General features: G+C 44.4%; 1 protein-coding gene across 1 annotated transcript; it reads right to left on the reverse strand.

Moving 5' to 3' along the window:
* Positions 1-5,450: 5,450 nt before the first annotated feature.
* Positions 5,451-102,934, reverse strand: PCGF3 (polycomb group ring finger 3). The gene is made up of 9 exons (XM_066604478.1): positions 102,651-102,934; positions 46,758-46,875; positions 30,383-30,479; positions 22,559-22,614; positions 20,344-20,454; positions 13,737-13,825; positions 10,528-10,665; positions 10,134-10,214; positions 5,451-6,863 (listed from the first exon to the last, which is right to left on the reverse strand). Exons 2-9 carry the CDS (start codon positions 46,864-46,866, stop codon positions 6,816-6,818), a joined length of 729 nt encoding a protein of 242 aa, XP_066460575.1. The 5' UTR covers positions 46,867-46,875; positions 102,651-102,934; the 3' UTR covers positions 5,451-6,815.
* Between the last annotated feature and the right edge of the window lie 41,245 nt (positions 102,935-144,179).

Below are 144,179 nucleotides of genomic sequence, written 5' to 3' on the forward strand. Positions count from 1 at the left end.
TGCAATGTGTTTGAAATCCCAAAACAAAGTATTCTGTTCCCCAGATATTGAGTCCTCTGTTCTCTGGTTGTTTGCTGCTTGTTGCAGGGAAACAGACCGCTTCTTCTATGGAAAGATATGGCAGAGGAGGTAGGCGCTTGCGCATGTTCATCTACATCTGATGGCCGGGATCTCCGGAGAGCATGCGCACTAGTTTTCGGCCCAGCCACCAGTGCTCTGCTCTTTCTTTCCATAGAAGAAGCGGTCCGTTTTCCTGGCAACGAGTAGTAAACAACCAAAGGACAGAGGAATCAATATCTGCAGCATCTGGAGAACAGAGCATTTTGAAAACAAACATCTTATGGGGGAGCGCTTTGTTTTGCAATTTCCAAAACATTTCCCGTGATGGAAATCCCCCTTAATAGACTCTTTCAGAAATGAAAACATCCTGTTTGGTTGCCACAGGCAACTACTAACCTTTTCTTTTACACCCTCTTTGATACATCTCCTCTAATATGTTAGTTTCTCCTAGTCATCAAGGCTTCCAATATTGTCAGTGACAGTTCATTTTCAGGCAACTTTAGCTGCATAGTGTTTTTAATGACAAATGTGTAGTTCTTGCAAACCCTACATTATCTTGAATTATCCATTACAGGTTTATAAATGTGTTAATCAGGAGCTCTGTAAAAACACAAGGAAACGCATTTGTCAAAATGATTTTTTTTAAAAAGGCTCACGGAGAATGGAGATTTACGAAGTATTCAGTCCGTATCACCGCTACAGAAGGAATGCAGAGGTGGAAACACAATACTTGATTTACTCACAGTTCTCTTTTAAATATGAGCTGCAATACAGGTTCTTAATGCTCTTCACTGACATGGCTTTTGCTCAAAAATGCAACTAAGAAAATGTCAGGAAAGTCTAACTAGAAGAGCTGAACTTTATATGGGGTAAATCAGAATCACTGTAAATGATGGCAGCGGAGTGCTGACTGCTATGTGGTTGGCTAATTCTGAACACAACCACATTCCCAAATAGAAGAGTGTTCACACTTGAAACTGTGATTTTATGATCGCCAACATAATACACTGCAGTATTTCTGTACTGCTGTGTATTATCTGTATTCTTTCACATTAAAAAGCCATGGCAGATCCGGAAGCCACTGACTGACATCCAGTTGCCACAGCAGCCCATCGGCCCTCTGTGATTGGATAGTGAAGAGCAGATTATGTAAGAGAGGGAGTTCCCTCCCTCTGTTAACCTCAAAATATTGGATATCGTGGGCTCGGAATCTAAGCCCTGATCAACACTGATCGCAGCATGCCAGTGGTGAATGGGGGTGTTCTCTGCAAACCTTTCAGATGCAGCGGGACTCCAGTCGTCCATCGCAACAGACTCCCACGGCTGATGGCATGAGCTCAGATTCTAAGCTCATGATATCCATATGTTGTACATATATAGCATTTGGTGGGTACCCTTCCCATAACCTAAATGAAGGTCATAAGAGTGGAAGAGCGATAAGGATTATTTTATACTCTAAGATATGCCACTTGCTTGTTCGTTGGCTGATTGAGCGCAGCTTCACACAGTCCGATAATTGGGCAAAGGAACATTACTATGAAGTGTAAAAGCTGAATATACCTTGATTATATTTTCAAAGTAGTCCTCAAAAACTCCTCAAATTAGCAAAAAAAAAACAAAAAACATTTCTTTACACATTTCTCAGTTTTTGTATTAGCTTTTATTACAAGCATATAATATTAATTGGCAAAACACAGAATACAAGCTTCACTGTAGGAAAATCAAAACATTAAGCAATATAGCCTTACCCAAAGGCATTATGGACAAAAAACTCCAGATTCTGATACAACTTTTACACAGTAACACAAACTAAAAATGTAAACTTTTATTTAAAAAAAAACAAAAACAAAAAAGAAAAACATTTGCACCAAATGAACGTTTCTGTAAGTTTATTTAAGTACATGAAATTCTTCAGGCTTTTAAATGGCATCGAAAGGAAGAGCTTTTAGAATTTTAATACATTTTTAATACTGGAACCGGTCAGTTATGTTTTCGATGTGGTGTCAATGACACGAACAGATACATGGTGGACAGAAACTGAAAATGACTCAAGTGGTTCTATTGAAGACTGAAATATATTCCTCATATACTTGACCTGCACAATGTGAAAAAAATCCAATACTACAGCCAATCACATAAAAACCTCAAGTGTGCCATTAAATTCGAGGACCATGGATGTGAGCTGAAACCTGAAAAGTGTACCTGATTTATTTAGTTGTCTTCACGGAGACAAGAACACATATCTACTTAACAGTCATAGTATTCATGCATGGATGGATGACCAAAGGAAACTATGAACTAGTCAAAGTTCCCGGAGTATAAAAATCGAGGTGCGTTGGAAAGGCTATTTTGCATTAATTTGAATGAATTCCATAAGAATATTCTAAGGGGGGGTGAACCTTAGATTCACAAAAAAAATCTAATTATATCGATATTGGCAGAAAACGTGATAGAATAATTTTTAATAGCACCGTACTATAACGTGACATTATAATAGTCCTCATGAAATAAAAAGGTCCCTCGGAAAGAATTTAATACTATGGAACTGATTGAATAGCTTATGCTAAATGCATAGAAAACATTTGTAAAGACGACCTTGTCAGGTCTGGTTTAGCCAATACTTGAATTCCTCATGAAATAAACAATTCGAAATAATCTTATCTTATTACTCTTCATGTGTAACGGCTCTTATGGACCTTTTACACGGGAGGAGAAACTCCCGATTCTCGTTTGCCAGGGCTGGTGACGTCATCACCAGCTCGTTTGCACTTGGGAATCCTGTAGAGAATCATGCAGAATTTCACATTCCTATGACCGATCAGTGTATAAACTGCCCGACGAATGAACGAACCGGGGCTGATTTTTATGATGGCGGAAACCGCATGATTCTCGTTCATCTTTCAGTTGTTGGCTTGTGTTTAAACTGAATGATTTTAACCCTTTCCAATCCACTGTCTGACGTCTAAAGACATTATGATTTAAGGCTGTACTGCTCCGATGTTGGAAGACGTCCGTCGGGGTTCTCTTACTGTATATTGCCAGCCTCTCTGCTGTTGGAGCCTATCCAATGTGTCACCTCATGCAGTACTGGCTTTAGCCAGCATATAGCGCCATTGTATAACAGCAGAAAAAGAGTAAGCCCACTAGGAAAACCAGGATACAAATTGGATTGGAAAGGGTTAATCAGTGTAAACGCAGCATTGTAAGAATAAACTGACAAACAGGGCCACTTTCACACAGCTGAGAAGCATATGAACCCTATTTTTGTGAATGAAGTCATATACATGAGCAATGTTTTCATCACCCTAACTTTTTGGGTTCCTCGGAAAGCATCGCACATTGATTTCAATGGGACCTTTGATGCACTGTATGCCGTGCAATGTGCATATGAGGTTTTCCATTGAAATCAATGGAAACACTTCTGATCCTCTATCGTTCGTGATATTTCACCGATGCAAGGAATTTTTGACTGAAAACTGCCTCACATCCTCTGGTAAAACGTAGGTTGCCGAGCTCAATATTGGGCAGAGTTTCTCGACTCGATATCGCACTCGCCGGTGTGTAGGTATCCTAGGAGATACTTTTCTTCTTCTCAATGGGGTGTATACCTTACATCGTCCAATCAGTACTGACCCTGTCAGACGTTTTGGACACACCCTATTGACAAGAATGAGGGTAAAACCCAGTTGTCAATATTTCGAATTTATACCTTTACATGAGAAATAATAAAGAAGCAGCACAATGCGGAGTTATAAGAAAAGATGTTCCTTAATTGTTATTTCATGGGGAATATACTGTAACTATGACCTAAACATCTTAGGAGAGCCCCGATTTAATACAAGTAAAAAAAACAACAACTGAAGAACACTTCTTTCCCACTGCTTAAAGCAAAAGAGGAAACAGGGGGGAAAAAAAATCGTTAAATTTTCATAGCGCTGAAGACAAACATTTACTTAAAGTAGGCATTTTGCAAATCTATTGCACAACTGCATTCCTGATGCTTTCACTCATCTTTATAATAAAATAAAAATAAAAAAGTAAAATAAAAATGAAGCTTGTTAAACATTTCACAATTTTATATGCCCGTAAATAAAGCTGGTCACTTAAACCTTTTCAATGGTAAAATAATATAGAAAGCTTAAAATAGAATAAATAATTTTATAAAGTTATTTTTAAACCCCACCGATCCTTGTTAAATTTATCATATATTCTGTGAGAATTTACTATTTTCCATATGAACTATATTAAAACAAAAACGTATGTATACCTGGCTATCTTTCGTCTCACTGTCGCAGGATACAGCAAAGACACACACAAACATTTTTTTTTCGTTGTTTTTTTTTTTTTTTTTGCAGACACAATGCAGTGAAAAAAGTTTTTAAACCCTGTTCACTGATCAACATAAAATTCCCCACCTTCAAAAAAAACGTTCCAGACACAATAGGCCGAGTGCGGCTTGTGAGGATAGCACAGATGTATCAAATAAAAAAATCTGACAAAAAAGTGCCTCTTTCCCCATTCGTTAAATGCAACATTTACTTTGAAGTTCCAGGAGCAACAGTATATAATGTACCTCACAGAGGCTTCCATTAATAGATCTCCTTCATGTATCCCATCTGCAGAATGTTGGCTGCTCAGTGCAACTAGCCCATTGCTCCCGAAGGCAGATGGGGTGGGGGGAAGGGGGTAGGGAGTAGAGAGGTTGTAGATAGAGATGAGCGAGCACGCTCGGATCTAGCAGTTACTCGAGCAAGCATCGCTCTTCTCGAGTAACTGCTTACTGGTCTGAGTGTGCTCGGGGGGGGGTGGCGGCGGTGGGAGTGGGGGGGGGGGGGGGAGAGTGAGAGAGATCTCTCTCTCTCCCGCCCTCTACCCCCCCTCCCCTCCCCCCGAGCATGCTCGATCCGGTAAGCAGTTACTCGAGAAGAGCGATGCTCGCTCAAGTAACTGCTGGATCCGAGCGTGCTCGGGGATGGGGGGGGGGGTAAGCGTCAGGGAGAGTGAGAGAGATCTCTCTCTCCCCTCCCGCCCCCCTCCCCGAGCACGCTCAGACCAGTAAGCAGTTACTCGAGAAGAGCAATGCTCACTCGGGTAACTGCTGGATCCGAGCGTGCTCGGGGATGGGGGGGGGAGGTTAACCGTCGGGGAGAGTGAGAGAGATCTCTCTCTCTCCCCCCTCCCCGAGCACGCTTAGACCAGTAAGCAGTTACTCGAGAAGAGCAATGCTCGATCGAGTAACTGCTGGATCCGAGCGTGCTCGAGGAGGATGGGGGGAGCGGCGGGGAGAGTGAGAGAGATCTCTCTCTCCCCCTCCCCCCCCCTCCCCGAGCACGCTCGGACCAGTAAGCAGTTACTCGAGAAGAGCGATGCTCGCTCGAGTAACTGCTGGATCCGAGCGTGCTCGCTCATCTCTAGTTGTAGACTTTGTAACATGGCATTCGTCAAAATAAAATTATTTTGTCATTTCACTGCTGAGGTTGTTAGGTTAACACATACGCATAGCTATACAGTGTTAAGTTAGATCACTTCTACTTGTGAACACTGTCTTGGAGTAGACGAAACTTATCTCAGATAAGCAGACAGTGCAGCCAGTTAGGAGCTGCTGGCCTATACAGTTATATATATATTGAATTTCAGCGACGGAGGGTTTATTGTAGCACCATCTCAAATTCAAGTGATAATAGATAGTTGCAAAAAAAGTCGATTGTTTCATGAATCTATGCATTCACTTTTAATTCGTTACATTCTTTCAAATCTACACGGTTCATTTTAAGCCTTCCGTTTCGAAGTCGAACCATGCAACTCCGGCAGGCACGTGTGTCATCAGTGTTCTTGTATTGTTCACCGACTTAATTCACTGCACCATGTCGAGAGAAGGAGAAACAATTAGCACCAAGATCTCAAATCAGAATGGACCATCATTCAAACTCTATTGTCGGAGACCCAACAGGCCTGGACTAACATGATTAGCAGTAAGAGGTCTACAACCATATGGTGCAAGAGGAGCGACTTTCCAATATTGCAGCACAAAGGCCAAAAGTGCACTGTGGCAACAAAGCACAAGTATAACCACTAGTCAAAATGCATAATCCAATCACTAAATCGTTGCAAGTGATATTTTTCACCAAACAAGAAATTCTGGAAACGGCCCGATCACGACTCCCCGATTCGTTTTGCAAATATACTGGCTCGAATGTCTGCACTGGGCTCTCAGCCGAAAACATTATTCTTAAATGTATCTACAAAGTAAACTTTGATAGTGGGTTTTAATTGTAAATGATTTATAAAATCTATTAACAATTAAAAAGCAACCTAAGGTAATTTGGTGTCGATCTCTCTGTATCTGTTATATATATAGATATATTTATATATATATTTATTAATATATATGACGTTTAATACATCTCAAAAACAAACCTGGATGTAATTTTGCAGCAAAGACATGAATATCTATGAAAAGTGTTCAATATTTGTAAACGCCATGCTGGTAGTGTCTTGAATTGTGAAAAATTATCTCTTTTTTTTTTTTTTGTACAAAAGCGTATAAATATTTTTTTTCCTGTCCAGAATTCTGGTCATTGTGTTGCGTTAAGAGAAACATTTTGAAGTGAAGAGGTTCTCCTGTGAGTGCGCTACAATCTTCTGGCTTGATTCCGCTGGTACAGATCACACGTCGTGAGTCATGTGATGCACTGTGGTGGAGCCCATGATAGTCTCTGCAAAAAACCTGTCCACACAGGACAATTAAGTTTTTTTTACAGCAAGTCCATTTTCGGTCTGTAATGTAGAAGAAGTGGTGCTTTCTGGAAGGACAAACATATAAGGGTTAGGTTGTCAGGGTCAGAAGAAGCATGGACTGTACAAGAGGACAAAAATGTCATATCTTTGGGATTTAGAAAATAATCGTTCGTCTTGAATAAAAGCGTACAAGTGTTAAAGAGAACTTCCACCTTCCTTGTCAACACTAGAAGCTTCACAAGGTTAGTACGGATGATGTAGAGGAAGAGATACCCATTCCATAGAGCAGTCTATCCACCTAGATAAAGTGGAAGTTGTTCTTAGCACCACTTTGGTGTTGGAGGAAGGATGGTGGGTTCCCTTTCATCACCCCAATACTGCTATATAATGTGGTACTATACTGATATATAGGGAAAATAAACCTCTACCAGCCGGGCTAGAAGTTAAAATTCAGCCAAAACACACCATGTACTCAATATAAAGCAATCCAAAAAGTTATACACAGTAGAATGCCTAAAGAAAAACAGCCCTGTGTGATGTGTGCCGGGGTTCGCACCATCCACGGTGTGGTTAAACTCCTTGTTATAGGTAGAACAATAAATAACGTTTGTTTTTCTTCTTTAACATTTTTTTTAGTTTGAAAAGAGTTGTAAAAGAGCAGATAACAAATATCTATACGTAAATCATGAGTTACACAGTCATAGGAGTAACAGATATGTCATAAATGAAGCCAGGAGTTATAAGACCTGATATTAAAGTTATCTGTGTGTTTCTATTAAGCCCTTTAAGTCACTTTTTGGTTTTTCGTTCTCAGTTTTCTTCTTCAACCCTTTGTAAAAGATCAAAGCTTCTTGTGCTGTATTTTTAATGGTATCATTTAATGTACAATACAATGTACTGAAGACATTTCTAAGTGGAGTGTAATGGGGAAGTTTGTGGGGTGGGGGTGTTTTTATGGTGTTCAGTATGACTATGGAAACAAAAAAAAATTATATAGTTATTATTATGTTTTACTACTTTTAAAAAATATAAAGCTTTAAAAAAATGTGCTTTTTGACACATTCTGACCCCCATAACTCTTAATTTTTCTATTGATGAAGCCTTCATGAGACTCCAGGGTGCCATAGCAGCCCATCAAGCTCCCTGTGATCGTGTCATAGGAGTGCTGATGTAATGCCAGAAGAGCCCCCTTTCCAGCTGGCTCCAAAGACATCACCATCAGCATTGCCTGCAACAGATATTTCAGATCTAGCTCCAACGGCAGCCACTAACAACGGCTGTCAGAAACAGCTGGTAGGTACTGGGTAGGAAGCGAGCTCAGTTTTTGAGCCTGCTTTATGGAACCCATGACAGATATATCCATCAAAGTTCGTTAATGGGTTGAAATATAGCATGCACCAGCAGTAATGAGAGTGAGATTAAGAGAACACCACATCACTCAGATGCTGGAAGCCATGGTACCTGAGCGCTGCTGTGGCCGTCAGGTGGTAGCCGTTCCTAAACAAAGACCAGGTAGACCGCGGGGAAAGAGGATGAGTGAATACCGCTGCTTTTATGGTTTTAACAGATTTGGATCCAGTTTTAAATGAAGCACAACTGGACAACTCCTTTAGGTTATTCCCTATCCTCAGTATAGGGGAAAACTAGCTGATTGTTAGGCATCCAACTGGTGGAACTAACAGCAAGTGGAAGGACTGGGATCATCCACTGGAGTGATATACACCATTGCTCCGTTAATTTCAATGGAACTGCTGGAGATCGCAGAGTTCAAGCGCTTGGCTATCTCTGGAGGTCCCACTGAAATTAATGGAGTGGTGATGCACACGTGAGACTATCGCTCTACTAATTCCATAGTGAATAGAGATGAGCGAGCATACTCTCTAAGGACAATTACTCGAGCAAGTATTGTCCTTAGCAAGTACCTGACCGCTCGGAAGAAAAGGTTCGGGTGCCGGCGCGGGTGAGAGGTGAGTTGCGGGAGTGAGCAGGGGAGAGCGGGGGGGAGAGAGAGATCTCCCCTCCGTTCCCCCTGCTCTCCCCCGTCGGCACCCTAGCCTTTTCTTCCGAGCGGGCACGTACACGCTAAGGACAATACTTGCTCGAGTAATTGTCCTTAGAGAGTATGCTCACTCATCTCTAATAGAGAACTATAACTTCCTTGGGATAATAAACATATTTTTGGACAGATTATGCCCTATAGATACTGATTGGGGTAGACTGTACAAGAACCTATTTGTTATCATAGTTGGCAATCCCCAATTCCGTGAGTGCAAAGGGCTCTATACCTGGCTGGTTGCGAAGAGTGTGAAAGCCGAGTCCAGAGTTCACCATTTAACCATGTGGGCTAAGAAAGAGGGGGGGGGGGGGGTTGATTGTCACGAAAGGCAGAATAAACTACTGTGCTGCCTTCACTGAAATAACTCTGCACCCGGCCACCAGCAGCAGCGTCACAACACTGCAGTAGGGGCAGCGCCAACTGTGTTGTGTGGAAAGTGCCAGGGCTTCTGCCCATGTGCCACGGCATGTTTGTCTTTAGAAGCAAAATAAAACTGATTGAACAATTCTGCTCAAAGACAGGACTGTGAGGCCCCCAAATGGTGAATTAATTTGATTAATCACTTAGCTCCAGTGGTTTTTGGTAATTACTAAAGACTATAATTAATTAAGACTAGAAAAGAGACATCTGGGAATGCAAAATCTGAAATATTGTTTTCTGATCAAACTACATTATTTTACTACTAAAAAAAAGAGCTTTTCACAGTATTACACCCTGTCCAGCCACCTGAGGCCACTGGAGAGGAGTACCAGACTCATCTCCGGTAACTTCTAACTCCTTTTCTCGATAATGCAGAAACTGCCGCTTGTCATAGAGGAATTTTTATAAAACTAAATCCCAGCTGCCCTAGGCCGGGTTCACATATGTGCTGCAACCAGTCACAGATCCGGCACAAGATACTGGAAGAAAAAACACTGCATGCAGTGCTCTTTCGGACAGCTGAGCGGAAAACGAACAGACCCCATTAGTCAATGGGCTCTGTTTGGTACTGTTCGGTTCTTGTCATAAGACCGACCTGTTCGGGATTCCCAGGGGATTCCCCTTTCCGCCCCCCCCAAAAAAGCAGGTAAATGGAAGCCCCGCCGCAGATGCGAAGGCAGCCCCACAGCATGTTTGTGGTTTAGTGCTCCGAAGCTGCCAACAGGGTCTCTAATGTTTTATGCTGACATCAAAGCATCTCACACAAAGTAAAAAACAAAAAGACATAACAATTTTTAAAACATTCAGTCCAGCCAACCCTTCTGTTATCACTAATTGGTACTTTCAGAAGATAAATTACCTTAAACCTCCATCTTGTGACAACAACAAACTTAAGTGTGTGATCCTTGCCGAGGATTTCTTCATTGCATAATATATCCAACTGAAAGACAGAATCAAACAGATTTCACATACAAAGATGCCCGCATCATCGGCAAACACTGGTTCTCATCTCTTTTCAGATAGAACAATATTGAGGAAACACATCAAATTTTTTACAGAAGTCCCCGACCTCTAAAAATGTGGTTCAGCCAGCAGGAAATCCCGTTACATTGGAGCAGAATGTGTTTTTTTTGTGCCCAACCAAAAAAATACCAGCATAAATGTTAACGAAGTAAAAGATATTTTATCAAACATTCTACATTAACGAAAACAGTAGTATTCTTTTAAAGCGAGCCTAAACGGTTCTGTCTTACCTCGTTAAAAGATGACAGATTAAGTTTTTTGGCTATGAACTTTTTTAGATGCAGAACCGTTGCTTGTGCTGAGCACCGTATCCATTTTCGCTTGAGCCCACGTAACTTGCTGCTATTGCATTCCAAGCATATACTGACCTTTAGAGAGGGGGAAGCACAGAAGACACACAACTTAATAATTTATACTGTCGTTCCAGATTTAATGAAGTGCCACTTAAGTAAGAGGAGAAGTAAACCAAAGCTGACAGAGTAGAACACCTACTGTTCTGCTTTCTAACAGATGAAAATAGGCCTTCAAGCAGCTGCGAGCGTCCTAATCACCGTTACTTAGTATATTGCTTTGAAAGCCATGACTCGGGGCCCTTTTACATGGAAGGATTAGACTTCAAAAAATTTTGGGTTCTCGCAAATTTGAACCATAATCGTTGAGTGTAAACACGGCCAACGATCGAGGGTCAAAAGAGAATTCGGTCACTTCTCGTTCGTCGTTCATTCTATGGAGGCATAAAAATTATTGTTCGACATTCATCGCGCAGGGTAAATAATGCTCTACTTTGATAGATCAGACTTTTACGGACGGAGCGATACCAAATATGTATTTTTGTTTTATTACTGAGATTCTTTTATTACAAATATGGCAAAAGGGTTGTTGCTTTTTTAACTTTAGTTACTTTTTATTTTTATAATTAAAAAAACTTTATGGCTCTTATTTTCACTTTTTTTTAGCCTCCCTAGGGGCAACAACTTGCATTGCTTTAATCGCTCCTGCAGGAGCATTACATCATTACATTTTGGGCATGGCTTGATAGGCATTCTGCCATGGCAGCCCTGGGGCCTTTCAGAAGGCCCCTGGCTACCATGACACCCGCAGGCGGGCGTACAGGACACCCGAACATCATTCAGGGCATTTAAAAGGTTAACAGCCCAGACAAGCCACGTAGCTCATCGGTGCTGTTGTCGCCGGGTGTCGGCTGTAAGAAACAGCCGGCACCTGGGATGTATGAAGAGAGATCACCCCGCGATCTCTCTTCATACATAGAGCGCTGATACAGGCCGTCAAAAGGTGTATCAGCGGTTGTTAAGGGGTTAAATAACAGAAGATTAAACATTCCATTTTTCCGATCTGTTACCATTTTTTTATTGTAATTTGTTTTTATTCTACTATTTCTACAGGACTACGGCGGCCGCCATCCTGCCCGAGATGCTTTTAACAGCATTTAAGGATGGTTTACAGCAGAAACCGTGGTCCATTCAGGGACCCATTGAGCTCTACAGGAGAGGGTCCTAGGCATACTGTGGTACCTGTGCAGAGGTCACTATACAGGGAGGGCGGGTAGGTGAGCTGTGATTATCACCTATTGTGATTGGAGGATCCTGTGTTAGGGAGCTTGTAGTCGCAAAGATTATCATTCAAAAAATTGTCCAAACAGCTGAAAGTGAATGATAATCGTTCATTCTAAATGTGAGCCAACTTCTCGCTCGTTATTCATTTTATTGAAGCAAAAAAACCATTATTGGCTCGTTCACTTCTTATGTTTAAACAGCGCTCGTTCACTCTTCAGATTCGCTAATGCGAAAGACTGAACGATTCTCGTTGAACGAGTCGACTATGAATCTGCCTGTCTAAACAGGCTATACGAGAGCGAACGAGACAGCGATGACATCACCCGCTCGTGCAAACCAGAATCTGCTTGTCTGAAAGGACCCTTATTTATATGCAAGTGTTATCTTCCAGTGTAATCCTGCCTGCTCTGATAACAAGACAACTGCTGAAAAGTTTTCTCCACAGAACAGGAAGTGTCAGACTATTATTAGTGCTTAGTGCAAAAAACTGCAGACCAAAAAAATATAGATCATGACATCGAAAATAAAAAACAAAACATTTTCCTAACATGCAAACTTGATATCTAAAATAGGTCGTTTCCTGGCGACACATTCCCCAACGCAGAAACACTATGTGACATTGTAGCCAGACAACTGGCCAAACCGTGCAAACGCTCCTTTGTGTCAAACTCAATGTCTTTAATAAAATCCATCTTTACATCCCTCAAAGCACCAACTATATATAGAGAGCCGCCGAATAAAAGCGCTCAGCATGAACAAATACATAGGTCACCCAAATGTCAACCTGCATTGTGTCTCCCTACAGCTCATTATACACATGCCCGTCTTCCAACCCTTTTAGCCATTATTAGATTAGTTATGTCAGTCTGCACTGAATACATGGGTCAGAAGATAAGAGGAGCTGAACTGATCCTCAGATCTGCTTAACAATCCAAAAAAAGCCATTGCCGCCATTTTTAGGGTTGGAGTAAACGCGCCTTTTTTTCTAGTGTTTATAGATGGATTCAGGCGCTCTCTAGAATTTGAGTGATCTGTATAAAAAAATAATAACTCTTCAGCATAGGAACGTACGGCATGTCCTCCCACTGTCATATCTTGTAGAACCGCTCACTCCTCTTCATAAAGATCTAAGATGTAAAGACTATGGAACCCATTTACCAAGATCACAGTTTCACACGCGGATTGTAAAGCACGATGCGATGTCAGATGCGCCAAATTTATTTAGAGGTGCCTCTCCAGCCAGCTGTGTGCCATAAGTCTACATTATAACTGGGGTAGAGTTATGCTGTACTATGGGTGACCCTCGTCTGTCCAATGTTACAACGGGCAGTAAAAAAAAGTGCAAAAAGTCACAAGAAAATAAGCCCATTTTTACGCCACAATTGTGGCTCATTATAAAAAGTTTCCCTTTCGGACGACTGTACATTCCTCCTCCTGTTCAGACTGCAAGGTAAAAAATATACTAACAAAAGCAAGGGTAAATGTCAACCACAGTTACCTTTATCCATAAAGGCCCTTTTACACGCAATGATTACTCTTCAAAAAATCGTTTAAAACGAGAGAAAATGCATCGTTTGGTGTAAACGCAGCCTACGATGAATGATAACTCGTTCGCTTATTGTTCATTTCACGCAGGCATCATTGTTGGCTCATTCGCTAACCGTTCATTCGTTCACTTGAATGTGAACTGAAGATTTAGTGAGTCAACGATGTAATTGCCTGCATAAACAGACTGCACAAACTCTGACATCATTCGCTCGTTCCAACGATAAATCGTTTGGCGTAAAGGGGCCCTTAGACAGGAAACAAGGATCAATGTGCTGTAACAAACAGACTTGGAAAATGAAATGCGACGTTGTATATACCTGTTCATCACTTCTGTGGTAGTCGTGATCTTCTTCTTGCTTCTCTTCTGTCGTATCTTTCGTTGTATTTTCTTCGGGTTTTACGTCGCCTAAAACATAGAAGCGTTACATACACTGGTAACTGGAATGCATAGGCTGGGTTCATACACTGCGCTGACTAGAACGGCGCCATCCCCTGGCGGCATTTTCCCAGACAAAATCTGTGCGCAGTTTATCTGTTTCCCATAATCTAAGAGCGTCAGATGCCATCGTTGCACTGGGTCCACATGGTGCCGATTTCCAGATCCCCCGCGGAAAGCCTGCCTCCAAACCCGTACCACTTGGTGCGGTTTTATTGTGATTTCCTGTATGAATGTTCATCTCTTCTCATTGAGAAAAGATGCATTCCACAACAGAGACGGCGATAAAATTCACATGCTGCAGTACTCAATTCTGCACCCAATTCAATTCCGCACGGGTTTTATGGGGGTTATTTCCGCGGCTTTTGGACAAAATTTTCAAAATCTTTGTTGCTGCTGTAAATGCTGTGGAATTTCACTGCGGAGGGTCCGTATGGAAATTGTGCCCCGTGTGGACCCCACTGTAGGCTGGTTTCACATTATGTTTTATGATACCAGCGCTGGATCCATCCTCCATGCAGAAAACTGCATAGAGATGGAGACCAGAGCGGCCCTATAGAGGTGCATATGTGGGACGGAGAACTCTTTCGTTAGAGGCGTGGCCTAATAGTTTGCCCATCAGTATCACTCACAGGCAACAATGTCTTGAAAAACATTTTTTGTTCATTATTTAATGGCAACCCATCTCTAGGTTCATGCTGCCCGAATCACGGGAAGCATGAACCAGGGACAGATATTCCAATTTGGCCCATGTATATCTTAATCAGAAATGCTGCTGCGTTTCAGAAAAAGCATACTTAGAAGTTTGCCTCGGAGTTGAGCTCCTGGAGCCATGCTGGCTGCCTCTTGGACAGAGCTGAGCTTCAAGTTAAACTTCTATGTAATATTTTTCTAAAACGCAGCATTGCTTCAGAATGAAACATACATGGGCCGAATGGGGATACCTGTCCCTAATTCATGCTGTCCGTGATTCAGAGAGCACAAAACTGGTGACAGGTTCACTTTAAAATAATTCCCCTGAAAATAAATATAGATTTGGAAATTATGTAATCCTAACAATTCAGAGAATAAAGTTAACTTGATAAAAATGTAAAAACGCAAAAAAACAAGGGCTGAATGCAGGGTTTCTTTTTGCATTCCTCCCAAAAGAAAAATTCTAAAATTTAATCAAAAAATTAAATGTATCTCAAAACAGAACCAATAAACGTGTCGCCATATCACACCAACAGCCTTTTAACTCAAGAGCTACATTCCAAGTCAAACTTTAAAGTGTGGTTATTCTGAAACACTGCAGCATTTCAGAACAACACTTACATGGGTGCAATGTACACTACCGTTCAAAAGTTTGGGGTCACATTGAAATGTCCTTATTTTTGAAGGAAAAGCACTGTACTTTTCAATGAAGATACCTTTAAACTAGTCCTAACTTTAAACAAATGCACTCTATACATTGCTAATGTGGTAAATGACTATTCTAGCTGCAAATGCCTGTTTTTTTGTGCAAAATCTACAAAGGTGAATAGAGGCCCATTTCCAGCAACTATCACTCCAGTGTTCTAATGGTACAATGTGTTTGCTCATTGGCTCAGAAGGCTAATTGATGATTAGAAAACCCTTGTGCAATCATGTTCACACATCTGAAAACAGTCTAGCTCGTTACAGAAGCTACAAAACTGACCTTCCTGTGAGCAGATTGAGTTTCTGGAGCATCACATTTGTGGGGTCAATTAAACGCTCAAAATGGCCAGAAAAAGAGAACTTTCATCTGAAACTCGACAGTCTATTCTTGTTCTTAGAAATGAAGGCTATTCCATGCGAGAAATTGCTAAGAAATTGAAGATTTCCTACAACGGTGTGTACTACTCCCTTCAGAGGACAGCACAAACAGGCTCTAACCAGAGTAGAAAAAGAAGTGGGAGGCCGCGTTGCACAACTAAGCAAGAAGATAAGCACATTAGAGTCTCTAGTTTGAGAAACAGACGCCTCACAGGTACCCAACTGGCATCTTCATTAAATAGTACCCGCAAAACACCAGTGTCAACATCTACAGTGAAGAGGCGGCTGCGGGATTTTGGGCTTCAGGGCAGAGTGGCAAAGAAAAAGCCATATCTGAGACTGGCCAATAAAAGAAAAAGATTAAGATGGGCAAAAGAACACAGGCATTGGACAGAGGAAGACTGGAAAAAAGTGTTGTGGACGGATGAATCCAAGTTTGAGGTGTTTGGATCACAAAGAAGAACGTTTGTGAGACGCAGAACAAATGAAAAGATGCTGGAAGAATGCCTGACGCCATCTGTTAAGCATGGTGGAGGTAATGTGATGGTCTGGGGTTGCTTTGGTGCTGGTAAGGTGGGAGATTTGTACAGGGTAAAAGGGATTCTGAATAAGGAAGGCTATCACTCCATTTTGCAACGCCATGCCATACCCAGTGGACAGCGCTTGATTGGAACCAATTTCATCCTGCAATGACCCTAAACACACCTCCAAATTGTGCAAGAACTATTTACAGCAGAAGCAGGCAGCTGGTATTCTATCGGTAATGGAGTGGCCAGCGCAGTCACCAGATCTGAACCCCATTGAGCTGTTGTGGGAGCAGCTTGACCGTATGGTACGCCAGAAGTGCCCATCCAACCAATCCAACTTGTGGGAGATGCTTCTAGAAGCGTGGGGTGCAATTTCACAAGCTTACCTCAACAAATTAACAGCTAGAATGTCAAAGGTGTGCAATGCTGTAATTGCTGCAAAAAGTGGATTATTTGACGAAAGCAAAGTTTGATGTAAAAACAATGTTATTTCAAATACAAATCATTATTTCTAACCTTGTCAATGTCTTGACTCTATTTTCTATTCATTTCACAACGCATGGTGGTGAATAAGTGTGACTTTTCATGGAAAACACAAAATTGTTTGGGTGACCCCAAACTTTTGAACGGTAGTGTACATACCTGTCCCAGGTTCATCCTGCGCATGCTTCGGACAGTATGAACCTGGCAACAGGTTCATATCCACTCCCATATCTGTTCCAGCAGGCACTCACTGGAGCAGATGTGGGAGTGGATGGTAGCATGAGAGAGCAGGATGATCAGACAGCTAGCTGGGTGACAGTTAGGAGGGGTGGAAGGAAGAGTGCAGGGGGGGGGGGGGGCTAGTATTAAACACCCCAACAAGTTTGCAAAGTCGGCAGATGAGGGAATGTCATTACAGGATTACTGGGTGGAGATGAGGACCTAGCGGTCATGCTGCACATTGGCAACAATGACAAAGTTAAGAGGTAGATGGAGGGTCCTTAAAAACTATTTCAGGGACCTAGGACGTAAGCTGAGGGTAAGGCCCTCCAAGGTAGTAACTGTACCACATGCCACACCAGAAAGGCAGAGAGAGATTAGGGAGGTAAACAAGTGGCTCAAGAGCTGGTGTACGAAGAAGGCAGTTGGGTTTCTGGAAAATCTGGTCAAACCTTGCTGTTGGCTACAGGTTCTACTTTAGGGATGGGTTGCATCTCAAAGGGGAGGGGCAGCTGTGCTTGGCAGAAGATGGCTAAAAGGTTAGAAGAGTGGGGGGAGGGGCAACCAGAGGGATAAAGAGGAAGATAGCATAGACAGTGATCTGAAACTAAATAATGAAAATGGGGGTAGAATGGTGGGAGGGATTAGTACAGTTAGAACTGGCAGAACAGTTAATAGAGCTACACTTAAAATAAAAGATAATCAAAAACTTCTAATCTGTATGGTGACTGATGTTAGTAGTCTGACCAATAAGATTGACGAACTGGAAGCAAGAATGTCTGAAGAAAACAATGACATAGTGGGAATAACAGAGACCTGGCTGGATGAAAACTGTGACTGGGTGATTAACTTACAAGGTTATAGTTTGTTAAGGAGGGATCATAAAAAACAGAAAGGGGGAGGAGTTTGTCTTTATGTAAAAACATGTTTAAAGCCAACACTACATGAAGATATATGTGAAGGAGATGAAGATGTGAAGTCTCTATGAGATACATGGAGGGAAAATTAATAATAAAACCCTCATAGGGTTTTCTATAGGTCACCAAATATAATAGAAGCCACTGAAAATCTATTACTGAGACAAATAGATGAAGCAGCAAATCACAGTGAAGTAATTATTAAAGAAGACTTTAACTACCCTAGAAGCTGAAACCTGCGGATCTCTTAAAGAAAACACGTTTCTGTCAATAACTAAAGTTAATTATTACCTTTTCCAACTTGTACAGGACCCAACTAGAGGGACGGCCATTTTAGATTTAATATTAACCAACTGACCTGGCAGAATAACAGGGGTGCAGGTCGGGGGGCACCTGGGAAATAGTGACCATAATATAATAAATTTCCGCTCATCTTTGAGTTCTACCAGGGAGCTATGAAAATACTAAACTTTAGGAAGGCAAAGTTCAATAAGCTTAGAAATGCGCTTAATCTTATTGACTGGGACAATGTCCTCAGAAATAAAAGTACACGCAATAAATGGGAAATTTTTTAAACCCTCTTAAATACCCATTGTGAGCGGTTCATACCTTACAGGAAAAAAGGGTTAAGAATAGGAGAAAAACAATACGGGTCAATAAACATGTAAGGGAGGGAAATAAACAACAAAAAGAAAACATTAGAAGATCTAAAACAAAAAGGCAATGAAGAAGCATTAAAACGCTATAAGGAAAAAATAAATTCTGTAAGAAGCAAAAAAGTAGCAAAGGTGGAGAGTGAGACTCATTGCCAAAGAGAGTAAAACTAGCCCTAAAATGTTCTAGGGTTTTATAAATAGAAAAATGTTTTAAAAAAAAAAACAGAAAGTGTTAGCCCTTTAAAAAGTAATGATGGAAAAATTGTAAAGGGTAATGAAGAGAAAGTTTTGGCGCCAGTGTATTCACTTAGGAAAATGAAATGTCAGGTGAAATGCAGAATGATAAAGTAAACTCTCCATTAACCACCTTAGTGTTCGGTTTATTATTACCATGTCATGCCTCACAGAGCAGGTTTTTTTAAATGAGTCAACAATGCAATAAAAACCCCGGAAGATTTTAGATGACAGCTCACTGCTCTGCATATTTCAGCACTAGAGCTGTCCACTGAAATCTTCCGGGTTTTTTTTTGCTGCATGGTCAGTATAGCAAGCCCCGGAGATTTTGCGGGCGTGCCACTAAAGGGATCAAATGTCACCAGTCTAACCCAGGAAGGACTGTAGACCCGCCTTAAAACAATTAAAATAGACTGGGTCATAATGGCATACACCCCCCGGTTTAAAGGCAATTTCGTAATGCCATAGAAAGACCGCTGGTTCTTATATTTAAGGACTCTATACAGAGTCTGTTTCACTGTGCATAGCAAATGTAGTGCCAATATTCAAAAAGTGAACCTGGAAACTTTAGGGTGGGTAAAATGTTAGTGGGTAAGTAACTGGTTAGTGATAGAAAGCAGAGGGGGGGTTATTAATGGTACATACTCTGATTGGGTCACAGTTACGAATGAGATACCACAGGGGGCAGTATTGGGCCCCATTCTTTTTAATTTATTTATTAACGATGTTGTGGAGGGATTGTACAGTAAAATATCAATATTTGCAGATGATGCAAAATTATGTAAAGCAATTAACACAAGAGAGGATAGTATGCGATTGCAAACCGATCTGCCATTTGCAACATACAAGGGTTTTTTTTACTGTAAGAGCAATGAAACTATGGAACTCTCTGCCGGAGGATGTGGTTATGGCAAACGCACTAAAAGAGTTTCAGAGGGGCCGGGACGCCTTTCGTAAGTGTAACAACATTACATTTTATAATCAGTGATTACCTAAGAAGGGTTTTTGATCCGGGGATTATTCCGGTTGCCAGACTTTGAGTTGGGAAATGATTTTTTTCCCCTACAATGAGGAAAATTGGCTCCTACCTCATTGGGGTTTTTTTTGCCTCTCTCTGGATCAACATTGGGGGGTAATAGGCTATACAAGATGGACATGTGTCTTTTGTCATCCTTAGGCCTCGTTCAGACAGGCACTTTTTTTGCACACAAATAACTGTGCAAAAAAAACGTGTCTATTGGAACCAATGGTTTCCTATTGCAGCGCTCACATGAACAATTTTTAAATGCGCAAAATCCTCGCCCCTGCAAAAGACAGGACATGTGTGGCTACAATGGTCGCATCGAAGGTGCGTGCTGCGAGAAAAGATAGGACCTGCGTTTTACGCAGAGGCTCCCATTGACTCCTATGGGAGCTTGATTAACATGCACCACGGATCGTGTGAACGAGCAAATTATGCGTGAATGCAGATCGCGTCTCTAGCTTCATTCACGTAAATTTTCCTCACGCGAGCTGCAGTCTTTTTGTGTGGCTATTTGTGCACCAAAACCCCACCGGTCTGCCAGAGGCCTGACACACTGTGCTACTATGTAACAGGCACACAAAGCATACAGTATTTCCATCTATAAATACTATAACACTCCGGATGATGATACTGCTAATTTGGAGATTCCTACCATTTCGGACCGTTTCTACGTGCTGTTTCGCGGCACACGTCTCCGCTTTGATGTCACCAGGCACTTCCATCCCGAGTTTATGATAGAACTCTCTCTGCTTGCGAATTTCAGCTGTGAGCAAAGACAAGTCCAGTGTGAAAAAAGTGTAAGGAGAGTGAAATTAACACAAAATTGTAATTAATGTAGATTAAAGCTCCAGCAAACAGATCACAAATAGGGATCTACAATGTTACAGCTATGATGAATCTGTAGAAGGTCTATGGAACAACAGAAGATCTCTTACATGATTATGCATGTCAGGGGCCAGGTGGAGCAGCCTGCACAACACTGCAGTCCCACCGGGCCGACAGCAATATAGCCGTACCGGATGGGAAACATATCATCATATGTATACAACAATGTTTAACATACATCACTAAAGACTGCAGTACTGTCTCTGCACATCTGAACGAACTTCTGTCCTGTATATTTCTCTCTTTTTATGATCCACACCCGATTTTGCTTTCAAAAACTGCATTAAAAAACTGAGAACTGGGAACATACCCTAAGGGCGCCCACCCACTGGCGATTTTTTTTTCTTTGCGTTTTGCGTTTTTTCTCAAGAGCAATTAGAATTGAATGTACTCCTGTCCACTGGCGTTTTTTTTTGCGTTGCGTTTTTTAACATAGGAACTGTCAGTTGCATATGTGTCCTTATTTTTCTCCTAATGCACCCATGAAAGTCAATGGAAATTAATGGAAAAGCCGAGAAAACGCCGCGAAAACGCGGCAAAAAACACCGCGAAAAACGCGCGGAAAACGCTGCGTTTTTCACGCACGAAAATCGCAAACGCCAGTGGGTGGGCGCCCTTAGGCTATATAAACACCTGCATCAGGGAGTCCTTCTAGGGCTCCTTTAGTGCAGCCTATAATTGTATTTGCTTTTGTAGCAGCCATCTGACACTAACTGCTAAAGTTTACTTTGCCATTAACCCAAATCTTTTATACACTGGTACCAATTAGACATGAGCGAGTATACTCGCTAAGGCACATTACTCGAGCGAGTAGTGCCTCAGTTGAGTATCTCCACGCTCGTCTCTAAAGACTCGGGGGCCAGCGGGGAGCGCGGGGAGGAACGGAGGGGAGATCTCTCTCTCCCTCTCTCTCCTCCCGCCCCCACTAACCGGCGCCGCCCCCCGAATCTTTAGAGACGAGCGGGAGGATACTTGGCTAAGGCACTACTCGCTCGAGTAATGTGCCTTAGCCGAGTATACTCGCTCATCTCTAGTACCAATCCATTAGTGAAATGCCCTTGTATATGGAATGATTATTATTCAAAAAAAATCATTCAAATGAGAATGATAATTGTTTGGTCTCAACGCAAGCCAAGAAGTGAATGACGAACATTGTTTAAGTTATGCAGGCATAAAAAGCACCGTTGACTTATCGTTCAGATTAAACATCGCTCACATTAGCTTAATCAGTGAATGTGAAAAACTGAATGAGGAGTCAACCTAGCTAAACAGGCTGAGCGAGAACGAATGAGCTAGCGGTGACTTCACTCACTCGTTTAGGGCCTCAGTCACACGGGCGCCGATGCACCCGTGTGACTGACATCAGCAGACAGACGTACCTGCAGACGGCTGTCTCTCTGCAGCGCCGGAGGAAAGAACATGTGACCGGCTTCATTGCCAGTCATGTGTTCTTTCCTCCGGCGCTGCAGAGAGACGGCCGTCTTCAGGTACGTCCGTCTCCTTCCTGCAGTCACATGGGTGCATCGGTGCGGTGTACGGATACCGATGCGCCCGTGTGACTGAGGCCTAAATGAGAATCGGCTTGCCTTAAAGGACCCTTAGGGTCCCCCTACACCAGAAGACTCCCGGGTGCATTAGTGCCCAACAGCCGCCCCACCAACTATCGCTCCTGTTCTTTTATGAGTGGTAGTCGTTCTGTGAATTGTTCGCTTTTCATTAATATTCTGCAGGCATACAAATAATCGTTGGCTCGTTCACTAAGCGTTCGGTTTAAATACCGATCAGATCTTATGGGGTAAATGTGAACAACTGAACAATTTTAATTTGAAGGCGCCAACGTTGTATCTGCCGGTATAAACAGGCTGCCCGAGCCAACTCGGTCATCCTTCCCTCAAGAAATCGGCAGGTCTAACCGGGTCCTCAATGCAGATATCTGTACAACATTTACCAACTCAGCTGTGAAGATACAAAGGACAGCCTACCTTCCTGGAGACCCGGCACCAGTTTGTAAACGATATCTTGCATTGTTCGGTCATGGCTGGAAAAAAAAAAGACATGAATAGTAGCAACACATGAAAGGTTTTACTTCAAATTAAGGGTATTTTTACACGGGCCGACAGCTGCCCAAGTAATTGTTGAAAAGAGCGAATGCGGTCAACTGTTGGCCTAAGTATGCACGCTCACTTGGTTTTCAGCTCAACTTAAAACCAAGCAACCTGCGTACACAGGCAGTCAATCATCTTTGGCGCGCTCCACCTCCATTTAGTGAGCGATTATGTAAAACAACAGGCTCAAAAATCGTTGGAAACATGTAAAAGTACGCGAATACAGTCATATCTTTATTATTAGTCTTTTCGCCATCACTGACATACATAGGAAGAGATAGCCGGCACCCATCAGGGCTTCCCGCAAGCACAGATTTTTAAGGGTCTTTTACCCAACATAATAATCATGCAAACAGTTTGCCTGAATATCCTTTTGCCCAACCATCTCGCCATGATGCCAATGATGTCTACATGGCAGCTTTCATAATCACTGCGGACCACTGTGGTCTGTTTCAACTGAAGACCTGATAGATCTGTGTATGCTGATGCCTACATAATCTTTTGGATTAGGTCAATACTTCTAATTGGGAAAAGCCTAATGATGTAAAATCAAGTAATGTCCCAATATGCTTAACCCTTTGCAATCCAATTTTGGATTTAGGGTTTCCTAGGGGGCTTTCTCTTTCTGCCATTATACAATGACGCCGTCTGCTGGCTAGAGCCAGTACTGCGGTATGGGGCATGCTGGAGAGACCCCTGACAACAAAGCAGCCAGTAATCTACAGTAAGAATACCCTGCCGGACGTCTTCCGACATTGGAGCTGTACAGCCTTCAATCAGAATGTCCCTTTAGACGTCAGACAGTAGACTGGAAAGGGTTAAGGCTGCTTTCATATCTGCATGGGGGTTCTGGTTTCCTGCTCTGTTATGGTAGCGGAAAAGGGGAATCTCCTCGCCGAACGGATCAGTCTTATGATGCAACCGAACAGTACCGAATGCCCTGCCCCCCTTGACTATAATGGGATCAGTTCAGTTTCCTTCAGCGGACTGCCGTTTTACCGGACAGCCATGACTACTCAATTTCTACGTCAACATAGTTGTGTGAGGGCTCGTTTTTTGGCGGGAAGTACTGTAATTTCTACTGGTACCTATTGGTTTCTATTTTTGAGTACATACAGCTTTTTAATCACTTTTTACAAAAAAAACTTTCTTTGAGACGGGGACCTAAAAAAGTGCAATGCAGGATAAGTAATGTGTTAATTTGATAGAACGGACTTTACGGACACAGCGATACCAAATATGATTTTTTTTTTTATTATTATTTTATTATAAATATGAGAAAACTATTACCTTTAATTTTTTTAAATAATACAACTTTTTAAAACTAAATTTTTCAATCTGTTATTTGATCGCTCCCGCAGTATGATGTAAAACTATAGCGCGATTACTATTTTCATAGTATTATATTACACCTCAATCTGACAGGCAGTCCACCAAGCCACGCCACAGTCCTCCGGCTTTATCAGTATTGGAGTATGCCATGGATAGAGCTCACAGGATGTCTAAAGAGATGTCCTAGCTCGAGTTCATTTCTACCAAACCAAGGAGAGATCGATATCTGAAGGAAGACAACGAGGATCTCTGCCGGCTCCAAAAGATTCTAAATTGAGGTTTCCAAATCTTTCTTGGAAGACGATTCTCCTCAATTACCTCAGCTCTACGTGGAGCCAACATTAAATACAAGTGGGGCTTCCCCACTAAGATGTTAGGAACTTCGATCCTATGTTGCAGCATTTGCGGCGGGTGGATTATCGCTTCTTAAAATATGGAGTATTTCTATTGGCCAAGCTGCATCTCCTCCAACAAGCACGTCCCTACCTCGAGTTACACAAGACTGGTACTCGGTTGGCAAGACTGTTCCTCATTCTTAATCGATCGGTACTTTCATGATGATGTTATTTTTATTTGCCTTTTGATGCCTAATTACATTAAGGAGCTGCTTAAGATGTTTAAATATGTTAACACACCCGATTATTATTATTGGCCTTTGGTGTTGTGTGAACTAGGTGAAGAATATTAGATTTATTTCCTGTTCTTTCATTATTTTTGTTTTGGTTATTGAATACAAGGGTCTTTTTGCATGCTACATATCCCCCCCCCCCTCCCCCCCCGATTTAAATGGTTTTTAATATCAATACTTCTTTGGTACCTAGCATCTTTTCAGTGTCTATTTTTAAAATACTGTTCTAGGGCTAAAAAGAAGTAACCCTTCTGAAATCTCAGATTAACACCATTGACTCCTTAAATAATGTCAACCCCACAGAACTGAAGAGATATTGAAACTACTAGCTAACCTTTGAAGCCTTCCTGCTGTAAACCATGACATCACTTTTCAGAAAATGAATACGCAATTTTATGCTCATGATAATTGTACTGGGACACTGCTGACTAAACAACTTAAAAATCTTAAATCTAAAGAAAGAATTAGGTTTCTTCTAGACTCTAAGGCCGAAGTCCGACGCAAGCTCTATTTTGCCACGGACTCTGCGCAGACGGCCTCTATTGAAGCTAATCGAGGCCATCCGACTCACAGCTCATACACAATTAAGATTGCATATGGGCCGTGGGTACCCATGTCATCGCTAAGGGATGGCACGGGAAATACAAATGTTGAAAATAAAAAAATCTGTACTGCACATGACCGACGCAATGCAGAAACCACATGTATGCAGGGTCACCGGACGGTTTCACAGCAGGCCACCCGCATGTGGGATCCGACCCACCCGTGTGAAGTCAGTCTAAAAGGGCACAAAATTACCGATCCCCAAGAAATTGTTAATGCATTTGCTTCATATTACTTTTCTCTCTTTAACCTAGAAGAAGATCTAAACAGATATCAACCCCAACCTGAGGAATCTTCAAAGCATTCTGAACAAGTAGCCTGCCTGCACGGATTTTTGCATCTGAGGTATTAGCGTTCATTAAAATTTTAAAAGCTCGTAAATCTCTGGGCCCAGATGGCTTATCTAATGGTTACTATAAAAAATACTGTTCTCTTCTGACTCCTTACTTGGTTTCAATGTTTAATGCGGCTATGGCTAACGGAACTTTCCCTTCAGAAATGCTGGAAACTTTGATTGTCACTTTGCCTAAACTTGGTAAACACACTATTTCTTGGAAAATTTTCGCCCCCTTTCCCTAATGAACATCGATGTCAAAATCTATGCTAAAATTGTTTGCCAGGGCCTTCTTTCCATTGTTGGTCGCTCTTCCACAGTGACAAGCCCCTGATGGAACCCATTGATTCCTAAATCTCACAAGACTGATGAGCTTGATCGTGTGGCTACTTTGGCATTTGACCAGATTCACTGATGATATCTAGAGGCTAATTTGGATGAATTTGGTTTTACAGGCAATTTCTAATGGCACTAGGCAAGGTTGTCCTCTTTCACCTCTTATTTTTGTTCTCCTTATGGAACTTTAGCCGAACACATCAGAATTAATAAAATTATCAAGGGCATTAAATTAAAAATAGGGCTTTATGCCGATGACGTCATCTTGGCACTTACTAATCGCATTACCTCCTTAGATCACATCCAATCTTCACTTTCGAATTTTGGAAAAATATCATAGGGTGAAAAATGCAAAATCTCAAGTGCTGAGCGTTGGTATCATTATACCAAATGACATAATTAGTCCCTTTCCACATGTTTGGAATGACCACTCTATACCTTATTTAGGTATACAAGCCCTAGTTCACACTCATTTGCTAAAAACTACTTGCTTTTATTCAATTATATCCCATAACTCCTAGACTTTCATAAACCATTTATTCCATGTGGCGAGAGGATAGCAGCGGCTAAACGGAGGATCTTACTACATATTCTTTACATTTTCTGAAATGTAATGATCCTGTCCAAAACTCCTTTGTCTCGTGTGGTGCAGAGTGTTAAGGCAGCAGAAATGCAGTCCTAAGCGCTTGCTCACGACCTGAAGGTTGTGGGTTCAAACTCCGCTTGGGTAAGGTAGCCGGCTCTTGGTTTTTTTGGAGGTCGGTAAAAGGAGTACCTAACCTGTTGGGGGGTGGGAGGGTGGTGGTAAAGATGACTGGGGAAGGCAATGGCAAACTACCCCGCAAAAACAGTCTGCCAAGAAAACGTCACCCAAGGAGTCAGTTTTGACTCGGTGCTTGCACCAGGGGACTTTACCTTACCTCGCTTGCTAGGATAAAACTTTACACTTTGGCTAAACCGTATAAACTATGAAGGCTCTTGATGTAAAAAAATATTTCCATGCAGCAATTCTACACCTAATTATACACTTGGGGACTCTTTCACATAAAACATGGGTTTCGTTAGAGACAACTGTCCTAGCAATTCCACTGATTTCTCTCCTAGGGGTTGAACTTCCCTCTTTACTGATACACACTCTACCAAGTGTACACATTTTGGCGGCTGTCTGTCAACATTTTATCTTCTCATCAACCTCTTTGGTTCCAATCTCAGTCCTTCCTCTACGTTTTTTATCTTCCATCCTCATTTTGACTTTGGAGTCGCTAGGCATAAAAAAATCTGTGATTTATATAAAAGTAACTCCATGCTAGACTTCTCTACATTAAGGTATGTGTTTTGCTTTTTTAAGAATTGAACGCAAGTAAAAAAAATACTTTTATTACCTATACAAAAAAATATAGGAACTTAAAAAAACACACAGCTTTCCCCATATTTATAATAAGAAAAAAAAAAAATCGGGAACAAAAACATAGTTGGTATCATTGCGTCCGTAAACGTCTGGTCTATAAAAAGTATTGCATTATTTTCGAGCATGGCGAACGTCGTCAGAGAAAAAAAATACGGTGACAATGATACTAAATGTGCATGTGTGTATGTGTGTGTGCGTGTTTTATTATATTTATATATATATGCCCGAGGAAGAATCCTGAGAGGTTTGAAAGCTCGCTGTAACATCATGTATTTTTGTTGGCCATTAAAAGGTATCATATCTACAAGATTACTTGGTTTCTCTTAATGAGAACAATCACAATCCACTTAGAAAATTTTTTCAGTGCATTATAGGATACATTAAATAGTACCACTGATGAGATTGTTGTTGTCAAGGGATAAATAAAGAGTTGAGATTTTTTGAAAGTGGTAAGGAAAAACTAAAAACGAAAAAAACTGCCAGTTCTCAAGGGATTAAAGACCATATGCCCCAAGAGGGTAAATGGTCAGCAGTTGTTTGCATGCGACAACTCAATTAATACTGATTGCTCTCTACTCCCTTTAAGTCTATTTGCATTTGCACCATAATGCGGGGGAGGGGTGTTTAGCTAAGAGTGAACAGACAGTTGTTATTATATATTGTATTTTTTTTCCCCTGCAGCTTGCTATAGATGCAGAGCGAGCCCGGGATGTCACGCCAGTGTGGCGCACCATAGTGACACAGAGCAATCCACCGCTTTGTCAGTAGGGGTTGTATTCCTGTATGGTGCGTCGCACTTGTCTATGGCTGGCATCCTTGGTATCAGTTCATATATGCAGACTATGTTTGTTAGCAGTCACCCCTCCACCAATCTGGGCTGGGTTGAGCTGGGTGGCTGCATATTAGTTGGCACTGAACATTTAGCTCGCACATATTGTAATCTGGCTCTCTGCATCCTACCAGAGTCTATGGCGATTGAGCCGCCCTGCAGTTTATCAGAGGGTGCATTCTGGCTTCTTTTTCTATGAGTTAAGACAGTTGTTAGTATGAATCAAAATAGTAATGACCACCTGATCACATGACCATGACATCATCAAATGTTCTCAAACATAAGACATGCAGAGCCTGACAGCAGCCGTGTGCTTACAAGACCTGTGATGATGTCACCGTCGTGTAATCAGCCACCTGGGCTCTGTGTCCGTGAGTAAGTTACATGCTCCACCTCTGATCAAATGGCAGAGGCGTTATCACAGGTCCTTCATCCCTGTACAGATTATGGTCGGACTACATCCCCTACAACCCACCGCGGCCACAGTTGCTATGGAATAAGTACGACCAGCTGTCAGTGAGTGACTGTGTGAGTTACATGTGAAGATACCACCGGCATGGGATCAGTCACCAGGGCTCTGAGCTCTGCCCCTGCTCACATGACTGTGACGTTATCACAGGTCCTACATCCCCTACAAACCCCCATAGCCTCCGTTGCTATGGAATACTAACAACCACTTGTCTGTAAGTGCGTGACTGTGAGAGTTACATGTAAATATGAAACCGTCATGGGATTAGTCAACGGGGCTTTGACCTCCATGCCTGATCACATGACGGTGACATCATCACAGGTCCTCCAAAAACCTGGGATGAGTTAAGACAGTTGTTAATATGAATCAAAATACTAACAACCACCTGTCCATCCGTGAGTGAGGTACATGCTCTGCCCCGATTACATGACCGTGACATAATCAAATATTTTCCAACATAAAACATGCAGTGCTGGACAGCAGCTGTGTGCTTACAAGACCTGTGATGAGGTCACGGTCATGGGATCAGGGGCGGAGCTCAGAGCCTCAGTGACTGATCACAGGACATCATTGCACCACCAGAAACACTGGTACTAGTAGTATTATGTGCAGTGTGCATGCAGGCAAACAATGAGAATCTGTGAGCACTCTGTAGCTATTGGTTGAAGCTGCAGGACACTTACAAATGGCATAGCAATAGGGGATTGTATAGACAACTGCGATGTTATTGTATCTTGTCACCACCAGAAGAATAGGTGGAGACAAGATACACACCAACAAGCAAACACCCCCAATTTGATCGGCTGCACTGGAGAATGGCAGGCCACGATCTCCCCTCCTGCCTGGTTTCACTCACCCCTCCTCGGACGTTTGGCTTGGCCCTGCTCCTCTCTGGCATGGCGATCCCACTGAACCACCACGCTGCTGCGCATTTGTGCCATTGGGCTTTTCAGTCTGCTGCGGGGGCCCCCCACCTGCCTGTACTCACCCGTGCCTCGGCGCCTGTGCTCCCTGGGCTGCTGTCAGCAGTCTGTCAGATGTGGCCTGGCATACCTGCTCTGAATGTGTCCGCAATGCGGTCTTCCATGTAAGCTATGCTCACGGTGGCCTGGAGCTGGCCTGCCCTCTGTCCTTCTGGCTTTCCCCGGCTGCTGTCAGTGTGTTGTGCTGGCGGCAGGGCCAGCACTCCATGACTGTTCCCCCGGCCCTCTGTACTCCTAGTTGCCAGACAGCGGCCGGTCGATGGAGATGGGGGGGGGGTATGCTGCAGCCCAAAGGGTCGCCATGCTAGAGAGGCGCAGGGAAGGGGACCAAGGCCAAGGCAACCGTCTGAGGAGGGGTGAATGAAACAAGTCAAGAGGGGAGATCCAGCACAGACAATCAAACTGGGTACATTTACTTGTAGGCGTGTATCTTGCCTCCACATATTCTTCTGGTGGTGACAAGATACAATAATACCGACAACTGCTGCTGTAGGTCTCAGTAACATCCAGCAATAGTTGATGTAGGGCTATGATCACACAATGCACGTAGCACGCTGTAAACCTGCATTTGGGTATATTGAAATGGTGCTAGTAACTCCACTTGATCGATTATGAAAATGTGCCTGTAGGTTCACTTTAAAGTTCACTAAGAATTATACAGGTTATGACATGTTAAAGTGCTTCTTTAGACTTGTAACAATCAAACACATAGTGTAAACCACAATGACTGAAAACTAACATATGATTAATAGACTCTGATTTCCAGAACTCTCACTTACCCTATATACTGTAGAGGGTGGCTTTGATGGATGACAATTCTACACGTAGGACATGTGTTATTTTCTTCCAAGTATTTCACCAGGCAACTTCTACAAACTATAAAAGAAATTAAAGAAATCTATCATTTTCTTAATCACTGGCTTCCTTTTTATACATTTATTTTTAAGGGGCACGAACCGACTACCTGTCACACCTTGGAGGTCTCCTCGGTATATTCCAGTCACTTCCTTGTCAAGGACCATCTCGGTGATGGTCAGATTTTTTACTTTTACTTTCAAATCAATCCCATGGAGCATTAACCCAACCTTAGTTAAGGCTATACCATTTTTTTCCTGCAGGGGTGGACAGTTTAATTATCATTACCTTGTATATTCACCTAAGCAAGCCACAGCCCATTTGGATTAGCTGTAATCTCCTCTATTATACCTGTGTGACACAAGCTGCATGATCCTGATCATTATCAATAACTGTGATAGGAGTGCTCGTGTCCCCCTATAAGCAGTTTCTGTGGTAGATCCATGTAACAGCATCACACATACTGAGAAATTGACTAGAAAATGAGCACATAACCCCAAGCAGATCTGAGCCGGTCAGAACTGAGATCACATGACCATCTGAGTAAAAAAAAAAAAGCTGGGAGTTTCAGACAGAAAGAAATAACTAATTGTGGTAACACAAGCTCACTTATATATATACCGTGGGGATAGCTACATAATGAATGAATAAAAAGAAAATCACCGTAGTAGCTGTTTAAAATTTGGATGCTTATTTCTTGTGTTTTTAATTCCACTTTTTCAGGCTGCAAAAGCCTAATTAACAAGATATTCTAATTAAAATTGTTCCTTTCTTTGCTCCACCATCTGTATAGTCTAACAAATAGAACTTTCTACCATTGCAGTTTTGCAAATGTACTGCGCAATAGTGCCATCTACTGGTCACACCAATAATTTGAATTATAAATAATATAGAAGAGGAGGCCGAAATTCAGCCTGCATGATGTAGCTCATAACCCAGATGTATCTTACTCAGAATAGTACAAAAAGAGAGAAGTCCAAGGCCCTGAACTGTGATGAAGCATTAGGGAAATGCAGAACAGCCATTAGTCTGTGCCATGTGCATCAATAAAGGGGCTAGTTATTGGAGAGTGCCGCGGTTTTGCTGGTTATTTGGATTTACCTAAGAGCTACAATTATACGCACATGTCAAACAAATAAGCTAATAATCTATATTTGCCGGAAATTCAGTAATAAAGAGCCAAAAGTAAAGTGCTCAACTTGGGATTTGTCAGACGCTGATATAATGGGCTGCTGAAGTCTTAAGAGCAGGTTCAAACACACTAGGATAGCTGTAGGTAAAATGCTCCCCTGGTCAAAAGCCATCTCTCTCGACCCCTCCATATACACGCACGCTCACCTGTCATTTAAAGCACTCAATACACGAATACAAAAACTTTGCGCAACTCAACAATGAAAGTCGTAAGACAATAGGATGAAATATACGACTTTTCTTTTATTTAGTGAATTAAAACCCAGCAAAAGAGATATGCATTTCGGAGTGAACCCCTTCATCAGTCATGCTGGGAGGTGCATCACTATTGGGAGTGGAGAGGTATGTACTGGTATGCGCTGGTGGCATCAGGAGTGGAGAGGCCCGGGGCTGTGACCGATGAAGGGGTTATTGTCTCATGACTTTCATTGGAGAGTTGTGCCAAGATACCCATTTTTTTATTCACATATACAGTCCACCCACCTTTGGCAGGTAACGTGGTTGGCAGCTCCTCCACCCCGACTTCTAGAACCCCCCTCAAATGTTTGAGTCCAGGTCTTACGCCTAAGACTCAGGCTTTTCACACTTCTGGCTTTGCACCCCCCCTTTTCTTTCACCCTCAGCTTTTTAAAGCACTCTGGCATCTCTAGTACACATTGTATTGTATAAAGTGTAAGGCCAACAATAAATACTAGAGATGAGCGAGCATACTCGTTAGGGACAAATACTCAAGGAGTGTCATCTTTTCTGCCTGCTCGTCCGCAAAGATTCGGGTGTGTGGATAAAAAGAAAAAAAAAATCAAAAACAAGCTAAACAAATAATTGTAATTTGACTCCTCCTCCGCTGTGACCTATAGCTCCCCGATACAGCGTCATGGTTGCCCCGACAGGTTCACTTTTCATGTTTTTTTAATTTTTGCATCATGTATTGATCAGCAGTTCATGGGAACTTGTGAAATATAAGTTTCTGATACACACAATTGTTGTTCTACAATATAGTTTAAACCAAACAAAGTAAAATGTATTTTCCATATTAAAAGTAACCTCCTATTAAAGTTTATTTAGAAAATGCTCCGCTTGTCTTTTGCCTGCAGGCTCTTCTGACATCGGATGACTTTGAACCACTTAAAAGAGAATCCTGAAAACCCCCTTGAACTACTAGAACGTGTGGACAGCAGAAGAGACAGATTCAGAGGGTGTAAGTCTTATCTATAAACCGGAAGTCTTTTTTACTCCCTCACAGTAAAGGCCCATTTACATGCAACGATTACCGCTCAAAATCAGTTTAAATGAACGAATTTACGCGATAATAGTTACATGTAAATGTAAGGCCATTGTGCGCTATTTGATCATTTATCGTTTATCACCGAAATTCAGCCTGCATAATAATGGTCATTAGTTAGTTTGCTTTTAGCTTCATTTAAATAGCATTCCTTCAGTCTTTCAAAGACTAAAGGACAACTTGAGGGGAGGAGCGATTGCTTGCCTTGCATTAAAGGGGTTGTCCCGCGGCAGCAAGTGGGTCTATACACTTCTGTATGGCCATATTAATGCACTTTGTAATATACATTGTGCATTAATTATGAGCCATACAGAAGTTATAAAAAGTTTTATACTTACCTGCTCCGTTGCTGGCGTCCTCGTCTCCATGGTGCCGACTAATTTTCGCCCTCCGATGGCCAAATTAGCCGCGCTTGCGCAGTCCGGGTCTTCTCCTGTCTTCTATGGAGCCGCTCGTGCAGAATGCAGGCTCCGTGTAGCTCCGCCCCGTCACGTGCCGATTCCAGCCAATCAGGAGGCTGGAATCGGCAATGGACCGCACAGAAGAGCTGCGGTCCACGGAGACAGAGGATCCCGGCGGCCATCTTCAGCGGTAAGTATTGAAGTCACCGGAGCGCGGGGATTAAGGTAAGCGCTCCGGTAAGCTTTCTTTACCTCCCTGCATCGGGGTTGTCTCGCGCCGACCGGGGGGGGGGGGGGTTGAAAAAAAAAAAAACCCGTTTCGGCGCGGGACAACCCCTTTAAGCCCCATTTACACACTAGAATGAAGAAAAGCCATTGTCTTCTGGCATGAGAAACAAGTAGTCATTGTGCTTTGGAAAGGCCAACAATTGCCCTCCTCTCAAGTTGTTCAGTTTTTGGCCACCTGCAAACACAGCAGAATCCGACCCCTGCTGCCGGCATCCCTGCCTCTTTTCTCCAATGTCGGACATGAGAAGTACAGATTTTTTTTTTAAATCCCTTTTTTTCCCCGCCCATCACTAAGTGATGACACAGGTACCTGCGACCTACCTGCAAAGTGAATTGCGGATGGGCTACAGGTTGGACGGATTCCATTAACTTCAATGGAAGCCGTCCGTGTGGAGCCCGAACAAAGATGGAACATGCTGCGATTTTTCCTCTGCTTGCAGAAACCAATGGCAGTGTGCAGGAAGCAGAGATTTTCCATAGGATATCATGAATGGGACTTGCTGCGGATCCGCGGTGCGGACGCTGACCGTGTATTCTGAAATGCAAATGTGTTCGTGTGCAGCTGGCCTTTCAAGACTGAACGAATGCTATTTAAACTAAGCGTAAAAAGCAAACGAATGACCATTTTTTTGCAGGGTGGAACCCCATGATAAACGATAAATTAATGAATAGTGCACAATGGCTTCGCATTTACACATAACAATTTTGAGAGATTATCGTTGCGTGTAAATGGGCCTTAAATCAGTAAATAGAAAAGGCCATTGTCTTCTGCAGCATAAGTCACTGTGTTTAGCTGGACAAGCAATCGCCTCTCCCCTCAAGTCATTTGAAAGACTGAACGGCTGCTATGTAGACCTAATGACAAGTGAACAACTAACAACCATTTTTATGCACGTTGACACGAGCGTGGTTTTAACGCAGAATAGGTGAGTAAAAAAAAAAAAAATCGCAGCCAACTGCACAAAAAATAGCGTGAAGGGGCGATTTCCAGCTATCAAGTCTTGAGCTTAATTAGCAGTGAAATTGCCCGTTCACATGGAATTCTAATTGTTCTCTCCCGCTTCCCAGCCCAGGAATAACCATAGTATACAGCAGTTCCTACGATGCGGTGATGTTTAGACACGTCCTCAGCCGCCTACACTCCGAGCCGATCATGTTGGCAGATAGACAATAGATGCAGCTGATAGCTTCTCATCGTCAAGCTGCAGTCATAACATGAATCAACGTATTGTAACAAGAAAGCAGAACTCGCAGCCTTTCCGATGTACCCAGTGATTGCTTGTTTCCGTGGCTTTCATACCATGTGTCAGCTGCATGACAGTGATAGTCACAGTCACTTACTAAGGGACTGTCACTGCATGGCAGCAAAAACTGCAAACAAGAGGGCAAGGGAAGAAAAAAGGGTTGTTCTGTGACTCTACAACAAGCAGGCTGCACTTGCTGGCTGCTGCTGTTTGAAGTAAAGTGATGCAGAGGTATGTACCATGTAATGCTGCTGAGATAGATCTCATATACACTCATTGTCAGAAGAACAATCCCTGCTCTAGAAGGAGATATCGGAATCACATGAAACGCTCTGGGTGATTGTAATGTTCATATAAGTGATTACAATATCAGAGCAAAGAGTCATTTATTAAGGAAGACCGACCCCTTGTAGGGAGGCTCTAGTACCCTGTTGGATACAAGATGTGATACGGGTGGGCATGGAGGCTCTAGTACCCTGTTGCATCGCTTCTAGCTTGGATACAAGATGTGATACGGGTGGGCATGGAGGCTCTAGTACCCTGTTGCATCGCTTCTAGCTTGGATACAAGATGTGATACGGGTGGGCATGGAGGCTCTAGTACCCTGTTGCATCGCTTCTAGCTTGGATACAAGATGTGATACGGGTGGGCATGGAGGCTCTAGTTCCCTGTTGCATCGCTTCTAGCTTGGATACAAGATGTGATACAGGCGGGCATGGAGGCTCTAGTACCCTGTTGTACCACCTCTAGCTTGGATACAAGAAGTGATACAGGCGGGCATGGAGGCTCTAGTACCCTGTTGTACCACCTCTAGCTTGGATACAAGATGTGATACAGAGGGCATGTAGGCTCTAGTACCCTGTTGTACCACCTCTAGCTTGCATACAAGATGTGATACAGGCGGGCATGGAAGCTCTAGTACCCTGTTGTACCGCCCCTAGCTTGGATGCAAGATGTGATATGGGTGGCATGAAGGCTCTAGTACCCAGTTGTAACGCCTCTAGCTTGGATACAAGATGTGATACAGCGGGCATGTACGCTCTAGTACCCTGTTGTACCACCTCTAGCTTGGATACAAGATGTGATACAGGCGGGCATGGAGGCTCTAATACCCTGTTGTACCGCCTCTAGCTTGGATACAAGATGTGATACAGGCAGGCATGGAGGCTCTAGTATCCTGTTGTACTACCTCTAGCTTGGATACAAGATGTGATACAGGCAGACATGGAACGCTCTAGTACCCTGTTGTACCGCCTCTAGCTTGGATACAAGATGTGATACAGGCAGGCATGGAGGCTCTAGTACCCTGTTGTACCGCCTCTAGCTTACATACAAGATGTGATACGGCGGGCATGGAGGCTCTAGTACCCTGTTGTACCGCCTCTAGCTTACATACAAGATGTGATACGGCGGGCATGGAGGCTTTGGTACCCAGTTGTAACGCCTCTTGCTTGGATACAAGATGTGATACAGGAGGGCATGGAGGCTCTAGTACCCTGTTGTACCACCTCTATCTTGCATACAAGATGTCATACGGGGAGCATGGAGGCTCTAGTAGCCTGTTGTACCGCCTTTACCTTTAATACAAGATGCGATGCAGGTGGGCATGGAGACTCTAGGACCCTGTTGTACCACCGCTAGCTTGAATACAAGATGTGATACAGGTGGGCATGGAGGCTTTAGTACCTGGTTGTACCGCCTGTAGCTTGGCTACAAGATGTGATATGAGTGGGCATGGAGGCTCTAGTACCCTGTTGTACCACCTCTAGCTTGGATACAAGATGTGATACAGAGGGCATGTAGGCTCTAGTACCCTGTTGTACCACCTCTAGCTTGCATACAAGATGTGATACAGGCGGGCATGGAAGCTCTAGTACCCTGTTGTACTGCCCCTAGCTTGGATGCAAGATGTGATATGGGTGGCATGAAGGCTCTAGTACCCAGTTGTAACGCCTCTAGCTTGGATACAAGATGTGATACAGCGGGCATGGAGGCTCTAGTACCTTGTTGTACTGCCTCTAGCTTGGCTACAAGATGTGATATGGACAGGCATGGAGGCTCTAGTACCCTGTTTTACTGCCTCTAGCTTTCATACAAGATGTGATACGGGCGGGCATGGAGGCTCTAGTACCCAGTTGTACTTCATTCTAGCTTGGGTACAAGATGTGATATGGGCAGGCATGGAGGATACAGGTTCAATATGGTATCCTGCGGCATATCTGTCCACATTTGCTGTAACTGAGCCTCTAGATCGTGCAAACTTATAGGCTGTCGAAGTTGGTGTTCCAGGATACATGTTTTATTAGCAACAAATCTGGCGACAGGGCAGCTATGGAAGTGTGACAATGTTGTGGAGATATTCCTGAGACCCCCTTGTATGTGCAGCCGAGGATTATCCTGCTGCCTCTTGGAAGCCGCCGTGAAAGGAACACATGTGGCTGCAGGATGTCCTGAACATATCGCTGAGCTGTCATTGTCCCTTGTACCACTAGTAGGGGTGACAGACTGCTGTATGCAGCAGGGGGCAGTGTGCTGCTCCACAGCAAAGGTAGGATTGAAGCGCTCACCCCAAGGTCTCCAGACACGAACACGGGCATCATCGGTGCCAAAACTAAACCTGGATTCGACGCTGAAGACAAACCGGTTCCATTGTGGCAGTCCAGTTTCGTCTTTCATGACACCACTGTAAACAGAGGCGATGGTGAGAGGAGGTCAAAGGCAGTACATGTAATAGGAGCCGTGAGACTAAATGTCCATAAGCCAAGTGCCTGGAAATGGTTCTGAAAGACACAGGGGCTGTAACGATGGTGCCACGTGTCTTTGAAAGGCGACCAATGAAACAGTTGGAGCTGCTGGTGCTTGTTGGGATGATCAGACGATCCTCTCTCTTGATGATCTGTCGAGGGCGCCCTGAGCCCGGTCCCCTTTGTGTCCATGCCCTCCACTGGTCCCAGCACCTCCTAACTGTCTGGTCAGAACAGCCCAGGTGACGGGCAATTTATCAATACAATATCCAGCTTCTCGCATCCCAATAATGCGCCCCTCTCAGACTCTGGTAACGGGGTGAAATCTCTTCTCTGCGTTGTAGAGGCGTCTAGTGGTCAACAAGCTCTACTCAAGCGGAAGAAGAGGTCACTACACACAAGGAGCCTCCGAGAGCCTCTTATGGGCCAAGGGTGTCTAATGATGCCACAAATCTAATCATTTGCATATCTGCCTGAGATGTAACTGCAGGGCGGGTTTTGTAGCAAAACGACAATGTCTTCTAGGGGCGGGATTGGTTCTGACAAAGAGTGTACTTATTACAGCTATATTATATCAACATGGAATACCACAAAATAGATCTAGCTCTACTAGTATATCGAACCGAGCTCAGGGTCAGGCTCAGAATAGAGGAATTTTAGAACACTGGATTAAAATAATATCAAATCATATAGATCTATCCTGATCCTTCATTACTGATGAATACCTGTATAGAGCTTTTAAGCAGCACTAAAATAAAATAAACCCACAGTCAGGAGGAGGGGAACACAGGACCCCCCATTCTATGGATAGGGGATAACTTTGGATTTTGGGGTAAACTATTAAAGCAAAATTAGCTCCAATTTTATTGTTGGGTCTGCAGAAAAAAACAAAACATTCAAAACTTAAAGGAGATGTCCCGAGGCAGCAAGTGGGTCTATACACTTCTGTATGGCCATAATAATGCACTTTGTAATGTACATTGTGCATTAATTATGAGCCATACAGAAGTTATAAAAAGTTTTATACTTACCTGCTCCGTTGCTGGCGTCCTCGTCTCCATGGTGCCGACTAATTTTCGCCCTCCGATGGCCAAATTAGCCGCGCTTGCGCAGTCCGGGTCTTCTCCTCTTCTCTATGGGGCTCCGTGTAGCTCCGTGTAGCTCCGCCCCGTCACGTGCCGATTCCAGCCAATCAGGAGGCTGGAATCGGCAATGGACCGCACAGAAGCCCTGCGGTCCATGAAGACAGAGGATCCCGGCGGCCATCTTCAGCAGGTGAGTATGAAGACGCCGGACCGCCGGGATTCAGGTAAGCGCTGTGCGGGTGGTTTTTTTAACCCCTGCATCGGGGTTGTCTCGCGCCGAACGGGGGGGGGGGGGGGGGGGTTTAAAAAAAAAAAAACCCGTTTCGGCGCGGGACATCTCCTTTAATAGTCCAAATGATAGAGAAATGAAATAATTCAGCTGCGGTCCTCTTGGATCACTTGCTCGTTTCAGTATCACCCATTGACTAAGGGTCCCTTCAGTCAAGCTGATTCTCCTTTAAATGAGCGAGTGACATCATCGTTAGATTGTTCGCTCTTGTGAAGCCTGTTTATAGGGCAGATACATCTTTGGGTCGTTCAAACAAGAATCGCTTAATCTTCATTATCCATTTTTTGATTTTACAATTTGCCTGTAAACATCTTAAAGGAAACCTTTCACCCGGCTTATTGCTGCCCGATCCACGGACAGCCTGAACCTGGGACTGGTATGCCCATTGCGCCCATCTATTTTTTATTTTGAAATGCTATGGTGTTTCAGGACATACAAACTTTGAAGATGCAGTCGGAGTGGAGCTCCGAGTCAGAGGCGCAGCACTATGTTGACCTCTCCCCACTCAGATCACTTAAAGCACGTATCAAACTCCAGGCCCGCGGGCTGAATCCGGCCCGCCTCATCATTTTATGTGGCCAACAAGGTCTGAACGAAGAACAACCAGCTTGGGAGTGGGGATGGCACCAGCACAGGGAGCGGGTGCCATCTTGGATTCTGAGTTCGAGCGCACCTCCATACTGCTGTCTTCAACAACTCACAGATGGTGGCATAGCTCTGACAGCCCTAACCGGGCACCCTAGCCGCCTTCAAGGTAGGAAGCTCTGAGCTAAGGAGGTGGAAAAGGAAAAAAGCCATCATAGTCCATAGCGCTTCATAGCCATGTTACAAGGTAACTACTAGAGATGAGCGAGCACCAAAATGCTCGGTTGCTCGTTACTCTGGATGAACTTTTCGCGATGCTCGAGGGTTCGTTTCGAGTAATGAACCCCATTGAAGTCAATGGGCGACCCGAGCATTTTTGTATTTTGCCGATGCTCGCTAAGGTTTTCATTTGTGAAAATCTGGGCAATTCAAGAAAGTGATGGGAACGACACAGAAACGGATAGGGCAGGCGAGGGGCTACATGTTGGGCTGCATCTCAAGTTCCCAGGTCCCACTATTAAGCCACAATAGCGGCAAGAGTGGGCCCCCCCCCTCCCAACAACTTTTACTTCTGAAAAGCCCTCATTAGCAATGCATACCTTAGCTAAGCACCACACTACCTCCAACAAAGCACAATCACTGCCTGCATGACACTCCGCTGCCACTTCTCCTGGGTTACATGCTGCCCAACCCCCCCCCCCCCCCCCCCCGCACGGCCCAGTGTCCACAGCGCACACCAAACTGTCCCTGCCCAGCCTTCAGCTGCCCTCATGCCACGCCACCCTCATGTCTATTTATAAGTGCGTCTGCCAGAGGAAAAGCAGGCACACACTGCAGAGGGTTGGCACGGCTAGGCAGCGACCCTCTTTAAAAGGGGCGGGGCGATAGTCCACAATGCTGTACAGAAGCAATGAGAAATGCAATCCTGTGCCACCTCCATCTGGAGCTGCACACGTGGGCATAGCAATGGGGAACCTATGTGCCACACACTATTCATTCTGTCAAGGTGTCTGCATGCCCCAGTCAGACCGCGTTTTTTTATAAATAGTCACAGGCAGGTACAACTCCGCAATGGGAATTCCGTGTGCACCCACAGCATGGGTGGCTCCCTCGAACCCACCGGCTGTACATAAATGTATCCCATTGCATTGCCCATCAAAGCTGAGGTAATGTCATGTTTAATGCAGGTGGGCTTCGGCCCACACTGCATACCCCAGTAAGACTGGGGTTCTTTAGAAGTGGACAGATGCAGTTACAACTCCCTGTGGACCCACAACATGGGTGGCTCCCTGGAACCCACCGGCGGTACATAAATATATCCCATTGCAGTGCCCAACACAGCTGATGTAACGTCAGCTGTAATGCAGGTGGGCCAAAAATTAATTTGATTACACTGTAGGCGAGGGCCCCCAAAAATTGGTGTACCAACAGTACTAATGTACCTGAGAAAAATTGCCCATGCCCAACCAAGAGGGCAGGTGAAACCCATTAATCGCTTTGGTTAATGTGGCTTAATTGGTAACTAGGCCTGGAGGCAGCCCAGTTAAAATAAAAATTGGTTGAGGTGAAAGTTTCAACGCTTTAATGAGCATTGAAACGTATAAAAATTGTTTAGAAAAATTATATGACTGAGCCTTGTGGGCCTAAGAAAAATTGCCCGTTCGGCGTGATTATGTGAGGTTTCAGGAGGAGGAGCAGGAGGAGGAGGAGGAGGAGGAATATTATACACAGATTGATGAAGCTAAAAGGTCCCCGTTTTTGATGGTGATAGAGAACGATGCGTCCATCCGCGGGTGCAGCCTACGTATTGCTTAGGTATCGCTGCTGTCCGCTGGTGGAGAAGAGAAGTCTGGGGAAATCCAGGCTTTGTTCATCTTGATGAGTGTAAGCCTGACGGCACTGTCGGTTGACAGGTGGGTACGCTTATCCGTGAGGATTCCCCCAGCAGCACTAAACACCCTCTCTGACAGGACGCTAGCCGCAGGACAAGCAAGCACCTCCAGGGCATACAGCGCGAGTTCAGGCCACGTGTCCAGCTTCGACACCCAGTAGTTGTAGGGGGCAGAGGCGTCACGGAGGACGGTCGTGCGATCGGCTACGTACTCCCTCACCATCCTTTTACAGTGCTCCCGCCAACTCAGCCTTGACTGGGGAGCGGTGACACAGTCTTGCTGGGGAGCCATAAAGCTGGCAAAGGCCTTGGAGAATGGTCCCCTGCCTGCGCTGTACATGCTGCCTGATCTCTGTGCCTCCCCTGCTACCTGGCCCTTGGAAATGCGCCTTCGGCCACTAGCGCTGTCGGATGGGAAGTTTACCATCAGTTTGTCCACCAGCGCCCTGTGGTAAAGCATCATTCTCGAACCCCTTTTCTCTTCGGGAATGAGAGTGGAAAGGTTCTCCTTATACCGTGGGTCGAGCAGTGTGTACACCCAGTAATCCGTAGTGGCCAGAATGCGTGTAACGCGAGGGTCACGAGAAAGGCATCCTAACATGAAGTCAGCCATGTGTGCCAGGGTACCTGTACGCAACACATGGCTGTCCTCACTAGGAAGATCACTTTCAGGATCCTCCTCCTCCTCCTCCTCCTCTGGCCATACACGCTGAAAGGATGACAGGCAAGCAGCATGGGTACCCTCAGCAGTGAGCCAAGCTGTCTCTTCCCCCTCCTCCTCATGCTCCTCCCCCTCCTCCTCCTCCTCCTCTGGCCATACACGCTGAAAGGATGACAGGCAAGCAGCATGTGTACCCTCAGCAGTGGGCCAAGCTGTCTCTTCCCCCTCCTCCTCAACGCGCTGAGATATAGACATGAGGGTGCTCTGACTATCCAGTGACATACTGTCTTCCCCCGCCTCCGTTTCCGAGTGCAAAGCGTCTGCCTTTATGCTTTGCAGGGAACTTCTCAAGAGGCATAGCAGAGGAATGGTGACGCTAATGATTGCAGCATCCCCACTCAGCATCTGGGTAGACTCCTCAAAGTTTCCAAGGACCTGGCAGATGGCTGCCAACCAGGCCCACTCTTCTGTAAATAATTGAGGAGGCTGACTCCCACTACGCCGCCCATGTTGGAGTTGGTATTCCACTATAGCTCTACGCTGCTCATAGAGCCTGGACAACATGTGGAGCGTAGAGTTCCACTGTGTGGGCACGTCGCACAGCAATCGGTGCACTGGCAGATGAAACCGATGTTGCAGGGTCCGCAGGGTGGCAGCGTCCGTCTTGGAGTTGCGGAAATGTGCGCTAACCCGGCGCACCTTTCCGAGCAGGTATGACAAGTGTGGGTAGCTTTTCAGAAAGCGCTGAACTACCAAATAAAGACATGGGCCAGGCATGGCACGTGCGTGAGGCTGCCGAGCTGCAGAGCCGCCACCAGGTTACGGCTGTTGTCACACACGACCATGCCCGGTTGGAGGCTCAGCGGCGCAAGCTAGCGGTCGGTCTGCTCTGTCAGACCCTGCAGCAGTTCGTGGGCCGTCTGCCTCTTCTCTCCTAAGCTGAGTAGTTTCAGCATGGCCTGCTGACGCTTGCCCACCGCTGTGCTGCCATGCCGCGCGACACCGACTGCTGGCGACGTGCTGCTGCTGACACATCTTGATTGCGAGACAGAGGTTGCGTAGGAGGAGGGTGGTTTAGTGGAGGAAGCATACACCGCCGCAGATACCACCACCGAGCTGGGGCACGCAATTCTGGGGGTGGGTAGGACGTGAGCGGTCCCAGGCTCTGACTCTGTCCCAGCCTCCACTAAATTCACCCAATGTGCCGTCAGGGAGATATAGTGGCCCTGCCCGCCTGTGCTTGTCCACGTGTCCGTTGTTAAGTGGACCTTGGCAGTAACCGCGTTGGTGAGGGCGCGTACAATGTTGCAGGAGACGTGGTCGTGCAGGGCTGTGACGGCACATCGGGAAAAGTAGTGGCGACTGGGAACTGAGTAGCGCGGGGCCGCCGCCGCCATCATGCTTTTGAAAGCCTCCGTTTCCACAACCCTATACGGCAGCATCTCCAGGCTGATAAATTTTGCTATGTGCACGTTTAACGCTTGAGCGTGCGGGTGCGTGGCGGCGTACTTGCGCTCGCGCTCAAACAGTGGCGCTAGCGACGTCTGGACGCTGTGCTGCGAGACATTGCTGGATGGGGCCGAGGACAGCGGAGGTGAGGGTGTGGGTGCAGGCCAGGAGACGGTAGTGCCTGTGTCCTCAGAGGGGGGTTGGATCTCAGTGGCAGGTTGGGGCACAGGGGGAGAGGCAGCGGTGCAAACCGGAGGCGGTGAACGGCCTTCGTCCCACCTTGTGGGGTGCTTGGCCATGCCTGCGCATGCTGGTGGTGGTGCCTCCCCAGCTGATCTTGGCGCGACAAAGGTTGCACACCACTGTTCGTCGGTCGTCAGGCGTCTCTGTGAAAAACTGCCACACCGTAGAGCACCTTGACCTCTGCAAGGTGGCATGGCGCGAGGGGGCGCTTTGGGAAACAGTTGGTGGATTATTCGATCTGGCCCTGCCTCTACCCCTGGCCACCGCACTGGCTCGGCCTGTGCCCACACCCTGACTTGGGCCTCCGCGTCCTCGCCCGCGTCCTCGCCCGTGTCCACGTCCTCTAGGCCTACCCCTACCCCTCAGCATGGTGTATTACCAGTAGTGCAGAAGGCCCTGGAGTATGTCAAAGAACTGCAGAGTGTTGCACTGTGGACTGCAATACAGCGGTGATTTAACAGCCCAGACAGAGCCAGGAAATAATTTTGCGCAAGCCTGCTGTAACACTTAGCTGGCTGCGTATGAATTTGGAGAACTACTACACCCAGCAGAGACCCAGAACACTGAGGACACTCACAGGCAGCCCAAATAGATTTTTTTCCCCAAATGTATTTGCAAAGGCCCACTGCCTATATTCAATCAATATGTCTTCTGTCCCTGCCTAAGCGCTTCTGTCCCTGGAGTATTACTGCAGGGCGCAATGCTCTGCACGGCTGATATACCAAAAAAAAAAAAAAAGTGCAACACTGCAAAAAGCCGCCTCCACAGTACTGCACACGGTTAGATGTGGCCCTAAGAAGGACCGTTGGGGTTCTTGAAGCCTACACTAACTCCTAACACTCTCCCTACAGTAGCTCCAACACGATAGCACTGTCCCTCAGCTATGTCACAACGCATCTGAGGCGAGCCGCGGGAGGGGCCGATTTTTATACTCGGGTGACACCTGATCTCTCGAGCCACTCACTGCAGGGGGGTGGTATAGGGCTTGAACGTCGCAGGGGGAAGTTGTAATGCCTTCCCTGTCTTTCTATTGGCCAGAAAAGCGCGCTAACGTCTCAGAGAGGAAAGTGAAAGTAACCCGAACATCGCGTGGTACTCGTTAGGAGTAACGAGCATCTCGAACACGCTAATACTCGAACGAGTATCAAGCTCGGACGAGTACGTTCGCTCATCTCTAGTAACTACATTTAGGGCTCATTCACACGGGCGGATGCAGTTTCCGCCCATGAATTATGCAGCATTTTCATGGACCGAAACGGTGCATGCTCACTGCGTATTTGCACTTTCTTGCAATTTCACAGCATTTTCCACATGCGCAAAATAAAAAGCAAGAAGGTCCCATAGGCTTCTCCCTCCTTCATGCATAATTACTCAGTGAATACATATGTATCATGTGTGTTCACTGCATATTTATCTGATGCCATTTAATGGGCAATTTGGGTCCATAATATGGACCAAAACAGGGCATTCTGTGACTTTTTTCATATGCATAAAGTGCACGTTAAAAATGCATGCCCGAATACTCCAAAGCAAATCAATGGGGTTTATATATAAAAAATATATGGGTAATACGGAGCGCAAATACACCCATGTGAATGAGGCTTATAACCGGCCCGTTGAAGGCAACCGTAATGCTGATGTGGCTCTCAGTGTAATTGAGTTTGACACCCCTGACTTAAAGTGACAGCTCTCCTCCAGTTCGTGTATAGGGATAGAGCTGGCACCCTATGTGATCTGGGCGCTGCCCGTAACTTGGAGGTCCATTCCGACTGCATCTTCAAAGTAGGTTTGTTCTGAAACGCCATAACGTTTCATAATAGAAGAGCCATTGGTGCATTGTGCATACCTCTCCCAGGTGCATGCCGTTTGCTGTTCGGGCAGCTGAACCTGGTGAAAGGTCCCCTCTTTGTTCAGGATTTTGGGCTAAGTTTTTAAGAGACAAACAATATGGAGAATAGCGGACCTGCGCGGATATTTAAGGTGCACCAAAATCCAGTAAGGAAAATCAGCAGTGAGTAAATGTGTAAATGTAGTACAAAAGAAAAAAAGCAATAAAGAAATCAAACTTTTCTCGAAGCCCGATTCACAGTTTTTTTTCTACGATCAGGGGTTCTTGCAGACTTTACACCTAAAATTCCGAAAATGGAACTTTTCTCCTCTGTTGATGAAATCTGCTAAAACGGAGACCGATAGCTCTGTGCTTCAACAGATTTGGTTTCCATTTCAGCACATTTCATCAACAGAAGTTCTGTCCAGGGTTTTTAGAGCCAATTGGAACCCCTCAACATATATTTTGTCTACCCAGTCATAGTAACACTGTGTGGGGCAAGGCTCACGGGATCACGAGTGCCAGCGTGCCACGTGCTAATCTCTCATGCATCGGCACACAGTAACATGTATACCTGCTGCATAACGCAATCCCCATGCACTATCTTGACGTGTATACGCATAATATGTGCCACTAGCATTGCATTCCGCGCGACACGCAATGACAATACATCTGTCCGAGAGTGGCCTAAGGTAGACATAGGTCCATCCAGTTCAGCCTATTACCCTGCCATGTTGATACAGAGGAAGACAAAAAAAACAAACAATGAGGTAGAAGCTGAATTTTCTCATTTTAAAGAATTCCTTCCCAGTCCGGCCTGATCTGCTCTTACACCCAATATAACCTTCTGAAAACAAATGTCTTGTACCCATGGCCATGCCATGCTTCGTACCCATGTGCAAATGTTACATAACAGCAAAGGGTGGAGCAATTTAGCAATGAAATATAAAAGTTGTGTTCTATAGTTTTACACAGAAGGAGGAGAGCTTTTTTTCTGTTATTTCCGCTATTGTTCCTCTATGTTGATCAAACTATCAACAATGATAGATAGGACAGACGAGGGGGAGAGAGGGAGAGAGGGAGAGAGGGGATAGATAGACAGACTCAATAATACATACAGGTATGTAAGCACTCCGTCACAGTAGTAGCATCAATGAGATATCCATTGCACAACCGACACGTGATGTGAGCGTTGATGTCCCAGAGTTTTATCTTTCGAGTCAGCATCTTTGGTGTCTGCAAAACAAATGTTATTCAAGGTAAGAAATGTATTACGCTAAAAAGATCAACAATACCATTTCCTCTCTTTAATCTTCCTTCAGCACACTTCATATCAGTATATGCAAAGAGAAAGCTGGTGATGAGTGAACCGAGAGGCAAAGCCCCATTTACACGCAAAGATGATCGCTCAAAATTCATTGTAAAGATAGGGAGAATGACAGTTTGAGCCATCATTTTGCATAAGCTGCTAATGGGCAGTAATGCCCATTAGTAGCTTATTAGCTTCATCTGTGTGCAAGTGAGTCTTCCTTCGCTGTATACAGAGAACAGGAGGTGGTCTGTTATCTGCCTACAGCTCCATTGTTCTCCCACGGGACTGCAGCCGAAAACAATGTTATTAGCGCTACCGTGGAGAATCACAGTGTGCAGTCCCTGCTACCACCTGGCCAATCGAACAATGGTTTCTATGCTGAACCAAAAATCATTGTTCGGCAGAAAATCAAACGATGGTAGCATTTACACGCAACGATTATCGCCCAAAGACATCGTTTGAAACTAATTGAGTGATAATCGTTGCGTGTAAATGGGGCTTTAGTATCCTATCCATTATTTGATCTTTCTGATGTCTACTATTCGAGAGGGTCAAGGTGGACCAGAAGAGACCAAACGATACTACATCATTCATCAAGTTCAGTTCCAAAATGATGACCCAAAAGTAAACAATAGATGTGTTTTTACAGGAAGATGGTAAAGAACATCTGGTTTATAAAAGGGAAACCATTAAACTGTGCCAGTTCCATCGCACAACAGACACCATCCATGCCAACAAGACTTTAAAGGGGTTGTCCCGCGCCGAAACGTTTTTTTGTTTTTTTTTCAACAGCCCCCCCGTTCGGCGCGAGACAACCCCGATGTAGGGGTTAAACAAGAACACCGGACAGCGCTTACCTGAATCCCCGCGCTCCGGTGACTTCTTACTTACCTGCTGAAGATGGCCGCCGGGATCTTCTCCCTCAGTGGACCGCAGGGCTTCTGTGCGGTCCATTGCCGATTCCAGCCTCCTGATTGGCTGGAATCGGCACGTGACGGGGCGGAGCTACACGGAGCCCCATTGAGAAAAGAAGAAGACCCGGACTGCGCAAGCGCGTCTAATTTGGCGATTAGACGCTGAAAATTAGACGGCTCCATGGAAACGAGGACGCTAGCAACGGAACAGGTAAGTGAAAAATTTCTGATAACTTCTGTATGGCTCATAATTAATGCACAATGTACATTACAAAGTGCATTAATATGGCCATACAGAAGTGTATAGACCCACTTTGTTTCGCGGGACAACCCCTTTAATGACTACAATGGGGTCCTTCACATTATATTGGTTTTGTTGCAAGTTTTAGGACAGAGTTCCACAGCCTTTAATGGTCACAATCTACGGTCAAATATCACAGGTTGTGTTGGGCGATATGGCTTTTGCCTTAAGGTGTGTTTATCATTCCAAAACTCGTTCAGACGAATGAAAGTGAATGATATTCGTTCAATTTAAATGAGAATTGTGTACTTTTCGTTTGTCATTCTGTTTCAGCCTGCATAAAAATCATCGTTGGCTTCTCGTTGTGTTTAAACATTGATTGTTCAGTATTTCACATAGGAATGTGAAACACTGAATGAGAAGGTCACGTTTCCCAACGATGATTAGTTTGTCTAAACAGACTGCACGAGCGCGAACGAGCTAATGATGACGTCTGTAGCTCATTCACTCGGGCAAACGAGAATCACGGGGTTCTCATTTGGTGAAAAAGGCCATTAGTGTTCAGTGCCAGTCATATGCTTTTCACCCTACTATCAAGCTTTAGCAATACTTTGAGCTCCTGGTTTCCACACCTGCAAAGTAGTATGTACAAATGTCAAGAGCTGAGGAGCCTCATGCAGGGATGCCAAGAGCCACTGGTTGGATAACACTGCTTTAGGACAACATGGATAAACCAGTGATACTCTTTCAGTATAACAGGAACTGACATAACAAAAATATAGCGGGTGGAGATTGAAGGAACGTTGTGCTGCCTAATAAGCACACGGGAAAGCAAAATACTCCGCATACCAGCTCTTTTTGCTCAAATAAGAATATAAGGCATTCATGTCCTCATTAACCCCCATCATAGGCCTCTTTCCCAGTAACCTACTGTACACCGACGAGAAGCAAAAGCCTCAAAGTAGCCTGTCTGTATATGGTTATCTATTTCTTCTGGAGAAGACTCCGATTTTGGTTTATATTCCAAGTCATGTTATGAGGCTTATTAAAATGTTAGACAACTATAAAGTTATAAATCAAAACAAATACAAACTAAATTGGGAACCCATCCCTATACTTTACAAAAGCTACAAATTTAGAAGAAAAAAAGAAAAAAAAACTTTTTGTACACATTACCACCAATTTTAAAAAAATGAAAGACAAATTTTCAGTTGAAAGAAACATATGCCCTTACACATCTAATGGTCCCAACACCTCTTAACAGTCTGGTCAGACACTCCTCTCTACCGGTGGTCTGTAGGGGGCGTCCTGAGCTCGGTCACCTTGTGTGCCCTCACACATCCACTGGTCAAAACGGCCGGTGGGGGACAATTCATCGATACGACCATCCGGCTTCTCACATCCCAATAATGCGCCCCTCTCAGACTCTGGTAACTGGGTGAAATCTCTTCTCAGCGTCGTAGAGGAGTCTAGTGGTCAACAAGCTCTACACAAGCGGAAGAAGAGGTCACTACACACAAGGAGCCTCCGAGAGCCTTTTATAGGCCAAGGTGTGCTTCCATCCACTGGTCCCAGCACCCCCTAACAGTCTGGTCAGATGCTCCTTTCTACTGGTGGTCTGTCAGGGATCCTGAGCCCGGTCACCTTGTGTGCCCTCACACATCCACTGGTCCCAACACCTCCTAACAGTCTGGTGAAAACGGCCGGTGGGGGACAATTCCTCAATACGACCATCTAGCTTTTCCCATCCCAATAATCTGCTCCTCTCAGACTCTGGTAACGGTGAAATCTCTTCTCTGCATCGTAGAGGCGTCTAGTGGTCAACAAGCTCTACACAAGCAGAAGAGGTCACTACACACAAGGAGCCTCCGAGAGCCTCTTATAGGCCAGGGGGGGGGGGGGGGGGGACCATTTTTAGGGCCTCCGGTGACAAGACCGTTCATCTAATCACCACAACTCTCATCATTTACAGATTTGCCTGAGATGGACCTGCAGGACGAGTTTTGGAGCAAAATAACAGCTCTTTCTAGGGTTGAGATTTTTTTTTCTACCAAGAGTATATATTATACTTCTATTTGACATTAAATACAAAATTTCAAGAAACCAAAAAAATGAAAAGGAAGAAGAGTTCTTCACAGCTCCTAACACTAGATGGCAGTAAAGGCTAAGACAATAAAGTTTTACAGAAATTTTAACACCTCTACTTTTAAATACTACAAGTAGTGGAACTGAAAAGTAAAATTCGAGTCAGACGTAAAATCTCAGGGCTCATTCACACAAGCGGTTTGCAATTAAATAAAGACGGCGAGCCAACTATAAATATAGAATCAATAATATATGCTGCACACAAATAAGCCAAAAAGACAATGAGTTGTGCAGGAATACAGGACAGACTCAAAGGAACAATCAAGAGGCCAAATGCCAAGTAACAAAAGAAGAAAGTCATTTAATTGAATGCACGAACACCAGCGAGGTTAAAAATATCTGAAAAAGCTCAGAATTGAGACCATATAATTAATCACATATAGGGGCCATAGACACAAAAAACAGGTCCCTAAATGAAAGCTTCCTTACATGAATATAACACAACAAAAAGGTTTACCTGGCACAGCCAATATTTAATTTAAAAGGTACACAGTAACATAGTATGCAAGGCTGAAAAAAGACAAACGTCCATCCAGTTCAGCCTGTTTCCACTCCCCTTGTTGATCCAGAGGAAGGACCAGCGCTATTTATAATAAGTCAAAAAGATATATATATGTATATATATATCATAGCAACCGGACCATAACGAAGATAGCCATTGTAAGCAATGTAAGCCTATGGACTGTTTCCCATGAGCATATGTTAATAGCAAATTACGTGCTTAGGTTTTGCGCACCTGATACGTTGTACCAATATCATCCAATAAGCGGCCATGTTGGCGCTCACACGAATTGCGTAAATTATTAAGAAAAATCGCTGCACGTTGTAGCTTTGTGCGTATTACGCATGCATACACACCACGATAGTACGCGGCGATGGCTGGCATGCAGCCAGAAAGCTATGTCATGGCGTACTGGCTGCGTGCCACACGTATATACCGCAGCCTGCAGGCTGATGCGTTACAGAGCCGTAAGTAGCCCCATGCAGATCACAATCATGTGGCTTCTTCGGGGTCTAACAACTAACTGCAAAAGGAGAGCAAACCGATAGATTACAGTCAATGAGGCTAAACAGACTGCATTAAAGAAAGAAATAATTGCAGCAGGTCCTATTCTGGTCCAAATTTTAACTTTTTAGACTTCAGTCACCCATTCAAGTCAATCGGTGCACAAAAATTTTAAAAAGTTGACCCACGGATGTAAGAAATGGAAAAAAATGGGCACATCAGCACGTACTGCTGTCACATGGGCATATATGCGCATTAAAATTCATCCGTTTTTCATGTCCAGAATTTGGACATGCTCTTGTGAATAAGGCCTTAGTGACCATACAGATCAGATAGCAGTCTACTGAAGGCTTGTTGGCCAACAGCCGTCTCTCCCGACACCCCCATACACATGAAGGCTTGACCAGTGTTCTACATGTAGAGAGGGAAGAAAGAGGCTGCCAGAAAAGCTCATCCCCCCTGCTGAGAACTTAAGGATTGGGCAGCTGAAATCCAATTGCCCCAGTCCTTATCTCCTCTGACCTCTGCTGTTGGGGGGCGCCTCTACACATAAAGGGAACCTGTCACCTGCCTACAGCACCATGAACTAAGTGATGGTGCTGTTAGGCAAGGCGGCATGAAGCCGAGGGTGGTATTTTTTTTTATACTCACCCGCTTCCTGGTTCCCGCCGGACAAAAATCTGACTGTTTTCAGAGTCCCATGCGTGTAATGGTCACCATTAACAGTTGGTGGGATATTGCAGCTCAATCCCATTCACTGCTTTCCATTTTGGCGCTATGTGCATGCTGCAGAAACAAACCCATTCACATGCATGCAGCAGACTTTCAGTTGTAGGTCTACAACACATCAATCCCCTAAGGATACGTTCACACACAGCGGAAATGGTGCGCATTTTCCTCAGTGAAAAATACGGGTATAAACTCCGTGTCCAAAACTGCAACATAATCTACATTATTGGTGCAAATTCTGATGCGGATCCGCAGCAGGCTTCTGCCCTGCAACTGAGAGAAATCTGCTGCGACACACGTCAAAATCCACATCAAACTCCGCACACTGATTTTGGCACTGCCCCAACCAACCCGGATCTGGCAGGACAGTCCCGATTTTGAACCGTGAACTGCATGATTCCTCCTTCTGACCACACGACCGTGTGACAATGATATATGTACTTGCTGCATGCCGCCAAACCCCATGCACTATTTTGGCATATATGCGTGCATAATACACACCAAGATAGAGCATGCTGTGATTTTCCTTTACACTTGAGTAGTGCATGCACAAAAAAAAATGCATGTGTGAGTGGCCCAATAGAAATCAATGGGTTATTGGCATTGGGCAATGATAATACACCCACATGAGAGCGGCCTTACATTGTGTCAATGCTGCTTCACTCACCCTGCAGTGTGGGTCACATTCTGCGTTGGCTCCCACTGCTCCGCCTGTCAATACCCCATTGTATGGAGCTAGATCGCCCCCAGATCTCCCTTCATACAAACCCAGAACTGCAACTGTACGTCATGGAGCGTTAAGGGGTTAAACAATAGGTCACATTCTTAAGACACATCCCATTGAAGAGAAGTTATAGTAACCGATGGTGAATGAATACTAAATCATATGGTGGTGAATAAAGAGTAACGGTTCTAAGGGAGAATTCCTAACAAGAATGTCCAATCATCTGTCCATAAGCGGAAGCTGTATGGCGGAGGAGAATCACAATGAGCGCTTTGACTCGCCCCGTCAAAACTCTGACCGGTACCCAACTTAAATGCTAAGGCAGGACCTGAAATGAACATTCATGCGTGTCTAAATTAAAAGGGTTTTTGGTAAGGAAAACGAACTGAAAAAAAATCATATTTGCCAATTTTCCTGAAAAAGGAGCAGCCCTCTTGCAGTCCCTGGAGAGCTTGTGAGTCTGTTGGACAGGGATGAAGGAGGGAATCGCAAACACAGGGCTGTCCATTCCTGAAGTCAACTGCGCTATCCAATACTGCAAACATAACGGAAATAAACTGAACCCTTGTGATAATGGGACACCAAAGTGGTGTCCATTAGAGATGAGCGAGCATGCTCACTAAGGACAATTACTCGATCGAGCATTGCCCATAGCGAGTACCTGCCCATTCGGGAGCAAAGATTCGGCTGCCGACGGCGGGCAGGAAGCTGCGGGGGAGAGGAATGGAGGGGAGATCTCTCCCCCCCCCCCCCCCCCCGCTCACTGCCGCAACTCACCGCTCCCCCGCGCCGGCAGCCGAATCTATTCTCCCGAGTGGGGAGATACTCGCTAAGGGCAATGCTCGATCGAGTAATTGTCCTTAGTGAGCATGCTCGCTCATCTCTGGTGTCCATTTCACTACTGCAAGTGAATAGTTCCATTCCTTTCTGTTCGGAGGTTCCATCACAGTTCCGGAACACTCTGGAACGCTCCATAAGTTTAAAAAGCGCATTCTGTTACTTATAAACCCCCTCACCTAGCCCCAGAATACCAAGAAAGAAGGCGCCATAATTCTTTAGCCCACCAGGAAAGTTTTAATTAGTTTGACATTTTTTTATAGTTCGAAAAATTAGGTATAGAAGTCAAAATACACAAGGAGAGCAAATTACAATGAAGTACAATAAGGCTGGCAGCGAGTTTGACCCCAAATCCTGGGTTTAAGTATACGGTCCAAAAACTTCATATGTTTTTAGCTGTGATAAAAGAGCGCCATGTGCTTGAAAACCTGTCCGATACCCAAAAACACATCTAAGATATCAATGCAAGTAAACTCAGTTATTGGAACAAGTGGGGGTTCTGGATTTCCTTCTATCTTCATACACGAGTTATAGGCCAAGACTTTAACAGACGGGAAACTCAGCTATTTTTTAATTAAGAAACAAAAACATCATATTTCTAAGAGGTCTGATTCTTTACATTTTACTCTTCTTATTGGCTAGTCATAAAGAAAGATCCCCTTTCTCCAAATCCAGGTAGCACAATACTATTCGGATGTTCCCTCCAAGGCCATGGCTAATGCAGTGGCCCTGGACAATAGCCCGTACAGGAAATTGCTATATATATGCAATGCCTCTATCAATCTTGTTACAAATGAGATTATTTCAGCAGTATAAAAACACAAGGTCACTCATTTTATAACATTCTCAAGGGAAAGGAAGTATTTCATTAGATTACATGTTCAATGACACCAAACAAGTCTACTTGGAAATGTACATACAAAAGGAGATGATTTACTAAGCTAAATTCTTTAAATTTCTGGCTCAATTTACAACCCCAAAAATGTACATGTCTGCGGATACATAGTGTTTTTTCCATCACAGAACAGCAGAGTCCTACCCTGTTGCCAGAAATAAGACCTACCCCGATTTTCAGGATTTTTGGGAAGCCTTAAAATATAAGCTCTATTCTGAAAATAAGCCCTAGCCGCATTACATTAAAAAAAAGAAATACCTAGCAGGCTCAGTCGAGGACCCTCCCGCTGTTCTCCAGAGTCAATTAATAATGGCCAATTCATAAATCCCACCTCCAGGAAGTGATGGTTCTGATTGGATGAGCAATGGTCAAAGAACCAATCAGAGCAATCGCATGGGGAGGCGGGATTTATGAATTGGCCAATCAATGCAGCAGCTCAGCCAATTCATAAATCCCGCCTCCACAATGTGATTAGTTCTTCGACCACTGCTCAGGGACCTGAACTGATCCTTCTAGATAAGTATAAGTCATCCCCTGAAAATAAGGCCTTAGTGCCTTTTTTGGGGCAAAAATTGACAGGGTCTAATTTTCCACGGTATATGGGAATATGAACAAGTAAACGCAAAGACTAAGAAAAGGACAGCCAGTATGGAGAACTAGAGAGCTGAGCTACAGACCTCATGTCTTGTCCTACATTTTGCAACCAAGTCTACGTCGGGGGATAGTATAGCTTCTCCCAAAGCAGAGCACCCAAAAGGTGTGTAGGGACACCTAGGAGGTGAGTGAGCAGACCTATAAGGCCATGCAAGCTCCTCTGAGTAATTTTGTGCAAATAAGGAAGATGGAAAAATACACATTGATTTGAAGGAATGCTGACATCCAATAGGTGACGCTGCAGAGGTATTTTTCCGTCTTCCTTAAATGTATTGCTTGACATGCCCATAGACTATAATGGGTCAGCTATAGTTCAAAAAGTTCAAAACTACATATATAGTAGTATAGTAGTGCTTGAGGGGGTTCAAAGAAGGGCAACTAAACTAATACATGGAATGACGGGACTGGAATACCCCGAGAGGTTATCAATATTGGGACTATTTACTCTAGAAAAAAGAAGGTTAAGAGGCGACCAAATAACCATGTATAAGTACATGAGGGGACAACACATGGATCTCTCCCGCGATCTGTTTACACCCAGGACCACGACGGTAACAAGAGGACATCCGCTACGATTAGAGGAAAGTAGGTTTCATCACCAACACAGAAAGGGGTTCTTTACTGTAAGAGCAGTTAGACTGTGGAACTCTCTACCGGAGGAAGTGGTGATGGCAAAATCCATAGAGAAGTTTAAAAGGGGACTTGATGTCTTTCTGGAGAAGGATATTACAGGATATAAATATTAGGTTAAGTGTCAATCCTGGTATATAGGCAGGTAGGAACTATTAGGGGTTGATCCAGGGAACAGTCTGATTGCCATTAGGGAGTCGGGAAGGAATTTTTCCCCCAAAAAGGCTAATTGGCTTCTGGCCTTGGGGTTTTTTGCCTTCCTCTGGATCAACACAGTAGGATAGACAGGCTGGACTAGATGGACAATGTCTTCATTCGGCCTTACATAGTATGTTACTATGTTACTATGTAGTATGTAGTATATGTGGTCCAAAGAATTTGAGCAGCCAGAAAGTCCAACAGCCGTATTTGCCCTCAAGTCGCTCATGAAAGATCACTGGGAACAGGGCTGCATTCACACAGGGCAGATTTTGCACACCAAATCTGGCACATGTCAACGCACCTGAGTGTTCAGACGAGCGCGTCCAATTTTGGCCTGCAAAACAGGCACATTTTAATCCATCGGTCCATGCAAAGAGACACAGGTCTGCATAGTGTGTTGTCTAGAGACGAGCGAGCATACTCGATAAGGCAAACTACTCGAGCGAGTAGTGCCTCATTTGAGTACCTGCCCGCTCGTTTCTAAAGATTCGGGTGCCGGCAGGGGGCGGGGGAGAGCGGGGAGATCTCTCTCTCCACCCCGCTCCCCCCTGCTCACCGCCGCAACTCACCTGTCACCCGCACCGGCAGCCGAAGCAGTCAGTTGCAAACACGGATGTGAAAAATTGCCCGCGTGAATAAGCCCTAAAATATGGGTGGAAATTGTATAATGAAATGTTAACATTTCCCAGTATAATTTTTGATTTAGCTCCTCTTGGTTTTCAAGATCGCTACTTTAAGTCATTTTATAGGAACCCCAAATTTCTACTTCTAGGGAACAAAAATCTGCTGTGCCATGTGATATGATGGCCACACAGATGCACGGCGCAGTAGAGTGCATTATCAGACTGCCCCCATGTGTGCAGCACACAGTATTTCCCATAATGGGTGTTGGATGAAATAATTATTTACATAGGTGATATAATGATTAGATTTGATGGATCTAAACTAGTGGCATAGCTAGCTGGGGAGCAAGTGAGTCAGAGGCCCCCTGCCCACTTGTGGGACCCACTCAATGCCCCGAGCAAACACCACATTCAACTCTTCTGATGTTGATACTGTTGCAACCTATGAAAGATTAGGAAGCCATAGTCCCCTTGCCCTACCATTCTTCATCTTGTAGAAAGCATCCTAGGTCACTGAAACATGCCACCTGCCCCGCACCAGAAGAGGACTCTGCGATCACAGAAATTAGTATCTAGGCTGTTCTGCCTTACTGTATTATACTGGGCGTACATTTCTAGTCAGTATAAAAAAAAATAACAGAGATGGAAACTATGCAAGATGGGAGACCAATAAGGTTTCCGCCTCGCACAGGTACCATCCAGGTTCTGTCTTGGTTTCCATCCCCATGCAGATTATATAAATTATTTATAAAAAAAAGCAGGTGTAACAGGAGGACTGAACAAAGCCCATCCAACAGATACAACCAGCCCTAAAATATAAAATCAGGTATAAAGCATGGAATGCAAAGCCTTCAGATAGTTCAAGTAAAGGACCCAATATAGTAATGGGGACAAAGGTCCCACGGCCACTCCAAGAGTTGACAATTTATATAAACAAAAAAGGGAACAGCATAGAAAACGCAAATGAAGTAAGAAAAGGTATAGAAGAGAAAATGGGAGATAGAGAGAGAAAAAAAAAAGAAAGAGGGGCGGGGTTGTGGAGGGGGAACCAAACCGGAAGGGTAGCTTCCAGTCCGATTACGTAGCATCACCCAAAAAAGCACACTACTTAGGTGTGGGCTGAAATTACAGCCAATGGAACCAGGTTTTACTAACTTATCAGAAGTATTAGGCAGCCTGTCCACGGGCGAGATGTCATAGCGAGATCCATGGCGATAAATCACTCGCGGAGCCCACATGACACACTTTCCATAGTATGACTATGGAAAGCACAGCCAAACGTCCACGAGCGGAGGATTATAGCGATTCTCAATTAGATAGGCTCATTGCGGAGACCTTACAGTGCCCCCCTACTCCGCCATGGTGGAATATCGCTAGTAATATTCCGTCACGGCTGTGGACAGGCAGCCATATGGAGAGAGGATGTAAGCTCCTCCATATGCATAAGCTCGTCTACCTTAGAGATCCTTAGTGCAATAGGGGAAGGAGAACAATACAGGCCCAAACACGGGTAACAAGATGTCATAGTAAAAAAACATTTATACTTTAATATAGGAATCTTACAATGGTGGAGAAGGAAGAACTCGGGTCCCAAACTTGTTAAATAGTCCGTAACTGTCTGGATCACCTGAGTAATTTTACTGAAAGTATTTTAAAGAATTCTGCAAGACCAGAAGATATAAAGGAGAGCTCTTCCTCAGCACATCTCCAGCAAACAGGGTCTACATCGGGTATCAGAGCATGGTGGAGACAGAATCAGATACCAAGGAGATCATTTGTATCCAACTACCTGAGTGCGTGAACCGACTAAAGATTTATGTGCGAGAATGAAAAGCTTCGTTCTCTGTTGGAGGGTTAGAGGAAGAACCAAGTCAGCTTCCCATTTTAAAATAAACTCGGGAGGTGGTTGATCTGGGAGAGAATGCATCAAAATGATTGGGCAGAGATAATGCATGACGAACAAAGCCAGAGACGGTATAGAAGTTCAACTTAAGGCAGTTCTAGCCGTGAGAGAAGACATAAAATAACAAAAGTTGAAATATTCTCCAATTCCCTAAAGGCACAGTGCCTGAGCGAGAAGAAAGTTAGGCCAAGGAAGGCCACTCAGGTCTATCTCCAAAGTGTATGACACAAAACCGGCCCCGTGCAGTTTTGTGCATGGAGGATGGAAACTAGGATGGAACTAGTCCTGGTTTACTAAAATGTCATGTGAAACTAGACTTAGCCTGCATGTAATTCGTTTGATCTTAAGTAACATCTCAACAACCCTGGATAAAGAACAAGCCAAGATCATTGCTAACATCTTCACATGCGAATTCAATAGTGTGGTAGGGTGTAGCTCCCTTGTTGAACTGGTATCTACCGCTATATGGTCACCTTATGGGGGTCATATTGGTTCTTGTAGGACTACAATGATTAGATGCACCTCTGTAGTTGTAAGCAGGCATTACCTGCGTTGGGGGCCCCACTGTGCTGAACCCCTAGCCTCCGATCACATCATAGAGAACACTTCCAATGTATCATAAAATAAAGCAATCTCTATAAACCCAAGACCCGCTTTAATTACGGTATTGATGGCAAAATGGGGCATCAACAGAGATTAACAGAATGGCTTCAGTGCATACAGAAGGTTCATCTTATGCCGTCATTTTACACCTTACCGACTGCAGTTGTGCAAAGAGCAGTATAAGCAAAACATCTCAATCTTATGGTTCAGTCCTGCTCCATAGGGGTTTCCCTTCGAGGTTTTCAGCTGGTGCCTCAATTATATATTTCATCATTCAGCGATCCACAGAAGAACTACATTATAACAATACCAGTTTTTAAAAGAAGGAATCATTGCAGACTGTTCACTACCGTATTTCCCCAAAAATAAGACTGTCTTATATTAATTTTTGCCCCAAAAAGGGCACGGTGTCCTATTTTCAGCAGGGGGGGGGGGGGGGGGCTTATACTTACCTGGTCTGCAGCGTCCCGATGGTCTCTGGCGGCGCTGCGGCAAACTGCTGAGTCCTCCCCGTCTGCTATTTCAGCTTCTGCTGGTGACAGGGCTTTGAATACCCCGCCTCCAGCAAAGCAAGCGCTGTGATTGGCTAATCGAGTGCCAGCAGCCAATCACAGCTGGCGCTCAATTAGCCAATCACAGCGCACACTTTCCTGGAGACGGGGTATTCAAAGCCCTGTCACCAGCAGAAGCGAAGATAGCAGACGGGGAGGACTCAGATAGCAGACTATTTTCGGGGGAGGTCTTATATTTCAAGCCTCCCCCGAAAACCCAGTAAGTCTTACTATCGGGGTAGGACCTATCTTTGGGGAAAAACGGTAGTTTTGCATTCTACTATCTTAATTGGAAATTATTTGCCTTAGGACCAAGAACTGTTGAAGAGAAGAGGATTAAAGAAACTCATAAAATATGGAGGTGTTAATGAGCCACTATTATGAAATGTCTTTATTCACTATGTAACTAGCCCTCCAGTATGTACAAGCTGACTTGTATTACCTTGGCTAGTTAGTTATTCCTTTCTATCTGAAACTTCTTCTGAGTCTCTCTCGGGTGGGTCATGTGATCTTGTTTAGATTAGCTGAGAATTCTTTGGCTTCATGTTCTCTCAAGGAGTCAGTTCTTCAGTCAGTATAAGGCCCAATGTCCACGGGCATATTTGGATTGAGAAATCCACAGTTCAAGCCGCCTATAGGAAAACATGGGCATCCACAGGTGAATTAAAGCATGCAGATTTGATTTGCGGATCTTTGGATGTGGCAATCAAATCACAGCATGCTTTATTTCAGTGAATAGAAGTCAATAGAAGCCATCCGATCCGCAGCCCCGTCCACAATGCCGCGGGTTCCGAAGGAAAGCAGGAGTTTGGAAAAAAAAAAAACTCTACTGCGCATGTGTGCCAGCCGCCACTTCCATACACATCCGCAGTAAAGAAGAAAAAAAGACCCGAACAGGTACGCACGGTCCTTGGCCACGGGCAGGGTCGGATTCCACTGCGGGCTCCTGCATGTAAAATCCAACCCGCCCGTGAACATGAGGCCTTAAACCTGTATTATGAATTAATAAAGTATACCACACAAGCTCTGCATAAAGGGGGTGGGACAGAAACTCATAGTTACTGCTGATGAACACACAGCCCCTGTCACAGTTATAATGAAGGAGATCACAGCTCATCCCCCTGATTGGATACTTATAGTCTTTAGCTTATTTAGGTGAATATGTAGCGATAATCACACTGTCCTCCCTGCAGACAGAGGTGGTACTGGCTCTAGATGGTCATGTGATTCTGCGCTGATTCATCATGGAAAAGCTAACATAAAGGAGATAAAACGGAGAAATCTCAGAATCAAGATAGTGCCTGATTAGCAACATTCAGAAGGCTACACTGCATGGAAAGGACTTAAATATACGTAAGAGTCCTCTAGAGTGTGACAGGCAATTAGTTGAGGGGTGTTGTGATGGAAAAATGTGTTTTTGCCACAGTGGCCTTTAAAAAGTATTCAGCATTACATCACAAAACCAGAAAAAGTTCTGAATGCAAATCCAGCACCCAGATTTGGGGGATTATTAAGTGGCTATTAAAAAAATGTAACTGTCTCCTAGAGTGGTCTAAGTGGCTCCTAAAACCAAATTTATCTAGCATTTCTCTATGGTCTAAATTGAGTAATTGAGCAATAAATAGGGCCTATGACTTTATGCAAACATCGTCATTGAGGGGAGGTTACTGCCTAAAAGGATGCTGTCATAAACTATGGTGCCAGAGAGTGGGGTATTTTTATACTTGCCCGCTCCAAAGGCGCAACTTGAAGCTCCCGGGCCCCAATGCAAAACCTGGAAAGGGGCCCCCAACTATAATGCTTAATTCATAGTACTGGGCTACCTATATGGAGACGAGAGGTCTTAAGGGCCCCCTAAGGCTCCTGGGCCCGGGTGCAACCGCATCCCCTGCATCCTCTATAGTTACGCCCCCGGCCCGCTCCCTGGTTCCCACCGCTTTAGTCTATGGGCCGCACTGAACATCTGACCTTCTTCATAGTGCCATGTGCATACTCTCCCATGGACTTGTACTGGAGCGATTGCATGGCGCTGTGAAAAGAGTTGGATATGTAAGCAGTGCGTGGACTTCAGCAGTGGAGACCGGCGTAGGGAGGTGACAAGTTCCCTTTACAAGACATGCAACAGACACCACCGATGCCCACATACATAAATGTGCCAGGCTTCAGACCGTGGATGAATGTAATGGGTTACACACTTTGTGTGACTCAACTCACAATATTATGCCACAGTCTCAGTCAAACAAAAAGTTTACAAAAAGTGGGCGCACACCTTCAACAACTGTTGGACGAACGATTGCTCATCTGAAAGCAGTTTCCACTGGCTGCTACATAGATGTTGTCCATGGCACTTCTCTAAGTAAAGAGACTGACGGGCACGGAGGCCACAGTGGTCTCCATCTCACACATTACCCTCTGTGGTTCCTCCAGCTTTCTGTCCCTCTCAAAACTTCAGCATGTGAGACGTAGAAGTGGGCCAAAGTGGACGCTATCTGCAAGCACCCCAACTTGGAGCATAACATAATTGCGGTATATCTTCAAAGGCTATTACGCCACTTTCTGGTGTAAAAAAGTCGCAAATTTTTGGGCAAGTGGGTATTTACGACTTTTCTGCTGTTTTTACCAGCCCCACTACTTTTCCAAGAAGAGGGTGGTGTTTGTCAGGAGTGGCGCCCTAGACCGACAGATTTATCTATAATTTACACCAAAAACTGGCGTAAATTATATTAGAAATGTGTAAATTATACCAGACCTGGCGTACATTTCTGCCGGGATGCATCTAGTATATGGAGAGGCGTGCATTTAGTAATGCCAGGCTTAGTACATTTCCCCCAATGTGCAAAAATCAAGCAGAGGCAATCATGTGCATTTTTGATGCAGGACAATTTCCCATATTCAAGATTCGCATTCCAGAGTGGCATCCATTGCCGTATTCTACCATAGAATAGAGGGCTTTGGATTGGATACCAAATGTCATAATTGAGCTGCACTTAAATCATCTTCATTTTTTCTAGCAATTTAAGGGAATTTTTTTTCCTTAAATGGGCAAAAATTGGCTTCTACCTCAATGGATGTTTTTGCCTTCCTCTGGATCAACATTGGGGGTAATAAGACTGAACTGGATGGACATATGTTTTCTTTCGGCCTTACATACTATGTTACTGTGTAATTCGCAGTAAGGTGATGTGGAATTATCTGTATTATGTGTTATGGCCAATTTAACTGCCATTTTACCAATTCCATTCAACTCCTATAATTTAGCATAATTGCATATAGAAAAGGAAGCAGAAGTAAGGCTACATAAATAAGTGTTGTGCAATATTCATCAGCATACACCATTCCATCCATTACCACAATGTAACAACATATGCTACTTTGAAGCACTATAATTGACAAACGTACTTCCTAATTACTGATTTTCGTAAATCAGCTGCCTGTTGTGCAATATGCCAACGTCTTATTATAATGGAGTCATGTGTCGTAACAAGGGACAAAATATATATATATTTTTTAGGATAAAAAAAAAAGCAGAACAAGATAATTTTGTTAACATACACATATTGTGAGATATAGACTCACAGTAGGTCCACAAGACCAGCTACAATTTGCAGGCATTAAATATTAAATCATTTTACATTGTTCTTCTCATAAAGACCATTTAAAGTGCAACAGCTATTTAATTATTTGTATTATGTACAGAATAGGCGATTCTAATCATGTTTGCAATAGGTTTTATTAGCCTATTCTGTACATTTTTCTCTCAAAACCCGTCTTCTGCTAAGCAGCTACAGTAGAAGTTGTTACTAGAGAAATTTGTATTGACCAAACTGCATAGCTGTGAGAGGGCGCTCCAGCTGTGCCTGCACTGTTCCCTCTAGTGCGGGCACAGCCGTTTCCATATACTAGGGTATTAATAAAGATCTCCATGATATTTTACTTATTTTCAGTGTTCCTGTGCCCCCAATCTATCTGCTCTGCCCCACAGTCTGCTTTTCTTAATGTTCGACCCAACTCCAGTGTCAAATGCTCCACCCCCAGGCACTGTCAAAGGAGAAGCCGTTCTGTGCTGCCGACTGCTTCTACCCTTTAAAGCGCCCATTTCCCACACAGCTCAATGCACTGTCAGGGTCTCAGTGCATCAGGTTGTAACATATAGTACTGCACACCCGCTGCAGATAGGTTGGGGCACAGAAATACTGAAATTAAATAGAGAAATAGGTGGAGAGAGAAGTGGAACGAACCCACAGTGAAGACTGAGACTAAAGGCCTGGGAAGATACCCTGGTCTTAAATTGCTTAGATTGGATATGGTAGATAACAGGAGGTGCTGCCGCCCAGAATAACCCACTGATCGTGGGAGGGTAGAATATGCTAAAAGAAAAATCTGCTGTGTAGGCGCAACTCTCCGGAGGTTACAAAAAAGGTACCAGAACAATTGGATTTTCAATCAATTGTTCTGGTACCTTCATTGGAACCTCCGGAGAGTTGCGCCTACACAGCAGAATTTTCTTTTAGCATATGAAATTAACAGAGACATTAATACCCTAGAACAAAGGAACAGCTGTACCTGCACTTGAAGAACAGTGCAGGCACAGCTGAGGCTCCCTCTTCTGCAGTATAGTTAGGCGAATATAAATTTCGCTAGCAATGACTAGCTGTACAGCTGCAATGTCGGAAGATGTCCGGCAGGGCATTCTTACTGTATATTACTGGCTGCTCAGTTGTCGGGGGCCTTTCCAGCATGACCCATACCGCAGTACTGGCTCTAGCCAGCAGATGGAACATTTGTGAAATAGAAGAAAGAGAAAGCCCCCCCCCTAGGAAATCCTGAATTCAAAAATGGATTGCAAAGAGTTAAGAGCCAGGATCAGCACTAACACTTTTCTCAACCGTTATCCCTTTAAATGCCACCTTCAATTCTGACAGCAGGGCTGCCAATGCAGATTACCTGATCAAAACATGCCTGCGTCATGGCTTGATAAACTGCCTGTCAGATCTTGATATAATGCAATACTATGGTATTAGAGCATATTACATGAGTGATCAGAGCATCACAAGTTTTACAAAAGTAATAATTAAAAAAGTGAAACCAGTTGTAAAAAGTGGTTTTAAAAAAAATAAAAAAGGTAATAAAAGTTTAAAAAGAAACTCTTTGTGGCGTGGCCTAGCCAGCAAGGTGGGAGGACGTACATTGCTGGGCTCTGCCGTTAGACACTGATTAACAGCAAACTTTTACAGCCTGTCGGCTCCATTCAGCCTCCAAGCAGCCCTTCACATCTCCAGGCAGACTCCTGGCAGTGGGGAAGAGGAGTCTGTGGCCTGATCTGGCTTTCAGTAACCTACGCATCCTCGAGATGGAGTAGCGGCCGCGTCCTCCGATGGTTATTAGAGGGCCCAGAAGAGCTTCCCAACCAGCGGGAAAGCAGCAAGAGACCTCCAGCGAAGCTGCGGGCGGCCAGCGGAACAGGGTGCAACAAGCCTCAGAACAACTGCGGCAGAAAGTGGGTTCCTGTTCCCGGCCCTGAGAGAACCAGATAGTGTGGGGAGAAGCGTTGGGGCACCCGGCGGTCCGTGAATACCAGAGGGGAGCAGTCAATGCGGACGGAGCCTGCACTAGGCCCCTTGGGTCTCAGAGGCCAAAAGCAAGGGGCTGGAGTTTGGCAGGCACCATATGTGGTACAACTGCATTGGGCAAAAGTGTAAATAAGCCACTGGAGGGATACCCCGACTTTGGGCTCACGGAAAGAGAAGACATTTGGGACTCCGGGAGCTCATGGATTCCAGACTAGGAAAAACCAGGCTCCTAAATAAGAACACTCAGAATAAGCAGCACAGTCTACCTCCTGCTACCCGGCCGGCCATCCATCCATCTGTTCCTTCAGCCATCCATTTTTTCAGCATTATTCAGCCCCCCTGTCAGTCCATAACGGCTAAAAGGGCTCGGGGAAACACCAAAATCCTTTAAAAAAAAAGGCACAGCTCGCGCATACTGCAAACCCTGAGGGCAGTGCAACCATCAGGTTTTTGCAAATACACGACACAGGGTGCCCCGGACGGGGAGATTGAAGGATAACTGATCAGCATGTAAGCGGGAGACCCCGAGACTACAGCATACCACAGCTAGCAGACCTGATGATATAATATACAAACATACAACCTGAGAAAACATCATGCCACAGCTAAAAACGGGAAAGACAGAGGCAGAGAACAAGCAGATACTCCCAAAACAAGTAAAAATCAGGCGGAAATGGATAAATACCTAAAAAAGAAAGCATAGCTCTCCAGCAGTGCAAAGAAATAGTTATACAAGACACTTTTCCCAATAAGAACATGGAAAACTCAGATATGGAAGGCGCTTCAGCCGCCTTGGAGCAAAACGAGGAAACAATATCACGATCTTATCTTTAAAAAATCCTGGCCCAATCTATCTCTCCAGTCTTGAAGGAACTAGCGGACATCAAGACATAGGTCAAACAAATTGGTCAAAGAGTCGAGGACATAGAGAATTCGCATCAGGATCTCTTACAACACAATACAACCCTCCAGTCCAGCTTAATGGCACAACGAGACCAATTAAATCAAACTATGCTGTTAATAGAAGCCGAAGAAAGAATATAAGCATTAGAGGCCTCCCAGAATCTGCGGCGACTGAAGCTCTAAATTCAGCTGCCTCGCACATATTCCAGTCCCTACTTGGAAAAGAAAGAGCTGACAAAATAATTATAGAACATATACACAAGGCCCCCCCGGCCCAAACCTTTACCACCAGAACCACCTAGAGATGTCATCTGCGGCCTGCTCAGTTATCTGGATACATCAGCCATCTTACAAATGACCAGGGAAGCGCAGGACATTATCTTTCAAAAGCAATAAGATCTTATTATTCCAGGGCATTGCCCCTAGTACACTGGCCAAAAGGCACATATTAAACACCCTTTCGGAGGCTTTGTGCGCAAAGAAGCTCCCTGTGAGGTGGCGCTTCCCATTTGGCCTCTCCACCTTTAAAGATGGCCAACAGATCATCAGAAGACCTCAAAAATGTGTGGAAAAACTGAAATGTGCCCCCACTCGATATCCCGTCGTGGATGCCAATTCAAACCAAGTACCATCTGCCTCAACTGAAGAAGCCAGAGAGCTGGACACTCAGCAGAGCATTCAGGACTCCAAAGGACAAAAAGACTGTCAGCTGAGACCTTTGACCTTGTCGCCCTGTTTGTCACCCCTGTATGCCCTTGTCAGGGGACCCCTCTCTCGCTGTCTCTGCTTACTCTCCTTCAGATCCCCATAATAATAACTGTCCATACGACAGAGTTGGTGCTGGAGAACGGTAGGTGGGGACCTTCGGCTAATGTGGTACCAGTGGGACACCCTAGATAGGTAACAGGTGCTCGGGATGTGGCCTCGGGGGGGGGCATCATTGGAGGCGTCGGGTGACCACACATACGCTGGTATCCTCGCCATCCCCCATTGCAAGTTACCCGTGTTCTCGGCCCAAGGAGTTCTGAATGGGCTCTGGCAGGTATCAGAGGTCAGGACATTATCTGGCCTTCGGGTCCACACCATTTTAAGCACCCTTCATATTGACACACGTTTTTGTTTCTTGACACATGTTTTTCTCATCAGGTATGCCTCCTGTTAAATGTTTTACACATATCAGATTACTTGACTAGGTCGCTGTTACTCTCTTAAATGACATCATTTGACACCTGAAGCCTTCTTAAAGTGGGGGAGTCCCTGAGACTATAAGTGGTGCATGTCCAACCACCCCCTGTGTGCGCAGAGACAGGGAGAAGCTATGGGGATTTTTCCCCTACCCCTGGGCCTGGCTGAGGAACGGACACGGGGCCCCTCTCGGGTCGGCTCTCCCTGTGCCCCTTGTTCATCAAAATTCCTAACACCGCCACGATTAGTGGCTTTCTTTGTTAATAATTGTTTGTACAGCGAGATGGCTTACTGTACAGCAAAGAGATTATGGGTAGATCCTCGGTTTAATAGCAAGACCTTGAAGCTGATCCATGGCAGATATTAAAATCACCTCCCTCAATATTAGAAAATGGAATAATCCACGGAAAAGGTCCCAAATCTTCTTTCTTCTGAAGAAGTTCAAAGCGGAGGTGATATTCTTTCAGGAAACACACTTCTGCCACGCTCGTGTCCCTAAACTCCCATCCTTCAATTATAATTAGTGGTTTTACAGTAAACAATCCTCTCTTGTAGAGGCGTCTCAATAACAATCAGCAAGAACATCCCCTTTGTTCCTGCACTATTAGAATCAGATCCAAATAGCAGATACATCTTCCTGAAGGGCTCGATTGCGCATAGTAGGGTCTCTTTCATAAACCTCTACGTCCCAAACAAACAAAATTCCGTGGCTAGTACGGGTCCTAGCAAAATTAAGAGAATTTGCAGAAGGCCTGCAGGTTGTCGGAGGAGACCTTAATCTGGCAATAGAACACTTAAGAGATACCACCTTAGATTCCCCTTCGACAAAAACAGATATGTAGACTCTAAAGCTGCCTGCCAACGGGCAGGTTTGAAATGCGTTCCCCGCGGTGATGATCTGGCTGCGGGAAATGCAGTGAACGCTCTCCATAGTGTTGCTATGGAGAGCGCAGCCCACCTGTCCATGAGCAGAGAAGCATTACGAGCGGTAAATCGCAGCATGCGATTTGCCGCGATTCTCCGCGATCAGCCTACCTGTCAGATAGGCTGACAGTGGAGATCTGTCTGCCGACTCCTGCTCCCAGGCGGCGGTATCCCGTGGCGGATCTCCGCCACAGGATACTGTAACGCCCGTGGACAGGCAGCCTAAGAGCCTTTTATCAGAACTAAACCTTCATGACGCATGAAGGGTCCTGAACCCAGAGGCTAGGGAATATTCATACTATTCACACATCCCCGCCACCTTCCAAAGAATTGACTATTTACTAATATCGGGAAAATTTATACAATTCATCAACTCAGCAGACATTAGTCCGATTAGTATCTCAGACCATGCTCCGATCTCCATAAGATTGCCTATTAATAACCTGCCTAAGAGCTATTGGAACTGGTGCTTGAATTGTACCTTGAGAGGTGGGAAAGACAACTGCTCGCTTCTCTCGGAGAAGCTGAAGGAATTTTTTAAGATTAATGATTCTCATGAGGTACCAATTCCAATTTTGTGGGAAGCTCACAAAGCCTTCATTAGAGGTGAACCAATATCCTTGGGTACTAGGTCTAAAGACAAAGAGACAGTCCAGAAAAGACCCCAGGGAGGTGTCGGTTTGCCAAAGCTACATTTTTATTACAAAGCGATCCACATAGCTAGGTGGTTTTCTCTGACAGACACCAACTGAACTTTGCCCACTTTCGAAATGGAGAGAGTCACGATGAAACAGGATAACCAAATCCTACTTTGGGCGGACAGACCTTCCCTGAGCAAGTACAAGACACTTAGCCCTATCACAAAAGGGACTATCAAGGTGCTCAAGTCATTACGGCTGGGAACAGCAGGCAAAAGGTCACTCTCCCCAATGACCACCGCCTCACTGATACCAGCTATCCTAGCGAATAGATGACTTCGCGCAGGTGGCACTTGGGACAAACTTCAAGACATTAATATATATAATCATCATTAAAGGCCCTATGTTCGTAAATCCGACCCAGATAGACACCCTATTCACCCACCTCTCACTAGATTTTCTGACCAGGGCAAACCTCTATCACTCCTTGAAGAGGTTCAAAAGCTCCAGTTTTCGTAAGCTTAGAGACCCCCTCTGGTTCGAGACATACCCGTTTCTCCCCTACCGCACTAAGAAGGTCTACTCTTACAGTCATCCCCAGACAAGCCTTGGTTTCTTAGGGAGTGAGAAAAAGAGCAAGGCATTTGCCTCAACAAAGATGAAACCCTTAAGGTTTCCCATGGTTTCCTATAGATGCGTTTGCATTGAGGAGAACATCTACAAAATCCTAAGCAGATGGTATAGGACACCAACAGAAAGCAAATCTACTCGCTGTTTGTTACTCCCCTACACCCTCCCAACCCCGTCCCTCCTCCTAGTGTCACATATGCTGACACACACTTCTATGGTTTTAATCCCATTCCGCCTCACTAGCATTATTAAATTAATTGCTGCTCTCAGTTGACAATATCAATTTGTTGTATTGAAATTATAACTAACGGCTTTCGCTGACTGCATCACTTACGCTGCCACCCTGTTATGTTTGGGTCCTGCGTGATCCTGCTACTCCGTAGTCTATTCGCTAAATGTTTCCTGACTATACTTAATTAAAAGAAAATGGTTAAAAAAAAATAATAATACATATTTGGTATCTCTGCATCCATAAAAGTCTGATTTAGCAAAATAACTCATTTATCCCGGCCGGTGAATGTCATCAGGAAAAAAATATATAAAATACACAACATCAAAAGTACGCTTTATATTCACCCAGTCTCCAAGAAAACAGAAACCACTACTACTACCACCACCACCAATGGAAACGGCAGTCAGGAGATGATGGCAGACAATAAATTTAGTTTTTCCCAAGGATATTATATTTTAAAAAGTAGAACAGGAAAAAAAAAAGAAACACTACAGAAATGTTGTATCATCGTAGTCAATATAATAAAGCTACCATGCCATTTTGCTGCAGTGTGTACACCGTAGAATCAACCCCCCACCCCCCAAAAGATGACGAAATTGTGTTTTTTCCCCTTTTCGTTTCACTGAGAATTTTTTAAAGAATTTTTCAAATCAGTTGAAAAACAAAACTCATCCCGCAAAAAAATGAGCCCTTAGGCAGCTGGGTTGCTGGATAAATGAAAGACTAAAAAACAACAAAAAATTTTTTTTTAAAAGTCCTGCACCTTTAAGAGGTGAAATGAATACACTATTACTTATTTCTCTTATTATTCTATTACACTGACTAATGCGTAGCACAGTAGGTAATAAGATATAAATAAGTAGATGTTCATTTATTAAGACTGCCTTCAAGGGTTCCGTGTGTTCCCCACTGCTGACACTTCAGTGTACATTACTGTTCTATGCCAATATGTTCAGGCCTTCATCATCCGGACTAGAACAAGTCACACCAAATTAAATCTTTCACACCTTCCAAGCCCTTATTTGCCCAGTAAATCTGCTGAATTATAGGTAATGATGCTGCCTTGACCATTGACCCATACAGAAGTCATTGGTACATGGCGCCTATGCCAGGTACTGCAACTCAATCAAGTGAGATTGTGCTGCGGTCACTTGACCGGAGCCCATGACAGCATGGCTCATATCAAGCTATGTTCCCATCACCGGTCTGCAATCCATTTTCCTGCTCCGCCACAGAAGCAGGAAAACGGAATACAAGGTCTATCCAATGACGGAAACAAACGGCACCAGATGGACCACAAGGACTATAATGACCTCCAGCATTTTCCAATGAAACAGCATGCTCCACTATTTCGTCCGGTTCTGCACTGGAGGCTGTGAACAGAGCAGTTAGTGGATATATGAACATAGCCTTAGGCCGCCTGCACACGAGCGGATTTGCATTGCGGAATCCGTGGTCGGTGTCCGTACCGTGGATGCACAGCAAATATCGTTCGTTACATGCTATGGAAAATCGCTTCTTCCTGCACACTCGTGAAACCGAAGTGCAATTTCAGCGAGCGGAGGAAAAATTGCAGCATGTTCTATTTTAGTGCGAATTCCGCACATACAGCTTCCACTGAAATCAATGGAAGCCGACCAACCCGCGACCCTTCCACAAGTGTCATCACCTAGCAACGGCGAAGAAAAAATAAACATTTAAAAAAAAAAAAACGTACTGCACATGTCTGATGACGGCTCGCGGCAGCCATCCACGGTGAAGATGAAGAAAAGAAAATACAGGTACGCGTGGACACCGGCTGGTGTCGGGGTTGGATTTCGCTGCGGGCTCCCGCATACAGATTTCAACCCATTCGTGTGCAGGCGGCCTTACTTAGGCAGCTGAGGAGAAAACGTCGTAGCAACACAGAACAGTTGTTGTCCATTCTTCAGGGCAGCGTGTGTGTTGGGGGCGCTCTGAATGTATTTATACAGTATAATTACATCGAAAGTCAACCCCTGACCCCTCCACCCTTCAGGATTATTGCTGTGAAAGCTACATAGAAATGATAACTAGTTAAGTCAGGCAAGTTCACTCAGGTGTCACCCGTCCTTGTCCATAGAAAAACCCTCATCCCTTTTCCACCTCTGCAGTCCATAGACAAGCCACTCATCCCTCTTCCACCTCTGCAGTCCATAGACAAGTCCTCATCCCTCTTCCACCTCTGCAGACCATAGACAAGCCCTCATCTCTCTTCCACCTCTGCAGATCATAGACAAGCCACTCATCCCTCTTCCACCTGTACAGACCATAGACAAGCCCTCATCCCTCTTCCACCTGTGCAGTCCATAGACAAGCCCTCATCTCTCTTCCACCTCTGCAGATCATAGACAAACCACTCATCCCTCTTCCACCTGTACACAGACAAGCCCTCATCCCTCTTCCACCTGTGCAGTCCATAGACAAGCCACTCATCCCTCTTCCACCTCTGCAGTCCATAGACAAGCCCTCATCCCTCTTCCGCCTCTGGAGACAATAGACAAGCCCTCATCCCTTTTCCACCTCTACAGACCATAGACAAGCCCTCATCCCTTTTCCACCTCTGCAGTCTATAGACAAGCCACTCATCCCTCTTCCACCTGCACAAACCATAGACAAACCACTCACCCCTCTTCCACCTCTGCAGTCCATAGACAAGCCCTCATCCCTCTTCCACCTCTGCAGTCCATAGACAAGCCTTCATCTCTCTTCCACCTCTGCAGATCATAGACAAGACACTCATCCCTCTTCCACCTGCACAGACCATAGACAAGCCCTCATCCCTCTTCCACCTGTATAGACCATAGACAAACCTCATCCCTCTTCCACCTCTGCAGTCCATAGACAAGCCCTAATCCCTCTTCCACCTCTGCAGTCCATAGACAAGCCCTCATCCCTCTTCCACCTCTGCAGTCCATAGACAAGCCCTCATCCCTCTTCCACCTCTGCAGTCCATAGACAAGCCTTCATCCCTCTTCCACCTCAGCAGACTATAGACAATCCCTCACCCCTCTTCCACCTCTGCAGTCCATAGACAAGCCCTCATCCCTCTTCCACCTCTGCAGTCCATAGACAAGCCTTCATCTCTCTTCCACCTCTGCAGATCATAGACAAGACACTCATCCCTCTTCCACCTGCACAGACCATAGACAAGCCCTCATCCCTCTTCCACCTGTATAGACCATAGACAAACCTCATCCCTCTTCCACCTGTGCAGTCCATAGACAAGCCCTCATCCCTCTTTCACCTCTGCAGTCCATAGACAAGCCCTAATCCCTATTCCACCTCTGCAGTCCATAGACAAGCCCTCATCCCTCTTCCACCTCTGCAGTCCATAGACAAGCCTTCATCCCTCTTCCACCTCAGCAGACTATAGACAATCCCTCATCCCTCTTCCACCTGTGCAGTCCATAGACAAGGCACTCATCCCTCTTCCACCTCTGCAGACCATAGACTAGCCCTCATCCCTCTTTCACCTCTGCAGTCCATAGACAGCCCTCATCCCACTCCCAACTCAGCATACCACAGACAAGCCCTCATCCCTCTTCCACCTGTGCAGTCCATAAACAAGCCCTCATCCCTCTTCCACCTGTGCAGTCCACAGACAAGCCCTCATCCCTCTTCCACCTGTGCAGTCTAGACAAGCCCCTCATCTCACCTCCACCTTTGCAGACCATAGACAGATCCTGCAGATGGGAAAACTGGTGAAAAATGCAGTAAAGATGCCATATGAAGGCCAATAAATAGTGCTAAGTCTCATGTACAAACATGGCAGCTTAGTCTGAAAAGACATCTGAAACTATAAATAAGCTATAAAGTCTCAGAATACCTTAAATCGCTATATAATATAACAGTGATAGCTTTAATAGTACATGTGAGGACTATATATCAAAATGATAAAATAGGGAATTCAGCCAGAAAGAAGCAAACTCTCAACAGGAAAAAGTTTCTCGACTTCTCCAATTGGCTTTGGTCCAGTCCTTGGAAGGAATGATCCCGATCGCACATGTAACGTTAATATGGAAATGTAACTCTGGGTGTTTGTTCTTTACTGTATCAGAGATTTCTCCTTGCAGTCAGTAAATGAAAAGAGTTCTGCGAGGCAGTTGTGCAATGCTGATACCCACAGGATGACCCTCAGAAGCAGGATACGCAAAGCGGCACATTTATTGAGAACTGCTAGGCCCTGCCCCTTTTTGCCATACTGTCCAAAAGTGTTGAGCAAAAGGTAAGTCACAAAACATGGCAAATGTGCGACTTCTGAATGCCCAAAAGTGCTGGGGCACCAGTAGCGGAGAGTCCTCTACCAGCACTTTTGGGTCTATCTCCCTCCAGTCTGCAAAGTGATGTCCTATCCAGCTTGATGAAGGGGGATCACCCCAAAATGCGTCTCTTAAGCTGGTTTTTAATGTACTTAATAAAAAAATAAGTTGGAGAGTACATCCTACTGTCTTACGATCTTCATTGGAGAGTGGCGCCCAGTTAGCAGTTTTTTTGGTCCTCATATATCTACTTCGCCCAATGTTGGTAGGTCCATCTTGCTGGCAGCACCTCCATTATCTATTAGCCATTTTTCACAACCCTAAGATTTCTGAATATTTATACGGGACTCAAGCCTCTGGCATTATTGGGTTTGCTCTAGCCCTTTGTATTCTTCCTCAATACAGTATAAGGCCAGGCTCACACAAATGTGTTTGCCGGCATGCTACGTGTATATCTCTCGCGAGCGAATACACAGCAAGTACGCAATGACATGTTGCGTGCCGCTAATTCCTCATATACTATCTTAGCGTGTATGCGCACGTAATACGCTCCATGATAGTGCTTTTTATTTTCCACACAGCTCACGTAAGCAGCATAATTAAAGTCTATGGGCTTTGCACCTACGTATTACATGTTCAAAAGCGGTGTGGGGTAATATGAAGTGAGCTTACGGCCGTGTGAATCTGGCCTTACATGTTCTGTACTGCTCTTTATCTGTGCCAGAAGAGTGGCTTCTTTGGGCAATAGAGGACGGCTCCACCATTTTCATTTTACGGTTACTCGGTGCGCACCGTACAGGAATATGAAGAAGCTGCTGTCCTCACCATAGTAAGTGTTTAACAGGCTCCAGGACAGATTTGATCTGTAATCAGCTTAAATTTTCTTTATTCTGTATTACTTTTGGTTGACATTTTGGGGGCTTCGGAACAAAATATCAATTTTAGGCTTCTTTCACACCTGCGACGGGTGTTCTGTTTTTTGTCTCCGTTCAGGGAGCAGGAAAGGGGAATCTGCATTGTCTGAACAGGTTCGTCTTGTGACGGTGCTGGACAGTGCAGAACGGACCCCACTGACTATAATGGGTTCTGTACGGATTCCGCTCAGTTGCCCAGAATTTTACCGTAAGACACAGTGTTTTGTGCCAGATCTGTGAAGGAACCTCTGAATAAAGGTTCCAGAACAGATGTGAACCTAGCCTTACACAGAGTTATGGTTTCAATATTCAATACTTTCAATATGAAATGGTGCTGTTCATTTTGCACGTAACCACCCGTTTGCTGCTTATCCAACGGGTGGGCACTGGGACTCCAGCACTGGAAGGGATGCCATTAGAGCAGGCAAGTATGTGGTTTTTCTTTATTTTAAGCATTTCTGAGCCAGTGATTTAAAAAAAAAAATCCTAGAAAACCACTTTAAAGTACAGCAAAGTGATGTCTGACACACTACCTAACATGGATGGCCCCAACTTTTGTCTTTTCTATGAGAACAAGTTGGCAGATTTCCACTTGTAACATTAAGTATTTGTGTCAGAATTGCTTATAGGGTGCCAATATAAAAGGTCTGTTAGCTGCCAGACCACCACAGAGGGACAAATCAAATTATGATCAGATTTAGAAGAGATGGCAGAGCATTTTAGGTTCACTTTTTTTCCTGTGATCCTTAAAATTCCTACTGAATAAACATCCAGACTCCCCGTCTGTGAATGTTTTTCCAAATACTACAAACCTGACTTCAAACGACCTACAAAGAATCTCTCACATTGGAAATGCTGCCCTACCTGCAGGCAACAATCCTTAGAGGAGGAGGAGCTGAAGAGATTGACATTTAATTCTTGGAAAAGTCTTAAGGCCCATTCACACGGGACAAGTGTCGGGCAAACGTCTCGTCCTGCACATACTAGCTCCTGTGTGCTGCAGGATACATAGGCTCACAGCGGGGCGGCTGGAGGAGATTTCTCTTCTCGCTCTCCCACGCTCCTCTCCATTCACTTAACATAGCAGCTGTTCAGTACTGAACGGCTGCTATTTACACTGAAAGTTCATCGTTCAGCTGATCATCCATTGTTTATGCTGCAAGCCATTCCTTGTTAACGTGATTAATGGACTCTTCTTCATGCATCATTAAATTTGGGACATTGCCACTTTTAAGGCTGCGTGCACACCTGCTCTGGAACCTCCAATCGGAGGTTCCATTGCAGATCTAGCACAAAATACCAGAAGGAATAACGATGCATGCAGCGCTTTTTCTTTTAGTAAACTACCGGGCAGTTGAGAGGAAACCGAACGGACCCCATTATAGTCAATAGGGTCTGTTCAGTGCTGTTCAGTTCTGTCATAAGACGGACCCGTTCGGCAAGGGGGTTTCCCTTTTCCTGCTTAACGAATGGAGCAAGAAAATTGAACCCCCGCCGCAGATGTCCAGATGTCAAAGCAGTCTTAGTTATAGTGTGAGACTGATACATTTTTTTAAACTAAGGGCCTCACAAATATATTTATTGTACGCCACTCTCACTCTTTTATCCATGCTGCGCCTGACCATTAAATAGAGGGCCAAACATAATAAATAATAGCCCCTTTCCACCCATCACTTCAGCCTAGATTGTCCATCTGAATTGCCAGACAAAACATAGAAGCAAGCTGATGGTTGAACAACCACTGAAGGAGCACTTATCTGTTGGACCATAGTTTTGCAGCCACACACATTTCAATCCATGTCGGCCATCACAGTCCTTCGAACTAGCTATATATGTTCAAGCAGGCCAGATGATGGATGAAAGATTTTCCGTGCGAACTACAAATCTTTCAACCAACTGTTTCAGATGTGGCCCACTTCTTTCCAGATGACGAAAGCCTGTCATTAGTTTGCTGAAACAATCATTCATTCTTAAATTTCACCAGACAAACAATAGTTTTAGTTGAAATTGCCCATTTTTATCAATTTTAGTCTAATGTCTTTAGGCACCTGTATAACATAAATACGTTATGTGGCCGTGAAGGGTGTATGGAGAGGGCTCAGGAGAAGAGTCCGCTCCATACCTGGCGACTATCAGCTGCTTTTGACAGCTCACAGCCGCTGCGATCACAGTTAGCTCTGATCGTGGCAGCTGTTTAGAGACTACAATCTCTAAACAGTCATCGGGAGTGGGGATCGCTTCCTGTGCTCCATCACCCCTGCAACGCTCTGAATCTCTTTCAGCAGGCGGGGATCCTCGCCTGCTGAAAGAGCTGTATCTGATTGGCTGAGTGCTCAGCCAATCACAGGCAGTGCTCAGCCATTCATTGAATGATAGCTGAGCGCTGCCTGTCATTGGTCCCAACGCTCAGCAATTCATTGAATGGCAGCTGAGTGTTGCCTGTGATTGGTCACGGTGCTCAGCCAATCACAGCCAATCACCTTGTCACTGAACACTGTCACAGCGTTCAGTGACAAGGGGACTCCCCGCGGGGAATATTTCCACTGCAGTGGTGGATATATAGAGAGAGTTGAGAGGTGAATATATATATTTTTTTTTTCTTAAACAAACCAGGGATGATTTTTCAGGGAGGAGCTTATATTTCAAGCCCTTCCCTGAAAATCACTGCAGGGGTTGTCTGCATCCTATTGCTTTCAATGGGGCCGCCGGCAGCAGCCACAGCCACATTAACAGCAATGCTGCACGGACCTGCATTAACGCGTTTTTGTGCACGTACATGGGTGTGCAGTTTTGTGCGCACCTATGTATGCAAACACCTTTTTCCCCATAAAAAGAATAAATAAGTAAATAAGGTAAAATAAAAAAATATATGTATGAAAGATGCTAATCTGGCATTCTAATATATATCTATATCTATATATAAAAATGCCAAAGTAGCTTTCTTTGTTGTTATCCTGGCAATACCACACTGCACCACACTAAATGTACAGACCTATATGCTTCCTACTCCATACAGTGTGACAGCAGCCTGGCAAACAGCTGATCTACCCGGGTCCTGGATGGCAGACCCCCCCCCCCCCCTCCCATCAATCACCGATTGATGCGCTATCCTTTTTTGAAGAACTGGAAAACCACTTTAAAAATGCAGACATCACAGAAGACACAGCACAGGTAGTTATTAAGCAGTTAGCCTCTAACAAGGCACTAGACCCTGATGGCACACAAATTATCCCTTAACAGAGCACTTAAAACAGCACAGTGCAAACAAGCAAATACGTTAAGTCTTTCAGCTGATGCCACCTTTCCATTAATCAATTATAGTGCGAACTTGCTTGTTACTATTCAAATCTAAAAGATTATCTGCTCATGTAAACAGACCTTTACTCTCCTTCCCCATTGAGAATGCCCAGCCTAAAGTGCAGATATATTATATATATATAAGAGGAGTTGGGAGGAATAGCTATCATCGGAAGAAGTGTTTGACCAAAAGTAATTGAAGGTGCGCTTTAACTTTATAATGGGCCATCTAGACTGCACTTATATTATTTCCTTTTTATATTTTCTCTTAGGATAGATACTGCATATGTTCATGCAAGACAAGCTTAAAAGCTATGGAAACCTTTGTGCATTGAAAATCAATACACACATCTTACTAATTCCCTGCAGAAAAAAAAATGATGCACTTATCTGTTTTTTGCATTTTTTTTTACATTGAGCTTTCTTTCTCATGCATTTAGAAAGCCTCATACTTAGGGCTCCTACCCACTAGCGATATGGTTTCTTGCGATATGAGAGAGCGAGTGAAAACGCATTATTATGAAACCAATGAATGGCTGAGCATTGTGACAAATCACAGGTAGCGCTCAGCTGTCATTCAATGACGGCTGGGCACTGCCTGATTGGCTGAGCGCTGTGACCAATCAGAGGCAGCGCTTTCTGGAGGCAGGGCTTTTTTATTTCCTGGCCGACAGAAGGCGACTGCCAAGGCCGGAGAGAAGAGCCGGTCAGCTCTTCTAGGTGCGTAATTTTTTTTTTTTTTACAGTTAGGGCTGATTTTCAGGGAAGGGATTATATTTCAAGCAATGGGATAGCATCGCGGACCTCTGCCACAGCTGTGGCAGAGGTTTCCTTCATCCCCTGCCATAGCATGTCAAAATCATGTATTTTCACTCACTTTCGCATCACAAGAAAATATATCACTAGTGGGTAGGTGCCCTTAGTTTGAAAGCTCTCCTTCATTCAGGTTTGTGGCTAGGGAGCGATCCCAGCACTGATCAGCTGGTCTCATATAAATGCGCACAAGTTCAGTTCCTACCTCCCCTTTTTCAGGCTGTGCAGCATAAACATGCCCATTCAATACTATGCAGCTCTCCATCAATATCATCCTTTCAGGAGATGCTGATCATGTTCACCCTCACTCCTGATAAGAGAAGAAAGTTCACCTGGAATGAATTACAACCCTCTGTAATAGTAGTTTTCTCTGCTCTCTGTCCTCCTGATCAACTCTGCCATCCTCTGGCGCTATCATACAGCCATCTGTAATTGCTCAGTGGAAAGGCAGTGAATACACATGCACAAGAGAGACAGGCCGTCAGCTTACTCGGACTGCCAGAACTTGCTAAGGTTTCAGTCCTTCAGTCTGCAATGCCTTGGTTAACAATTCATGCATAGAAATCAAACAAACAATCTGAATTTTTTAATGAAACCAATTACAAAAAGACTTAATTTCCAAAAACACATTGGGGAACGTTTATGAACCTTTTTAGGACAGTTTCTGGTGTAAAAAAAAAAAAAAGTAGAAAATTTTTGCACAACTGGGTACTTACACAAAATTTGCTACTTTTCTTTCTTCTATGACGACGGAGCCATTTTAAATGGGTGGGGCTTGATGTGAAGGGGCGTGGTTACGCAGACTGACAAACATATATAGCTCACGCCAGGGGTACTTTTCTGAAAAGGCACACAAAACAGCTGGGGATGCGCTTAACAAAATAAGGCACCCCTCTTCATGTATTGAGTTTTAATAGAGTTCAGCAACGAAGGGTTCCAAGCAGAACCTCCAACACTAATTTGAAGAAGCTCTTGGAATATCTTAAAGCTGCATGAACGCCTTATGCATTATATGAATGGAGTTTTTTTGTACATTGTTACATATTTAATAAAAAAAAATTTAAAAAAAACACGTGTGACCACGGTTTAATATTGCTCACAGCTAAGACGTTGCTACAATTGTATCCAGCCTGGGCATTGCTCTTCAAGGCAGGGCTCACATATGCATATGCAGTGGTAAATGCCAATTTTAGCCTAAATTTCAACAACTGCATAGTAATAGGCAAAATCTCCAGTAGATATTTGAAAGAGATAGGGTATGCTCTTAGTAAGGGTATGCTTTTAGTAAGGGTATGCTTTTAGTAAGGGTATGCTCTTAGTAAGGGTATGCTCTTAGTAAGGGTATGCTCTTAGTAAGGGTATGCTCTTAGTAAGGGTATGCTCTTAGTAAGGGTATGCTCTTAGTAAGGGTATGCTCTTAGTAAGGGTATGCTCTTAGTAAGGGTATGCTCTTAGTAAGGGTATGCTTTTAGTAAGGGTATGCTCTTAGTAAGAGCTGTGGGTTTTTGAAACTGTATGTGAATGGTGTTTGTTGCAGAACTTTGATGCAAAAACCCCAACTAAACATTCTGCAGCAAATAAGGGCCCTTTTATATGAGACTTCTCAGGCACAGGTGCCCGACAGGTTGTCCCAGCGCATTAACACAGGAATGATCAGCGCTACTGAATGGGGGCGGAGCGAGTCGGGGATCATTCCGGCCCATCTGCCTCCATTCACAGTAAGCTGGCAGCCATTCATAAAGGAACGACTACCTGTTTTCACGGACCGAACAGTCGTTCAGTCTTGATCAAGTAGAAACTGAACGGCAAACAGGAAGTAACCAAATTCTCATTCTTATACTGAATGATAAGGACTGTAACGGCTTTTACAAGTTCCTGAATCATACATGAGTCCGCGCAGCCATTTTTCTGTTCATGCTTTATAGCTTCTAAATACTCCAGAATATCAGCTTTGTACAGTTTGTTATAACATTGGGATCAGCAGGGATCCGCCGCTCGGGATCACCACCATCAGCTGGTCCTCTGACCTGCTGTCATCGCAGCAGAGCCAGACGTCAGTATCGGGGTTGGAGCCAGAAGGATAACAAAACGAATCGCTCCCATTGCCTTCCCTGATGTAAAAATGACGTCTTTTTGCTGCTGTGTTCTTGGGAACTCATTATCAAAAGCCAAAAGTTGTAAAGTAAAGTCGATAAAATTCCCTTAAAGTGCTGCTAGGCGGGACGATTATTGTTCAAAATATCATTTGATTGAGCAAAAGTGAATGATAATCGTTCGGTCTAAACGAGAACCAATGACCGAATGACGAGTGATAATTGTCCACTTTTTGTTCGTTGTTCATGTTATGCAGCACAAACACCGCCGTCGGCTCGTTCACTTATCGTTCGGGTTATACAGCGCTCGTTCAGTCGTTCGTGGTCACTTATACAGCGAATGTGAAAGACTGAGCGATTCTGACTGATTCTCATTAAATGAGCCAACCATGTATCTGCTGGTATAAACAGGCTCCATCTGAGGCTGTACTATTCAGATTCTCCACTAGCAGTATAACTATGGGGCTGCAAACAGGTGCCCAGAGGCAGCAGATATGTTTGGAAATATGCAATGCAGCAACTACAACTATGAAACGCACGCAAAGCACATGTGGCAAAATTTGCGTGATCAAAGCAGGCGTCACGGTTTAAAAAATAAATAAATAAACGCACTTGGGTGTGTTCAAAATTCACACATAAAGTGCGCTGCCCGCTATTCCCTGCTGCGGCTGTGGCAGCTGTAGCAGTGGATACCTTGGATGTGAAACCCCTGGATGCTGTCAAATCCGGGGGTTTCACCTTGTGGTCAATGGGGCCGGTGGCAGCAGCGCCAATCCCATTGAGAACATGCAGAAAAGATCGCGATCCTCTGCCACTGTAATAGCTGTGGCCGAGGATTTCTTCATCTTCGCAGAGTCACTTCATCACTAAACACTGGCACTTCTGCAGCCCCATTGAAAGCAATGGGCTGCTGGCAACCCTTGCAGTGATTTTCGGGGAGGGGCTTTAAGAGGCAGCACTCAGCCATTCACTGAATTCAATGAATGGCTGAGAGCTTCCTCTGATTGGCTGAGCACAGGGACCAATCACAGGCAGCACTCAGCTGTCATTCAATGAATGGCTGAGCGCTGCCTGTGATTGGCTGTGACAGCTGTGGCAGGGGAATTATTCATCCCCGCGGGGAGTCCCCTTGTCACTGAAAGCTGTGATAGTGCTGTCACAGTGTTCAGTCATGAGGGGACTCCCTGCGGAGATGAAGAAATCCTTTGCCACAGCTGTGACAGAGGATCGCAACCCTCTCTGTATGTTGTCAATGGTGTCGGCACTACTGCCGCCGGCCCCATTGACCACAAGGTGAAACCCCTGGATGTGACAGCATCCAGGGGTTTCACATCCAAAGAATCCTGATGCTGCAGTTAGTTGTGTTTTGCAATTCGCTGTCCTATTTTTACTGGTGCAAATTTTTTGCGCAGCTAAATAAAAATAAAAATCGGACTTTTGACAGCTGCCATAGAAAAGCATTGGTTCTAATAGATGGGAATCGCAAACGAAAAATAATATGAACAACACAAAACGCTCGTGTGACAGAGCCCTTAGAGCATCTGTAAAAGGGAACAGATTTGCTACACATTTTTCACAGCAAAATTTTTTTAGGTAGGTATCACTAATTTAAATAATTTTTCTACTGACCGTATAAGTAGGTTCTAAGTACACCCTCTATGAATTCTATGATGTTACATATCAGGACATATAAAAGATCTGGTCCTTCGAAGGTTCTAAGAAGATCAGGTAAATATAATATCAGGTAAACAACACATGATAAATTACACCGGGTCATTTATTTGACAAAAACTAAGTCAGAATGCATAAGCAGTTTGTGAAAAATTAAATACATCCTCATTGATTCCATAGGAATTAAGAGGGCTACATAGCAGCCAGGCTGTAGCTAATCAAATGCCCTTGATTAATTGATCACCAGTGAGTGTGACCATGTCTATAATAGCAGAAATTTTAGCAGTTTGCTGGTTTGGAGCATTCAGGCCTGTATTAACACAATGACAAGAAGGAAAGGCATCAGCAGTAATCTCAGACAAGCAACTGTTGCTGCCCATCAATCTGTAAAAGGTTATAAGGCCATTTCCAAACAATTTGGTGTCCATGAGTCTACAGTGAATAAGATTATTCACAAGTGGAAAATATTTAAGGCAGCTGACAAGCTCCCCAGGACTGGACACCCCAGAAAATTCATCCCAAGGTCAGACCGTGCACTATACAGAGAAATTGCAAAATCCCCCCACAAAAAACAGCATATTGAATATTCACATTCATGACAATACATTTTGAAAAAGACTGAAGAAGTATGGCTTGTTTGCCACTTTCATTAGTATATGAATGCACAGGTGCAGGCGGCCCGCAGGTTTCTCCCTCTGCCTTTTCTGCCAGGTGTGGCCTCCAGACTTCTGATGTCTTATGTGTGTGTCAGGTGGGTGATGCCTGACACTATTCCCTGTATGGACTGGCTATGGTTTACTATCTGTATGCATGCGAGTTCTGGGTGGGGTTCTATGTGGTATGCATCACCGTGTGAAGGTGTGAACAGCGTTCTGTATGTCTGTGCAAGTGGCTAGACGTAAGGTGGGAAGTGTCGTGTTCTGTGTGTGTGAACATTATTGTGTCCTGTGTTTTGTGCATATCTCCAGGTTCCTAATCAGGGGTAGCTAGGTCCTTATTGAGATGATCACCCTGCTTTTCGGCAGGCGTTCCCCACTTTCCCTGATTAGTAAGGGACAAGAGTCCTTTCATCTTTACCTGGAGAGGTGTAATTTGTCTATGCAACATTATAAGAGTTGCTGCGCTTTTTTAGGACACCAACTTGCGTCTGTGCTGAGGCGTGGCGCTTTAGTGCGCCGCATGGACATAACAGATCCCAACCACCACTAAATCTACATCCGAACAGCTGAAAAAGAAAAGAATCAAGGTCTTGCAATGGCCCAATCAGAGACTAGACCTTAACCCAATAGAAATGCTGTGGCTGGACCTCAAACAAATGAGGACATGGTGTAACTTGTCATGTGTTGTTTATCTGAGGTTGTATATACCTAATTTTAAAAGGGCCTCTGCAGTCTTTTGGGGGTTTGTTATTCACAGCTTAGCTAGCCTGCAGTATATATAGTCAGCTAGTGTTACCTTGGTTAATTCCTTTCTGTCAAACTATTTTTCCTCAGATAGTCATGTGATCTTAATTCCGACCAGCCCAGATCTACATAGGTTTATGTGTTTTCAAATAATTAAGTCAGTCTGTGTGATGCTTTTACATAAACCTTCAACATAAACTGCCTAGAGGGACAGACACACACTCCTATCAGTTACTGATGATGATCACACAACTCCCGTCACACTGTTATAATAGAGGAGATCACCGCTCAGCCTCCTGACTGTATACTTATGGTCTGTAGGTTATTTTGCTGAATGTAAAAGGTAACAATAATTAAACTGTCCCACCAGCAGGCAAAAACAATACAGCCTCAGCTAATTCTGTGTTGATGTAGTATGGAATAGATGAAGCTGAAAGTAAAAAAAAAATCTCAGCCTCGGGATGGTGCCTGATAAGCATCAGACAAGGGGCTGCACTGCAGGGATGGGGCTGGAATACAGGGAGTAGACCTTCAGTGTGACTGATGAGGGTGGGCAGGGATGGAAAAATGTGTTTTCGCCAGAGTGGCCCTTTAAGACCATCTAAAAAGGGCCAGATGTTTATGTTCTGATACATAAAACCACAGAATTCACAAAGTGTGTTCTTGTTTTTCTCATGACTGTAATCCAACGTCTGGGGGATTTTTCCTGTGCACAGTTTTGTTTCTCCAGAGATTATTTTCTGGTTCACCTCTGCAATGTACGATATTTTATTGAAAAAAATAAGGAGGAAACGGTTAGTAAATCCCAACCAAACCATAAAGACTGATAAAAGACATGCCATCTCTCTGATCAGCGTATTGCCATGGACTAGATCCATATGAGCCCATTGCATAAAGTCAGAACGCAGCTACAGTTCAGTTTCGATACTGTAACGCCACTCTCACACAGAGTCGGCAAAACACTGACAGTTTGACCGCGGAGTTTTACCATGATTTTACCGCCGTTTTCGGATGCAGATTACTGAGTCCGACAGTGGTTCACTGTGAGAGGTGATGAGGGGTGTCAAAAAGCGCAAAAATTGGACAAAATAGAGCAGGCAGCACTCAAAAATCGCGGCATTTTCTTCTGTTCAAACGCACATCTGCGAGGCCCCATTGAAATCAATGGGAGTGTTCTACCACGATTACCTGTTGCCTCCATAACATAGTTTAGGTGTGGGGTAGGGTCTGTGTAGTGGTCAGCGCAGCTTGTCCTATTTTGATCCGTATTATGGACCAAAATTGCCCCTTAACCCTTTCCAATCCAATTTGTATCCTGGTTTTCCTAGGGGGCTTACTCTTTTTCTGCTGTTATAAAACGGCGCTATCTGCTGGCTAAAGCCAGTACTGCATGAGGTGACACATTGGATAGTCTCTGACAGCAGAGAGGCTGGTAATATACAGTAAGAGAACCCCGATGGATGACCTGCAACATCGGAGCTGTACAGCCTTAAATCATAATGTCTTCAGAGGTCAGACAGTGGATTGGAAAGGGTTAAAGCCAATGGGAATGTGGATATATCCAGTAAATACATATGTATTTACACATGAAGGCAAGAGAAATCTATGGAACCTTCTTGCGTTCTTTTTTGTGCATATGAAAAATGCAGTGAATATACTTGCAAAAGAAAGAAAAAAAACTACACAAAAGAGGGGGGGCGGGGGGGGGGGTCAGAGCTGAGCGCCACCTATGTGTCGTTGAACCGAGCAGTCTTCAAATGTTCAAAACTACTAAGTTTTTACAACTTTCATCTCATGATAACTATGGCCAGATTATCTGAAAGAGGACTTTTCAGCTTTCCTAAGAGGTTTATTCAACTAAATACAAGTATTCTTCATGAAATAAGACTTCCAGTAGAACATATTTTCTAAGGAGCATAGAGGTAGTTACTAAAACAGACATCTCAGGAGAGCTCACAAGTTAACCTGATAAGGACCAAGACCCAGAGCAGCTCAGTCAGTGACTAATGCCAGTACAGCATCATTCTTTCCTGTATAACTGGGGCTCCTATGGGTGCGCTAGTTACAGTGGAGAAGTGTGAAATAGAAAAGAAAAATTACAGTCTGAATGACCCTCAGAGTTCGTATATGATGTCATGGGGAACATAGATGGTAAAAAAAAAAAAACTAGTAACAATAGTAAGTGAAAAAAAAATTAATCTATAATATATAAGAAAATGACCCACTGCTGACGCGAACCAAAACCATCACCATAATCACCCTGAAATCCGAGGCAATATAAATTATACAGCAAAACGTCTGAAACAAGCTGAAGAGCCCATCTCTATACATTATTTTAGTGTAAATATACGAAATTCAAAAACAAACTATCATTTAAAAACAAAAAATAATGCGCAATAAAAACAAAAAAAAAGGGTAAAAAAGTGAAACATTTGAAAAAAAAAAGATATTAAATATACTCTTAGGTCCCCTGTCCACAGGCGTGATTTCGCCAGCGGTAAATTGCTGACGAATCAAGCTGTCTGGAGCTTTCCACAGCGTTGCTATGGAAAGCTCCGGCCCCCTGTCCACGAGCGGAGAATCATTGCGATTCTCCGTTTGTGGCCGGCGATTCGCAGCATGCTACGAATTTCCGCGATTCTCAGCGGTCAGCCTGTCAGATTAGGCTGACCGCGGAGATCCGTCTGCTGGCTCCCAGGCGGCGGCTCCCGAGGATACCGCAACGCCCGTGGACAGGCAGCCTAATATGTCACAAAAGAAAATGTAGCGGATGCTCTACTCAGTGCATGCGCAGTTGTGCGCCAGCCGCCACATCGCAGAGCGGAGAGAGAAGACACCGAACAGGTAAGTGGGAGATCAACGCTGGGGGACACGAGTCGCATCCCGCTGCTTGGAGGGTAATCTGTGAGTTGTCCGGTGTGAACCTGCTCAACAACAGGACAACAAACAAACACTCCTTTGTCCGCTGCATTCCTTTTTGTGGACACAAAAAGATATTATTTGTCAGCAGCGCATCTCTTGTATGCAGGAGAGGATGATAATGGAAAGTGTATGGAAGGGGATAAACAACCGTACACCCCTCCAGAATGACAATATATACAATAAGCGCTCATTATAATGTATCTGCTCCTGTAGGAGGAGCCACTGAGACAATTTGCACAGTTTAGATTGTGTACAATCTGAGTAATTAGAAGTCATCCAGGCAGCATCCGTTAAAAGATTGCTTCTTTATTCAGTGCATAACATCGCAGGTGAGGCAAGCAGCAGCTACGTATCGACCCTATGCATGGGTCTTTCTCAAGCTGGACATAGGGTCGATACGTAGCTGCTGCTTGCCTCACCTGTGATGTCATGCACTGAATAAAGAAGCAATCTTTTAACGGATGCTGCCTGGATGACTTCTATCTCCTCATCTGTACTTTATGGTGGACCTTTGGAGTCGGGTCCCGGATCCAGGCTCTGCATAGAGACGCCTTGCACCAGTGGTGTATTTCAACTTGGAGTGCTGCTGTTACTCTCTTTTCCTATTTGTGTACAATCTGAGTAATGACAGAAATCTGTGTGTCAACCAAGTTCCTTTTTCAGGGAGCCCCAGTCAGTTTGAGGACTATATTAACCCCTTAGTGTCGGCCAACACATCTTTTTACCGAACTCACTGGCGGGCTTTAATCCTGCACATACGTCTTTTTAAGGCCATTTTCACAGAAGCATTTTATCGCGGCCATGGTAAAAAATGCCGGCTGAAAACGGCGACCGTCTGAAGCACTGGATTCCAATGCATTTTCTCAGAGGAGTGATTTTCCAGTGCGTAAAATCGCATGGCCGGAAAAGATAGCGCATACGGTGCACATTCCCAGCTGGCTGCTTTTATCGATGCCCGGAAAAGATAGGACTATGGGAGCTTGTGGAGCTGCGGGAAAAGGGAATTGGGAGGGAGATTAGCAGCAGCTCGTGTTGCTAAAGTCCCTCCCCTTGTTGGCAGCTCCCATAGGCTGGAGGGGGGGGGGGGTAGTTTAGTATGACTAGATCTGCTAAACTCCCACTCCATCTCGCCCATTCCCTTGCCAGCAGCCGACAAGGGGCGGAGAGGGGGAGGGAGTTTAGCAGTGCTGAACTCTCTCCCCCCGGCCAACGGTATTCCGAGCTGTGGTGTATATACGGCAGTCTGAATGGACGAGAAACCTGGAGATGCTGCCGCGACTTGGTTGCCTGATGTGATTTTTGGCTATGATATGGGTGGCTGAAAATCGCAGCACCCGTGTGAAAGAGGCCCCAAGGAATAAAAACTTATAGAATGGTCTTTTAGTATTTACAGGTTAATTTTATCAAAATAGGGGCAGTGTATGAAAATAGCAGCAGGTGCCAAGCAGTGGTTGGCTGTCATTTTCTAACCTTTACTTATAAACTAAAGTTAGCTTTACAGATTAACCCTTTCCAATCCACTGTCTGACCTCTGAAGACATTATGATTTAAGGCTGTACAGCTCCGATGTTGGAAGACGTCCGTCGGGGCTCTCTTACTGTATATTGCCAGCCTCTCTGCTGTTGGAGCCTATCCAATGTGTCACCTCATGCAGTACTGGCTTTAGCCAGCATATAGCGCTGTTGTATAACGGCAGAAAAAGAATAAGCCCCCTAGGAAAACCAGGATACAAATTGGATTGGAAAGGGTTAAATAGATGCAGATTGCTGGTTTCACCAATACAAGTGCATCTATATTGGCTGTTCGCCGTTCATGCTGGCCATACAAGGTCAACGACTCCGAGAGACATACAATCTTTTTAGGCGCATTCTTGCATGATAAAAGATTATTGGATGAAAAATTAAAAACAAGGACAACTTTTTTTTCCAGCCGATGACAGAATGTTGTCGGCCAACAGATCATTCTTTTTTCAGTTTACCCGACAAACATTTCTTATGGTCAAAATCATCCACTTTCTTCAACTTCTTTCTCAATAGGTATGACACACTAAGTCTTTAAAGATTACAGGTTGCCAAAAACAAATGATTAGTCCAATACATGACTCTTTAAATAATTATAGGCTTAACGCCTACCTGCACTTTCACATGACTTTTTAGGACAAGCTGCCATGTACATGAGGAATAACACTATTTCTGGCATTATAGGACTATTTTGCACCAGTTTTCCCTCTGCAGGCTTTAAGTTTCAGTTAGCTTCAGCAGCATGTTTGTATGAGCAAATGCCTCACTCTCCCATCTGATCTCCACAGATGTCTATCCACAGCTTGAGTTACCCCACTGATTCATTTCCAGTATTAAGTCTTGTTATCTCCATTACTAGAGATGGATTTCACCTAACAACAGGCAGTGGACAACAAGTTAGAAGGAAGGAAAACCTCTAATAGCCAACATGTTAAATGATTTTTCAGCATAAAAAAAGTCATTTTAGGTAAATAAAGCTATTTGCTATTACATATATTAACATAATTTGCATCATACGTTGCCATCTTTTCTAAAGATACTTTACAAATAACCTAATGTGAAAATACGTTTATGACCCATGCATATGTTCTCACCAAAAGGAGAAAAACAGCAATCTGAAAAGCTACCAAAAAGTTGAAAGGAAAAGAGGAGGAGTTGTCTAAAAATGTACTTTGCTTCATACTCAGGGTCCACGCAAGTGGCTGCATTATTTTTACATATTGTATACCGTACAGCACCCACAGACTACTGGGAACTCCTACTGTAACCACGTGCCTCTAGATGTATACGGAGGCTCACAGAGGTTTTCCCTCTTCACAAAATCAAACAAAATCAAAACTTGAAAGAAATTGTGACCTGTTCCATTCCATGTGTATTACAGAGCGCTCTAGAGAAGAACATCATATGTAGTTGTATGCAGTATGGGGCACCATATAGAGTCTATACTCTGTTCCATATACATAACAGATTTTTCATCCTACCCATCATAGGCAATAAAGGTACATTTATTTGCTCAAAAACACAGACTTTAGCGGGAGGGCACAACATGTAGCCCACAATGTCATTCTATATAGCCCCAATCATCTGGACATGGAAATATCTATGTGTGGCTGTTCACATGTAGTTTCCATGTTGGAATGAAGAGGAGTGGCACATAGCAGGGGGACCGGAACGGACAAGTACTATGGGTGCCCTGTGTAGCCATGTCTAGGTCCCCTATACATCAGGACAAGTGCTAAGGGTGCCCTGTGTAGTCATGTCTGGGTCCCCTATACATCAGGACAAGTGCTAAGGGTGCACTGTGTAGTCAAGTCTAGGTCCCCTATACATCAGGACAAGTGCTAAGGGTGCACTGTGTAGTCATGTCTGGGTCCCCTATACATCAGGACAAGTGCTAAGGGTGCACTGTGTAGTCATGTCTGGGTCCCCTATACATCAGGACAAGTGCTAAGGGTGCACTGTGTAGTCATGTCTGGGTCCCCTATACATCAGGACAAGTGCTAAGGGTGCACTGTGTAGTCATGTCTAGGTCCCCTATACATCAGGACAAGTACTAAGGGTGCACTGTGTAGCCATGTCTGGTCTCCTATATATTAGGACAAGTACTAAGGGTGTACTGTGTAGTCATGTCTGGGTCCTCTATATATTAAGACAAGTACTAAGGGCCCCCTGTGTAGCCATGTCTGGCCCCCTATATATTAGGACAAGTACTAAGGGTGCCCTGTGTAACCATGTCTGGGTCCACTATATATTGGGACAAGTACTAAGAGTGCACCGTGTAGCCATGTCTGGGTCCCCTATATATTAGGACAAGTACTAAGGGTGCACTGTGTAGTCAGGTCTGGGTCTACTATATATTAGGACAAGTACTAAGGGTGCACTGTGTAGTCATGTCTGGTCCCTATATATTAGGACAAGTACTAAGGGTGCCCTGTGTAGCCATGCATGGTCCTCTATATATTAGGACAAGTACTAAGAGTGCACTGTGTAGCCATGTCTGGATCTCTATATATTACGACAAGTACTAAGGGTGCACTGTGTAGCCTTGTCTGGATCTCTATATATTAGGACAAGTACTAAGGGTGCCCTGTGTAGTCATGTCTGGATCTCTATATATTAGGACAAGTACTAAGGGTGCCCTGTGTAGTCATGTCTGGGTCTCTATATATTAGGACAAGTACTAAGGGTGCCCTGTGTAGCCATGTCTGGTCCCCTATATATTAGGACAAGTACTAAGGATGCACTGTGTAGCCATGTCTGGTTCCCCTATATATTAGGACAAGTACTAAGGGTGCACTGTGTAGCCATGTCTGGTTCCCCTATATATTAGGACAAGTACTAAGGGTGCACTGTGTAGCCATGTCTGGTTCCCCTATATATTAGGACAAGTACTAAGGGTGTCCTGTGTAGTCATGTCTGGTCTCCTATATATTAGGACAAGTACTAAGGGTGTCCTGTGTAGTCATGTCTGGGCCCCTATATATTAGGACACGTACTAAGGGTGTCCTGTGTAGTCATGTCTGGGTCCCTATATATTGGGACACGTACTAAGGGTGCATTGTGTAGCCATGTCTGGCCTATATATTGGGACAAGTACTAAGGGTGCCCTGTGTAGCCATGCATGGTCCTCTATATATTAGGACAAGTACTAAGGGTGCCCTGTGTAGTCATGTCTGGATCTCTATATATTAGGACAAGTACTAAGGGTGCCCTGTGTAGTCATGTCTGGTCCCCATATATAAGGACAAGTACTAAGAGTGCATTGTGTAGGCATGTCTGTGTCACCTATATATTAGGACAAGTACTAAGGATGCCTGTGTAGGCATGTCTGGTCCCCTATATATTAGGACAAGTACTAAGGATGCCTGTGTAGCCATTTCTGGTCCCCTATATATTAGGACAAGTACTAAGGGTGCCCTGTGTAGCCATGTCTGGGTCCCCATATATTAAGACAAGTACTAAGGGCCCCCTGTGTAGCCATGTCTGGCCCCCTATATATTAGGACAAGTACTAAGGGTGCCCTGTGTAGCCATGTCTGGCCCCCTATATATTGGGATAAGTACTAAGGGTGCTCTGTGTAGTCATGTCTGGGTCTCTATATATTAGGACAAGTACTAAGGGTGCACTGTGTAGTCATGTCTAGGTCCCCTATATATTAGGACAAGCACTAAGGCTGCTCTATGTAGCCATGTCTGGTCCCCTATATATTAGTACAAGTACTAAGGGTGCACTGTGTAACCATGTCTGGGACCCCTATATATTAGGACAAGTACTAAGGGTGCACTGTGTAGTCATGTCTGGGACCCCTATATATTAGGACAAGTACTAAGGGTGCACTGTGTAGTCATGTCTGGGACCCCTATATATTAGGACAAGTACTAAGGGTGCACTGTGTAGTCATGTCTGGTCTCCTATATATTAGGACAAGTACTAAGGGTGCCCTGTGTAGCCATGTCTGGCCCCCTATATATTGGGATAAGTACTAAGGGTGCACTGTGTAGCCATGTCTGGCCCCATATATATTGGGACAAGTACTAAGGGTGCACTGTGTAGCCATGTCTGGCCCCCTATATATTAGGACCAGTACTATGGGTGCCACTATATATTAGGTGAATAAAGTGTCTTGACCCGTCTGGCACTTCAGAAATGACTATATGAGTTAGACACGCATCGTATATACATGCAGCTTACTCCTTATTAGTTTATAGGACTTATGACATGCCGGGCCATTACCTCGACATCCATCATCTACAATGGAGAGGGCCACATGCATGGTCTCCTCTCTGGAGTGCTAATTGGGGATTGAATGTGACCCCCATTTTCCTAATAAGTGGGAGTCCTAGAAGTGGATATACCATAAATGTCTCAGATGGGAATACCCTCGGGCCCTGGGAAGTGTTTCAGTATGGTAATGTGGCCCTCAGACCAGAAGAAGCAGTGCACTTTTGAGGTCTTGAGGCATGCTGTATGCATAAGCTGGGCAATACATGCAGTTGTTTGGACAGCTGGGTCAGGAACGCTATCTTTTCTCCTTAAGGAGAGCACCCAGAGGATGAGTGAGCAGACTTATAAGGCCATGCATGCTCCTCTGGGTAATATGTAAATATAGGAGATGGATCAATGCCCCCGCAGCGCCACCTATCGGAAGGCAGCTTTCTGACAGCTGTAACGCCCATAATGTACTTTTACATGGACGCATTCAAGACAGTTTTTACACTACTGAGTTTCAAGATCATCAAGCAGTTTCATGGGATGAAAGCCTTTCTACAGACGGCAGCACATTTAACACTCATATTGCACTGCATGAGTTGGGTGACCGGACTCTTATGACTTGTAGTAAAGCGGATGTGCAGCCGACTAGAGCCTGCACCGTCTACAAGAACAGATGCAACAGTCAGTAGTGCAGATGGTAGCACGGGCTGAAGGCCTTGGCTGTATGGCTCCATCACCTCCTCTTGGCTGGGGGACACACTAGATTAGTAACTGATGATCACACATATTACCACCTACAGCAGCTCACTGTCACCCCGATGCCCGTGCCAGGTCACCCGCTCGCCGTCGGTCATGTGCAGTGCCATGGGTCGGTAGACTTCAGTGGAAGCCATCCGTGCAGAGCCCGCAGAGAAATAGAACATGCCGCGACTTTTCCTCCGCTGGTGGAAATCGCAATTTGTTTCTGTAAGTGTGTAGAAAAAGCAATTTTGCATAGCATGTCCTGAATAGTAGGTGCTGCAGATCCTCGGTGCGGACGCCATCCGCGGATTCTGAAATGCAAATCTATTCGCGTGCAACGGCCTAAAGCCGGACTCACACGACCGTGTTCACCTGCAGGCTGCGCACTTATCTCTCAAAAGTAAGCAGGTAAGTAAGTAACCTGCTGCGCGATGCCGATCCCCATACTTTATTTTGGCATGTATTCGCGGGTAATATGCACCAAGATAGGACATGCCGCGATTTTTTTTCCCCGCGAGCAATATGTGAGCGAAAGGAAAACACAGATGTGAGTGGCCCAATAGAAAGCAAAAAGCTACTGGCATTGCGTGCGTGAAAATTGTACGCAGCGCACAATGACTATATGCCTCTGAGCGCCTATTTGCTAATTTTTTTACATGTAATGCGCAGTGAATAGAAGCCATTGCTTTCAGACGGTTCGTTCACGTGAGCGCATTTATTCCTGCAATGTTCGATCGAGTGAAAATAAACGTGGCATTAAAGGGCTGATCTGCTTTCTCCAAGCCTCCCTCGCACAGGCGTTGTTGTACAGCGTTAGTGCTGCTTCTTTAGCGCTGCGCTGAACGCTGTACAAGGCTCCCATTCATTTCAATGGGGCTGAAAACAAGGCTGAAAACGCAGCGTCTTCAACACTGCGCTCTGACAGCGTTGCATTTTTTTTATCTTTGGCCGTTTTCAGCCCTGTGTTGCCCATTGAAATGAATTGGCAGTGGTTTAAGCGCTGCTGAAAACACTGCACAACTTGGTACCGCTCTTTGGGCAGCACTAAACGCCCTAGCTACACGGAGTCGGAAAAAAAAAAAAAAATCAATACTCACCTTGCAGGTGATGGCGCTGTCCCTGGCGGCGCTCTCGGCACTTGTCAGCCGGCAGGGGAACCTTTTCTCTGGTGATCGGGATTTGAAATCCCCACCTCCAACGAGAGATTGCTCTGATTGGCTGAGCGCCGCTGAGTGACAGCCTGTTCAGCCAATCACAGCCAGCGCTGGATGCGTCCAATCACAGTCATTCATTTATTGAATGGCTATGATTGGACACATCCTGAGCTGGCTCTGATTGGCTCAGTCGGCTGTCACTCAGCGACGCTTAGCCAATCAGAGCAATCGTCCGGTTTCACAAGGTCCCGACAGCGGCGCTGGAGACAGCGACTTCACCTGCTAGGAGAGTATGGATTTTTTTCTTTTATCAGCAGCCTTGGCTGTAGGTTCAGCTGTGCTAAAAACGCAGCCAAAACGCTCGCATAACGCATGCCAGCGCTGCTGAAACCGGGCGGAATCTGCAGTAAACGCAGCGGTGAAAAACGCTGCGTTTCTGCAAAGGCCTGTGTGAGGGAGGCCTATGGAAATCCTGCGGGTCGGCAGGAAATACTGTCTGTAGCATTCTATGGAAAAACGCTTTTTCCTGCACACATGCGGAAGCCAATTGCTGTTTCCGCAAGCAGGGGGAAAAGTCACAGCATGCGCCAACTTTGCGCTGATTTCGCATGGACAGCTTCCATTGAAGTCAATGGAAGCCATACCGTCCCTGTGCAATTAACATTGGGGACAGGTCATGGATTCCGTGCCATCGCCTAGTGACAGTGCAGGAAAGGTTAAAAAAAAAGGGGAAAAAAATTCCCTGCACTGCGCATGTCCAATGACAGCTCGCCGGGTCCATCTGTAGTACAGATGAAGAGGAGAAATAACAGGTAAGCGCAGATGCCAGCTGCTGTCAGGGTCGGATTCCGCTGTGAGCTCCCGCATGCAGAATCCGGCTCTGCCGTCCGCCGGCGGCCTAACCCTATCCATCCTTGCATCCAAAACTCACGCAAATATGAAAGTCATTTTTTTTGTTCACAGACTGTCCAATTTTTGGATGTTCGGACGGAAAGCCTCACTCATTGTTTTCAATGGGACCTTCAAGGCATGGCACTCGCATGCAGTGTGATGCAGTGTTTTCCATGGAAGTCAATGCGATCCTTTCACACAATCAATAACGCTTTGCATCACCAGGAAAAACGTACGTTGGCAAGTGCGATATCAGGTTCGCCCATGTGAATGCGGCTTTGCACAGAACAGCTATCGTCCAAATCGCTCGATCAAGTAAGTGTAAAGTTGCTATTAGGCAGAATATTGGTCAAAAATGTGATCAAATGAGCGAAAGTGAACGCTAATCATTCGGTCTATCGAGAATCCTTCGCTTTTTGCTCGTCGTTCATTTTATGCTGCCATAAAAACCATAATTGGCTCATTCGCTAATTATTCGGTTTACACAGCAATCGTTCGCATTTTTGCATTCGCTTATACGACTGAACGATTCTCATTTGTACAAGCCAACCATGCATGTGCCTGCCTAAACAAGCTCACTCGCTGGTTCAAACGAGAATCGGATTACCTAAAAAGACCCCAAGGCCGGCTGCACACGACCGGATGGGCATTGCGGAATCCAGTGTCGGTGTCCGTCCTCAGGTTCCGCAGCAAAAACCTGTAATTGCATGCTGTGCAAAAGCACTTTTCCTGCACACAAGCAGAGAATAATCGCAATTTTCTGCTTGCGGAGGGGAAAAAAATGTAAAAAAAAAATTTAAAAAAAAAAAAAAAAATCGCAGCATGTTCTATTTTAGTGCGGGCTTTTCACGGACGGCTCCCAATGAAGTCAATGGAAGCCATACGACCTGTGGCCCTTCCGCAATGAACATTGAAGAAGGGTCACGGGACCCGTGTCATCGCCTAGCAATGGCACGGGGAAAACTGTACTGTGCATGTCGCCGGCAGTACAGAAGGCCGCCTGCACATGACGAGGAAATGACAGGTCCGCAGGGTCACCAGCCGGGCACAGGGGTGGATTCCGCTGCGGGATCTCGCACCCGACCCGTTCGCATGCAGCCGGCCTAAGCAATGGCCACCAACAGAGTGACGAGCAATAATTTGATCAATACTTGCTACAAGCTTCATTTCAGCTCACCTAAAAACAGTCGCTGCTTCATTAATCATCATCTGGGGTAAACAAGTAACCATTTGTCTTTCAAGGACTAGACAATAAACTTTGCAGGGAGGTGTCAGCAACCGCAAACATCAACAACAATCGCTCTGTGTAAAGGCACACCAACAACAGTCATATGCGAACAACTCGCTGGAGTGACTATTCAAACAATAGTTGTCCCATGCAAACCCACCCTGAGGGAAAACAGGTATAATAAAGGGAAACCTGCAGGTCTGAGCATTGCACGGATAGAGGATTGGGAGTGACAAAGTGTCATATCAGCTGATGGTAGTGTCCTATAGTGCTCAGCAATCAGTTAGTGTCAGGGGATGTTTCATAGGGTTGTTCAAAGCAGGCATAGTAAGGATTAAAGGGGTTGCCAGGGTTAGAGAAGCATCAATAGGAGCCCCAGTTACAGGAGAAAACATCCCCCTAGTGTAAGAGTAGTCAGGGTCAGAGCTGTTGGGAGGGGGGGTTTACAGTTATCACTGGGCCCCATACAGAAAAAGGCATTACTGCTTCTTGCTTTCTCTACATAGTGTTTATGGAATGATATGTAGCTTGTAAAGAAGGCAGAAGTGGTTAAAAAATGCTTGTCTTCTCCTTTGGGTTCTCAGCTGTTTGTGACAGCTGAGGACCTGACCTGCTCCTGCTAGATTACAGAAGCAGGAGCTTTAATCCTGCACCGTATATTTACTATCGGCCAGGATTAAAGTCCAGGACCAAGTGCCGTATATTTACTATCGGACAGGATTGAAGGCCAGGACCAAGGCCCATATATTTACTATCGGACAGGATTGAAGGCCAGGACCAAGGCCCATATATTTACTATCGGACAGGATTGAAGGCCAGAACCAAGGCCCATATATTTACTATCGGACAGGATTGAAGGCCAGGACCAAGCCCCATATATTTACTATCGGACAGGATTGAAGGCCAGGACCAAGCCCCATATATTTACTATCGGACAGGATTGAAGGCCAGGACCAAGCCCCATATATTTACTATCGGACAGGATTGAAGGCCAGGACCAAGCCCCATATATTTACTATCGGACAGGATTGAAGGCCAGGACCAAGCCCCATATATTTACTATCGGACAGGATTGAAGGCCAGGACCAAGCCCCATATATTTACTATCGGACAGGATTGAAGGCCAGGACCAAGCCCCATATATTTACTATCGGACAGGATTGAAGGCCAGGACCAAGCCCCATATATTTACTATCGGACAGGATTGAAGGCCAGGACCAAGCCCCATATATTTACTATCGGACAGGATTGAAGGCCAGGACCAAGCCCCATATATTTACTATCGGACAGGATTGAAGGCCAGGACCAAGCCCCATATATTTACTATCGGACAGGATTGAAGGCCAGGACCAAGCACCATATATTTACTATCGGACAGGATTGAAGGCCAGGACCAAGCACCATATATTTACTATCGGACAGGATTGAAGGCCAGGACCAAGCACCGTGTATATATACTATCAGCCAGAATTAAAGCCCAGGACCAAGCGCCATATATTTACCATCGGCCAGCATTAAAGACCAGGACCAAGCGCCATATATTTACCATCGGCCAGGATTAAAGACCAGGACCAAGTACCTTATATTTACTATGGGCCAGGATTAAAGCCCAGGACCAAGCGCCGTATATGTTTACTATGGGCCAGGACTGAAGCCCAGGACCAAGCACTATATATTTACTATGGGCCAGGATTAAAGCCCAGGACCAAGCGCGGTATATTTACTATCTGCCAGGATTAAAGCCCAGGACCAAGCGCCACATATTTACTATCGGCCAGGATTAAAGCCCAGGACCAAGGCCCACATATTTACTATCGGCCAGGATTAAAGCCCAGGACCAAGCGCCGTATATTTACTATCGGCCAGGATTAAAGCCCAGGACCAAGCGCCACATATTTACTATCGGCCAGGATTAAAGCCCAGGACCAAGGCCCACATATTTACTATCGGCCAGGATTAAAGCCCAGGACCAAGCGCCGTATATTTACTATCGGCCAGGATTAAAGCCCAGGACCAAGCGCTGTATATTTACTGTCGGCCAGGACTATAGCCCAGGACCAAGCGCCGTATATTTACTATCGGCCAGGATTAAAGCCCAGGACGAAGCGCCGTATATTTACCGTGGATGTTCCTTAATGGGTTAAGACTGTCAGAGGAACAGCGTTCAACGTGGCACCTGTCTTTATAGTCTTGAATATACAACATAAAGGTTTATATAGAAGCAAATCAAATAATCTATGTCGCATTGATAAGGCATATCGATGACCATTTCTATTTTAGTTCTAAACAAATGCAGGTGACATTTCTGGAACGGTGACAAATCCTGTTCTAAAAAGTATGTACCAGAGCCTGGAGATTGTGTTTATCCAGCAACCACCTGGAAACTAAGCAGAAGTTTGCTACAGTAACAATACATTACAGTTACAATGTGATATTCAGGGACAGTATCAGCAGGAACACAGCATCAGACTCAGTGCGACCGGCGTGTTATTTAGTAACAGATGGGTGGTGGGTGCAGATCCCTCCTAAATCAGCAAATCAAATGAAAAGATGGTGCCTTCAACTAGAAACTGACCAGCGATAATCATCTAAAGCTTTCCGGTTTCCATGTTCACACCGCTACTGCAACAAGAATGTCATGCCAAGCTAGGCAGATAGGTAACAAGTGGTCGTGTGCACAAGGTATAGCCAAATACTACCCAGCCCCGGGAAAAAACAGGTTTCACTACAAACAAGAACAATCCACCGTTTCTCCTAAAGTGACACACGTGAAAAGTTCAAGAGTTTCCGGTCAGAAGTTCAGGAGTTGAATCTCCCTCATCCTGTTAGTCATAATTGCAGGGATCTGTGACACTAGATGGTCGGTTCGTGGACCCACAATACGTTGGGGTTATATATGATGTGCTGCTGCTTGGGAGGGTCTTCACACTGTAAAGCCTTCAGGAACAAGACCATCACTTTTTTGGCTATATCCAAGGGTCCGTTTAGACAAGCCGATTTCTCGTTGGAATGAGCGAATGTCATCTGAGTTCGCTCAGGCAGCCTGTTTATACCAGCAGATACATTGTTGGCGCCTTCAAACGAGAAATCGTTCAGTCGTTCACATTGGCTGTATAAGTGATGAGAACGACTGAACGAGCGCTATTTAAACTGAACGATTTCCTTAATGGGTTAAGGAAATTAGCGAACGAGCCAACGATGAATTTTATGCTCGCTTAAAATGAAAGCCGAGTGAACAGTGAACGATTATTGCTTGTCGTTAGTAGCGTTTACACTGAACAATTACCATTCACTTTCACTCGTTTAAACAATTTTAATTTATTTTTAACGATAGTCATTCCGTGTAAAAGGGCCTCAACAAAAGAGGGGATGGAGAGTGAAAATGGAGCTTTCTATATAATGCGGGTTCATGATTCTGTAATGGCCCTTTTAGAGAAAATGAGACTCTTTTTTGCCCGAGTTAACGAGCTGGTGGTGTCATCGCCAGCTCATTCGCGCTCATTCAGTTCTCGTTTACTTATCATTCAGCGTTTCACATTCCTACGAACGATTAGTGTTTAAACCGGCTGAAACTGGATGAACGAGAAGTGCGCGGTTCTCGTTCCGCCATTGGCTCGTGTTTAAACTGCACAATTATCCTTCCCTTTCGTTTGAACGATTCTTGGAACGATAACCAGGCCGTCCAAACGCACCTTAAGTTAGGAGGCAAAAGTCACTTGTGATCAGCTGTACAAACACTGGGAAGTCTAAAGCAGCGTTCACGTGTAAGGACCCTACCGTACCAACGTGGACCCCTGTGATTATGACCATGATGGAAGCGGGGGGTGCTTAGCACACATCATGCCTGAATAGTAAAGGGGTTGTCCACTTACAAATAAACTTTTTAAAATCAGGCCCAAATAAGTTAAAACAAACAGTAGTTACCCGGCGATCCAGCGCCGCAGGCTGTGTTGACAACAGATGTTGGCTGACCACTGCCTGCCAATCAGAGACCGCAGAGTTACTGTTCAGAACTCTTAGATTCATGGCGCCCAGGATGTAAGCGCCAATGCCAGGAGAATGGGGCTCTGATTGGCAAACAGGGGTCAACTGATTTCCGCTATCAAGACCCACTAGGAGGATTGCTGTGCTGCAGCCTTGGATTGTTGGGACTGTGGATGGGTTAGCTACGGTCACCTCTCCATTAGAACCTCCGGAGGTTTTGTTGCAGATCCAGCACATGAAAAAGTCCTGCATTTTCTCATCCGGTAAAACGCGGGACCGCTGAACGTAGCCCCTAGTCAATGAGGTCCGTTTGGTTCTGTTGTAAGACGAATCCGTTCAGCCAATAAATTCCCCTTTCCTGCTCCCATAACGGAAAACGGAGCCCCGAAAGCAGATCTGAACACAGCCCAAGTACTGTTTGTTTTAACTCATTTTCGTCTAATTTTAAGAAGTCAGTTGGTAAGCGGACTGTCCCTTTAAATCTGAACGGAATTCAACACTAACTATGGGAAAATGAGGCCATGAAATAAATACTGAAAGACATAAATGTAAATAAAATGTAAAAAAGGGAACTTAAGGACACAAAGTTACAGACCAACAGAAAAGGAGAAAAGCTGGAAGCAGAAACAGTGATGTGACAAGTAAGAAATTGGCAAAAGCAGTGCACTAGTAGTGATGAGGAAGTGTTGTAATGGTGGACAGAAGGTAGTTATACCGCACAAGGGCAACCAACTAGGGAGCTGACAACACATGGAGAATGGAAAGGACAGTAAATGTGGTGCCAACAGTACGAAGCACTACAGTGTATGGACATGCGCCAATGTGGATGGAGAGCGCTCATGGGAAGAGATGAGAAAAGGGGGAAATAAAGTTCGAATGGGGTCCAATACTTATGACACTTCAACTATAGACCTTGGAAGGAGTTGGTGGCATGGTGGTGGCAATGGCACCTGCCGAAGAGGTCTACTTGAAGTGTTCCTAGGAGGTCTTTACGACAAGGTGTGGAGATACGTGATAAAGTCAGTGTAGGACATTACATTGTGCTGGATCTCCAAGGCAGGTCTGTATTAGTCAATGAAGGGCATGAAATGTGTCAGGGCATGTAGGTTGGCATAAGGTGTAAAATCGATGCCAAACCGAGTGGGCGATGAGTAACCAGGACTTAGTGAACAACTCAAGTTGCATGATGCTGGTGAACCCAACCTCCTATGGTGCTGGTGGACCGAAGAAAGTGGAAGACACCGAGGGTTGACCATGGTGGAGAAAAGTGACAGCAAGTTGGCAGCAGTTCTGGAGAAGTAGTAGGGTAGCAAGAATGGGTGAAATGCCAAGAGACCAAAGCGGAAAAGTGACAATAAGATATCGGAAGGATGTGGACGAAACTGAAGACACGGGGACCAGGATGAAGGCTCCAGAGAGGTGCCATCAGTAGCTGTGGGGAGCGGGCATGGAGAACTTATGGAATGGCAGGTGAGTGAAGGGTAAAAGGGCAACTGGAAGAGGTGCAGCATCTAATGGGGTGGAAGGCACCATGGAAGCCCCCTTCAGGCCATAAAGCAGGGGGGTCTCTGGAAAGCACAGAAAGTAGGAAGGGGAGGGGGGGAGCAGTGGAGAAATAGGCAGGATGGAGACATTACATGACTGAGGAGCCATGAGGGCTGCTAGCATGGCTTACTTCTGTGGCACACACATGCAAGGAGGGCATTAAAGAGAGAAGAAGATGTGCTATATTAGAAAGGGGGAGGGCTGAGGAGCTGGGGAGGGGGAGGCATGGCTATGCCCATGGATCTCAGACCCTCTCTCTCTCTCACTTTGCAGGGTGGAAATCAGACACTGACCTGCTGCAATTCTGACTGCTGTAGTTGCTGTGTCTCTGGAGATGAAGCCGCCGCCGCCGCTGCTGCTGCTTGCTGGAGGGGGCTTCACCAGCGGGCACAGCACACAGGGCAAAAGGAAAAGCCTCGCTGTGTGTCTGTGCAGCTGGCAAAGCCAAGGAGGGGGGTATCCGAGGGGGGTGCCGAAGCCCCGTGCAAGGAGCCGGGTGCCGGGGGCCCCGTCCTCCCAATCAGTCCCCCCTTAGTTACAAGAAGAACAGAGAAAAATGAGGAGAAAAAAAAATTCCGGCTGGAGTTTAAAACAAAGAGGCGGAAATAGCCGAGTCGTGCCGAGGAGAGCCGAGTGTGAGAGCTGCGCCTGCGCCTTGCGGCGGGGGGGAGGACAGCGCGGAGGGAGGAGGGGAGGCCGGGGATTGTCCTCTAATGCAGGCAGAGGGAAGGAGGAGATGAGCCTCCAGCCCTCACCTTCCTCTCTGGCAGAGTTCAGGGATTCCAGGCACACAGGTGAGATTTGAGGTGTTACCTGGCGGCATACAGGTAACACCTCAAAGTGGGGCAAAGGCGGCGCCACTGGACGTGACCGCCAATACGCCTTAGTACTGACCCCACTATAAACCGGCACGTACGTCTCTATAAGGCGGTGACTACTGACAGCCAGGCTCCTGCTCTAACCGCCAGGAGACGAGAAACCGCAGATTGGGGCGGTTTAACCCCTGACATGCCACAATCAGTAATAACGCCAGATAAAGGGCAGGCGGATCCGACTGTCACCCATCGTTGCCCCGCAATATGAACGCAAGGTACAAGTGGGTTCCCATGGAGCCTGATAAAGGCCACCGTGTAACTCAGCCTATTAGACCCCGCCTCCAGCTGTTGTCACGGGCAAAGTAGAACGCACTACATAGGTAATGCAGTGTACTATCCTGAAGATCGCATCTCTGGAGAGACTAAGGAATAGCGGCAAAAAAGGTAATCTTTAAAAAAAAAAAAGAAATCCAGTCTAAATAAAAGAACACATTTTTCCTCATAAAACTCTTTTTAATGGGATTTAATACCAAAAGAAATTTTGAAAAGGCAACCTATAATTAAAGGTATTATTACCGTGTTCGTAACGACCCGGGCAATGGAAATAGTTATTGCTGATGGGGAAATCTGTAAAGATAATATTAAAAAGTAACGCCAGAATTGTTATCTTCTGCTCATCTCCCCAAATACGCAATAAAAAGCAATCCAAAAGTCACATGGTGCCGATTAAAAATACAACTGTTCCGCAAAAAATGCGGCCCCGTTGGAAAAATAAAGATGAGGTGAAAAAAGAAGGAGCGGAGCACAGCCTTGAGGAGACAAAGCACGGCCTTGGGGCAGACGGAGCACGGCCTTGGGGGAGCGGAGCACGGCCTTGGGGGAGACGGAGCACGGCCTTGGGGGAGCGGAGCACGGCCTTGGGGGAGCAGAGCACGGCCTTGGGGGAGCGGAGCACGGCCTTGGGGGAGACGGAGCACGGCCTTGGGGGAGCGGAGCACGGCCTTGGGGGAGCAGAGCACGGCCTTGGGGGAGACGGAGCACGGCCTTGGGGGAGACGGAGCATGGCCTTGGGGGAGTGGAGCACGGCCTTGGGGGAGCGGAGGACGGCCTTGGGGGAGCGGAGCACGGCCTTGGGGGAGCTGAGCACGGCCTTGGGGGAGCTGAGCACGGCCTTGGGGGAGAAAGAGCACGGCCTTTGGGGGAGCGGAGCACAGCCTTGGGGGAGACGGAGCACGGCCTTGGGGGAGACGGAGCACGGCCTTGGGGGAGACGGAGCACGGTCTTGGGGGAGTGGAGCACGGCCTTGGGGGAGCGGAGGACGGCCTTGGGGGAGCAGAGCACGGCCTTGGGGGAGACGGAGCATGGCCTAGGGGGAGCGGAGCACAGCCTTGAGGAGACAAAGCACGGCCTTGGGGCAGACGGAGCACGGCCTTGGGGGAGCGGAGCACGGCCTTGGGGGAGCTGAGCACGGCCTTGGGGGAGCTGAGCACGGCCTTGGGGGAGAAAGAGCACGGCCTTTGGGGGAGCGGAGCACGGCCTTGGGGGAGACGGAGCACGGCCTTGGAGGAGCGCAGCACGGCCTTGGGGGAGATGGAGCACGGCCTTGGGGGAGATGGAGCACGGCCTTGGGGGAGATGGAGCACGGCCTTGGGGGAGCAGAGCACGGCCTTGGGGGAGATGGAGCACGGCCTTCGGGGAGACGGAGCACGGCCTTGGGGGCGACGGAGCACGGCCTTGGGGGCGACGGAGCACGGCCTTGGGGGCGACGGAGCATGGCCTTGGGAGAGACGGAGCACGGCCTTGGGAGAGACAGAGCGCGGCCTTGGGAGAGCGAGCACGGCCTTAGGGCTCCCACACACTTGCGTTTTTGTAACGCTGCGTTTTTTGTTAACGCGATTGTCAATGGGACTTTCTAATGTTAAAAACACAAGACAATGCACCAAAAACGCAAGTTGCGTTGAGTTTTTAACTCTTTCCAATCCAATTTATATCCTGATTTTCCTAGGGGGCTTACTCTTTTTCTGCTGTTATACAATGGCGCTATATGCTGGCTAAAGCCAGTACTGCATGAGGTGATACGTTGGATAGGCTCCAACAGCAGAGAGGCTGGCAATATACAGTAAGAGAACCCCAAGGGACGTCTTCCATCATCAGAGCTGTACAGCCTTAAATCATAATGTCTTCAGAGGTCAGACAGTGGATTGGAAAGAGTTAACATTAGAAAGTCCTATTGACAATCGCTTTAACAAAAAACGCAGCCTTACAAAAACGCAGGTGTGTGAGAGCCCTTAGGGGCGACAGAACATGGCCTTGGGGCCACGGAGCACGGCCTTGGGGGAGACGGAGCGCTGCCTTGGGGGAGACGGAGCATGACCTTGGGAGAGCGGAGCACGACCTTGTGAGAGCAGAGCACGGCCTTGGAAGAGCAGATCACAGACTTGGGAGAGCGTAGCACGGCCTTGGGAGAGCGTAGCACGGCCTTGGGGGTGACGGAGCGCAACCTTGGGAGAGCGGAGCATGGCCTTGGGGGCGACTTAGCACGGCCTTGGAGGCTACGGAGCGCGGCCTTGGGGGCGACGGAACGCGGCCTTAGGGGCAACGGAGCGCGGCCTTGGGGGAGACGGAGCACGGCCTTGGGGGAGACGCAGCATGACCGTAGGAGCTCAAATTCTAGAAACTGGTGTCTTAGTTTGGGAATTCTCTCTCCTCCCTCTATTCTATGTATGGGAGTGAGATTGCTCCATTCCTTATAAGACTGAGAGGTGCGGCCAGTCCACCAAACTCACACCTTCCTCGGAGGAGGTGCGAATGCATAGAGTAAGTGTAGGAAAGAGTGGTTGTAGGCGTAATCCATTTTCTTAGGCTGCTTTCACAATGCTGTGAAATTCACGCAAGGTTTGTGCGTTGTGAGACACAAAAATCTCACGTCAATATGAACCCCATTCTTTTGAATAGAGTCATATAAATGAGCAATGTTTGGGTAAAAATCGCGGCATGTCCTATCACTTCGTGTTCCTCTGAACACATCGCTCATTGGTTTCAATGGGACCTTAAATGCATCGCATGCCGTGCTATGCGGGGTTTCCAATGAAAATCAGTGGGAAACTCTTCCGATTCCCCAGTCCTGCGTGAGATGATTCAAAATTTCACAGATATGAGGCGTTTTTGCGTGAAAAACAACTCGCATCCGCGGGTAAGTCGCAGAAGCACGACATTGGGCCAAGTTTCAGGGTCCATTATCGTGCTCCTTCATGTGTAGGTAGCCTTAAAGAGGTACACAGACCTATTATTAATCTTGACTTCTCTGTTTTTATTAGGAATAAATCCAGCATACATTAAACGTGTTTCGAGGGCCGTTGCGCCCCTTCCTCAGTATTTTCGCTGGGAACTCATAGCCCTTAACCACAAGTGTGTGTACATACAGGCCCCAGCCACAGAGAGCTGCCATGCAGGCCTTAGCTACAGGTGTACAGCTTCACGTACCTGCTTCAGGTGTGCCATAAGTGCCTGACCCAAGGTGCCCCCTTTAGTGCCTGACCCAATTGTCCACGGACTTACTACAGATATATCTCCCCTATCAGTCTCAGATGAACTCTTACCTTAGGGTGACTTTACACATGACAACCATCGTCCAAATAATCACTCGATAGAGCAAATATAAGTGAGAGTTCTGTGTAAACAGCCACCAACCGGGTGACGAAAAATAATTAATTCACTAGACATTTCCTTTCAGCTCACCTAAAAATAGTCGCTGGTTAATTAATTATCATGTGATGTAAACAGGCAGTCCTTTATCTCTTAACAACTAGCCAATAATGCTGCTTAAGGGCTCCTGTCCACGGGCGAATGTTCACTGCGTTCCCGGCCGTGAGGAACGCAGTGAACGCTTTCCTTAGCGTTGCTATGGAAAGCGCAGCCCCCTGTCCACGAGCGGAGAAACATGGCGATTCTCCACTCACGGCCGGCAATTCGTAGCATGCTGTGAATGGCCACGATTCTCCTCGGTCAACCTATCTGTCAGCTAGGCTGACCGCTGTGCTCCCGGGCGGCGGAGGTCCGCCGCGGGATTTTGCAACGTCTGTGGACAGTCAGCCTAAGGCCCAATGCCTACGGACGGAAATTCCGCCGTGGGATTTCCCCACAGAATTTCCGCTATGGCACGCTGTCAAAGTATTGCGTTAGTTTATGCAATGCTATGCCAACAGCGACGATTTGAGCACGTGAAAACTCGGGCACTATTTAATTTGCGGCATGCCCTATTTCTGTGCAGGGCTCACACAGAAACGTCACCTCTGACGCGCCGACTCCGCTCTGCGCATGCACGGCTGTGCGCCAGCTGGCACATCTCAGAGAGAAGGGAGAAGACGCCAGACGGGTAAGTATGAGGTCAATGCTGTGGCACAGGTTGCATCCCGCTGCATGAATCTCGCAGCAGGATTCCGACCCGGCCGTGGGCATGAGGCTTTAGACATAACAATTATAGTCAAACAATCCTCAAAACGAGTGAAAGTGAACAATAATCATTTGAACGCCGAACGATAATCGTTTACTTTTCGTTCGTCGTGCAGTTTTACCCGTAAAAATCATTGTTGATTCCCTTGATTCCCTCATTCCCTTCTCGTTGTGTGTAAACACTCCCTGCTCAGTGTTTTACATAGGAATGTAGGTCGGGAAGGGTATCAGTTCTTAAGGAGAGCTCCTAGAAGGTGAGTGAGGAGACTTATAAGGCCATGTATGCTCCTCTGGGAAATATGCAAATAATGAAAATGGCACAATGTATCTGCAGCGCCACCTATTGGAAGGCAGCATTCCTGCAAGTCAATGTCAGACTCTTTAGACAACCCTTATAACAATGACTGGGCATTGAAACTCAAGTCAGAATCCATACACAGACAGCTGTTTCTGGGCTTTTGCCCCTCATCAATGTGCAGTAAGTTTCTGACTTGGCTAGTGAGAGGCCTGTGACGTGGGTCGGGAAGCCTGAAACACTAAACGAGAAGTGAACAATTCTAAACGATGATCTGCCTGTCTAAACAGGCTGCACGAACTGTTGCAAATGAGTACGTGGTAGCGTCACTCGTTCATTCAAATGAGAATTAGCCTGTCTAAAAGGGCCTTAACTTTGCAAGGTGGCGTTCGCTTCAGTAACTGCGAAAATTAACAAGAAATGAACAATTGTTTCGTCATATAGTCATTCATACGCTAACAAATTGCTATTACAAGTGACTCAGTGGTCCCATGTACTACATGTAGATGCCTACATAAGACCCGATATATCACTGGAGGACAAGATGACCGGACTCAGACTCACGGAAGACTAGATGGCCAGACTCAGACTCACGGAAGACTAGATGGCCGGGCTAAAAATCGCTGGAGGAGAAGATGACCGGACTCAGACTCACGTATTTTGGCCATGTAAAGTCGCTAGAAAAATCTACAATGCTTGGACAGATCAGTGGCAAAAGAAGACCCAGCGGCCAAAGGACACAATGGCTGATACTGTCAGAGCCGATACTGGCATGGACATCACACAACTGAAAGAAGCTAAACCAAAAAACATGGAGGGAGCTCGCCTATAGGATCACCGAGGGTTGTGAATCACTAAACAGCTAACAACAACATGTGGATCGGGCGGGATGTCACGGTGCTGCCTAATGCACCATGCTACCTGCTTCTGGGAATTCGATCTTCATTTTTGGTCTTCAAGGTTCCTGAATGCTGTTTTTGTTATTTCTTCTCATAACATTTCCAAAATAAAGTTTTTAACACATTGTGGAATGTTTCACTGATGGATGATATGAAACTTCATTTTCTCTGACCCCTACCATCACCGTCTGTTCCTTTCATACACATAGAGGGAAGGAACAGTTAATTGCAAGAAGAATTTAACACTAATTGAAGCACTTTACCAATCACCATACAGGATCCTGTGATAGATGTTATATAGTTTATGGCCACTTTAAGTAATGAGATTGAGTGGAGATATCTGCTGCAAGTGAAAGTGATGGCTTCATACACATAATTGAAATGATCTATCCATTACAACTCTTGGGGTATATTGATATACTGTCATGTTACAATTTTGGCAAAAATTTAACTAAAGTCATGCTAAAACCGCAGTGGTCAGTACACAAAGACATTGAGACATGACTGCAGCGTACATCCAGGTGTCCCAAAAAATGTATGCAAACGGAAGAAGAAATGCTCAAATCCATTAGAGAGGCTTTACCAGAATACCAAGTTATCTCCTATCCACAGAAAATCCACAGGATCGAGGATAACTTGCTGATCAGTGGGGGTCTGAAAGCCCCGTCAATCTTGAGAATGGGACTCCTGTGTACCGTTCTCCTGTCAGTGCGGGAGTTGATTCTTGCCCATCAGTGACGTCACTAAGATTGGACCGCTGGCCAAGCATGCGCAGTAGGTACTCCATTCATTTCAATCGGAGTGATGGAAATACCCAAGCGGATGGCACTCAGGTATCTCAGAAGCTGGGGAAGAAGCAACCCCCACAGTGACAGGAGAATGGGAGATGGTAGTAACTTTTAGGGAACAACTTGTTATTACGGTAAAACTCCTTTAGGCTGGGTTCACACAGAGCGGATTTGCTGCGGAAATTCCATGCAGAATTTCGCTGCGGCAGGTCCGCCTGCGGCCGCTAATCCCGGGATTAGCCAGCCATGGGGACGAGAATTGTCAAAAAGCTCATCCACACGAATGGCCAATCCGTCGCGGCAGAAGTCGGCACTGCGATGCGGATCCCCCAGCCACAGCATGTCTATTTTTTTTTTCTGTTGCGACCACGTTGCTCTCTATGGGAGCCCAGTCTGCAACGGAAAAGCATGCAGCAAAGCCGCTCCAAACCCCGCGAAGTGCTGTGGGTTTTGGAGCTGCACTTTCCGGCAGTAATCTCGCAGTTTTTTTGCTGTGGCAAAACTGTAAGATTTCCGTTGGGATTCCGCCCTGTGAGAATTCAGCGTTAAGGAGGGGGATAAAACATTTTTCAGGTATTTTAGTGAGAGAACGAGGAAACACTGTGGAATTCTAAAAATGAAAAAGAGGGATAATGACCATATTAATGGAGGTAAGGCCACCGCTGACCATTTGAATGGGTACTTTTGTTCCGTATTTTCAGAAATTAGTTTTCCGTGCGGTAATATTTTTGGGGCTGTTTGTACTTCTGGTTGTAAGGGCCCAGATCTAGTGTTTTTGGAGGATAAAGTTGTAAGTGAACTTGCACATTTTAAGTTGAATAAGGTGGTTAAGGGTTAACCACTAAAGGCCCATTTACACGTAACGATTATCGCTCAAAATTCGTTCAAATGACCAAAAATGAGCGATAATCATTACGTGTAAATGCTGGCATCGTGCACTTTTTGTCTGAACGATGATTTTAAGTTGAACCTAAAATCCATTGTTCAGCTGCAGATAGATAAACAGACTGCATGCTTTGTTTTCCGTGGGTGTCAGGAGATTACATTGTATTCTTCTGGCTGTTTGCACAGAAGGGCATGTGATTCGTCACACACTGGGCTCTGCAAACAGCTCCAGGTGGCCTATTTTCATGCAAATGAAGATGATAAAGTATTAATGGATATTAGTGTTCATTAACACTTTATGCAAAAAGATCCCTAAAACGTTCAATCTCTTAATCATTTGAAAGATTATCTTTGTGTGTAAATGGGCCTTAAGAGGTTAAAACATTTTAAAGATTCCATAAGAGTGCAGTCCTGTCACCATATCTCACTTTTGTTCAGATATGAAGATATTAGCAATGATTTTTGCATTTTTTTAATCTAGAGTTGTTGGGCCGTTAATTGATGAAAATCAAACTGATTTCATGTAGGGAAAGACAACTGCACCAACATTAGAAGGTTATCCTAAAGAGACACCTTTCTCTGAGAGCAGCACAAGGTAGGGACAGACACACTGCTACGGTAATATCACACTGCTGTGGGGATCTGTGCACTACTTCTTGAGAAACTTGCCTTTTATCAGTAGCAGCACATGCATAGAGGACTACTTAAAGTAGTCCTGGATATTCATGAGCTGCAGGCTAGCCACATCCACCCCGCCCTCCAGCCACTGATTGGCAGCTCTGTGCTTATTACTGTGCATAGAGAGAAAGCTGCCAATCATTGGCTGAAGGGTGTGGTGGGTGTGGCTACCCTACAGCTCATGAATATACAGGACTAGTAATTATTAGGAAATTATAGTGTTTCTGGTGGTGCAATGCGCCACTTATAATATAATATAGTGAAAGGCATTGGAGTCAGTCACAGGTCCTAAACCAGCAGAGCTGGACAGCAGCCATGTGCTTATAGAACCTGTGATGATGTCACCATCATGTAATCAGTCCCCGGGGCTCTGAACTCCACACTTGATGACATAACAGTGACATCATCACAGGGGCTAAAAGAACAGAGCTGGAAAGCAGCCATGTGGAGCCCCAGTGACTGATCACATGAAATCCCTCATTCAGTACACAGGGATGAAGAACCTGTGATTACATCACAGTCATGTGATCAGGGGCGGAGCTCAGAGGCGACTGATCACATGACGGTGACATCATAACATGTAACTCACACAGTCACTCACGGACAGGTGGTCATTAGTATCTTGACTTGTCCTGTCTCTGGCTGCTGCTAATAAAATGTAAGTTTCTCCAAAACTCCTGCACATATCTACACAGCAGACATGTCATTGCTATGAGTGTGACAGGCACTACCTTGTGGTGCTCTCAGTGAGGGCTGCACAAACATGGTGACAAATTCCCTTTAAATTTTCAGCCATTGCTGACATTGTGGGCAACAGGGAACTACTATCTCTCAAAACCTCAAGGGCTTTTGGTTGTGTGGGGTGATTGATGGATGTTTTGATTGGTGGATGTTCTGAAGAACTTCGGTTTTGGTTCGGACTTCATAAATGAAATATTTTCTACAGAGAACCTACTGCTTGTATAAGGGCAGTAGGTTCTCTAGAAAATATCTCATTTATATATCTTGTATAAGGGCAGTAGAGTTATATATATGGTGGCTAGTGTTACCTTGGTTAGTTATTCCTTTCTGTCCTAATCTTTAAGCCTCTTTTTCCTCAGATGGTCATGTGATCTCAAGTATGACCACCTCAGATCTACTTGGGGTTATGGATTCATTTTCTAGTCAAGTGTGTGTGATGGTATTATATGGATCTACCACTAACAGGAGGATACAGGTATTCCTGTCACAGATGATCATGCAGCTCCTGTCACACAGATATAATAGAGTAGATCACAATTCATCCCCCTGACTGTATATTGTATGGTCTATAGCTTTATTTAGGCTGCATTTACACTGGCGATAACATAGCGCGATGCGAGAGTGAGTGAAAATGCAGAATTACAAAACCCATGCTTTTCAACGGTTTCATTCCCATTTGTGATGTTTTCACTCATGCAATGTTGTGAGATTTAAAAATCGCAGAATGTTTTATCTTTCTGCGTTTTGCGGTTTTTATTTATTTATTTATTTTTTCTAGCCCATGTTTCCCTATGGAGCCTCCTTTTTATCACATCGTGCAGTATGATTGCTTTTTAACATTTTGCATGATTAAATCGCAGGTGGCAGTGATGCGATGCAGGGTTTTTCACAAGAAAAAACAATGCTGACGATCAAAAATCGCCTGAACAAAACTGATTTTGCCACAATTTTCTTGCGGCAATATCGCGATCACCAGTGTGAAGGAGCCCTTAGGTGAATATAGAAGGTAAGGATAATTAAACTGACCACCTCTCTCCTTGCATGAAAAATGGTATAACCTTAGCTAAAGCCGTGAGGATGCTTCATGGCATTGATATGAGGCTGAAAGTAAAAATTTTGAGCCTCAATATGGTGCCTGATAAACATCAGACAGGGGGCTGTAGTGCAGGGAAGTGGCTCCAATACACAGAAGAGACAATTAATGTGGGACAGGCCATCAGGTGAGGGGGACAGGGGAGGAAAAATATGTTTTTGCAGACGTAGTCCTTTAACCCCTTCCCTCCATATGACATAAGAGTATGCCATCGCTGCGGGGTACTTCCTGCAACTGGACGTACCCTTACGTCATAGGGATAGCGTGAGATCAGAAGAGATTTCGCTCTATCTGACAGTGGGAGCCGACTGTCAGTGATAGCCGGCCTCCCGCTGCAACAGCGGGGGTGCATCGGAGATGCGCGCCCCCTGTTGTTAGCCCCCTTCCCTGCCGCGATCCATGTAGATCGCAGCATTGGATGGGTTCACACAGGGAGCGCGCTCCTGTATTGCCTATGATCGCTGTAATAAGCAATGCCCGCAATGCCTTATCATAGCGATCAGAGCTAGTATGGTGTAAGTCCCTCAGAGGGACACAAATGGTGTAAAAAAAAAAGATCAAAATAATGTACAAGAAATAAAAATGTAAAAAAGACTCTTTTTTGGAGCTTTTTCTCCTATTAGAATAAAATCCCACATATTGTACAATACATTGCACATGCTTTTTATCCTGCACAGTAAAAAGCATAAAAAAACGCTAAAAAACTGAGGCAAAATGCCAAAATGGTACCAATAAAAACTAAATCTTTGTAAACGTAACGGTCCGCAGAAAAAATGGATTGTGTCATTTATGCTGCATGATTAACGCTGTAAAAAAAAAAATCTATGGCAGAATTGGTGCGTTTTCTCTCCTTCCGATCATGAAAAAAATAAGAAAAGTCTTACAATATAGTCTATGTACCCAAAAATGGCACTACAGTTCGCCACTCAAAAAACAAGCCCTTATACGGCCGCATCGACGGAAAAGTAAAAAAGTTATGACTTTTGAAAAATTTGAGATTAAAATCCACCAAAAATTGTTGCGTCCTTAAAGAGGTTGTCCCGCGGCAGCAAGTGGTGTTAAGCACTTCTGTATGGACATATAATGCACTTTGTAATATACATCGTGCATTAAATATCAGCCATACAGAAGTTATACACTTACCCCCTCCGGTGCTGGCGTCCCCGTCTCCATGGCGCCGACTAAAGCTGCCTTCTCCTTCCATTAGACGCGCTTGCGCTGTCCGGTCTTCTGCTCTGTTGAATGGGGCCGCTCCGGCGTGCTCGCGCTGGAGAGCAGGTAAGTGTATAACTTCTGTATGGCTCATATTTAATGCACGATGTATATTACAAAGTGCATTAATATGGCCATACAGAAGTGCTGAACCCCACTTGCTGCTGCAGGACAACCGCTTTAAGCCCAAAATAGGCCGTGTCATTAAGGGGTTAAGGAAGTGTTTGAGTTTGGAAGGTTTTGAAAAAATTTAAAGTGCTGGCTTAATGGCTATTTTACAATTGTATGATGATACAAAATGTAGGTCATATGATCGGATCTGTATAGATTCTAGTATCTTTAGTCACTTTTTTCCTTGGTGTTTACAATTTTTTGGCTTGGTTTCACATCTGCGTCGGGGCTCCGTTTACCTGCTTCGTTCAGGGAGCAAAAAAGGTGAATTCCCCGGCGGAACTGTTCCATCTTAGAACGAAACCGAACAGTGCTGAATGGACCCCACTGACTATAATGGAGACCATTTGCTTTCCGCTCAGCTGCCCAGATTTTTGCCGGAAGAGAAAGCATTCCATGCAGCGCTTTATCTTTCTGCCCCTGACCAGAAGTTCCAACGCAGATGTGAAACCACCCTAAAGCATAGTTAACTTTTCAGACAACTTATGTTCACTTAATAGCCTATGTGTGTCTCATCAGTTTTGTAATATACATTCATTAAAATCATTTTTGATTTACCACTGAAAATGAAGGCTGCAGTACAGCTCCTCTGCAATCCACTGCTTGTCGTTAGGCATTCAGCTTCTTTTAGCAACTGGGACATTAGGACCTTTCTTAGCTGTGGGAGGGGATTTATTCATAGGCTCAGCTTCCCTGCACTCACACAGCTCTCAGATCTGCAGTCAGTGTGTACACAATCTCTCCTGATGTTATGTATTTAATATTTTTAAAGTAGTACAACCCCCCCCCCCCCCCCCGAAATAACTTATCGTAAACCTATTGACCCACAGAATTGAGTTATAAAGTTATAATTCTTGTAGTGTGTATGCTGTAAAAACAACCCCCCCCCCCAAAGATGGTCCAATTACCATTTTACTCTACTTAAAAATGTTTAAATGTTTTTTCAGTACATTATTTTGTACATTAAATAGTACTATTGAAAAACACAACTCAGACAGCTACTTCAGGGTGACAGTAAGAGAGTTAGGATCTTTTAAAAGTGGGAAGAAGAAAACAAAAATGAAAAAAACAAACTAAATATGGCTGCGTCATTAAGTGGTTTAACCCTTTCCAATCCACTGTCTGACCTCTGAAGACATTATGGTTTAAGGCTGTACAGCTCCGATGTTGGCAGACATCCGTCGGGGTTCTCTTACTGTATATTGCCAGCCTCTCTGCTGTCGGAGCCTATCCAACGTGTCATCTCATGCAGTACTGGCTTTAGCCAGCAGATAGAGCCGTTGTAGAACAGCAGAAAAAGAGTAAGCCCCCTAAGAAAACCAGGATACAAATTGGATTGCAAAGTGTTAAGCCAAAGACTCTGCAAACTGTCTTAAGTGCAACTCAAATGTACGTTCTTTGGTCCTCTCGTGTGGATTTGTCCAAAATTAAGAATAAACTATAGCTATAAAAATTCCCATTTCACACAATCGAAGGCATTTGCAGTTTCTAGTCAACAAATCACACAAGATCCCTCATTAGCCACTGGGAGTTATAAATAAAGGTATAACTTTTTGGTGTATTAGAGGGGTTTTCTAGACAGCGACGAATGTTAGGGCCGGGGTTGGATCGGAAGCCGCTGCTCTGACCCCTGTGAAGTGGCCGGCGCTCATAATTGCAGGCGCAGCTCTCATTGAAATCAATAGCCTGCAATTACAAGTGCAGTTCCCATTGATTTCAATGTGAGCTGCAGCTGCAATTACGAGCGCCGGCCGCTACACAGTTTGGCAGACAAAAAAACAAACAATATGCTAAAAGAAAAACCTGCTGTGTAGGCGCAACTCTCCGGAAGTTTCAATAAAGAAACCAGAACAATTGAATGGATATCCAACTTTAAATATTAAAATCCAGCTAATAAACGCGTTTTGGGGTAAACCCCTTCATCAGTAGTGCGGGGATGACTAACAATACACGGGCAATGGCAAAACACGTAGGAATATGACACAAGGGTACAGTGAAGAAAAAAATAGAGAAAGGAAGGGAGAAAATAAATACCACCATCAGTGGGTTAATCTAGATGGAAGCACCTCCTGTTATCTACCATATCCAATCTAAGCACTTTAGGACCAGGCTATCTTCCCAGGCCTTTAGTCTCAGTCTTCACTGTGGGTTTGCTCCACTTCTCTCTCCACCTAAAAAAAAACAAAAAACTTTTTTCGTAGGGATGAGTGTGGCGCAACCACCAAGACAAAGATGACTGTCATATATTTTGTTTTGCCAAAAGAAGTATTAGTTTATGTATAAAGCCAGCTTGTAAACACGTTTCGAGGTGCATGAATCTCTTCTTCAGAACCTGCTCTTCATCAGTGCTGAAAGAACTTTAATATACACCGTTAGAGACGTGTATTCCCAGCAAGCACTGAAGAAGAGGTTCATACACTTCGAAACGTGTTTACAAGCTGGTTTCATAAATAAACTAATACTCCTTTTGGCAAAAAATATACATGACAGTCATCTTTGTCTAAAGGTTGCATTATACTCACCCCTACAAAAAGTTGTTTTTTGTCTGCCATTCTACATATTTACCTTATGGGTAGCTCCAGGTTCCTCACTTCAGACTTTTCCACACCAGGGTTGCTCCCCTTCATCATTTTTAACTACTAGATTGACCCGATCTTCACTACGTGAGCATAAAATGTTTGGTAAAATGGTTGTAAATGTTTTAAGAGCTGTCAAGCCGAGGATTCAGCTTGAACTGTTGCCGTCCACGGCTTGGTCTTCCACGTTTTGGGGACATGGGAACAGTCAAACTGGTAAGCACTTGATATGAACGTCGCTCAGCAACACTTGACTCTCCCTAGCAGCGCTGATAGCTAAAGCACAACAGCGCCACTAGACTTAACATATGAACTTTGACCCGGCCTGACGGGTCACTCAATGTATCACTCTCTAATGTTATGATTTTACGGCAGTGGTGAGGATGTCACAAATCTGATGACACCAAAATCATCCACGAAAGATGACGCAAAGGGGTCAAAGTGTGTGCAAGAAAAGGCATGTAGGCTCTGACCCCACTGTTGCCCGCCCTTGATAGCCGGCACAGCCTGGAAAACCCCTTTAATTACAGTAGATTTAGACAACATAAAACATATTTGATTCTGGTGGATATCTGTACTAATTACATGAGACAGGCGACTGTAGCTGTATTTTTTGGTCAACAGGTAAAATGTGTGATTCTAGGATCAATGGATTTTCCCTGGCTTAGGTATGACAACAGTAACGGCTCTGTCCTTGAACTAGGAAGCGGATTTCTGTTCATTGCTTCCATTAACACTTCTAATAGTTCGGGGGGTAAAATAACCAATTTTTTTACTGAATCCTATTTTTATTCGACGGATACATGATACTCGGTGATTACTGTTTGATCACGTGGAGGATTATTGTTGTAGCTGGTACATTTACTCATTATGTGTATGGCAGGTATATGTCCTAATGTGTTTCACCAAGCCCTGATACTATTTATTTGCCAAGTGAACATGACCGGCATATTACTCACTATACACAGAGAAGAACTTGAACATTTCTATTTTCAGTGTTACAAGGACAGGCCATTGTAAAATCCAAGAATGCCCGCGACTATACATTTACACATTAGTGGATGCTCAGCTGTTGTGAAACTACAAGTCCCAGCATGGCAGCTGCAGACTGTCATGACATGATTTGTGGTTTCACAGCTGGACAGCCACAGAACACAGGTGTAAATGTACGTGAACCCATGCATATATAGTTAAACAATTGAATAATGCATGCAAGCTTTGAAAGGACAGATTGGCATTGATAGCACCCCAGTGAGCCATTTTTCAGGTCATGCTGAACAGTCTAGTGCACTGAAGGCATCGCCGAGGGAGGGGGTAATTGTATTGGCAGGATTGGGACTTAAAAAGGGGGAAAAGGCTTAAAAATTAATTTAAAAGAAAGATGTAACAAGTTTTTTGTGTATTAACAACATATACTCATAAGACTATTTTAACTAAAGGAGTTTTCCAGTTTTTAAAAATTGATGACCTACCCACTGCAACGGGAGTTGTGCTTGCAGTAGGCAATATTTTATTACTATAGCAGGCCACTGGATAATGTAGGGAGATATCTGCTTCGTACAGGGAGACATTGGCCAAGCAAACAGCTGATTGGTGGGGTCCTGAGCAGCAGAACCCCACCTATCAGCTATTGATGACCTATCCTTTGGATCTTTAACCCCTTAGTGACCAAGCCTGTTTGCGCCTTAATGACCAGGCCAAATTTTGAAAATCTGAATAACCCCATAAAGGCTTTGCATATCCAAATGATTCTGACACCGTTTTTTCGCCACATGTTGTACTTCATTTAAGTGGTGAAAATAGACTGATAGAATTTGTGTATATTTATTAAAAGTGTCAAAATTGGGGAAATTTTGAAAAAATTGTCGTTTTTTTTCAATTGCAATATCTCAAATATGTGTTAACATACTGTACACATTTTTGATAAGATATACATTTCCATCTGTTTACTTTATTCTGGATGGACTTTTAAAAGAAATTCTTTTTTTTTAACCATTTAGGAGATGTACAAATTTAACATTACTGTATATACTGGCGTATAAGACGACTTTTGAACCCCGAAAAATCTGCTCTGAAGTCGGGGGTCGTCTTATACGCCGGTAATACAAAAAAAAGAAAGTGTCAAAAAAAAAAAATTATTACTCACCTCCCCCGGCGTTCTGCGGCGCTGCTGCAGGCTGTCGCTCCCTCCTGGCTGTGATTGGCTGAAGGCACGTGTGTTTTCTGGAGGCGGGGATTTCAAGCCCTGCGTCCAGAAAGCAATGCTCTGCCGGGGACCAGGAGGGAGCGACATCCTGCAGCAGCGCCGCAGAACGCCGGGGGAGGTGAGTAATGATTTTTTTTTTTGCTCCGCTGTATTCCCGGCGTATAAGGTGACAGTTGGGGGGTCGTCTTATACGCCCCGTTGCCTTATACGCCGGTATATACGGTAATTATTAACATTTTGAGGAACACTTTGTTTTCCGGCACCAAGTCAAGATTGCAAAGGCTCATAGGTGTCAGAATGATAGATACCCCCACAAATGACCCCATTTTAAAAACTACACCCCATAATGTATTCACTGAGGGGGGTCAGGAGTATTTTGACCCCACAGTTTCTTTTCAGAAGGTAATGTAATTTAGAGGAGAAAACATAAAATGTCCATATTTTTGAAAATATATTTTTTTCTAAAGTGCACATGAAAATGAGGTTTTATACCCCAAAATGGATACCCCCATTTGTCCTGTGTTTAGAAATGTACCCATTGTGGCCCTAATCGTATGTCTGTATGTACAACGGGGCCCAAAACTAAAGGAGCAGCCGGTGGCTTTCAGAACAGACATTTTGTTTGTAGCTGATTTAGGCCCCATTGCACACTTGTAGAGCCCTTGAGCGGCCAAAACAATGGAGACCCCCCACAATGACCCCATTTAAAAAAACTCTTAATTAATTAATTAATTAATATAGGGGTGTACTGCATATTTTGACCCCACAACTTTTGAAAGAATTTAAGCAGAGCAGAAATGAAAAAAATTACGACTTTCATTTTTTTGGCAAATGTGTCATTTTAAAAACAGATTTTTTTTTGTACAGCACACATATGAATGAAGACTTTCACCCCCAAAATGGATCCCCTTGTTTGTTCCGTGTTTAGAAACATACTCATTGTGGCCCTAATCTTATGTCTGTATGCATGACGGGGCCAAACCGAAAGGAGCAGCCGGTGGCATTCATAACAGTTCTTTTGCTTGAAGGCATTTCAAGCCCCATTGCCCACTTGTAGAGCCCTTGAGCGACCAAAACAATAGAAAACTCCCACAAATGACCCCATTTTGAAAACTAGACCCCTTAACGCATTTATATAGGAGTGTACTGCCCATTTTGACCCCACATATTTTGAATGAATGTGAGCAAAGCAAAAGGCAAAAATTACGATTTTTTGTTTTTTTGGCAAATGGGGCATTTTAAAAACAGGGTTTTTTTGTACAGCACACATATGAATGAAGACTTTCACCCCAAAATGGATACCCCTGTTTGTCCCGTGTTCAGAGACATACCTATTGTGGCCCTAATCTTATGTCCATATGCACAACGGAGCCCAAACCAATCAGAGCATCAAACTTCAACTGTCTGTTAAGTTTTACGTGATCGCCATTATCCGTTGGCCCTCGGTCACTGCTCCAGACTTTCAGCTACCTTTAGTAGCCGGGAGCAAGGAGATTTTAAATTTGCCAGGCCCTCCCCAGCCTCTGTGCTTGCATCGGCTATTTTGGCGACAGGTACATGCCCCGAAGATGGGGAAAGGTCTGCGAATAAAGGTCCCATCGGGGGATATCGCTGGAGGCCTTATATAAGTAATTTCACCTCCCCTCATAAATCGGATCCATGACAGGAGGTGAAACTTTAACTTTTTTTATTTTTACGTGATCGCTGTTATCCATTGGATAGTTGTGAACACATGGCCAGGGAATGTGTACCGCAGCCCCCCATGAAATCTACAGGCTCTCAGCTACGTTCAGGAGGCAATAGTGGGGTGATTTTATATTATTCCGGCAATCCGCAACTTTTGTGCATGCGTCCCCCATCTTGCGATGGGCACGTGTGCCGAGACCAGGGTTAGGCCTGCGGATATTCAGCGGTCCCTGGTGACATTATTTTTTATCTCCTCTCACGCATATGATCCATGAAGGGAGATGAAACAAACTTTTTTTTTTCATACTTTTTTAAACTTTTACATGATCACTGTTATCCACAGTGACAGCTCCGTGCTCCCCGCTACTCATACTAGCCGGGAGTTTTTAAATTTCGAGGGCCCGGCCCTCTGCGCATGATGTAATGCCATCTGGCGTGCATGCTCAGACGCCGGCGTCAGGTCCTGGAGGACGAGAATGCCGCAGGCATCGCAGAGTACGGGGGTTAGTATCCTCAATTCCCCTTACAGATCTGATCCATAAGGGAAGCTGAAACTTTACCTTCTTTTAACATTGCATTGACTTTAATATGATCACGTGTCCAGGGGGGGGGGGGGGCTTCCCGTGGCCCCTCATGACAGCTCGAAGATGTCAGCTACCTCTGGGAGCCAGGAGCTGTTACATCCAGAGCACGTGGGGCTTTAATCCCCAGAGAAAGCATGCTTTTATGTCCTTGGCGATTAAAGCCCACTTAGACAGGACGTAAAAACACTATAGGGTGGTCACTAAAGAGTTAAGAAGCGGGAAAAAAACTTTAAATGAAGATGACCCTCAATTGACATTCACCACCTAGACTTTGAATGGAATGACAGCACATGTGATTGACTGTTTCTCTGTAACTGTAGATTGTGAGAAAACCCCTTTTGACTCTTTGCTCTGGAATATGGGGGCTGTACTTAATGCACAGCTCTTCTCTGTTAAATAGATATAGGTTGTCCAATGGAGAGAATCCTTTTAAATAAGCCAGTGCGGTTCCTCTGCCAACACAAAAAGGGCAGATATAAGAGCCTAAACCCCCCACCAGCTTTATGTGTTCTGCAGGAAAAGAACTTCGCAGTTTTAGGTGAATACAGCTTGTTCCGCTTTGAGCGACTTTCTGTGGCTGTAGCTAAGATTGTTGGCTTTAAAATGACACTAAAACCATGTCGGTAGCTCTTACAAAACCGGAGCTTGGGAATACTGATTTTATGTTGTGGTTTCGGGCATGGGACTGGAGCCTCAGGTGTAATGGCCGCAGGTCTGAAGAGTAGTCAGGGATGAGCCAGAAGTCAGAATTAAGAGGTCTTGGTTTGCAGCACAAATGGATGAGACAGGTAGCGTAGTCAGAGAGGAAGCCAGAAATCAGCTACGGGAGGTCTCGGTTTGCAGTACAAATGGATGAGGAGGGTAGTGTAGTCAGAAAGGAAGCCAGAAGTAAGTATCTTGCAGAAATAGCAAAGGAGCAGACACTGTGGAGCTTGACCAACCAGTGCTGTGAAGCAAATTAATCACACTGGTGCAGTGGCAGGGTTGGCCTTTTATAATGAGCCTAATCAGGAACAGAGGCTGGTTTAGGACCAGGAGGCAGGAACTAAATAACTGGGATCATGGACCAAGGCTGATAGTAATTCAAGGGTACTGTCCACAGACTGGATGGCTCAGTGGTGAGAGCCGCTGACTGGAGAGCAGGAGGCCTCCAGTTCTATTCCTGACATTTTTACAGCTGTTAGTTTTCAGGCAGTATGTGCAGAGGAGAGAGGGAACGGAGGGGGGACAAGCCTACAGCAGAGAAGCTCTGTGATCCTCCTGTATACCTCTCTGTCCCAGTGAAGGGAATATACATTTTTATTCATGCTATCACTCCCTATCAATTAGAGAGCATATATGCTCTCTGATTGTAACATATGGGGTTTTCCCAGGAAAACAGTGTAATGATTAGCACGTGCTCATCTAATCACTCCTCTACACCATTTAACCCTGCAGATGCTGCAGTTATTGCTGACCCTGGCATCTAACCATTACTGTAAAACACTTTGGTACCAATAAAAACTACAATTTGGTGTAATTACTTTCTTCTATTGCCCTCTATCAGAATAAATTATTCCATACATTACATGTACCCCGAAACAGGTTAGTACAAAAACTAGAACTCGCCCCACAAAATACAAGTTGTCATACAGCTACCCTGACTATTCACCGCCTCTTAAGGCTAAAATGCTTTGTCACTAAGTGGTTAAAAATTCACTTTAGGCCACTGAATTCTCTGTCAAACATATTTATTTGAGAAATAAATTCAAAATCTACATTTAAAATGTCACATTTTCGGAGGGTTTTCCCAATTTTAACGTGACTGTTGGTGGGGCTGAAGACGTCTTGTCTGACATGAAACAAAGCTTTAAGCAATCATAAAGGGCTTGTCTGAGTTATTTTTTTTCTAAAGGATGGAGAAGTGATAAAATAAAAAAGATACTTTGGTGTTCTGTGGAATCACAATTTAAAGACTACAATCATAGTTTTGATGGTGTTTATCAGAGAAAAAGGTTTTAAAGGGAACCTGTCATCTTTGAAAGCTATAATTAATAAATAATAGAGATGACCGAGCACCCAAATGCTCGGGTCCGCGTTATTCGAGTCGGGCTTTTCGTAAAATTCGAGAGCTCTACTCAAGTAAAGAACCCAATTGACTACAATGGGAGATTCGAGCATTTTTGTATGTGGGACGCCGGGTGCCGAGCTTTTTTTTTTTTCTTCGTTCGTTTATGTTCTGTCTTTCTCTCTTTCTCTCTCTCTCGCTAATACTCGAACGAGCATCAAGCTCGGCAGAGTATGTTCGCTCAACTCTAATAAATAACTTAAAAAGCTTATTGAAACCCATTCGATGGCAACCACCTCTAAATTTCAGGAAACCAACTATAAGATCTTATCTAGATGGTATAGAACCCTGGCACAACTAGCCAAAATGTACCCACAAACCCCGAACGCCTGCTAGAGATGCCAGGGCGGCAAGGGGGATCTCACCTACATATGGTGGTCCTGCCCCCTGATTAGGCCTCTGTGGCAGGAAATCACAAATCTCTACAACGCAATCTACAAAGACAATGTGGCCCTGACACCTGAGGCGGCTCTGCTGTCCATGGTGCGGGGACCTATCTCCAAATCAAAGAAAAGCATTTTTAGATTCTTTCTGATAGCCATGAGACAGAACATACCAAGACTCTGGAAGACAACCTTGTCTCCCACGAGGTCTTCCTGGTTGGAAATCATGGACAACATATGCCACATGGAGGACCTTGGTGCCGCAGACAAAGGAAATTCTCCTAAGTACTTTGCCGCTTGGACAGCCTGGATTCTATTCAGGAACTCCCCCGACCTAAAGACATGGCTCCTAACAGGTACTCTACCCCGCTAACCTAACCTAACTTAAATCTGTTGTTTCATTGTCACGCAACTTCCGGAATCTGACACAGAGCGCTGGTCGCCGACGGCCGTCCCCCCCCCCCTGTTATGTCCCTGCGACCTCAATCTGCCCCTCCCCCTACTTTGCTCCCATACCCCCACCTACCTTATAGACATGTTACTAGTAGTGTTATCATAATGTTGCAACACCAAATTCACACAGCAGCAGCCCCTCAATAGCGCGGGAAAGTTGGCACTGGCTTGCGGTGGGTAGGCATAGAGAGTTAACTTGCCTGTCCCCAAGACCAACACACCTTGATCAACAGGCTGCCTAGTTTCTCAAGGATTTTACACCAAGTTCCCTTATTTCGCCTTACTGCTACATTAATGCCAGTCTGCTGTTGATGTCAACTTGTTTTTTGTTATTATAAAACCAATAAATACATTTTGAACCATAAAAAGCTTATTGATTCAAAATCTGTAGTTTTTATCTTTCTGCTCACTTTCCGCGCAATCTTTGCTAATGCATAACAAGGACCGCTAAGCTTGTGCACTATAGTGGAGAGGACTCTTATAACTCGTTCATCAGCATGCAGTGAACAGCCCCATTGCAAGCTTATAGTAGGGAAATGTAAGTGAATAGATGAGCAAATTGGGCCTCATTCACACAGGCAGTAATCCGCATAGGAAAAATTCCACATGGATCTGAATGAAAATCTGTAACACCGTAATTTTGGTGCTATACGCCAACAGGGACATTTCTCAGCAGGTTTATGGATAGATTGGTTGGCTGGGAAATTCTCACTCCAGCCAACCAATCAGCTTCAGTTTGTGAAATACAGTATTTATCCCGCCTCCTCATCACAGAGGACGTTGGTTATGCTCTTTGTCAGCTGGTGTTTCAGGTCTTGGTTCTGACTGATTCTCGGTTATGATAGGTCTGCTGATTATTTACTTATTTATCTAGGGTGTTTAGATATCTTTTTTCCTGTACTCTTGTGGTTTAATATACAAGTCATCCAACCTTTGCCACAATTTCCGGTCACCAGCTCTGGGTCGCTTCAGGTTGCTGATGTAGGGTCGCCCTCATCAGGGCGAGCACTCCACTTTTAGGATGTTCTCATATACGAGGGTTTAGGGTTAGATTCCCCGTTTTACCCATTTTTGTTTCCTTTTGACAAGTTTGTGTTATCCACGTTTATACAGTGTATGTATTTATTCTCTTAAGACAACCAATAGGTCCGGGTCAGACATGATTGAATAACTCATCATGAAAATGCTACAGAGATTTCACTAAAATTGTACATTGTTGTGGATCCTGTACAAATGCTTACAAAGCAGATTCAAACTCTCACTCAAGAGCTTAGTCACACGGGTGCATCCGATGCGCCCATCTTCCTGCAGAATAAGACGACCGCACTGCAGGTGCGGAGAAAAAAACACCAGCTCCATTGCCATCATGTGATCTTTCTTCTGGCGCTGCGGAGAGACGTCCGCACCTGCAGTGCGGCCGTCTTCTTCATGCAGGAAGACGGGTGAATCAGCGCCCATGTGACTAAGCCCTGAAGTTGCAGAAATCAAACAGCAATCTGTCCAATCTATCTCAAATAGATCCTATACTGAAACCATTGTGGAGCCTAAAATTGATCTACCTGACCTTTTTTATGGTAAACGACGGGATTTAGTTTCTGTGCGTTTTCTCTTCCTCCTTCTTCAATTACTTTGTCTTCTGTTGATAATTGTTTTCTGCTTTAGGTTTGTTGTATGATTATCCTGATCGTGTAGCAATGTCTGTAAGTGAGATTACAGCATTACATCAGGGAAAGTCACTTATTGAGGATTATTGTGCGGCGTTCCACCAATGGGCAAATGAGACTCAGTGGAACGGTCCTGTGCTTAACAGTCAATTTTGATTTGGTTTGTCTGATGAAATCAAAGATTTTATGATTCAGTTTATCACGCCTAAAGGTATCTTTGCACGGGGTAATTATAACCCGAACAATCACTTGAAACAGCGATAGCTGTCCCGTGTAAACACAGTGACCGAAAGCACACGGAGCGAAAAACCACTCAGTAGTCACTTTGTTTCAGCTCAATGGAATGAAGCAAGAGAAATAGGAGGAGAGAGAAGTTGAGCAAACCCACAGTGAAGACTGAGACTAAAGGCCTTGGAAGATACCCTGGTCTTAAAGTGCTTATATTGGACTAGCTGATATACCCGGCTTCACCCGAGTTAATTTGGTACTGGTGTTTATCTGGTGTTCACACGGAAAGTCTTATGAAGTCGTGGTTATTTTAGAGATACCGATAAAATATGTTCACCATTTTGCATGGTTCTTTGCGTTACTCAGGAAACACCATGTGGAGGTAACCATGCAACGTTTCCTTTATATAAAATGACATCAGGAAGTGAGAGAATTAGATTATGAACGTAAAATTTGGAAGCTAATTCTTTTGCGCTAGAATTGAATAATCGAGTTGGGACCCATTAACTGTTCCTATTTTGGACATAATCTATGCTTGTGCCAAATGTCATGTTTCTACGACATCCGGAAGTTTGAGAATTAGTGGGTCAGTCAGTGAGTCAGTCAGTCAGTGAGTCAGTGAATCAGTCAGTCAGTGAGTCAGTCAGTCAGTGAATCAGTCAGTCAGTCAATGTATCAGTCCGTCCGTCAGTGAGTCAGTGAGGGCTTTTGTCTTTATATATATAGATATGGTAGATAACAGGAGGTGCTGCCACCCAGATTAACCCACCGATGGTGGGAGGGTAGAATATGCTAAAAGAAAAATCTGCAGTGTGGGCGCAACTCTCCGGATGTTCCAGTAAAGGTACCAGAACAATTGGATGAATATTCCACTTATCGTTTTATTTAGAATACTAGCTTACCCGCCGCGCGTTGCTGCGAAGACAGACAGACATACATTCATTCGTTTTTATATATCTAGATAACAACCAATCACAGCGCAGCTTTCATGTTACCTTAGTAGTATAAAATATAACAACCAATCACAGCGCAGCTTTCATGTTACTTCAGCAGTAAGAGAAATAACAACCAATCACAGCGCAACCTTTATTCTGCCTCAGCAATATCAAAAATAACAACCAATCACAGCGCAGCTTTCATGTTACCTCTGCGGTATTATATATAGCAACCAATCACAGCGCAGCTTTCATGTTACCTCAGTGGTATAATATATAACAACGAATCGCAGCACAGCTTTCATGCAACCTCAGTAGTATAAGAAATAGCAACCAATCACAGCACAGCTTTCATTTTACCTCAGCATTCTCAATATCCAGCAATTGTCTTGCGAAACGTTCGGCGGATGCATCATTTTCTGGTTGAACACTCATCCCATTGCTCGTAATGCCTTTTGCTTTCGTGCTTGAGATGGAAATCAAACGATCTTTGTCTGGGGGGCATAACTGTCGACGATGCTCGCACGCGCGCCACCTATCGTAGGATAGTTGTACTATGCCTATAATCTTCCCAGGAGTGTACTCAGCAACTTCCCAAAGTCTCATGGCAATTGGATGAATGGTGTAGTAATGCATAAAGGACAGACAGACAGACATTCATTTATATATATCAGGAAGTGAGAGAATTAGATTCCGTACGTAAAATTTGGACGCTAATTGTTTTGCGCTTAGAATTGAATGATCGACTTGGGACCCATTAGCGTTTCCTATTTATGACATATTCAATGCCCGTGCCAAATTTCAAGTTTCTATGTGAGAAAATGACATTCAGTACGTAAAATTTGGACGCTAATTCTTTGGCGCATAGAATTGAATAATCGAGTTGGGACCCATTAGCTTTTCCTATTTATGACATAATCAATGCTCATGCCAAATTTTAAGTTTTTATGACATTGGGAAGCGAGAAAATTAGATTCCGTACGTAAAATTTGGACGCTAATTCTTTGGCGCTTACAATTGAATAATCGAGTTAGGACCCATTAACCTTTCCTATTTATGACATAATCAATGCTCGTGCCAAATTTCAAGTTTCTATGACATTGGAAAGTGAGAAAATTACATTCCGTACGTAAAATTTGGACGCTAATTCTTTGGCGCATAGAATTGAATAATCGAGTTAGGACCCATTAACTTTTCCTATTTATGACATAATCAATGCTCGTGCCAAATTTCAAGTTTCCATGACATTGGAAAGTGAGAGAATTAGATTCCGTACGTACAATTTGGACGCTAATTGTTTTGTGCATAGAATTGAATAATCGAGTTGGGACCCATTAGCTTTTCCTATTTATGACATAATCAATGCTCATGCCAAATTTTAAGTTTTTATGACATTGGGAAGCGAGAAAATTAGATTCCGTACGTAAAATTTGGACGCTAATTCTTTGGCGCTTACAATTGAATAATCGAGTTAGGACCCATTAACCTTTCCTATTTATGACATAATCAATGCTCGTGCCAAATTTCAAGTTTCTATGACATTGGAAAGTGAGAAAATTACATTCCGTACGTAAAATTTGGACGCTAATTCTTTGGCGCATAGAATTGAATAATCGAGTTAGGACCCATTAACTTTTCCTATTTATGACATAATCAATGCTCGTGCCAAATTTCAAGTTTCCATGACATTGGAAAGTGAGAGAATTAGATTCCGTACGTACAATTTGGACGCTAATTGTTTTGTGCATAGAATTGAATAATCGAGTGGGGACCCATTAGCTTTTTCTATTTATGACATAATCAATGCTCGTGCCAAATGTCATGTTTCTAGGACATCGCGAAGTGAGAGAATTAGTGGCAGTGATGGAAATCGAACGATCTACGTGGGGGGGGGCGTAACTGTCGATGACGCACGCACGCGCGCCATTTATCGTAGGATAGTTGTACTATGCCTATAATCTTCCCAGGAGTGTACTCAACAACTTCCCAAAGTTTTATGGCGATCGGATGAATGGTGTAGTAGCGCATAAAGGACAAACACACAGACAGACAGACATACACGCATACATTCAATTTTATATATATAGATTAAAATCCAGCTAATAAATGCATTTCGGGGTAAACCCCTTCATCAGTAGTGCTGGGATAACTTCACTCTCAGGAAAGGGAACTCATAACCCTAAATACTGGGTAACAGAGTCATGAGCTGGAGCACATTGCTCGAGCGAGCATTGGCCTTAGCGAGTACCTGCCCGCTCGGAAGAAAAGATTCGGGTGGCGGTGTGGGTGACAGGTGAGTTGCGGCAGTGAGCAGGGGGAGCGGGGGGGGGGGAGAGAGAGAGATCTCCCCTCTGTTCCTCCACGGTCTCCCCCGCCGCTCCCTGCCCGCCGCCAGCAGCCGAACCTGTTCTCTCGAGCGGGCAGGTACACACTAAGGGCAATGCTCGCTCAAGCAATTGCCCTTAGCGAGTATGCTCGCTCATCACTATTAGGGAGGATTCATGTTATGAAGATGCTTATCTTACTAAGGAATTTGTACCTTATCCACAATCATCCCATCCTATTATCATTGTGGGCCAAGATCTTAACTTTCTATCTTAATAAAGGTTCCAGGATCAATGCTATAATAGCTCATTAACATAAATGCATAGGTGCGCTCTCTATCTCTAACTTTAACAACTACTATAGCAACCCAAATGCCCCATCCTGGTTCTTATTGGAATATTTTGCCCCTTTATTCCCCTGCTGCAATAATGTGATGTACCAATCACAAGCTCATACATAGTCACTCCTTGACCCTGTCCCATAGCATTGCTTTTAAATCTCAACTCCAGTCGACATCCCCAATTAGGGTGCATTCACACAAGCAAGAGAAAGTAACACCCAACATTCTCGGGCATAACTTGCGTCACACAGTACATGACCGTTCCGTCCGTGTGCTGTGCAATCTGCATGTTCTCGTGCAAGACTCGCACAAAAATAGAACATGCTGCAATTTCTCCATCTCGCTGCGAGATTAAAATTGCCTATGTAAATACACCCATTACAGATAATAGGTTGTATTTTCGTGCAAGTTTTTTGTGCGTCTCATAATGCACAAAATGTACATGATTTCCTCACCTGTGTGAATGTGCCCTTTCATTGGGACTCTTATTTTCACACTGGCTGAGCCAGAAGGGGAATTCAGACAGTAAACTCAAAATGGACTAGACTTCACCATTTAGCTGCTTCTCATGAACAACTTAGGAAAGAGCAAGTCTTCCACTTTTTATCCTCCAAAGGAGTATGATGTGTGAATCTCTTAGAAAAAGGTCTTCTATCTAAACTATATTCTGCACTTAACAGCCCCTGTCCAGGCCACAAACTACCATTTATTTCCTATTGGGAAGGTGTACTGGCATTTTCTGTGTCTCTGCCTCACTGACTTTAGGTAAAAAGAACAAAGGTTTGGTACGGTGTTAGACAGTAGAGCACAATGTGATTGTTCCTCAGCAAGAGAAACCAAGTAATCTTGTAGATATGATAGCTTTTAATAGCTAACAAAAATACATGATGTTATAGTGAGCTTTCGAATCAAGTAACCTGAAGAAGAACCCAAAGTTGGTTGGAAAGCTCACTATAACATCACGTATTTTTGTTAGCCATTAGAGATGAGCGAGCACGCTCGGATAAAGCAGTTACTCGAGCGAGCATCGCTCTTCTCGAATAACTGCTTACTAGTCCGAGCATGCTCGGGGGAGCGGTGGGGGGCGGGGGTGAGCGGCGGGGGGTAGCAGGGGGAAGAGTGATCTTTTTCTCTCTCCCCCCTGCTCCCTTCACCGCCCGCCGCTCACCCCCACCGCCCCCCGTGCATGCTCGAACCAGTAAGCAGTTACTCGAGAGGAGCAATGCTCGCTCGAGTAACTGCTTTATCCGAGCGTGCTCGCTCATCTCTATTAGCCATTAAAAGGTACCATATCTACAAGATTACTTTGTTTCTCTTGCTGAGAACAATCACATTTTGCCTCAGTGACATAACCGTATCCAAGAAAAGTCACCTGAGGAGTCTGACAGAAACTAAGGTTATTCACAGAATTTACCTAATTCCTTTACAATGACACCGACTCTACCCATCATCCTCCGCCTTTTGCTTCAGAAGATGCAAGGCAAATAGAAATAATAAGTTTGTTGCAGTTGTCCATTAGTCGTCACCTTTTAGAATAAAATCTGTAACCTTATATCCCATGAGCTGAATTGCACATTCCATGCATCTCTCTCTCTATTAAAATAGCCAGGCCTCAAATACCAATCCCACAAATTATCTGTTCCGTGCTGCAAAGACTCATATCACTTCTAAATGGCAGACCTCTACCCTCTCTGTGACAGAGATGCAACACAGGGTTTCTAAAATGATGATATATGAGGAAATTCAAGCTACTAGCACTGACACTATAGACCCCTTCCTTCTGGTTTGGCAGCCTTGCATACTTTTCAACTTCACAAAAAACATTAATGTCGTAGAGCTTCCAATATGGCCTTCTTTACTTGTGTAGCTATGTACCTCTGCACACTCACCTGATCAGCCGGTCCAATCCACCCCCCTGCGCTCCGTCATCTGTTACATTAGCTTGGATATGTACGTCACTTATCTTTTACACATTATTTTGATATCTTTCTGTATTAAACGTTAGCACAGTTAGGGTGAATGCACACGGGCGGAAATTCCGCGGCGAGATTTCCCGTAGAATTTCCGCCCGTGCACGCTGCCATAGGATTGCATTGGTTTATGCAATTCTATGCAGACAGCCATGATTTGACCACGTGAAAACTTGTGCGGCAAACAAATCGTGGCATGTTCTATTGTCACTGCTGACGCGCCGGCTCTGCTCTGGTTGTACATCGCAGAGCAGAGAGAAGATGCCGGAGGAGGTGAGTCGTGGGTCACTGCAGGGGCACCGGTCACATCCCGCTGTGAGAATTCCCAAATTATAATTTGTGCCCCAAAAAACAAGCCTTCATATCGCTATGTTGACTGAAAAATTAAAGTTTAGTATTTTTGTAGCCCCCCGATAAAACTCTTTATTGAAAGAGTGGAGGTGGTAATTTAGTATATTATGGTCCGTATTTCCCAGGTAACTTGCAGGAAATTAAAGACCATGGACCCAAAGGCTGCATTCCCACGAACGTATATCGGCTCGGTTTTCACGCCGAGCCGATATACGTCCTCCTCATCTGCAGGGCGGGAGGATGGAAGAGCAAGGAGCAGGAACTGAGCTCTCGCCCCCTCTCTGATTCCTCTCCGCCCCTCTGCACTATTTGCAATGAATGGAGGCGGGACAGGGCGGGGCTAATTCTCAGAACTTAGCCCCGCCCCCAGCCCACCTCTCCCCATTGCAAATAGTGCAGAGGGGCGGAGAGGAGGCAGAGAGGGGGTGGGAGCTCAGTTCCTGCTCCTGGCTCTTCCATCCTCCCCCCCTGCAGATGAGGAGGACGTATATCGGCTCGGCGTGAAAACCGAGCCGATATACGTTCGTGGGAATGCAGCCTAAGTGCAACCCCTTTGACCAGAAAGATTATTGAGGCTGGTGAATTATCCTGATTCTTCTTTATTAGGTAATAAAGCATCCAGTATTGACGAGTTTTGGAGACACAGCTCCTTCCTCAGAAATGGCGAGATAGAGTGCTATACACAATAATTAGGTAAAAGAATAGACAGAAAATAAGAGAAGAGGGAAAATACATAAAAAGTACATAAAACCTACAAATCATCAAATAAAAATAAAAGAATGTATTGCTTTCATTACACAATATAAGTGAGTAAAGGCCCATTTAGGCACAACGATTATCGCTCAAAAGTCGTCTTTTGAGCGATAATCGTTGTGTGTAACTGCAATGACATCGTACAGTTTTTGTTAAGCCGTCACTCTTCGTCGTCTTTCAGCGTGCTGAAAGATCAGCGATCAGTTATTAGGGATTCACAGCGGGATACAGCTGATACTATTGTTTCAGCTGTATACCGCTCCCTGATGGCAGGCTGGGTATGAAGAACAGAGTCGTCCAGCTCTGTATAACAGCCAGGCGCTCCGTGCAGAAAACACCTGAATGCAGAAGACAAGCGGGGACACCCCGCTTGTCTTCTGCATCCTCCGCTGGCAACGCAAGGTGATCGCTCATCTTGAGCGATCATCTTGCACTTTAAATGACACAACGATTATTGCTCAAAAGTCGCTTGAGCCACATCTTTTGAGCGATAATCGTTGTGTCTAAATGGGCCTTAAAAAATATCCTGAGGAGTCACTATATCAATTAAGTTATTTTCCGTAGTTCGTATTTTCATGATTTGACAAACAAGCTGATAGTATGTGCCAGAATAAAATCACAAAAAGGAGGGCTCGTTAAAAGGGTTCTGATGCTCAACAGCAATCAACACCACTTAATTATTCCTGATTGTCAATCCAGTCTAATAAATACAAATTCCAATGCATAAACAGAAATGAAAAATAACAATAATAGTGATAATAATAAAAAAATCATACGTAAAAGTGGATTGTATCTAAATATATATGAGGGTTTATCCACTAATTAAACAAGGAATGTATCTATACAGGTTATTGTTATTGTTGTTGTTTTACATTTCTGTATGTGCTTTGGATTATGTATTATACTGGATTGTCAGTCAGGAATGATTACCAAGTGGTGTTGATTGCTGTTGAGCATCAGAACCCATTTACCAAGCCCTCTATCTTGTGCCATTGTCTGCTACTATGGTAATACTATCAGCTCCTTTATCAAATCATGAAAATACAAACTATGGAAATACAAAAGGCCAGGCTGACACAAATGTGTGTGGCGGTGTACCAAGCACGAGCACACATCAAGTATGCAATAACATAGGTACCCGCTGTGTGCCACCAATCCCCATACACTACTTGGCATGTATGCGGGCACAATTTCAGTCAGCATAGCTATATGAGGGCTTGTGTTTTGCAGGATGAGTTGTAGTCTTCCTTTATCTAATTTGAAGGAACATACAGCATTTTGATTGCTTTTTATTCCATTTTTTTCTAGAGGCAAGATTTAAAAAAACAAAACAAAAACTGGAATTTTGGCATTTCATTTTTAATGGAATTTAAGTGTGTAGTATAAACAATATATTTAAAAAATTATGCAGGCTAGTATGATTACCATCAAAATTAGGGCACATTCAGACGACCCTATATCGGCTGGGTTTTCACGCCCGGCCGATATACGGTGTCCCTCTCTGCAGGGGGAGGAGGCTGGAAGAGCCGGGAGCAGTGCTCTGAGCTCCTGCCTCCTCTCCACCCCCTCTCTGCCCCTCGGCACTATTTGCAATGGGAGGGGTGGAGCTACGTCGTGAAACTTAGCTACGCCACATTCCGTCCCCTCCTTTTGCAAATAGTGGAGCGGAGGCAGAGAGGGGCCGGGAGCTCAGTGCACTGCTCCCGACTCTTCCAGCCTCCTCCCCCTGCAGAAACGGACGCTGTACATCGGCTGGGCGTGAAAACCCAGCCGATATACAGTTGTCTGAATGTGCCCTTATATAGTTGTTTTTTTTTCAGCTTTTTTACTTTTTTTTTACATTTTTTTAAATGTTTTTTTTTTACAGCTATATTCACAGACTGTAACTTTTTTTTTTGGTCAACAATGCTGTGTTGCAAGATGACTTTTTAATAGTTGTATTTGTTTTTCCATGTGACATTTCGATCACTTTTTCAATTCTGTTTTTTGTAAGGCGAGATAGGCGAAATTAGCTATTTTATCCATGTTTTCTGTATTTTTTCTTTCATGACAGGCACTGTAGGGGTTAAATAATGTTCTAACATTTTTTTTCTGGGTCATTACAAATACAGCAATACAGTATGTGTGTTTTTTTTTTTACATAGTAAAGGGAGAAAGACGGGGTTTTGACATTTTTTGTATAGTTTTTTTAACTTTTTAATTTTTTCCCACTAGGGGACTTGAATATGACCATATATTTTATCATTCTTCTAATACGCTTCTATGCTTCAGTATGGTAGTGCATTAGAAAATCTATGAAGCTCAGCCAGAGACTTAGCCTTGCAGGCCATCATAACTTGCAGACCCTGAGGCCATACTCAAGGTTCTGGATGCCATAGCAATCCATTGGGACCCCATGATCACATTGCAAGGGTCCAATAGGGTAAAAGAGGAAGCCACCTCCCTTTTTTCTGCATTTTACATGCTGCGGTAACACTGGCCACAGCATGTAAAGGGTTAAACAGCGGAGATCCATAGTTTCTTCGCCTTCTGCTGTTTGATCATATGCCAGGCTATCATCTGAGCACTGCTCCCTATGGCACTAGAGACCCATGCCAGGCTTCTGATGCAGCTGTCATCAGAAGATGGCACTAAAGGCTCTTTACAACCGTTGCCAAAAGGCGTGTAGGCAGTCCTTAAGGGGTTAAATACTTACAAGAATAAAGGAATTAGGAGAAAACCAATGTGGCTCGAACAAAATGTAAAGGTGGCAATAACCAACAAAAAAAAGCTTGTAAACTACTAAAACAATGGGCTGGCTTGACTGCCAAAGTGAATGGCTGCCTGACTGCTGAGCTACTGATCCACGAGGGCTCTAAAGTGACTCCAAAGCATTAATCCTACAGCTGAATGGACCTCGCCTGCTGCCCAACCATCCAGGATGCCACAGAGAGAGAAATGACCAACAACCAAACCAGAGAAGCTGATCAATTTTTCACCGGCATGGGACCAAGATGGCATGTTCGAAAGCTTATGTGGAAATTTCGCTGTGTCTGAGCCTGCCAAGCTCTGACCCATGCATGCAAAATCCGGAGGCGAAGATCCTGCTCCAAGACATTGGTTGGCGAAAACTTTCAGCTAAAACTAGCAAGTTTGGAAATCCTGCAAAAGCCAGGCGAGAGTCAACATCTCTGTCATCATCATCATCTCCCTGACCACATGGCGTCTCCCTTGGCCAGCCCAGCAAAACAAAGACAAAAAATGAGCTCTCCAAAGAGAAACGTTATGCAGGAGTGAGTGACTAAACTTCTTCTAAAGCTACATCATCCGCCATCGTGGATGTTTCTGACAATATTCCTATGACACATCAATGACTGATACCGCCATGAAAGCGAAAATGAAAGCGTTACAAATTTCATTAGAATCTAACTTTGCTCAACTTATTCAACCCTTTAATTTGGTAATCATAGAAGCATAAAATAGAATTACCTATACAGAGACTAAAATAGCAGGATTTGCGTCATCGCACAACAATCTTATAAACTCACACTATAGCTTGGAAGAAGAATTTGAGAAACTTTGAAATAAAGTGGCGGACGTAGAGGACAGGTCACGCCGTAGTAATCATAAGTTCAGAGGGAGCCCAGAAATAGTCTCAGCTTCTGAGTTGATACGCTATTGGCAAAATTTCATGAAATCTCTGCTACCGGATTGTTCCTTGCAGCATCTTATAATAGACAGGGCACATAGACTCCCCCATTCTAAACATCTGACAGACCATATACCCAGAGATGTCTTGGCTCGTATTCACCTTTTCCATGTTAAGGAAAAGCTTTTGGAGCCAGGAAAATGGACCCATTACCTGCACCTTATCAAGCACTGTCTCTGTTCACGGATCTATCTGCAGCTACTCTAGAGCAAAGACATAACTGCCCCCTGACACCACAATGCTTGACAAAAACCATATAGTTCAAAACGTTGCATATCTGCTGAATACCATGGAGTAACAGTAAATCGTTTGGATCTTTTGAAACAAACTATATGAAGTGGATATGAGTTCCTGAGTGCTGCACACCTCTCCCTACTGCTGGATTGGTTACTCTAGACTGGTGAGACAACGGTCATTGTGTTGCTGGCTCCTAGTATTGATTTCTCCCCCACTGTGTGGACATCTACGGTGTGCCGCTGGCTGCCTTTTTGCCTTTTGGACCACAATGCTTAGAGACAATAAAATTGCATATAAATGGGGATTCCCTGTGCGTCTACTCATAGTCCACAACAACACTACTTTTGTTATCAAACCATTGGGTGAAGGAATTGGCCTCTTGCTACAATGGAACTTAGATGTTTCCTTACCTACTAGAGATCCTAGACAAGCCAGTCGACACATTTCCGAAAGAATGGCACGCCGTGAGGTCTTACAAACAAGGTCATCATAAATTGCTAAATCTGCCTTGCTGGTATGACTTCATGAAACATTCAAAATTCAGATACACTGGGGAACTTTTACGCCCACATACAATGTTCAGCTCCAGAAGAAATGCTACATTTTCCTACCCATTCACAAGGACTGTTTACTGTTGTGTCCTTTTTGCTTGTCCTTTTCTTCCTCCCTCATTACGCACCAGGTGTCAACAATGGCCAATATGGCATGAAGAAGCTGCCCATGATGGCATCCTTCTAGTGCTTTTACTGCAAAGGACTCCATGTAAATAGGCTTCTTTTTTTTACAGTTAAACATGTTGATTAAGAAAGGATCATTACATTCACATAATATTGAAGGATGCCTTCCACATAAAGCATCCTAGAAATGGCACATTTTTCTATCTCACTTTACTACTAATTCAAGAGGTGTTCTAATTGCAATTTAAAACTGTAGCATTTCGGCTTATTCAAGAGAAAATAGCTCCACGAGGCAGATATGTTCTAATCGTCTGTTCTATAAACAGCACAATATATATATATATATATATATATATATATATATATATATATATATATAAAATGCTCCTAATAAAAACTAAGAAGTTTCACACATAAAATCTTACAAATCCTTTCAAAATGTAAACAAATTACATATTTGGGTTATTTCAATGCAGTATCAGATAACCTTGATACCACTTCCGGCTCACACAACCAGGCCCAATTCCTAGGCGACATATGGTGAAATAAGAACTTCTCCATGTTGGGCGAGCTGTGCACAACTCTGAGAGGGATTGCTACTTCCACTTAAATGTTCATAATAGTTACTCAAGAATCAATATGTTCGTATTAGATAAAAATGTACTACTGCTTTCTCAAGTGGAACATAAAAATTGGAGAGAGATTTAAAGGACTACTTTACTTATAATACATCCTCTGATGGAACCCACATGTCTTATGGAACGCCCACAAAACATACATAAGAGGTTCTTTTATTGGAATAGGTCACCATGTGAAAAAAACCAAAGGGAATAAAACCCTCATGTCCACGGGCGGGTCGGATTCCGCATGCACAAGCCCACAGCTGAATCCGACCCTGTCCACTGCCGAGGACCCTGTGTACCTGATCGAGTCTTATTTTTTCTGTATTGCGGATGTGTGTGGAAGCCCCGGTCGGCGCACATGGGCAGTACAGTTATTATTTTTTCAAATTCCTGCATTGCCACGGAATCCACGGCCCATCTACAATGTCAATTGTATGACTGATTGGATGACTTCCATTGATTTCCATGAAAGCCGTCCACAACGGAATTAGCACTGAAATGGAGCATGCTGGGATTTGTTTTCCACATACACTTGAATGTATAAATTCAAGTGCGGATGCCCATAGTTCCCCATGGGTGGCTTCAACTGCGGATTCTGCTATTCAAATCCGCCCATGAACATTGGGCCTAAAATGACTTATTTAATAAAATAAAGGCTCCCAAAATGCTAAACAAATGAAAACATATCTCAACAGGCAGAAGAGCGCTTTCAATGCAGACATTAACTTCATAGTTATTCGCTATAAAGTATGAGAGGCAACTAAAAAAAGATCAAAGCCCAATACTATTTGCAAAATAATAAACCTGGGAAACTGCTGTCTTCTTGCCTCAAAGTCTCACATCTAAAATTGCGGCTCCCGTATCTAATTGGCCAAAGCAACAAAGAAAAACTCACAATCCCTATAGCAAATCGCCTTTGAGATTACTTTTTGGCCTTGTATAATCTAAAAGTTGACCCTTTTCTGTTTCCAAGTGCTACACACTAAATTCAAAAATTTCTACAAATATGTTAACCTACCTACTCTCTCTAAAACCAAAAAGAAAGTTCTTGATTCACCAATCACAATAACGGAAGTGCTCAAACATAACAACTCCCCACCAATTGGTAAATCACCTGCCCTGGACGGTATTACGAATGCCTACTATAAGACTTTTCCCAATATTCTATCCCACACCAGTGCGGGAGCTTATGAGTAGTGATTACAGAGACCTCCTTTGCTAAATAAAACCAACAAGCCTTAAAGGGGTTGTCCCGCGATAGCAAGTGGGGTTAAGCACTTCTGTATGGCCATATTATTGCACTTTGTAATATACATCGTGCATTAAATATTGGCCATACAGAAGTTATACTCTTACGCCCTCCGGTGCTGGCGTCCCCGTCTCCATGGCGCCGACCAAAGCCGCCTTCTCCCTGGATTAGACACGCTTGCGCTAAAGGGGCCGCTCCGGTGTATATTACAAAGTGCATTAATATGACCATACAGAAGTGCTTAACCCCACTTGCTATCGCGGGACAACACCGTTAATAGTTACCTCTCCTAAAGCAGGGAAGCAACCAATCTCACCCCAGAATTTTCGGCCTATATCACTACTAAACACAATATTTATGCAAAAATCCTGGCCTTTAGATTGACATCTATCTTACCATCTTTGATTAAGGAAGATCAAGCCTTTGTGAAAGGTCGACAAGCTTCAGATGATGCCAGAAAGGTCCAAAAATTTACACATTATATTGAACCCAGGTAAGTCCCTGCAGTTTATCTAGCTCTGTATGCCAAAAAGGCATTTGACCATAATAATTGGTCACATGCTTTTGCAACTCTAGATAAAATGGACTTTGCCCGACTTTTTCTCAAAGCTATATCTGCATTATATTCAGACTGTTTGGCACAAGTATTTACCAACGGTGCTGTATCGGGTGATTTAAAAATGACAAGTGGCACCATACAGGATTGCCCTCTATCTCTTCTGATCTTTATATTGTCTCTAGAACCATTAGCCCTCAGACAAAATACATTAATTAAAGGAATAGAGATTAGAGATGAGCGAGCACGCTCGGTCTGGTAATCAGTTACTCTACAAGACCGATGCTTGATCGAGCAACAGCCTTAAACGAGCGTGCTCGCTCACCTCTAATAGAGTTCAATGACCGTTCCCATCTGATATGACTATACGTAGATGATATCATTTTGACGTTAACAGATCCCATACCACCTCTTGATAATGCACTAGAGATCATAAAAGAGTTTGGATTAATATCTTACTACAAAAAAAAATCAATGGAAATCTCAATACAAATATTTGCAAATATGTTTACTAAATATACATAAACCACTACTTAAATATATTTTGTATATTTTCTAAACAGTTAAAGCCTATATATGCATCACTACATAATTGTGCTCATTTCAAAATAGTACATCCTCTAAAAAATTTGGAAAGGGAGTTGGGCCAAAAATTTTGCAACAGAGAATGGAAGCAAGCTTTCTCTCTGACTCTTAGAGAACTCAAGTGTAATATTCATGTAGAAGCATTCTTAAATTCCCAGTAATATGGTATTATACACCAATCTGTCTAGCTAAGATACACTGATTGTTCGTCTGACTGTTGGAGACATTATGGCGGCAAGGGATCACTGCTGCATAAATTGTGGAACTGCCATTTTGTCCAGCAGTATTGGGACTCCGTGTTCAGTTACTATCTTCTCTAGTTGGTTACACAGTCCAGAAATCTCCCTTGATAGCTTTGAATGAGTATTGATTCCTATCTAAGCCTATCAAAGTTTCAAATTCTGGGTTGCAAAGTCTTGGCATTATCAAACTTGGTATGGCAGCGGTTCTGGGATAGCTTCCTTTCTAGGATTCCGAAACCGGTTTTGTATGTGTTTCTCCATCTTCTGACTTTGGTGGGAGTGGGATTAGATAAGACTTGCTTGGTCTCACCTGTAGGCAATTTGTCAGGACTATTTATCCTGGCCTTGTGCTTTGCTCAGGGCTGTTTAATTTCAGTCTTGCTCTGTCTGTGATAGAAGTCAGAGCTTGGTGCTGGAGCTCCTGTTTCCCTGAGTCTTCTCAAAGCTAAGTATTGCAGTTACTATTCATTTTCATCTTGTTTTCTGTGGCTTTTTCCTAATCCCCTTAAGGGTCTGCTACTGGCCTAGGTACGTGGTCAGGTTTGTGCTTGTAAGGGGGGGATATTTGCATATAGACAGGTCCTTTTCCTGGGTAAGAGTCTTTAGGGACAGTGTTTTCCTTATGGTTTACCTCTGTTTGGTGTGCAGTTGCATGAGTATTTCAGGTTTACGGATTCAGCGCGTCCTGTTTGGACGGGACACTTGGTTCTACTTAAACACTGGAAGAGTACTGACATTTATAATATAGGAGAAGCTCAAACTTTGATCAATCAGACAAATGAAAAATGTCTCCTAGTAACACATCTACATTCTCGAAATTCCTATATATATGGATATCCTGATATCAGGGCATATCTGCATGATTGTCATATTTTTCTACTTTTATTGAGTCGTATGCTTCTATCGGATGGTTGAAAATTCCCAGAAGCTTTGTCTTTAACTTTTTTTTACCCTGTCATAGTTATTTACCGTATATTCCGGAGTATAAGACGACATTTTAACCCTGAAAAATCTGCTCTGCAGTCGGGGGTCGTCTTATACGCCGGGTATACAAAAAAAAAAAAAAGGTGTAAAAAAAAAAAAAGCAGTACTCGCCTCCCCCAACGTTCTGCGGCGCTGCTGCAGGCTGTTGCTCCCTCCTCGTCCCCGACAGAGCATTGCTTCCTGTATGCAGGGCTTGAAATCCCCACCTCCAGAAAGCTAATGCTGTGATTGGCTAACTCACGCGGTGTCAGCCAATCACAGCCATTCAGTGACATTATTGAATGGCTGTGATTGGCTGACGCCGCCTGAGTTAGCCAATCACAGCCATTCAATGACATCATTGAATGGCTGTGATTGGCTGACGCCACCTGAGTTAGCCAATCACAGCATTAGCTTTCTGGAGGCGGGGATTTCAAGCCCTGCATCCAGAAAGCAATGCTCTGTCGGGGACGAGGAGGGAGCGACAACCTGCAGCAGCACCGCAGAATGCCGGGGGGGGGGGGGGTGAGTACTGCTTTTTTTTTTTGACACCGTATTCTGGCGTATAAGGCGACAGTTGGGGTGTTGTCTTATACGCCCAGTCGCCTCATACGCCGGAATATACGGTATCTACTTTTCTCTTTCACTATAAAATCCAATGAATATTATTAAAACAAATAAGTACTAAAACAAGAAGGCAGCTAAAAAGCACAAAAAACTATAAGGAACAAAGGATGTAAGCAGCAAAGATGGAGACAGAGAGACTCATTGCCAAAAAGAGTAAAACACCCTAAACTGTTCTTCAATATAAATAATAAAAAGATTCATTCTGAAAGTGTTTGACCTTTAATAAACAATGCAGGAAAAATTGTAGAGGCTGATGAAAAGAAAGCAAATCTATTAAATAGTTTTTTTCTCCACTGTATTTACAAAGAAAAATGAAGATGCAGAGTGATAAAGTAAACCCAGGAAAAAGTGCAGGGCTCCTGAAAAAGATTAAAATAGACAAATCGCCCGGTCCTGATCGCATACACCCCTGGATTCTAAGAGAATTAAGTAATGTAACAGACCATTGTTACTTATATTTAAGGACTCTATAGTGACAGGGTCTGTTCCACTGGACTGGTGCATAGCCAGTGTGGTGCCAATATTCAAAAGGGGTCAAAAAGCGAACCTGAAAAATATAGTCCGTTAAGTCTAACTTCTATTGTGGGTAAAATGTTTGAGGGGTTTCTTAGAGATACTATCCAGGAGTATCTCAATTATAATAACTGTATAAGTTTCTTAGTGGTCGTTCCTGTCAAACCAATAGGATCAGCTTTTATGAGGAGATAAGTTCTAGAATGCATCAGGAAGAGTCACTGGATCTCCACTTTCCCAAAGTGTTTGCTAGTGTTCCACATAAATAGATGGTATTTAAAATAATTATCTTTGGTCTGGGTGAGAATGTGTGTAAAGGCCCTTTTACACGCAAAGATTTCCAATGACTGAAACATTGAAAGATTTAGCAATCTATTTGCTTAAAGTGTTAATGGACATTAACACTTTATCATCTTCATTTGCATGTGAAAGGACCTCCAGGAGTTGTTTGCAGAGCCCAGCCTGTGTTTAAACACATGCCAACTGTGTAAACAGCTGCCTACAGGTTCCATTGTTCTCCTCTCAGCAAGTGTAAACATGCCGCAGGGAGAACATCCTGCAGTCTTTTGAAAGATGAGCGAAATACATTCAAATGAAAAGTGCACGATGCCCACGATTAGATGGAATGATTATCGCTCATTTTCACCTATTTGTACAAATTTTGAGCGATAATCGTTGTGTGTAAAAGGGCCTTAAGTGAGTAAATAACTGGCTCAATGATAGTAAGCAAATGGTGGTTGTTAATAGTACATACTCTGATTGGGTCATCATTATTAGTGGAGCACCACAGGGATCAGTACTGGGCCTTATTCTTTGTAATCCATTTATTAATGACCTGTAGAAGGATTGCATTATAAAATATCAATATTTGCAAATGGTACAAAACTATGCAAAGTAATTAACACAATAGAGGTTAGAATGTGTTTGCAAACAGATCTTAATCATTTGGGAGATTGGGCAGATAAGTGGCAAATGAGGTTTAACACTGATAAATGTAAGGTTCTGCACATGGGCAGAGGAAATACATGTCACCATTACACACGAAATAGGAAAATACTAGGCAAAGCTGACTTGGAAAAGGACTTGGGATGTAAGTTAACTGTAAACTTAACTGGAGCAACCAGTGTCAGGCAGCTGCTGCCAAGGCAAACAGGATCATGGGGTGCTGTAAAAGAAATGGAGGCGCATGAAGAGAACATTATTCTTGTTGTTTATTCGCTTAGGCGCTTCCGACTCTTCGTGACCTCGTGGACCAGCCCATGCCAGAGCTTC

Source organism: Eleutherodactylus coqui, chromosome 5, assembly GCF_035609145.1.
Source record: "Eleutherodactylus coqui strain aEleCoq1 chromosome 5, aEleCoq1.hap1, whole genome shotgun sequence".
In the NCBI taxonomy this organism is placed as follows: domain Eukaryota; kingdom Metazoa; phylum Chordata; class Amphibia; order Anura; family Eleutherodactylidae; genus Eleutherodactylus; species Eleutherodactylus coqui.

What these genes read in the sequence shown, in the direction of transcription:
- PCGF3 (XM_066604478.1), bottom strand. Translation starts at nt 46,866, where the DNA reads ATGCTGACTCGAAAGATAAAACTCTGGGACATCAACGCTCACATCACG. An exon ending in CGTAGAAACGGTCCGAAATG is followed by an intron (nt 13,826 to 20,343) that starts GTAGGAATCTCC and finishes TCTATGTTTTAG; the next exon opens with GCGACGTAAAACCCGAAGAA. An exon ending in ACCACAGAAGTGATGAACAG is followed by an intron (nt 10,666 to 13,736) that starts GTATATACAACG and finishes CCCTCTCTAAAG; the next exon opens with GTCAGTATATGCTTGGAATG.